Source organism: Coffea arabica, chromosome 3e, assembly GCF_036785885.1.
Source record: "Coffea arabica cultivar ET-39 chromosome 3e, Coffea Arabica ET-39 HiFi, whole genome shotgun sequence".
Taxonomy (NCBI): domain Eukaryota; kingdom Viridiplantae; phylum Streptophyta; class Magnoliopsida; order Gentianales; family Rubiaceae; genus Coffea; species Coffea arabica.
Genome location: NC_092315.1, coordinates 10,895,430 through 11,039,608, shown reverse-complemented (window position 1 = coordinate 11,039,608; position 144,179 = coordinate 10,895,430). Strand labels below are relative to the sequence as shown.

Genomic DNA, 144,179 nt, shown 5'->3' with positions numbered 1-144,179 from the left:
TTGTGAGAAAATCTCCACCGATTCATGTTCAAAATCAACATTGGACTCCACCTTTTTCTTGACCCGTGAATCACCTGTCGACATTCACCGTCAAGTATCTCCATGCTTTTCAACTTTCCATCCTTTACCTTCAATGCTTCTTACTAAACTCTTGAAACAAAGATACCACCCATTAAATTGTTTAATTGGTAACAACCACCAACCCACTTAATCCCAATAGTTAATTAGGATCCAACCTTAAACAACCAAACTCTTGATCCAACCATTCAATTTGTTGGGATCCGAATGCTTGTGAGCAGTCCAATTTTGCAATCAAGCTCTGACACTGCTTGTTAAGATCCAAGTGCCGAACAAACAACTATTGAGATATCAAGTGCACAACAATTTATTGAGAAATAAGCCATAAGTATGAAAGATAAACGACACACAATATTTAACGTGGCTCGCCTCTACCATTGAGTCTACGTCTATAAAGAGAAACCCGTTCTTTATTATGAGAGAAAAATCCCATACAAGAATACAATTTGAATCAAAATCCAACCCTTGTATACCATCTCTCATCTCCAAGAACCCCCTCTCATCCCCACGTGTAAGGCTACATGTCGCCTCTTTTGTGCCTTGTGTGTCCCTTATGTAGTATGCCAACCCACTTATTTATAAAAAATATTATCTGCCCAAAATCCAAATAACAATAGGATCCGGGTTTGTTTGGATAGGGTATTATTTGAAATATTATTTGGAATAATTACTGTAGCACTTTTTGTGATGTGATGTATGTGAGATAAAAAGGTGATTGGGAATATAAAAAGGTGGGTTGGAAAATGTGTTTATGATGCAAGCGAAATATTATTTGGAATAAATTTTGTATCCAAACTGTTAATTCCTAAACTTATACAGAATATGAAATAATTTCTAAATTCTAAGCAAAAATAGGAAATTCCTTGACTACTATTTCAAGTAACTAAAACCAATTAGAAAAGTAGTTACTTTCACATAAAATAAGAAACATGCCTAAAAAAATTAGCCAATTTCCTAACATCTCCTTACATGTTTAGAAAGGTTTCATATCTATCTTTATAAAAATTAGATTTCCCTCCCCCTACCTCCAAATTTTGAAAATCCTTTTATATTCCCTTGAATACCGGAAATTTTCATTTATATCATTGTATTTTTTTAAACTTGCCCTCCAGTTTTTTACAAAAGGGAGAAATGCAGTTTTGAACCTTGATGCTTGGCCTATATGCCAAATTGGTCCCTAATGTTTCGATCAAAACAAATTCAATCCCCAAAATTTTGATTTTACGCAAATTTAGGATAATTTGATGGAAATTCAACAATTCTAATGGTCAAAATTAATTTTCCATTAGTCATTTTGATTTTGCATTTGTTGTCCCCATTGTTTGGAGATTGAATCATTATTATCTATTCAGTTTCAAATAGTGATACGTGGGTTTTTAGATCAAAATTACTTTACTTGTGTACTGTGAATTCTAGATGAACTTCTTTTTTTGTTCTCGTGTTATTTTCTTCATTTATTCATGGCACTCGTTTTGTTATAGCTTTCTTCTTTTTGGGATATAGTGTTGATCTCAAATTTGACATAATGTGTAATTATTTTTTGCATCATGAATAATTGATGGACCATATGTTCTTTCATTTTTACGCTTACATTGATTATTAAACATCCAATTACATAGCCTTTCAAAATATGAGGAATATACAATATATGTAAATTAAGTTGCTAATTTAATAAATTTTTCTTTCTTTTTAGTTTTCCATTTCAATAGGATATCAATGAAGTTTCAAATAAAATAGGTATTTTATAGAACTATTTTATTCAATGAAAATATCAATGTACACAAAAATTTGAAATAATTACTTTAAAACTTTGTTTTTGGGACATTTAGTTTTAACAGGAAGAAAAGACAAGACAAAACAAAAGGAAATTTTTAAAAATCCCTAAAAGATTGGTACTTATCTCACTAATTATTGCAATCATAATTTCTAACTACAGCCACTTGAAATTTAAATCCACTAGTATTGCAAGAATTTGTGTATAGTAGTTAGATTAAAGTTATGTATTGAACTTAGTATTCTCTCTTCTTCCACTAATTTTATTTTGTATATTATTTGTGTATAGTTTTTCAATTCTAACTAGAGTTACTCTTTCGGCTAAAGATAATATTATGCCAATGTGAAGTGCTTTTAGAGATTTTTAGATTTGGGAAAACATTTGTCATATGTTTAATTTCATTTTGGAACCATAATCATGCTTATTATTTAAATCCCAAGAGAGTATATTGATCAAAACTTCGAACCTTGGGACTAAAAATATAATGTTAAAACTTTTCACTATTGCTAATTTGAATTTGATCGTTAGTTATTGTAATTTTCTAGTAGTTTTCCTAAATTTGTATAAAATCCATAATTTTGGAGACCAAATTTTTTATGATTGAAACATAATAGACCGGTTTGATAGATTGGCAAAACATTGAAAATCAAAACTGCATTTTTCCCTTTACAAAAATATAGATTGCCCCGTCAAGCACGCATCTCCACTAGTCTTGCCCCACCAAATCCTGACCTCTGGTTAGCCACTGCTATTCATATATAATACTTTTATTTTTTTTTAATTGATGACCATTAAGGCTAAATCTGTGATGCTTCTTCTTTTAATCGGTGGTAGAGAGTATAATTCTTCGATAAAATTTATAGTCTTGAGCTGAACACGAAGGGCTTCTTATGGCAAAAGAAGCATAAAGCAACAAGAAAGTCGGAATTTCTTAAATGCAACATGTTAATGCGGATTAGTTTTGAAATTATGGTGTTCGAGGAAACTGGCTAGTGGTAGCGGTACAACACTTAATTTATTGCCCTAAAAAAAAATTTATTGCCACGACAAATTTCTATTTAGGTAACAATCTCAACTTTTTCAAAATGAATCCAACCTTGGACTAGTGAAGGATGCAGATGCCATTTGAAAGCAATTTACTATGGAGCTAAAATGGGTAATATAAAAACATCACTTGCTATAAAAATTTTATTGGATACAAGATTACAAGGACTACAAATGGGTAATATACAAATACGAATTCAACCTTGTTTGGAGGAGAGATGGATTAGATAATTCGCAAGGATTGAGTGTAAGTAAGAGAGGTATCGAATCCTTATTCTATGAAAAAAAAAGAATAGAAAAGAAAACCCTTAATATCGTTTGTTGCAAATATTGGGCAACCAAATTATTGGGCAACCAAATATATTGGGCAACCAAATGATTGGGCAGCCAATCATTTGACACCAAAAAAATATATGTCTGGAAAAAAAATATTGGGCAACCAAATGATTCACTTTCTCATATGACACCTGAAAACTCTGACCTCCATTTAGGATTGAAATCGCAAGCTGTTTGGCTCTTTCCTACCGACACTGAAAACTTTCACCACAGTTGTGCCATTCTTTATACAACACCAGGCACAAAGACAATAAAAAATCGTAACTTGTAGGCGAAGCTGGTCGATCATTAAATTGTAGGCAAAGCCGTGTGGGCATAATGACTCAACGCGTCCTTAGGTATTAAATGGGGGAAAACCATATCAGCATCTTGGAGGAAAAGTGCAAATGCATACTTCTAAAGATGCACGTTTCCTATAAATATAAATGCCTCTATTTTGAAGGAAAGCGTAATAGATTGACAAATGCATGATGGATGCTTGCTTGTTCCTTTTTTTTTTCACTTTTCTTTTCTAAGTAGGAGAGGGATGAGATTAAAGAGTCACCGTCACTTAGGTGTTAGGAAATTGGTTTAATTTCTTTGTTTTGTGTGGAAATAACTAGTTTCCTAATTGGTTTTAATTACTTGAAGTAGTAGCCAAAAAATATTCTATTCAGTCTAGGATTAGAAGTTATTTCATATTCTATACAAATCTAAGAATTAGAATTAGTTTCCTATTGTTATTTGGATTTTGGCCAAATAATATTCCCTATAAATAGGTGGATTGACATACTACACAAGACACATAAGAGCACACAAGAGGCGACATGTAACTTTATACATGGGGTGAGAGAGGGTTCTTGGGAAATAAAAGATGGTATACAAAGGTTGGACTTGAATTCAAGTTGTATTCTTGTATAGGATTTTCTTCTCATAATAAATAACGGGTTTCTTTTCATGGACGTAAGCTCAATAGTGGAGGCGAACCACGTTAAATATTGTGTATCGTCTATTTTTCATGCTTGTGACTTGTTTATCATTAAATTATTGTATACTTGATATCTCAATAGTTATTTGTTCCGTACTTGGATTCTAACATTAGGCTTAAATCATAACCGAACTAAAATCACACTAGCGGTTTGACGAATTCAAAACTGAAATTGGACTTGTTATACCGGAACGGGGGCCAGAACCTGGACTAAATGTCCCCGTTCGGGTTCATAAAAATATTACAACCAAAGCCAAAACTGCAAGTTCAGAGTCGGTTTGAACCATCCAAATTTATTTAAGCAGAAAACTCAACACTAGCCCCTAGTATTTTGGCCTAGCCTAAAGTCCAAATTTGAAAGCTCAACTAATTGTAAATTGTATAATTGTCTAATCGAGATATTTTTCTTTTTATATTTCAATATCAATGACCAGATCATGCATCCTTTTATTTTATTTAAAACAACCAATTAGTTTTGAGGTATTTTTGCGTCTAATTTGTATGATTTTTTTTCAGCTAATAATATAATCAAAGTCTTATTTTTCTTCCAGATTCATTGCTATATTTTCTCAAATTCAATGGTGAAACAATAAGCATTTAAGTGCAATTAGAAGATCTAGAATGATAACTGCAAGAAACTAGAACCATATCTAGAAAAAGAATCGGAACTAAAATCAAACCAAAACAGTAATCATAACCATCCTTACGAGGCGGGGTTAAGATTCCACCTTTAATGTGTGTATATTATCCTTCATTAGAGGTGTCAAAATGGGTGACTTGGGCGGGTTTGGGTTGGGTAAAATGGGTAATGGGTATAAGTGAGTCAACCCATTTATACCTATTTAATTAGATGGGTATAAATGGGTAAGTCAAAAAATGAATTGGGTAACCCAATTACCCATTTATAACCCATTTATTTTAATTTTTTGTAAACTCATTTAAATTCATTTTTGCAAACTAAGTTATCAATTTATACCGCTCTTTGTACCCATTATTAGTTTTAAATATTTACTTATAATGTTCAATAAGCCTAATTACCAAATTTTTTTCATTTATACTCTATTTCACAAAATTACATATTATTTAATAATTGAATAATAAGAATATAAAAATTTGAACTAAGTACTATAAAAGTTAATATAAAAATTTAATCCAAAAATTTTTAACCCCTAACATTTTTTCCATATATAAATTTAAAATTTCATTTTAGAAAGGTAAGAAAAGAGGCTCAAATTTATCATAAATTGGTAATGCCGAAAAATGAGTAAGTTAACAAACTAAGAGGAAACAAAATAATAAAATAAAACCAACAAATAATAATAATAATGAAACAAAAGTAGTTAACATCATGACAAAATGAAAAATTTGAAAAAAAAATGGGTGGGGGAAAAGAAGAGATTTAGGGGAAGAGAATTTTAAATGGGTTAATTGGGTTTGATGGGTTACCCAATAATACCCATTTAATAAATGGGTATTATTGGGTAACCCATTTATACCCATATACAAAAATTTAAGATACCCATACCCATCTATTCATGGACGGGTATGGGTAAATTTAGTTAAATGGATTGATTTGCCACCTCCATCCTTCATTTACTTGGAGGCAAAATTTTACTAATGTAGTGTCTCCTTATTTGGAAAACATAGCCATATATATGATTACTGTTCGGGTTCATAAAACTACTTCTGCTCTTCTTCAAAATATTCATCTTCGCAAATCGGCTTTACAAGGATGCATACAAGTAACTTTCGTTTGTACTTCAAATTCAGTCAATAGAATTAGGTTAAGGGCATAACTTGACGAATTGTCACTTAAATATCTGTTGGATCAAAAGGACGAGACCATATCTTATATTTTAACATACATAATAAAAGATATTATTGTATCTTGTGATGTAAATAAAATGTTACATAATTCTAATCATGCTTCTCTTGGAACTATTGCAAAGTTTGACGTGTTCTTCTTTGTTTCTTTTCTTCTTATAAAATATTTGACACGTCAATCAAATTGGAAAACATTTAATCTATCCAAGTCGGTGCAGAGTCCAAATCATCAACACTACTTGGACATACTGTTGAATATGAGAGACATGAGCCTTATCATCTCCATAGTCCTCGAAGATCTATTTGCCTTAAAGACATGTAGAAATTAGAACAAATGCTTCTCCGTACATCTTTCTATTGTTTACGCTTTTATGGACTCTCTACCTAGCACGACAACCATCTCTTCAACAGACATCAATCTACACCTGCTACACGGTGGGCCGACTCCGCGACCCTTTCGATGGGAATGTGGCATAGGTTTTCCTATAAATAGACATCAATCTACACCTGCTTCCTCCTCCTTCTCAAAATCAGTCTTCAGTACACAAATTTTCCTTGAGCAAAAATGGGTTCCAAGACACTTCTTTTCTTTTGCATTTCCATGGCTGTAGTTCTAATGATTACCTCAGAGGTGGCTGCCAAGTCAGTTGACGATTGTAAGACATTTATTCTCCAATTCACATTTCATTATTTTTTCTCTTTCTAATTTATATGCGCCATGTTTTAATTCAGTATTTAGGACCACAGCGTTTAACGTTTCAGATAGATTTTTGTTGCCCTTCAAAAAACAAAAATAGATTTTTGTTGTACATGTGAAGTGTCGGAGTGCTAAGAAACATGGCTGAGCTGTGGTTAAAAAGATTGAATACACCTCCACTTTCAGTTACTGGATTCTAAGTGTCAAGCCTTTCCAAACGTGGGAGTTGGGAGTATAGTCGTTTGTGACTGGATTACTCTTCCTGTATTTTTAGAGTAAAACTATATTTTATAATGGTAATGGTGCGTCTCGGTGCATAAAATATGGATTTAAGATTCTCATTTTGAACATACTGTTAACAAATCTTTATATTTATTAACTTTCAGAAACTATGATAAAATAGCTATTAGTTGGTAGTAATTAGCCATTTTAAAGATATCTGTAAAATAATAATTTGACGCATACGTTAAAAGGCAAATTTTCAAAAGGATTACGATGTGTTTTGCAAATATACTCGGTAACCTAAAAGCATGTACACAATTTGGTCCAAACTTTACATTTTCAAAATTGCGATTACAGTAACTAACGCCCATACCCTATTTATCTTTATTGCAGCCAAGACAGTTGAGACAAATGAGGAAGAAGAAGCCAAGTACCATGGAGGATATGGAGATCACCATGGAGGAGGTCATGGAGGGCATCCTGGTGCTGGATACGGGGGCCATCCAGGAGAAGGTAATGGGGATCGCGGTGGCGGCCATGGTGGTCATGGCGGTGGCGGGCATCATGGCGGAGGCGGCCATGGTGGTTATGGACATGGAGGGCATCATGGTGGTGGCGGCCATGGCGGACATCCTGGTGAGGCCGCAGATGCTGAGCCTCAGAACTAATAAAGCCGGCTTCTAGCTAGGTCGTGATTAATCATGAATGCTTAAACAGGCTTGCTATAATAGTATGTACTTTGTAATGTGTGATTCAAATAAGTGTTGGATCAGTGATCATGTAATATGCACTCCATGTGTTTGCTGGCTATCTAGTTCAATATAAGCATATGAGTTTGTGATTTTATGTCTCTTTTTTGAGCACTTTTGAGGTGATAGCACTTTTGAAGTCAATTTTGCAAGTTTTCACCAAAAAATGAGTAGTTTTAGTATTTTAAATTGACAACAAAGTCAACCCTAGTTTTTGGTTGGTTTTATCTGTAAATCAGTAAACCATTATCAGATTGCTCTTTTCTTTTTCTTTCTTTCTTTTGGGTATACTTAAACTAACCAGTGCATATATTTTCAAAAAGACCCTCACTTAGGTATCTGTTTGTCCAATAATTTGTCTAGCCATACATAAAGTGATGTCAAAAGCTACAGAAGATCGCTCACTCTACATATTTTCAACTATGTTTACTTTGTTTTACGACCGCTCACTCTCTCAAACCATAGCACAAATGCCTGAAATCTAATTGACTGAGTATGACAGGTTGAACATTGTGCTATTCTCAAGTATAAAAGAAAGGTAGATTACAATGAATTTCAGCCTCGGATTAACACTTGTCCATGACGATTTTAAAGGGCAAAATAATGGTTCGGGTAAATGACTCCAACAGTACTTCAACTTTAATCAGTGATCCTATTTTGAACTTTAACATTTAGAACTGCGTATTAGGTCCCTTAATTTGAAAGTTTGGTTCTAACTCGTCCCTCCAAGCCAAAATTAAGTATGTTAACCCTTGAGGTTTGATGCAATATTTGTTTTCCTCCTCTAAGTGTGAATATGAGACATATTAGTCTGTAGAATGGAAAATATTATCCGTCTGACGGTTTACATAAACCTAAAAGGAGGACTTGCTCTTACCAAATAACAAGCAAAGTACTAGCTTATTTTATAGGAATTTGCTAACTTTATTAATCATTATTATTATCGTTAGCATCATCAACATTCGATTTAAAGTCTAATAAAATCAAATATGCATGACATTAAACATTAACCCAACAAAAATGAGAAGAGATTTTAAGAAAATAAACAAAACAGAGTTCCTTTCCTTTTATCAATTTAATTTCGTTTGTATATTTAATATTGTAGAGTATATGATAATTTTTATCATACAAAGAAGACAAAAAAGATAAAAGTAAATAATAATTCCTGTATTTTTTTACCTAAAAAAAGCAAACAAAGAAATAAAAGTAAAAAATGTAAGGTTAATTTTTATTTCAATTTTTTGGCATCCTTTTAATGTAAAAATTTGTCATCTTCTCCGTAGTATTGACTCCCAAAAAATATTGTCTTATTTTCCCTAAAATCTTTTTTTGTTCATGTTGAATTAATCTTTGTCTTCGTATATATCACTTTCAGTCATGACTTCAGGCTGAATAATAATGATAACAATATATTAAAGTTAGCAAAATTCTTTAACTATAAGGCAATATTAGGTTTGTTATATTTTCTTAAAGTGAAAATTTTCATTTCTTTTAGTTTGCATAATTTATTGGAAGGATAATACTGTTGTTTTTGGTTAGTCGACTCAGTCAATCATTAGAATGTTTGTGCAAAGGAGGACACTCTGTGGGCAAGACGAGTGCACAGTGCTTTTAGTCAATGTTTTAAAACCCGGACCGTCAATTGAACCGGTGAGGTGAAAGGGTCGAGGTTCAACCGGTCCGACCGGTTGAATCTCGGTTCAATGAATTTTTTTTAAAATAATTTATATAAATATATATGCACAAAATAAGACATGCGATGGACTAATTTAAAACTTTATATGATGAAAAGTTCACTATTTTTGAATAATTTGGATTTTCAAAAATAATTTTTTAAAATTATAAGTTAAAACAAATAAATTTCATCTCAATTTCAATTATATCTACCAAAAATATCAAAATATTTTGAAATTATACAAAATTCAAGTCTATGAGAATTTGACATTGTGAACTTAAATTTTAATTTACGTCTTTGAGATTTAAAGATTGTAATTTAAAAAAGAAAGTTTGGAGTTCGAAAGAAGTAAAGAGAATTGAAAATAGAAATGCAAACTTGATAAGAAACAAAAAATGAGATAAAAGTGAGTGGTTGTGGCATTAAATAATTTGGGTTAAAGAAAAATAATTCTTTTTTAACTTTTTCCAATTTAATGGGCAAAAACAAAATTAAAAGATAGAAAAAAATATCAATAAATTAAAACTAATGAGGTTTGATTAAAAATGGAGTGACAAAAGAAAAGATGAGAGAGAAAGAAAGAGTTGAAGATTAAAAGAAAAGAATCATGAGAGGATGAGATTTTGTAAGAAAAATGGAAAAATGAAATATAGATATTTGTTTTATATAAATAAGTTATCAAAAAAAGCAAATAAGATGTAATGGTGCAATGGTTACTACATTGGTCTTCTATGGCAAAGGTTTTGAGTTGAGTTCGAATCTTGATAGAAACATTTTGCAAAAAGTATTTAAAAAAAAAAAAGAAAGAGGAAAACTCAAAAACCGGTTCAATCCGGTTAAACACGGTTCACCGGTTTTCACGGTTTTTACCGGGTTTGACCGGTTCTCTGGCAAAGTCAACAAAAGCATTGAACCGGACCGGTGCCATGGCCGGTTCGCGGTTCAACCGGTCGAACCGGCAGATCCGGTCCGGTTTTCAAAACATTGCTTTTAGTGTCCTCAAACTAATTCATTTTAAAAAATAATAATTCATTTTAACCAATTTAATCCTCAAACTAATTTTTCACTTTCAATCATAGGTATGAACTCCATTTCCCTTGGCAATGTGTTATTTTTATAAATTTAGTCCCGTATGAAAATGATGCTCAACCTCATGAAATGTGTAAAATGTAGTGTAATATTTCCCCCAATAAATAATTCCTTGAACTTGATCAATTATCCAAGTGTCCTTGGAATTCAGCCATTGAATTGATTGTAGGACACTGACACTTGCCCAAGTTTAGTTTTCCCACTAAAAAACGCACAACAATTTTTACACATTATAGCAAACAGAAGAGAAGGTCACCGTCAAAATGTGAAAAAAAAATTAAACTTTGAAACTTTATTCTAATAATTATTACCATAACAATAAATTCCAAAAAAAAAAAGAAAGAAAATTTCCAAAAATGTACAGCAAAAACTGGACTTTGTGAACGCCAATATCCAACCCATTTTTGAGGGGACGAGTCTAAATGATGTGCTATTGCTTAGTTGAGTTTGGAGAAGAAAAAGATAAAAAAAGGGCGCTGGTGACTCAATATCTCACCCGGCTGAATCGTTCATTCGACTCTGAGGAGGTGCCGGCCGAAGAAAGGCATTCTGAGCTGAAGGAATAAGAGAAAGTTGGGGGCATTAATCTGGGGATGGTGAGAAGAAGTCTACAACAAAGTGTTCTTGAGAGTGAAGACACCATTGATGTAGAAGAAGAGAAATAATCTGATAAAATTTGAGGGAAATTGAAATGAAATGTTGCTTTTGAATTCAAGAAGAGTAGATAGATCTGCGGTGAGATTTTGAGGTGGTATAATTGTTTAGTGAAGCATAAAATAATTTGCCATCAATAAAGAAGCAAAAAGGATATGAATTTTCACCATTTTGGTACAATATGAACACTAAATCTGTTGATTGTAGAAGTTTAGTCCCGTGTGACAATTGTGCCCAATCATGCCCCCGTCCGGCCATGCGGAATACGTAAATGTGGTGGCACAGCTGCAAAAGTCCCACATTGAAAGTGAAAAATTAGTTTGAAGACTAAATTAATTAAAATAAACCATGAAGAATGAAATTGATTTTAGTGAAAAGTTTGGGGATCAAAATGGTGAAATTTCCTTTTAATTTTTTACACCACAATCCTATTTTTTTTTTTTTTTTGTAAACTAGAGATTTTGGATTTTAAACTTCCTATTTACACTCCTACTTTGCCTCCCAACTCAACCCTCCTCTCCCCCTCCCCCCACCACAATCCTACTTTTTTGCATCCTATCTAAATTTATTTACACTTATTTAAACCTCAAGAGCTAGCAAGTTGGTTTGGACTGGAACCTATCCAAATATATATCTTTACTTACAAGTTTTTTTTTTTTAACAAACATATTAGAGTTAAACTTTACTCACAAGTTTTTTGGAAAAAAACTTAGAGTGCCCCCTTAAGCATGCGTCTCCGCTAGTCTTGCTTCCCTAAATTTAACCTCTGGGTCCGCCAATGGCAATGTAGAATTAAAGAAAATTCCATAAAAAATCTATAGGAAATAAATTTCATAAAATCAATGTATATAGAAGGCAATTTACACACATAAGAGTACGCGTAGAAGAAGAGGATTAATACTAATAATAATATATTAATTGCACACTATAATAACAAGCCTATTGAATTTCACACTTTTCAACTGATGACAATAACAAGATTTCCTATTTATAGACTAGATGTTTTGGTAAATAAGTTTTGACAACCATAAAGAATTACCTAATTATAAAATACCAAATCCTATATAATAAAACTACTATAATTTGACTCTAATAAATTACTAAATACTTACCTTAACTAAAATACTTCTGCTAAATTAGAAACTTCTATTTTTTAGGTTTGATTTAATATGCCCAACAAGCTATTCACAAATAGTACTTTGATTGAACTTATGGCTACCGTTGTTTCTTGTTTAGACTTAAAACCGAAACTTTTCATGAACCCAACAGCTTTGAACCGAAACTTTGATTGAACCCAACAGCTTTGACTTGCAGCTAGGGTCGAAACCGCAAACTCCTTCATAAAGACACTGACAGCTTTTATGCCGACGCGAGGTAGGGAGACAAAATAAAGTCGTTCCGAATAGGCCAAGCAGGTCCGTCTATCATTAAGTTCGGCTGGCATCCTAGCTGTGTGGGTAAAATGAGTCAATCGTGTCCTGAGGTATTGTACGGCGGAAAGCCCATCTTAGCGTTATGGCAGTGCATCAAAGAGCGAGTACATGCTTCAAAAGATGCTTATTTTCTGGTAAACGTCTCTTTGACCAAAACATAATGATTCACTCATTGTTGTTGAGCCAAGTGACAATGAACTCGATACCGATTAAGGTCTTGTTTTTTTTTTATTGCTTTAGATTTTACAAAATTTGATTATAGAAATTGATTATAAAGAATAATCAAATTTAGCAAAAACTACTATTTGGGTATTATAGATTTTAGCTGCTAAATCTATAATTACGATATAAAAGCAATAGAAAACATCACAAAAATTAATTTTTCAACATCATAATCTATAATCGGTTGCAATAATGAATCAAGAACAACCCCAAAGTGAGGTCTCGATTCGACTTTTATGAATGGAGAAAATAATGCTAGAAGAATCACTCTCAAAAGGGATCCGACAATGTTTGACTTTAGATTAGTCAGGATCCAACGTGATTACTAGATACTGGGGTATTACACACAAAAAAAGGCATAATGGATTGAGAATGTGGTAAATCATTACAAACTGATGCTCATCCTTTTTTTTTCCCCAAACTAGAGGTGTGAAATTTAAGAAACAAAAAAAAAGAGTAAATTTTATATACACTGACAGTGTATACACAATCACCGTTAGATTCATGATACATATGCAAAAGTTAGATTTCAAATCTAAATTTTGTATAGTTGTCAGTCATCCAAAACTGACCATGTTTACACTTAGTGTACGAAAAATTCATCCAAAGAAAAAACTCAGGATACCTAGTTCATGGTAGGTGAGAATGTCTAGGGATTTTACAAAAAAAAAAAAAAAGTTACCACTTAAATGCGAGGATCCAGATATATTTATTATCCTCTGTAAGATTGGACATTCTAAAATTAAAAATGCCATGCTAGATTTAGGGGTTTCTATTAATGTGATGCCAATATCAATTTATGATTCCCTAAATTTAGAACTTTTGAAAGAAATAGGGTAATAATTCAATTGGCTGATCGTACATTTGCTTATCCGGATGGGGTAATTGAGAATATTTTAGTACAAGTAGATGGATTAGTTTTTTTGCTGATTTTTATATGTTTTACATAGATGATAAAAGCTCTCCAAATCTGCCACCTATTATATTAGGAAGACCCTTCTTGAGTACTGTCCAAACTAATATTGATGTTAGTAAGGGTACAATTATGATGAAAGTTGACGGAGAAATAGTTCATTTTACTATTTTTGAGGAAATGAAACATTCCATTAACTCTTATTCTATAATTGCTATTCATGTTATTAATCCTCATGTGCAAGAATTTTTTGAGTTTAATTGCAGGGATAAGTTAACAGTTGTTGCCAACAAATATCATAGGTTGAAAGCAACTTATAATATAAAAATGGGCAAAAAATTGAAGAAGAATGTTGCATTCAATGGTGATCTGGATCCTAGAAAAATGCCACAAATTACAAGAAAGTTTGAATTACATCCAGATTAAGAAGTGATGTTTATGTCTAACCAAAGACATCAAAGAAAGGTGCTGCTTGGGAGGCAACCCAAGAATTTATAATTTTAGTTGTTTCATGTTTCTTGTTTAATTTTTAGGTGCAATTTAAGTGGTTTTGTTTCCTTGTGTCAGGAAGTAGTTTGCTAGAAGATGTGCTCAAGTTAGAATTAAATGTTTAATATTTCTATGTCTATGCAAGTTTCTAGAAGACTCTTTATGATTTTGGCATGCCCGCGCTTAGTGGTCATGCTTGAGAAAAAAAATTTTACGGTGCATGATCAGAAAACTTTTTATGATTTTGATGTGCCCATGTTCACGGGTCACCCTTGAGAGAGAATTATTTTTTATGATGAATAATCAGAAGACTCTTCATGATTTCAATGTGGGCACGTCTATAGGGCGATCCAAGCTTTTAAAAAAAAATATATATTTTCTTTTTCTTTTTTTTTTCTATTTCTCTTCTTTTCTTTTTTTTCTTTCTTCTTTACTTCTTCTCTCTTTCTTTTTTTCCTTTATCTTCCCCAACCACATCTGCCCCACCACCACCATTTTGTGGAGATGAGTTACTCGCCATGAGCTCCATATTTCCAAGATGATGCAAAATTTGGCGGCCTTCTTTCATCCATGGGATTAAACCCACCTTTGGCTCCTAACAGATAATCGTGGATTGCCTCCTCCATATACAGGGAACTGTCGTTGTCCCCTTTTTTTTTATTTTGTTGTTTATTTCTTACACTGGGGACACTATAAGATTTAGGTGTGGGAGAGGGGTTTGGACTACTAACTAGGCACTAATTGTTTATTTTTTTCTTTTCTTTTTGCTAGTAGTTTATGTTGGTTAGGATGAATATATGCAATCAAGATGTGAGTATGAGTAGCAAATTTATGCTAGTTGAGTATTTTATTTTCTTGGCAATGAATTTGAACGATGAATGTGCTAAATTTGACAAAGTTTAATCACTTTGTGAGTTTGCTCATTTATATTTGCTCTAATTTTCGTTTATTGAGTGGTTGTCACACATGATTGTGTCATTCTTGAACTTACTCTATTATACATGTCAAGACCGCATTTTAGTTGAATTTGATGCATGAAAGTGACAAGAGCACCTAGCATTTAACATTTTTTAGTTTTTTAAAGGACCAGCCCTTACTTTATTAACATTAGTGAGACCATTTGAGTTTTTATCCCTTTTTTTGTTTAAAAATCATAATTGCTACCCAAAACCTTTTCTTTTGACTTTCTTTTCGAATCTCATGTTGAAGGGGTATCCAAATTTGGTCACATGAAAACTAGATGTTTTGTTGCAAGGCAATAGAGCAAAAGAGGTGGTCTGCAAGTGTTTGAATATGCTAAGGAATTGTTAAACGTAAAAACAAAAAAAAGAAGCAAATTTTTTTTAAAAAAAAGTTAAAAGAAATGAAAAAGCGAAAAAGAAAAAAAATGGTGAGATGCAGGCTTTTGTGCATAAGTGTTGAAGTAATAGAAGCAAATTGCTGAAAAATAGTTACACTTGTCAAAGTTGATGAAGGTGGATGCTAAGCCTTGGAAGATTGAGTTTGACAAATTTTCTTGTGATAAATTCTTGACATTCTCTTGATATGTTTACGCCTTAATTTTCCTTTATATCATGCCCTTTACCCTAATTCCATTCCAACCTTATAAAAGACCGTTGGATTCTTGTATTGAATTCACTATTGGTAGTGGAGATATGATATATGAGCAAGTTTATGATAAAATCACTCCATGCCTGATACGAGAATATTTAACGTACATTTTGTACAAGTTTGGCATGAACTTTTGGTATATTTTGAGAAGATTAAAGCCATATTTGAACTCTTTTGGTGATAATTGCTTAAATATTGTTTAAGTGTTCAAAACTTGATAAATGAGTGAATTAATGCGTTAATTTTGTGAAATTGTGAAGGATATTGATGTATGAAATTCATGCATGAGATGAAGGAAATGTAAGGATCGTCCAGAGGATAAAGTACACAAGAAATTAGGAGCAAAAATGAAGAAAAAGGAAAAGAAGTGAAAAACTGAAAAAAGACCAGCACGGATCCGAGCTCGGATCCGTGGGAATCAAGGGCGATCCGAGCCCTCGTCTGTACTTCTGGAGCAATGCATGCAAGGCCAGATGATCCGAGCTTGGATAATTAGAGAAAGGCCTCGGATCTGCCTTGATCCGAGCTCAGATCATTTTGCACCCCTCGGATCCGAGGCTCAGATCTGCTTCTCTCTTCTGCAAGTGGCACAACCATTTTTTCTCATTTTTCACACAACTTTCCAGCTATCTTGAGTGAGTGAATTCGGTGGCACATGCTTCTGCAACAAAAGGGAAGACAAAATGAGTTATTGACAAGTCAAAACAACATTTCTTTTGACTTTCTTTACAAAATCTGAGTTGTTGGAATCATGAAGGAGAAAAAGTGTCTTTCTACCACCTTTTATGCAGAGACACAAGGGAAGCCAGAGATCACCATACGTAGCTAGTTTTCCTTCTTGTAACTAGTTTCTCTCTAGCTAGGAGTTCTTTGAAAAGCATTTTTGGAGTTTTCACTTGTAATCATCTTGTACAAGAACATAGCAGAAATTGGAGGGCTTCACCATCAATTGGCTAAACTTTCTTTTATCTTTCTTGTACTTGCACTTTATGATGTTTTGCATTAATAAACTTGTGAGTTTGATTGTTAAATCATTCATGAGTAGCTAAACTTCTTAATCTAGGGAGTAGATGAAACTTATGGCTAAATGATATGAATTGAATGTGATTTACACTTGTTATATCTTGTATTAACTTGTCTATTTGTGCAGTTGTGATTACTTGTTATTGCTTGATCACCAATAGCATGTTCATAGTTGTTCTTGTTCAATGAGAATTGGTAGTAACAATGGAAACACATGAGTAGAGCTTAAGTTGTGTGTTCATGAAAATAGAGATACACTTAAGTGGATTACTTAGTATTTCATGAAAGAAAACAGAGTAGTAGTAGTATTTCACCATGAAAATAGGGAAAACTGGACTACTCTAAGCCATTTTATCATGAGAATAAAGTTTGGTAATATTGGAAATGAATCCCTGGTTAAACAAGAATAATAACAAGAGGTAAATCCATTTATTTGTATTGTTTATGCCATAAGTGGAATCTACATCCCTAAATTTATTCTTGAGTGAAAATTCTCCATTTGCATTTAGCATTTGTTAAACTAGATTTGTAGACAATAGCATTATAATTTTCTTGCTCAGATTTATTGTAAGTCTAAATAATAGAGAAAAATAAGGGCCTAGTACTTGTTTAATTTGCTCCTCGTGGGATCGATCCGATACATACCCTACATTACGATTTCGGCCTGTATACTTGCAGTCAACGGGTATAAAATCGGATTTAAACTTGTATTGATTTAAAAATCCCGTCAATGGCATCGATTTTGTGAGTTATGTTATACCCTATACACTATTGAGTGGTGAGTGCGCATGTTCGAACCTTTTTAAGGCTTGCTGAGTTTGGTGCATTTGAATTTTGATGAAGTTGTTGGAAGGGTAGGATGTTTATACTTGTATGATATGCTACAAGTTACTTGCTATCTTGATTGTATTTCTGAGTTTGGATATGATTGAGGACAAATATAGTATAGGTGTGGAGGAAATTGATAAGTTGTATTTTTGTCATTTAATTTATGAATATTTTTCCCTTATTTTTAGCCAAATATTACATTAATTAGTAGATTCTACTTATATTTGATAATTGTGCTAGTTGTAGGGATTCGGAGCAAAAAGGAATTAAAAACGTGATTTTTAACTAGATTTTTGTGCAATTCGGCGTGGGCACATCGAGGTCTACTCTGTATGTCCGAAAACAAGGGATTTGGTTTTGAGATATCCAATCTTGGATGGAAGTTGGTTTGAAGTCGTGGAAATTGACAGGTGGCGAACCTGTATAATAATAATAATAATAACCTAAATACCACTAAAATCAGTCAATAATTAATCCTAGGTACTGGAGCAGGGACTCTAGGTGTGCAATGGATTACTTGATTCACCTTGTTCCCGAAGAATTTGCTTAATCCGATATACCAGAATTAATTATGTGACAAAAATTACTGAAAAGTAGACAGTGGCAAGTAGGGTCGTCTCCTCAGAGACTGGGGATATTTGTCTCTTTTAAATTGCAATTGGTAAGGGAGAATTTCACCGGAATGAAACTAAAAATAATTAAACAATTCAAGTAAAAATGAATAATTAACTAGCACGAATATAGCAAGAAGTAAATCAAGAATAAATAAATTCTAGCCAAGGATACAACTATTCAGACACAGTCCATTTATCCGATCATTGATGCAAGAAAGGTTCGCTTAATTTATTAATAGGCTAGTTATAGTTGCCGATGAACTCTAACGACCAATTTTTCCTTAATTTATAGATGACCAAGGTACGACCATTGATCACCCCTAACCAGAAAATACTCCCAAGTACGACCGTAGGAATTAATTTTTCAATTGCATTAATAACTAGAGAAACCTAACCCTAATCAATAACACGCTACGAGGGTTATTTAAATTAAATTGCACGTTCCCCTAATGTGTAAACACACCAGTTGCCACTAATATTAATCAATCAAACAATTACGGATTTAATTGACTAAATTGGCACGAGATTAATAAATCACATTGAACATCGGGCCCTTGACATCCAATTAATAAAATAATCCCATGAAAATTCAAACAGGCAACGTGCAAATATTAATAAATTGAGGAATGCGTGAAAACTAATTAGATCTCACAGATTTTCGGGACTGCGCTGTCGAGTTGACCCTTGACTAGATGGAAGGTTTAGCCACGCCGCATGAATAAATCTCTACGTAAATTAATGGATTGCGAAGGCATTGCGTTTTTTACTAGAAAGCAAGGAATAAGAGATGTTTTTCCCGTTGGGGAATATTGTCGAACACCTGGCGTGTGTTAAAGGCCAGTCGGAAGAGAGAAAACTAAAAGCTATGCTAAAAGCTAAAACTAGAGCCGTGCGTAGCTTCTGTACGTTTTTTCCTTATATAGGAACAAAAGAGAGATGACTAAAAGCTATCTAGTCTGTGGTCCCCCCGAACAATAAAACAACAAGCCTGCCGAATTCTTCTTTCTTTAAGCCTCTCTTCGTTTCTTTCTCTCAAGAGCCCACATGAAGAAAAAGCCTCTTCCTTGGCTCGTGGTCCCCGCTGATGTCCCTCTTAAAAGCCAAAAAAAGATTACTCATGCTCTCTCCCGTAGGACTTGAGCCAATAAAGTACAAAAGGTGGGCCCTATCCCAATTGTCTCTTGTTTCCTTTTTTTTGGTAGTTTTCTGCTCCATCCCCTGAAATTAAATCCAAATACTGAATATAAGTAGATATCAGTACTTAACACAATATTTGGCAGGGATAAAAGTGAGAACTTAGTAATAAAATTACTAACAAATAATACCCTATCAATTCCCCCCACACCTGAATCATGCTTGCCCTCAAGCATGGGGACAACAATCGGACACCAAGAATGGACATTGGCTATTGCTCTAACCACCGTATTGCTTAGATACCCAAAGACATATATATCAAGCATCACAGGTTAAGACCAAGGAAAAATCACTCCAGTTAGCTTCCTAACCACCAACTCCTCCAATTCACAACCAACTACTCTAAGAAAAGGGAATGGTTGCCCACATTTTTCAGCAAACGGTCCAACTATTAATCCAAATCTCGACATTAACGCATGGATCGGCGCGCTGACTTCCGTCACATTTAACACAATCTTCATTTCAGTTTTTTTTTTTGTTTTGGATTGGTGACTTAGTCTCTAGTCATTAGAGCCTTTTGACGCGAATTCCAACATTTGTCAGATGGAGGAGCCCGGTTACTCAGCTCCTATCGCTAGGTGACCGCGTACTCATAGAAATCACTACCTTTTGATGCAAGAATCGACATTTTAGGTGAAGATCCCTGGTTACTCGGTGGTGATAGCTAGCGGAGCACAACCAACTCTAACCATATAGCATAATAATAACAGCAGCCAACCCCAATTTCCTAAACATGGAGAACTAAAATTAATACTTGGACCAATTCACATGAAAAATGCCAACAATCATTCTCTATGCTTAAAGAAAGGCAACCAAAATTAGAAAAGTCAAGCAATTACTGATATTCACCAGCGAGAGATTCCTGAACTTAACCCCCTTAACTTGATATCATTTTTTTTCATTTTTTTTTTAATCTCGGCAATATCAAAATTAGAGACAAAAACCAACATTCAACTTGGTATTCAAATTAGAACTGACCACTAGAGAAAGGGAGAGAAAATAAATGTGAATGAGATAAATATCAAACTAAGAGTAAAGGAAAAAACACCAGTCAAGGAATACTAGCACTCAAACAGAGACCCCCCCCACACCTAATTGACACATTGCCCTCAATGTGATAAACCAGCAATAACAGTAAAGAGAAGGGCAACGGTACTTCCCCAGGGTCATCAAAACATGGGAGGGTTAGGCGAAAACTGAGGAGAAAACCCGGCTTGCTGCATAAATGCTGCCAGATTCTGCGCCATATTGTGCACGTTAACATCAATGTGTCAGGTTATCTAAGCAATCGTCAAAACTATCACCATAGACACTGAAGTCATCCATGAATACTTCAATTATTCTCTCCACATACTCAGAAAAAATGCTAATCATGCACCTCTGAAATGTTGCAGGGGCATTGCACAATCCAAATAGTATCCTTCGATAGGCAAAAGTGCCAAAGGGGCAAGTGAAAGTTGTTTTCTCTTGATCCTCTGATGCAATTGCTATCTGAAAATAACCAGAGAAACCATCTAAAAAACAATAATAGGCACGACAAGCTAACCTTTCAACCATTTGATCGATGAATGGAAGAGGAAAATGATCCTTCTTGGTCACCGTGTTCAATTTGCGGTAATCGATGCACTGGCGCCAACCCGTAGGCTTTCGAATTGGAACGAGGTCCCCTTCATGATTTTCTTCCACAGTTACCCCTGCTTTCTTTGGCACCACTTGGACTGGACTCACCCATGGGCTATCTGAGATAGAAAAAATAATTCCTACGTCCAGAAGCTTGATTACCTCTTTCTTGACCACTTATATCATGATGGGGTTCAATCTCCTTTGTGGTTGTCTTATCGGCCTAGCATCCTCTTCCAGGCGAATTCGATGCATGCACACGGACGGGCTTATACCCTTTATGTCCGCAATTGTCCAACCTATAGCTTCCTTATGCTCCCTTAAAACCCGTAGCAGCTTATCCTCCTCCCTGGGTGATAATTTGGATGAGATTATCACTGGTACCGTCTCTTTTTCACCTAGATAGGCATACTTTAAATGTTCGGGCAGAGGTTTTAACTCCACTTCAGGTGCCTGCACTATAGAAGGTAATAGCTTTAGGTGTGGTTCAGACACGAATATAGGAGCGACATCATACCTTAGAAAACTTTTGCCTAGTGAATGCAAGGCTCCAACCATTCTTTGCAAACTGACACCTAACTCCATTTCACATGTTGCTTCCAGATCCAAATGTTTGGTGATTGCTATCTCCAATTCATCCCTGCCATTAATTTCAAATACTTCTTACACTGAAGGGTCTATTACACTCACAGCAAAAATAGCATTAGAATGACACGGATATCTCATGGCCTAAAATATACTAAAATGAACTATTTCTCTATTAAATTCCATCGTTAGGGTGCCCTCACTAACATCAATTTTTGTACGAGCCGTGCTTAAGAAGGGCCTCCTCAACAAAATTGGTGATGGATTTGGAGAACGTTCATCACTCATATCAAGAATATAAAAATCAGCGGGGAACACTAAATTATTCACTTGCACTAACATATCTTCTATCACCCCATCGGGATAAGCATTAGTCCTATCAGCCAATTGAATTATAATGCCAGTTTCCTTTAAGGGACCCAAATTTAGAGAAGCATAAATAGCCTTGGGCATCACATTTATAGAGGCTCCTAGATCTAACATGGCATTCCTAATGCTAGTGTTCCCTATTTTACAAGGGATAGTGAACATACCTGGGTCTCCACACTTGGGCGGAAGTTTTCTTTGAAACACTGTGGATGCGTTCTCTCCCACAATTATCCTTTCATCTCCCCTCAATTTCTTCCTATTGATGCATAGGTCCTTCAAAAATTTGGCATACCGGGGTATTTGCTTAATTGCGTCAAGTAAGGGGATATTTATCTCCACCTTTCTAAACATCTCCAGAATTTCCTTTTCCTTGTCTTGCTTTTTAGGCCTTTCCAACCTGTTAGGAAAAAGTGGTGGGTTAGGCTTAACTGGAACCACTGGGGTACGTATTACCTCTTTATTTGTGCCAGACGTTCCTTCTTCCTCAAGCTCCTTCTCAATGCAGTCCTCATTTTTGTCCTTCGGAGCCATTGGTGCTGGTCCTTCAACCTCTTTCCCACTCCTGAGGGTCATTGCACTTACATTCTTGGGATTCACCTCAGGTTGGGATAGAAGTTTTCCCTTTCCCTGGGAGTCCAGTCGGTTAACAATTGAGGCCAATTGACTCATCTGATTTTCCAAGGTTTGCATACGTGCCTTCATCTCTTGACTGCTGGCCTCAGTGTCCTGCTGAAATTTCATAGTATTAGAGGCTATGGTTTTAATCATGTCTTCTAGGGACATACCCGAGGCAGAGGAGGGTTGATTCCTTGTTTAATATTGTTGCTGGAAGCCCTGCTGTTTATTAGGGATGAAATTTTGTTGCTTATTTTCCCCATAGCTCAGATTTGGATGATCCCTCCAACCCGGATTGTATGAGTTGGAATAGGCGTCATACTGTCTACGTGGCATGGGCATGTTACCGGCCATGTTTGCTTGCTCAGTTCCCTCATCTTGTAACTGTGGGCACGCGTCAGTGGTATGACCAATGTTCGTACAAATCCCACACACTGTGGCCCGCTGTACATTTCCTACAGCTATCTATCGAACAAATGAGGTTAATTCAGATAACTGCTGTTGAATGGAAGATGAACTTACCTCGTTGACCTTTCTCGTAGGAACATCCTCTCTCATACCAAACTGCTGGCAGTTCTCTGCCATTCGCTCGATTAGTTCCCAAGCCTCTTGGGTAGTCTTATTTACCAGTACACCTCCACTTGCTGCATCAATGATATTTCTATCGTTCATCAGTAGCCCCTCGTAGAAGTACTGAATTAGCAGTTGATCACTTATCTGGTGATGAGGGCATCGGGTGCGTAGCCTGTTGAACCTCTCCCAATATTCATACAAGGATTCCCCGTGAAATTGTTTGATGCCACATATTTCCTTTCGCAAACTAGCATCTCTGGATGCAGGGAAATATTTCTCAAAAAAATTTTTCTTCATCTCTGTCCACGTGGTTGTAATGCCTGCAGGTAGACAGTATAACCAGTCCTTTGCCGAATCCTTGAGAGAAAAATGGAAGTCCCTTAATTTAATTTGTTCATTAGTTACTCCCGAAGGCTTCATACTCGAACACACCACATCAAATTCCTGCATGTGTTTGTGGGGTTCCTCTCCTGGCAGACCATGAAAAGTAGGCAACAAATGTATTAGACCAGGTTTTAATTCAAAAGCTGCAGTCTCACTAAGGCAAGGAAAAGTTATGCAAAGAGGTTGTTGGGTCAAGTTTGGAGCAGCCAACTCCCTTAATGTTTGTGCGTTTGCCATGGCGACGTTCTCTTGGTACGAATCACTCGAATTTTCGCCAAGTAAATCTGTCAACTCAGCCTCTGGATCTAGTCTTTGAGATGCCACACTGGAATGCTCCTCTCTGAGCTGTCTGGTCTCTTTCCTAGTTCGACGTGCAGTCTTCTCTACTTCAGGATCGAAAATTAGTTCGCCTGTAAGAGAAGAACGAGGCATAAACTAGAAAAATACCGGAAAGAAAGAAAGAAAGAAAGCAAAAACAAATTAGATTTAAAAAGGACAAATAAATAACGCCGGTCCCCGGCAACGGCGCCAAAAATTGACAGGTGCCGAACCTGTACAATAATAATAATAATAATCTAAATACCACTAAAATCAGTCAATAATTAATCATAGGTACTGGAGCAGGGACTCTAGGTGTGCAATGGGTTACTTGATTCACCCTGTTCCCGAAGAGTTTGCTTAATCCGATATAGCAGAATTAATTAGGTGACAAAAATTACTGAAAAGTAGACAGTGGCAAGTAGGGTTGTCTCCTCAGGGACTGACGATATTTGTCTCTTTTAAATTGCAATTGGTAAGGGGGGATTTCACCGGAATGAAACTAAAAATAATTAAACAATTCAAGTAAAAATGAATAATTAACTAGCACGAATATAGCAAGAAGTAAATCAAGAATAAATAAATTCTAGCCAAGGATACAACTATTCAGACGCAGTCCATTTATCCGATCATTGATGCAAGAAAGGTTCGCTTAATTTATTAATAGGCTAGTTATAGTTGCCGACGAACTCTAACGACCAATTTTTTCTTAATTTATAGATGACCAAGGTACGACCATTGATCACCCCCAACCAGAAAATACTCCCAGGTACGACCGTAGGAATTAATTTTCCAATTGCATTAATAACTAGAAAAACCTAACCCTAATCAATAACATGCTACGAGGGTTATTTAAATTAGATTGCACGTTCTCCTAATGTGTAAACACACCAGTTGCCACTAATATTAATCAATCAAATAATTACGGATTTAATTGACTAAATTGGCACGAGATTAATAAATCACATTGAACATCGGGCCCTTGACATCCAATTAATAAAATAATCCCATGAAAATTCAAGCGGGCAACGTGCAAATATTAATAAATTGAGGAATGCGTGAAAACTAATTAGATCTCATAGATTTTCGGGACTGTGCTGTCGAGTTAACCCTTGACTAGATGAAAGGCTTAGCCACGCCGCATGAATAAATCTCTACGCAAATTAATGGATTGCGAAGGCATTGCGTTTTTTACTAGAAAGCAAGGAATAAGAGATGTTTTTCCCGTTGGGGAATATTGTCGAACACCTGGCGTGTGTTAAAGGCCAGTCGGAAGAGAGAAAACTAAAAGCTATGCTAAAAGCTAAAACTAGAGCCGTGCGTAGCTTCTGTACGTTTTTTCCTTATATAGGAACAAAAGAGAGATGACTAAAAGCTATCTAGTCTGTGGTCCCCCCGAACAATAAAACAACAAGCCTGCCGAATTCTTCTTTCTTTAAGCCTCTCTTCGTTTCTTTCCCTCAAGAGCCCACATGAAGAAAAAGCCTCTTCCTTGGCTCGTGGTCCCCGCTGATGTCCCTCTTAAAAGCCAAAAAAAGATTACTCATGCTCTCTCCCGTAGGACTTGAGCCAATGAAGTACAAAAGGTGGGCCCTAGCCCAATTGTCTCTTGTTTCCTTTCTTTTTGGTAGTTTTCTACTCCATCCCCTGAAATTAAATCCAAATACTGAATATAAGTAGATATCAGTACTTAACACAATATTTGGCAGGGATAAAAGCGAGAATTTAGTAATAAAATTACTAACAAATAATACCCTATCAGAAATCGAGATTCTTTACTAATTGAATAGTTTCCTATTCTTATTAGGAGACTAGTCTATCTAACTAGTAGGAGTTTTCTTTGGTTTAACAAAGTAGTTTTTGATAGGAATAGGGAAACAAGATGTCCAGAACATTAGATAGTAACTTTTCTTTTCTCCTTTATCGGGGAGAAACAAACGGATGTCTTTCCTTTTCTCCTTCATCGCATTTTAGAGAGAATGGCCACAGGAATTAATTCTAATAATTAGCGCAGGACTTTCTCCTTGGGTATGAACTAAGCTTTTCATTCTAGTTAAGGAACAGCAGAGGATTTGATTCATCTAAAATTGTGAGATCGAATTGATTATATTTATTTCTTTTATTTATTGGTATTTGTATGTTCTCTGATTTAATTTCTTATGGTTATTGTATTATTTGAATATTAAGGGCTCCGTATTTAAATTAATGTAATAACCTAAAACTAGTTAGAATACTTAAATTTATAATTGTTTAATTGTTTTAAATTAGTGATAACTAGCATGATTGGATTGTGTTAAGAGAACATATGGGCTAATTTAAAATAATTCTCATAGCATGTTACTTGGTTAGATCAGGATTTTTCTAATTCTTAAGGCAATTGAGAAAATAAATTCTCTAGTCATACTTAGGGTTATTTTCTTAATTAGGACAGTGGTTAACAGTCGTACCTTGACCACCAATACAGAAGGAGGAGTTGGTTGTCATCACGTGTTTGACAATTATAACTTGTTTATGAATGAATAAATGAAATTATTATTACATCAATAATCAATTGAGTGAACCATTTTCGAAGTTATTCCTTGGATAGAGTTTGGCAATTATTACTTCAATTTTAATAAATTGTCATTTAGTTTTTATTTATTTATTTTATTTGAGTTGTTTAATTGTTTCCATTCTTATAAAAATCCCCCATACTTTGGACTCTAGAAGAAAGGAATTATTTCCAATTCCTGTAGATTCGACCCTGCTCATCGCTAATACAAAATTTGTATTTTAATTGAGTTGGTATTTGTTATTTCATAAACTCAACACTTGTCAAAGAGTGATTGTTAGTTATTGTGATTTTCTATTAGTTTTCCTAAATTCGTATAAAATCCATAATTTTGGAGACCAATTTTGTTTTGATTGAAACATAATAGACTGGTTTGATAGACGGGCCAAACATTGAAAATCAAAACTGCATTTTTCCCTGACCCCTCAAGCATGCATCTCCACTGGTCTTGCCCCACCAAATCCTGACCTCTGGTTAGCCACTACTATTCATATATAATACTTTTATATTTTTGTTTATGACCATTAAGGCTAAATCTGTGATGCTTCTTCTTTTAATCAGTGGTAGAGAGTATAATTCTTCGATAAAATTTATGGTCTCGAGCTGAACACGCAGGGTTTCTTATGGCAAAAAAAGCACAAAGCAACAAGGTGATAGGAATTTCTTAAATGCAACATGTTAAAGCGGATTAATACTTTAGTTTTGAAATTATGGTGTTTGAGGAAACTGGCTATTGGTAGCGGTACAACACTTAATTTATTGCCACAACACCCTAAAAAAAAAATTATTGCCACAACAAATTTCTATTTAAATAACAATTTCAACTTTTTCAAAATGAATCCAACCTTGGACTAATGAAAGATGCAGATGTCATTCGAAAGCAATTTACTATGGGTAATATAAAAACATCACTTGCTATAAAAATTTTATTGGACAAATGCGAATTCCATCTTATCTCGGGAAAAAATGAATTGAATTTTTTTTTGTCAAAACAATAACATTTGTATTGATTTAAAACTTGATAATACAAGTATGCTTTACAAAAAGGGCAAGCTGCCCTCGCAATCCTTTTGTGTTAGATCTTTTATTTAACCTGGGAAATTTGTTTCCCAATATACATCATTAACTAGATTCAAAGCGAATTTTGCTAGCCTATGTCACACCTCATTTCCTTCCCTGTATATGAAGGAGAAGTTGCATTGATCAAAAAACTCCCCCAGCTTTTGTATATCCTCCAATATTATGGCATAGCTACAGTTGTTGCATGAGACTGTTGTAATGCGGTCTCTCACACTTTTGCAATCCGATTGTATTTCAATCTTCCGCCATCCTACTTCTTTTCCTAATTGCGTAGCTATTCTGATAGCCACTGCCTCCTCTAGTCCTGGTTCTCCTATCTTTTCCTCCATTATTGTCCAGGCTTTCAGGATCTCTTCCTTCTAGTTTCGGGCAACAATTCCTTTTCCTGTTCTGATCATTTGTGAGGAAATTGCAGCGTCTGTGTTTATCAGGTACACACATTCTATTGAGGGCCTCCAGTTTCTACCATGCTGATTGGGGGTTATTTCAGCAATGCCAGTTCTACCTTCTAGTTCCACAGCTTTCTTGAATTCCATCCATTCTTGTTGAGCTTTCCTCACAATTGTGATTTTCTCCATTTTACTGTTGGTGAAACTGATCTTGTTCCGTGCTGTCCAGATTTGCCAGAGGATATTGATTGTTAGTTCTATATGCTCCTGACCATTAGCTCTTTGAGTTGCTTCTAAGAGTCCTTCCCACCATCTCCAGAAGCCAGCTTGTAGGTCTATTAATCCATCCCGGCTGATTGGGCTTAGTTTCCATATCCTCTTGGCATAGTTGCATTCGAAAAACAAATGCTCTAGAGTTTCAATTCCATCCCCATAGCTTGTGCATATGTTGTTCCCCTCCCTGTTCTTCTGTACACCAACTCATTGATTGGAATACAATTTTGCAGATATTTCCAAATAAAATGTTTCAGTTTGTGTTTAACATTTGTTCCCCATGACAAGAATATATTTTACGTATTTTAAGTGTGTTTTATGAGTTAGTTTTGGTGTATTTTAATTAGTTTTATAGCTAATAAACTAAGATTCTAGTAAAAATATATATTTTGTGGTCTAAGTGGCAAACATTACATTTCTATGGATTTTAACAGTAAAAACTTCATGTTCTTTCAGGATTAATGATTTAATCATCAAAGAGTGTGAATTGAGAAGAAAATTTGATGATTGGTGATCATTTGAGGTATTTAAAGAAGAAATGAAATGCAAAATAATCAAATGAAGAATTGCAAGAGAAGACTATTTTGACATGTTTCTGTATTTTGAATATATCGTGAGCTATACACATTGGATTAAGATGATTCTTGAACCATTTTGAAGCTAAGAGATAGATCTACATTTTGTATGAGACATCAAAGTCCAATTCAGCAGTTTTCCTGGTCAAAAAGTCGAAACACAGAAGCTTATATGTATGGTCGAGAGCTGAAACACAGAATTGACCAGTCTATGGTATTTCGATCATATCTCCATCCACCGAACTCCAAATTAGATGATTTTGAAGCATTGGAACGCTAAGTCAAAGGGCTACAATTTTCATGTTTTGCACAATAGCTAGTTTGGCGGCTATCATAGAGAAAATTGCAGTTGAAACGAGGTCAAAAGTGAATACGCGTATGGCAGCCGAATTTCTACAATTTGCTCAGCCATTTTTCTCATTTTCATACTGCTTTCCAGCAGTAGTTGGAGAGAAAACTTGGGCTGCACATGTTTCTGATGCACAAAGGAAGAAAAATAGCTTATTGTCAAGTCAAAAAGATACGGTAGAATCAAGAGGCTGAACATTGTTTTGTTGATTTTGTTAACACCTTAGATTTGGAGAATCAAGGGGGAGAAGAAAAATACAGTAGAAGAGGGAAGGGACATCAGATTTTAGCACAAAAACTGAGGCTGGTCATATTCTTTGGATAACTTGGGAAGGCTAGAGAAACTCATAAAAATGTAGTCTTCACTAGTCTTTTTTAGTTCATTAGTTTAGGTAGTTTTGAGTGTTATTCATTCTTCTATTGGCTCAACAAGGAGGCCAAGGGAGATGAAGAAGGAGAGGCTTAAGAAACTCTAGTGACAAAGGTTTTCTTCTTTCCACATCTTTATCTTTGTATTGAACTCTAAGTTTTGTTAATGCAAGATTTGGATTTGTATTTAAATATGTGTTTCTAAAGTTTATACCTAGAGTATGGATGAACTTTCTATATCTTGTATATGATGTTTACTTGGTTATTTGGTGATATTATTTTGAGCAAGTCATTTATCACTTTTGCTTTTCTAATCATGATTAACCGGCCATTAGTTGTGATTATTTAAAGGTGTTAAATTTGCAATGAGAATTGGAATTTAACACTAGTTCAAGGAAGTGATAAACCTAGGGAGTACACTCACGAGAGTAGAGGTGCACTTATGTGGCTTTACCGACTTGTTTCATGTAATTTCATAGAAGAAATGAACTTGTAGTTAATTCATAACCACGAGAGTAGGTATGGTTTAGTTACAAGTATCATTGATTCACTATGAGAGTATGTTTCACATACATTAGGAAATTACGCCATAACTATCCAAGATAATAACATTCATTTAACCGGTAACTTCATTTGTAAGAGTAGTAAGGAATTCCATATCTCTAGGAGTTTTCTAGTGCTAATTTTCATTACTTTCATATTTATGGTTAGGGGTGAGCAAATTCGGTTCACACCGAATTCATAACCGAATTCAAATTCATTTCGGTAATTTGAAATCGGGTATTTGGTAATTTGGTACAAATTCGGTACATACCGAATTCACCGAATTCTAATATAGTATGAAATAGGTAATGAGATTATGAATTTGGTAATAACCGATTTCGCATTCAAATTCGGTAATTGAAATAGGGTACTGCATTACCACATTCGAATACCAAATTGGTATATAAAATTATATAATATATAGATAAATGCTATTTAGTATTAGTATATACTACTAATATATTATTATATTATATAGGTAAGTGCTATTAATAATAATTAGTAAATGGTATTATCATCATATCATGTACTTATAATAATAACAATATATAATAATGTACAATATATTATTTTAGTATTTGTTAATTGTTATATGACTATAATAATACAAATGTATAGTAATACATAACAATATAAGATAACTACTTATTATTTTATACATGAGTAACATGACTAGAATTAGATAATAATTAATACATATATGTATAATACTAAATATTAAACAATAAACATAATTAGTAATTAGAATTTAGATATTGGTAATTTGATATATCATTGATCATTCATGTTTGAATTATTGAATATTTGAATGCGTAATCTGTAACTTGCAAGTATTGGTGTGCTCTAAATTTATATTACATATTTAACATAAAAATTCATATTATCTATTCACTAATCTTAAGGCTTTAAGTATAGACAAGACAACTAAACAGTGTAAGTGAATGCATGTGAATTGCAAATCAATGTATTAGTGTATTGAGTTTCATAATAACATATGTAAGTAAATAAGTTTTATTTTGATTTGAAATAAATTATAAGTTTGTAACTAATATAACTTATCACTAATCATTGTTATTTGTAAGTTTGTAACTAATATTACTTATTATTAATCATTGTAAATTATAAATTCATAAATTATCACTAATCATTGTACAGTCTAAGATTTATTCTAGTTTAAATTAATCACTTTTTATGTGTTTCTTAAATCATAGATTAAGGATTCTAGGTATAAGTGATCAAATAAATGCCAATTAAATTAAACCACAAAATGATTAGAACATAAGTAATGTGTTAAATTATGAATAAATTTGGGGATCAAATCAGTAATAATTTTTAAAAAATCATTTTTTTTTAATAGATGAATTCGGTTAGACCGAATTCATTACCGTTTTCGAATTTGAAATCGGTCGCGGAATTAATTCGGTTATGGCCAATTCGAAATTGAAAATGGTTTAGATTTCTATAGGTCGAATAATCGAATTCACCGAATTCATTGCACCGAATTACCGCTTTTGCACTGAATGCACACCCCTATTTATGGTAGTCTAGATAATAAAGGAGTTCGAAAAACACCGGTAATTGCAATCTTCTTTATGGGATCGACCCTTAATACCCTATACTCGCTCATGATTCGTATACTTGCGATAAATCGCGTGTGGGGTATTTAGGAATTATAAATGTTAAACTTGATTATGGATGAGCTAATTATATATGTATACCCCGCGCACGTCACCCCACACTTTTTCCACAAACTTTCCTTCCTGTTATGGCTGCTTGTCTGTTACTTGATTTGCACTGTTTCTGTTGCCTGTGTCTCCATCTCCTTTGCACGTGCATAACCAGATTTCACTGTATACTCTCCATATTTAGAGTGGTTCCAGATTAGTCTGTCCCTTCTTTAGTATATGCTAAGTGGAAATTTTGCAATCTTTTGAGTCATCTCTCTGCTAAAGGTTGTATTTAGTAGCTCCCTGTCCCATTGTCCCTGTTTGATCAGATCTTTGACACATTGGATATCCACTTGTGCTACTTTATCTAGTTTCACACTGCCATCTCTTGAGTCTGGTACCCATCTATCCTCCCACACCTTGATCGTACTCCCATCCCCAACTTGTTTTCTTATTCCATTTATCCATAGGAATCTTGCACTTAGTAGACTCTTCCATAGGTATGATACTGATATAGGAGGTTCTCTCATCCATTCCTATTCTTTTTTCATGTATTTTGCTCTCATGACTCTACTGATTAGCCTATTAGGCTGGACAATGATCCTCCATAGCTGCTTAGCTAGCAAAGCTGTGTTGAACATTTCCAGGTCTCTAAAGCCTAATCCTCTCTTTCCTTTCACCTCAGTGAGTGTACTCCATTTGGCCCAATGTATTTTCCTTTACTGCTCATCTGCCCCCCACCAAAATCTTGCCGTTTGTTTATTAATGTCTCTACACATTCCTTTTGGGATTCTGAAACAGGACCTTGTGTAATATGGGAGTGCCATTATCACTGACTTTAGCAATACTTCTTTACCGGCTAGACTTAGCAGGTTTCTTTTCCATCTTTGTAGTCTTTCTGTTACACGTCTTTTGACTTGCCCAAACACTTGGTTCTTTGTCCGTCCTATTACCATTGGAAGACCTAGATACTTTCCACTGAATGCTTCCTTTAGGTTCCCAAGTATGCTGCATATCTCCTGTCTAATGTCCAAGTCAGTGTTTCTGCTATAATAGATAGCAGATTTTTCAAAGTTGATTAGCTGCCCTGATGCCCTCGCATATTTGTTCAGCATTTCTTTTACCATCCAAGCTTCCTGGTTTGTGGTGCAGCACAACAGAGCATCATCTGCAAAGAAAAGATGTATGATGGGAGGACATCTTCTTCCCACTTTGATGCCAGTCCATAGCTTACTTGCACCTGCTTTGTTTATCAAGTTTGAGAGTGCTTCTGCAACAAACAAAAATAGGTAAGGAGATAACGGGTCACCCTGCCTAATGCCTCTCTTAAGTTGGACATACCCTAGTTTCCCCATTAAGGTTAAAAGAGTATGATACTGAGGAGAGGCAGTTCATAATCCATCTAACCCAAATAGGACAAAAACCCATCTTTAACATCATTCTTCCCAGAAGTTGCCACTCTACTCTATCATATGCTTTTGACATGTCAAGCTTGATAGCCATAAAACCCATTCTACCTCTTTTTTTTATTTTTTTAAGAAGTCCATAACCTCATGAGCTAGGAAAACATTATCCAGAATTTATCTGCCTAGAACAAAGGCAGATTGAGCTTCATTAATGCACTTAGACAGAAGCTTTTTCAGCCTATTTACCAGGACACAATTTTAAAAAGGACATTGCATAGATTGATTGGCCTAAAATGAGTAATATTAGTAGGGGCAAACACTTTAGGGATTAGAGTTATCAAGGTTTCATTAACTGCCTTAAGCATATAACCACTATGGAAAAAACTCTTGATAGCATTAACTACATCCAAATTAATGATATGCCAATATTCTTGGAAAAAAAGAGGTGACATACCATCAGGGCCTGGTGCTTTGTTTGGATGCATAGAAAATACTGCTGCTTTGACTTCCTTTTCATGCACAGGTTTGATCAGATTTTCATTCATCTGCTGAGTTATTGTATGGGGGACATCTTCAAGGACCTCATCAATGTTATCAGGTTGTGAAGTGCTGAAAATGTTGCTGTAATAAGTACAGATCTCTTCCACCATTTCTTCCTTTGTAGCACACCAGCTTCAATTCTCTTTTTGAAGACTTGAAATCCTATTCTATCTTCTCTTGATTCCCACAGAGGCATGAAAAAATGCGGTATTCCTATCACCATGCTTAAGCCAATTATTTCTTGCCTTTTGGGACCAGTAGATTTCTTCATCCCTATATGCCTTACCCAATTTGCTTTTCAGTTCATCAATCTTGTCCTTCCTTTGGCCATTGTCATTCATCTTGACTTCTTCAATTTGTTTTTTCAGTTTCTATATTATCTCTCTTGAGTTGTTCTTTTTCTTTTTGTTCCATTCCAACAGGGCTAATGTTATAACAGATGTAGCGGAACAGAAAAATAAACAAGAACAGACAAGAACAACTTAGGGGAAATCAGATTTTATTAGGGTTGTAATCGGAATAGTTTACAGACTAAAATAATGTGTATATATATACAACCAAACGGACTGGACCCAAAAATAGGCCCAAAACAAGACCCGAAATAAAATAGACACGGTAACTAATATATACCGTAAGCAGCGAGACCCCCGAACTGCTCAGCGAAGGTCAAAGATCTAATTCAAGGCATCTCAACAGCTAATCAGCATGCTTTGATATATCTTTCTTGTCACCTTAAAAAATCTAGATCCTTGCTGGTGTTCATTCCACGTACTTGAAATCACTGCATTTGTCTCCTCCTCGTATGTCCACCTCTGGTCAAAATAGAACCTTTTCTTGAATTTCCTTTGAGCTGGTTCTATAGAGATTAGAATAATACAGTGATCTGATGCATCCTTGTGCACGTGTACACGGCCTTGCATCTTGGAAATGTTGGTTCCATCCTTGACTTGCTAGGCATCGGTCTAGTCTTTGCTGAATCAATCCTCCTCCCTCCCATTGGTTAGATATGGAGGCTATCCAAGAGGAGGTTATGAGGGATACCCTGCTGGTGGCTATGGAGGGCGTGGCCGTGGTGGTTATGGGGGAAATCCTGGTGGTGGCTACGGAGGACGTGGTGGATATCGGGGATATCCTGGGGGTGGATATGGGGGATATGCTGGAGGTGGCTATGGCCATGGTGGATACCCTGGTCAGGCTGTGAATGCTGAGCCTCAGAACTAACAAAGCCAGCGAGCAAGTTATGATGTAATATATGCACTCCATACAGCACTGTGAAGTACGAATAAGAGCTGGATTATTATGTAATATGCACTCCATATATTTGCTAGCTAGCTACTTCAATATGTAATCACTCAACGTCTCTTTTCTTGAGCACTACCGATGTGATGGTAAAATCCATATATACAATATGAATTCAGCTTAGTAAGTTTCAACCAAAAGAAGAAAAAAAAATTGAATATTTCAAATTGACAACAAAACGAAGACTACTTTTGGTCGGTTTATTTGTAAATCAGTTAACAATATTATCAAATTGGTCTTTCTTTTCTTTTCTTTTTTTTTTCAGGTCTGGAGGCTAATCCTCAGGTTGGGCAGAGCTTTGCCCAAAGATACCCAAAAATATTATCAAATTGGTCTTTCTTTTCTTTTCTTTTGGGTATACCTAAACTAACCAATGCAAATATTTTTGCTAACATAATCAACGAACTCAATCTTCTATAAAGTTCGGTTATTTGTTTGGCTAACAAGTGATTTCAAAAGGACCCTTATTCAAACACGTGTCTGTCGAATATAGTATATAAGCTGAAAAGAATTGGTAATACCTAATATTTAGTCTTGCCGTACAAAAAGTGATCATGTCAAAAGCATAAGAAGATTTTGTTTACTTGACTTAGTTTCACTACCTAACTCTCTTAAACCATAGCATGAATGTCGGAAATTCTAATTAGCTGGTTGTCTATGAGAGATCGAACATTTAGCTATTTTCAAGTATAGTGAAAAGGTAGATTACAATGAATTTCGGACTTAGGGATTAAGACTGGTCCATGATGTTTAGAGGGAAAATATTGGTTTAGATAAATGACTCCCATAGTATTTCAACTATTATCAATGGTTCTATTTAGTACATCAACTTTTAGAAGTGTCTATTAGGTTTCTTAATCTAGGAATTTGGTTTTAATTGGTCCGTCCAAGCCAAAACTAGATATGTGAATTCTCACTTTGCCCTCTGAGGTTTTATTTAATATTTAATTTCCTCCTTTAAGTGTAGAAATGATGCATAGTAGTCCTTAAAAATGAAAAAAAAAATCCTTGTAACAGTTTACATAAACTAAAAGAGAAAAATGAAAACTTACTCTTAACAAATAACTAGCCTAAAACTACCTTATGTTGACATCTAACTTTATTTATTGTTATCACTGTTGTCATCTGCATTTGATTTAAAGTCTAATACATCGAAAAATACATGCATAAAAATAAACATAACCCAACAAAATTAAGAAGAGATTTTAAGAAATAAATGAAAGAGATTTCTTTTGCTTTTATGAATTTAATATATCTTTCGATAAATCTGTCCTACATCATCACTATGAAGTGAGTTTACACTCACTGTTCACAATTTTGTGACACCTTATTAATCGAAGTTGATAACTTGCTGTAGCCTTTTACTATTGATTTAAAAAGAAAGAATTTCATGTGAACTAAAATTTCCTTTATCTATCAGCAAAAAAAAAAAAAGAAAAAGGAAGAAAGTTTTTTTAGTATGAAGCAATGGAGCATCTTATGCACAATCCTATTTGCACTTTCTGCTAGCAAAAGAAGGAATCTATTGATCACCTGTTCTTTCCCCTCAATGAAAGCAGTTAAGTGTTGCTGAAAAAGGAAAAAAAATAATTATATTAGAGACACGTAAGTTGATTCCATGACTTTAAAATTATTTGTGTTTGAGCTTTGAGAAAAGTAAAACAGGTTTCAGAAGCAAGGGCAAAAATTTAAGGACGGATGCACTTTGCAAGGATTATACTAGATAGCTATATATGGGGGTGTTTTAGAAATTCTTTTATATCCCCTATAAAATTTTAAACATTTCATACCTATCCTTGTAAAAGTTAGACCTCCCTCCACCCTCAAAAATTAAAAAATAAACTTTTATATTCTCATAAAGTACAAGAATTTTGCACTTATATCCTTGGAAATATTTAATTGATAGGGTGTTAATTGTTAGTAATTTTATTGTTAATTTCCCTCTTTGTTCTTGTCAAATATTATTTTAATTGTTAACATATATTTATATTTGGTATTTGGCCCTAATGACAGGAATGGAGCAAACAAGTGCTACAAAGGAGACTTTCTTGAGGAAAATGCTCCACACGTAGAAAGTTTCTAAAAGATCTACAAACCGGACTCCACATTGTACCACAAGCCGATTGCCTTTCCTTTTGCTGATTGGTAGATGACTAGTAATAGGTAGTTAACTAGCACTAGAATTCCGAAACTGAAGGAACAATCGCGGGGCAGCTTTTGCTTTTGTTTTCTTTTTTGATTGTTGAGAGGGACACAGCTGCGGTTCATTGTTTTTGTCCAGTTCCTTCGTTCCCTTGTTTTCTTCTTTTTCCGTCTCTTCCATTAGAACTACTGGAACAAAGCTTTGTTATTACTACTGATTATTAGAGAAAAAGATGATGCCTTTGAAATCAATTAATTTGTGTGGAGATTTTCTCATAAGGCGTGGCTAAACCTTTCATCTATTCAAGGATCAACGCGACGACGTAGTCCCGAATATCTGTGAAATTGAATTAGTTTTCATGCATTTTTCAATTTGTTAATATTTGCACGTTTTCTACTTGAATTTTTATGGGATTATTTTGTTAATTGGATTTCAAGAGCTTGATATTCAAGGTGACTTGTTAATCTCCTGCCAAATTAATTAATTAAATCCGTAGTGCCCTACATATTTAGATAATCAAACCATGTTAGTGATATGTAGTGCCCTACATGTTTAACGATTAAAAGCACCTCAGTTATGGTGTATATACAAGTGTCAAGCCTTTCCCAACGTGGAAGTTGGAGTGTAACGGTTAGTAACTGGACTAACCGTCCTGTATTTCTAGTGTAAAAATATATTCTACGTTAGTACGTCTCGACGCATAAAACATAGTTTTTTCTTTTAATAGAACAATAATTAATTCTCAGAAAGTACGATTCGATTTGCTATGATATTACGATCTATTAGTTGGTAACAATTAACCATTTTAAGGGTATCTCTAAAACAATAATTAATTTGTCGACACATACGATAAAAGACAAATTTTCAAATGATTACGATATTTTTGAAATGGTAACCTAGAACTAGAAGCATTTACACAATTTGGTCCAAACATTACATTTCAAAATTATGACTACAGCAAATAACGCCATGCCGAATTTATCTTGGTTGCAGCCGAGACAATTGAGACGAATGGCGTAGAAGAAGCCAAATACCGTGGAGGTGGCTATGGAGGGTACCGCGGAGGAGGATATGGAGGTTACCCGCGAGGAGGTTATGGAGGGTATCCGGGTGGTGGATATGGGGGCTATCCAGGTGGAGGTTATAGAGGATATCCTGGGGGTAGATATGGAGGGTACCCTGGTGGTGGCTATGGAGGACGTGGTGGTGGTGGGGGATATCCTGGGAGTGGATATGGAGGGTATCCTGGTGGTGGCTATGGAGGACGTGGCGGCGGTGGCCATGGCGGATATCCTGGTGAAGCTGTTGATGCAGAGACTGAGAACTAATCAAGCCAGCTTCTAGCTAGGTCATGATTCCTCGTCAATGCTTGAACAGGCTCACTGTGATATACAATAGTAGTTTTGTAGTGTGAATTACAATAAGAGCTTGATTAGTGACCATGTAATGTGCACTCTATATCTTTGCCAGCACGTTCAATATATCCAGCATGTCTATTTCTAATTGTGTCCCTTTCATTGCCACTTTTGATGTTATGGCAAAATATTCTTCTGCAATATGAATTCAGTTTATCTATTTTCAACTAAAACAAATGAGTAATATTAACATTGATTAGATATTATTCAAGAATTTTTGATAGAATAATACTATAGTATAGTTTGTAATATGACATATACAAGATAAAAATATAGTTAACAAATAAATAATTGATTGAACAATGTTTTTATGTTGTAACGTTTTTTTTTCCATTTTCTCAACTAATGGGCTATCCAAGCAAACTAGTATTTCAAAATGACAACGTATACTTTAGTTTATCTGTTGATCAATTAAACATTATCAAATTGATTTTTTGGGAGTATATACTCAATCACCCTATCCTATACAAATAGTTTTGATAACAGATTTGTCAAAATCTTCTATGCAGCTTGTTTCATGTTTGACTGATAATAGATTTTAAAGGCACCCTTACTCAAGCTGTCCGTCAAATATAGTATATAAGCCGAAATATGATAAACCCTAACGATGTGATCTTTTTCCCCCTTCCCCCATTCCAAAGAAATGGTAACAATTTGTATTGTTATTGATACTCATAAAAGTACTATGACTTTACAAAGGTGGGATAAATCCCAAATATTAGGATTCCCCAGTTATCTAAATAGAAATTTACAGGGAGAAAAGGTTGAATTAAATGGTAAAGTAAGATTGTAAGTAAGAGATTTTGGGTTTAAAACCTCCCACTTAAAAAAAAAAAAAAGAACTGATCATTCCATTCTATGTCAATCCTTTGATCAGTAGCAAACTTAGCTAATCCTTTAGTTACAATCAAAATTTACTTTTAGATTTTGTATAAAAGAGTTAATGGTAATAGAGATCTTATACTAAATATATTGTAGACACCGAAATTTGCATTCATTTTTATGAATATTTCATTTTTATTTATTTATTATTATTATTATTTTGTTTTATTTATTATTGTTTATTTATCCATTTATTCCTTTTCATTTCATGATATTTTTATTTTCTTAAGAAAATCATTTTCAATTCATTTTTTTAGAAAATTAGAAAGAAAAGAAAATAGAAATTTTTTTGATTAAAATCAGATTTTGTAAAAAAAAAAAAAAAAACACCTGCGCGCGCTGGTTAGTTCTTCTTCGTACGAAGAAGCCAGCAGAGAGGCCACAGTACCAGAAAATTGCAATGGCCATTTGATCCTTTTTTCGCTCAATTTTTTTTTTTTTTTTTTTTGCATTTTTTCTTTCCCTCTAAACCCCCAAGTACAATGCCAACTCATGCCATTAGAAATCATCAAGAATATTCTAGAAAACAATCCATACAATGGCTTCAAAAATGCCACAAAAAATCCATCTCATCTGCACCTTTGCTTTTAGGGTTATGGGGCAGGTTTGTTCCATATAAAGGCTTCTAAAACACTACATTAAGGAAGAAAAGAGAGAGAGAGGTGGCGGACAAAGAAGAAAAGGAGAAAAAGCAGAGAGTGAAAGAGGAAGAAAAAGTGCAGAAATTTTTCTAGAAAAAACTTGAGCCAGGGTTGAGCCTCTAGCCTATTTCATGAGCAAAATCGAACCCAAAATTTGTCTTTTAGAGGATTTCTTTATTTATGCATAATCTACGGTAGTAGAGGGACAAATTTTGTTCACACAATTTTCAAGAAAAATGCCTCTAAGATCGTAAAAGTGGGGCTCAAATTCGGAGGTTTATCAGCTCTCGAACAACTTCTGCAGCAAAGGAACTAAGCTCCCACCTGCGATTTTCTCTTTTCCGTGAGGTTCAAAGCGGCGTTTTTACTTCTTAAATCGTTAAAGGTATGGTATTTCATCTTTGTCAGCCTCATCTAAGCTTAGATTCACATCAAACTTGTCAAAAATTCTTGCCGAACTTGTTTTCCTATTTCCCTTCTTTTTTTCTGCTGTTTTTTTGCTTATTTCATAGCATTTAGATCAGATTTTCTTGTTAGGATTGCATTGAACTTTGCCTGTGGATCTTGGGTCTCATGGGTTTGTGTTTTTGGGTCCGAATTCTTGGTTTTTCGCTTGATAAAGTTGCTGTGTTTGATGAACTAAAAAGAGAAGAAAGTTGCGAAAGAAAGTTGCAGAGAAGCAAAGCTTTCTTCGAATCAGATGGATGGAATTTTCAAAATATTTCATTTAGACCCCTTAATTTTTACATAATTTCATTTCGGCCCAAAACTCCTGCATTTGAATCATTTTTCCCCCTTTTAAGTTTTAATCCTCTTTTGCATGCTTAGATGTGTCTTTTAAGCAAATTATTTCTGGGTTATAGGACATAATTAGGTCTTAATTTTTTTACGTGATTTAATGGTTTGTTGGGTTTAGTAAAATAAGATCAGAATTGGATTTTGGTTATTTTGTTTGGGTTTTAAGAAGTGGGTTTTAGTTTTTTCTTATTGGGTGGGCTTGGAAGCCAAAACCCATGCATTTTTGGTTGGGTCTGCTTAATAAAAATGATGGGCTAGCCCGTCTCCTTTCCCTTGGGGATTTAGTTGGGCCAAATGGCCTTCAGCCCAAATAAGAAGTAAAAATGGCCCAGAGGCCTGTTTTCTCAAGAAACCAGATCCGAAAATTGTAAATAGCTCCCTAGACTTTTGAGTAATTATAATATGGCCTAAATACCTTTTCTTTCAATTAGATCCCTATTTTAATTACAAGTTGGTCCTTAAACTTTATTTTTTGATTTTTGACCCCTAATTGTTGAAATAATTATAATTTGACCTTAAAAACTTTCTTAATTTTTGTAATTAGGTCCCTAGCAGTTTTGATTTCTTAAATATAAGTTGTTTATCTTCTTTAATTGTTAATTATACTTCATTTAAATGCTTTAATTGGTGGATTGCATGGTTATTTCCAATTCTTTATAATTTATTTGTTAATTAAATTGGTGCCATGACAATTTTTGTTGATTTTGGAGTATGAATAGGACAAATCCAACCTCATTTAACCACTACTTTAAGGGAGGTACCTCCTTTAATAATTTTAAATCCTCTTACGTGTTTCTATGTGTTTTCTATATGTAATTGCATGTTTTGAGTGCTTTTTCTTTTAATTACTCATTTTATTCATTTTAAGTTTCATTTATTTTATTTAATTTTGATGACTATTTGAAAGGCATGTAAATGTCAAATTGTAATAGATAGATTCTCGAGACATGTATTTAGTTAGCTTATGTAATAAATAGGTTTTAATTTTGCCAAAAATGCAATTAGTTAAATTAATGTAATAGTTAGGTTATTATTTTTTAAAACTTCCCTTTAGATTGTAGTTAGGGTCTCGAATGTAATAGTTAAGTTTTTATTTGCATTTATTTGCTTGTGTGCTTACGTGTTTATTAGCTTTCACTAGGGTTTTACATCTAAAAATTATACTTAAGTGTTATGTGCTCTATGTGCATTATATGTTTACTTGGTTTAATTATGCTTTATATGATTTATTTAATTATAATAAATGCATGACGTCACCACACTAGTCTAACATTAATTGTAACCTTTCTCTCGACTTCTCACTAGTCCAATGCTAATTGTGGTCTTTCTCCCGATTTCTCACTAGTCCAACGCTAGTGAAAAGTTGTAGAAATGGGTTAATCTAATGCTAGACTCTTTAGCCCGTTTTCGCGCCAGATTCACACTTTTTGCGTGACGTTTATTGCATTTCATACATTTTTTTCATTTTAGGATAATTTTCTCATCTTGCATGATATTTTCTCTATGTATTATCTCTCTTATTCCTATGTACGTAAAATGTGACATTTAAACTTGCCTTCTATTTAGGAAATTAGAAATAGGTTAGTTCATTTATTTGATTAGATTAGAAAAATCACCCTTCAAATATAGGAAATGGACGAGTATGGCTTCTTAACTTTAGCACGCTCGTATCTCTTCTATAGAAAGGAAAATTGAATCACAAATTTTAGTCCCCCGTACCCGTTATATTGCATTCCTCTTTTTTAGATCATGCATATTTATATTTCTTCTTTTTTTTTTGAGTATCATCTTTTGCATATTCATGACCTCTTCTAAGAATCATTTTGGGCATCACAATTAAAGTGATTTGCATCAATTAAATTTTGAAGAGATATTTCGACCTTCTCGATATCCTTTAGGTCTAGATTTGCGTCCATATAGAAACATCCAAATATGATAAGTTTTATAGGTTAGATTAATAAAATTTTTGACTAAATCTCGCAACTAGTTTTGGCTAGGTTGAAAGGGTGCTTTAGGTTTAATTTTTTCAAATCTTTACCTTCCATTTTTTCAACCGTGACTCTCAAACTGTTTTCTTTTGTTTTCAAAGATCTGGAGTCGTCTAAAAAGAGTTTTATCTATTATTAAAAATACATTTTTAGGTGATTTGGTACACCTAAACTCGATATCAAGTGGCGACTCCTATTTTTTTCTTAAAAATCCTTTTTAGACTATTATTTTGAATCCAAATCGTCGCACTTTTTAAGTCTCATTTTAGGCCCTCTTTTTCTTTATTTATTTTCTAAAATCAAAAACCAATTTTCAAATAAAAATTAATTAAAAACTCATTTTTTCTATTTCTAAAATCAATAAATACATTTTTTTCAACCTTATCGTTTTATTTCAAAAAATGGGGTGTGACATATATCATGGATCACATTCTACAACATTGGGTGTTGTCATTCCTTTGTTTGTAGTTGCTCAATTATGGATTTGCAATCTACTTCTATATATATCTCCATTTTATCCCCACCTTGCTCTCTAGTCTGTATCAAGCCAAGCCTGAAACAATCCAACAAAGAAAATAATTGGAAAAAAAGTAATCTTGTTAGACAGTCAAGTATTGTTTTGCTTGTAACTTGAAAAATAATATTTTCATTTTTTTAGAATTCTTTTCAACTACGTTTTTGCAGCAACCCACAAAGAAATCATCTAAATTAAATTGTTTGAGATAATTTTCAAATTATAAAAACCAATAATAATATGTTTCTTGACTTTTTCTTTTGTGATTCACCATTAACTAAATCCCAACATTCATCCATCATTCTACAATTTACTTATCTGAACAATTTGTTCCTCTCTTCTTTGTCAAATTTCTAGCCTCCTAGTTGATAAAATCAATCAAATCCTTCAATTAGATAACCTGCGATAATAAAAATTTTGACAGGAGATTCTATTTGGATACCATTATTAATATGACAAATTTTGGACTACTTTTATGGTCTAATCTTCACAATTTTACAATTCAAAACTAATCTTGTTGCCTTACTCGATCAACTGAATGCTTCTAAGCAAATTTTGTACTCTAATTCTAACAGTGGAAGATACCCAAGACTAACCTCATAAGATACTCACTCACGACACCAATTATAGAACTCCGATTTTTATTATAGGAGTCTAATAATATTAACTTGCAGAGTTATAGAATAGAAGGAATCACATAAAATAGGTGTGATAAAGAGGAAATAATGAACACATGTCACACTAAAACTTTACTGAAGTGTCAAATAAAGGAAGAACCCAATACTTCACTCGCTGAAGACTCTATTAGACAAATATCCTTACAAGTTGTATTTTTATAACTCACGATACTTGAAAAATAAGAAATTACCATACAAATAATTACATAGTAGATTACCAATTACCCAGTAGGAAAACTGCTAAAAACTTGACTTTAGTAAAACTTCTACATAATTTAATGGACAACTTCTAAACTTAGTTTGATTTTGCTAGCAACGAACTGCACTTTGCAAGGATTACACTATATATATGGCTATTCACAAGTAGATGAGATGAGTAGTGTTTGCGAAATTCTTTTATATCACCTCTTAGATTCATGATTAAAAGATTATATCCATATTGGTCTGAGATATAGAGAAAGAGCGAGCAATATGTAATTAAGGGTCCGAGATTTAATGCTTTAAGCTTTTGGATCAGAATTGGGTTCCTAACTTATATATTGGACTCTTTGGTGGACTCTCTCGAGGTGTTTCTCCCTATCAAATTGGTATTAGAACTTCAGGTTGTGAAACTGAACTACTCATGGGCAAGTGAATTCTTTTCGAAGTTGAACCGGTGAAAATTCTCTTCTTGATGATGGACCGAAGTGCCAAAGTGTTAAAAAATTTAACTTGAATTGGACCAAGTGTGCCATGGGTTTGGTAGGGGTCCGGTTGGTGTTAGACCAAGGAGCCAAAGGTTGGTAGGGGTCCAAAATGCAATTTGGGTGTTGAATAAGAGTGGATCCATGTTTAGAAGAAGAGGTGACTTTAGGTGATAAAGTGGGTTTGCGTTGAATATTAAAGTGGATTTGACAAATGGCTTGTAAAGTTGGATTTAATGTGAGAGGTTACTCATGAAGGGGGAGATTTGTTAGATTCACCAGTAAAGGATTATATTTCACATTGGTCCGAAAGATAGAGAAAGAGTGGTTAATATGTAAGTAAGGGTCCGAGATCTTGTTAGGATCAAAACGCGAAACAAACAATTATTGAAACATCAAGTGCGCAACAATTTAATGAGAAATAAGCCATAAGTATGAAAGATAAATGACATGCAATATTTAACGTAGTTTGATTTCACCGTTGAGCCTATGTGTCCAGAGAGAAACGCATTCTTTATTATGAGAGGAAAACCTTATACAAGAATATAATTTGAACTCAAACCCAACCCTTATATACCATTTCTTATTTTTCAAGAACCTTCTCTCAACCCCATGTATAAGGCTACATATCGCCTCTTTTATGCATTGTGTGTCACTTATGTGGTATGCCAACCCACCTATTTATGGGGAACATTATCTGGCAAAAATCCAAATAATAATAGGAAACCAGTGTTAATTCCTAAACTTATACAGAATAGGAAATAACTTCTAAACCCTAAATAAAATAGGAAACTCCTTGGCTACTACTTCAAGTAACTAAAATCAATTAGGAAATTAGTTACTTCCACACAAAATAAGAAATTTGTCTAAAAGAAATTAAGCCAATTTTCTAACAAATCTTCACTTTGGTGAAAATTTTTTTAACAACCATTTGTCTTCAACTACCAAATCATATGGTACTGAACTACACATCCGAATCAATACAGTTCTGACACCAAATTGATTCAATCGACAAATGAACATGTGTAGTTATCCCGAATCCAACCTCCATTTGGCTTGTGAGAAGGTATCTCAATTCACCATCTCCTTTTTGCAATATTTCTTCTCATGACCACTTGCAACCTAAGATCCCTTTCTGTGAGTTCTAACTCTAATCATTGAGACAATCAAGTGGCAAAATCACCATACTTTTTCTCATTTTCAGAATTGTTTTGCCACATGTAGTTTCCAATACTCTACCTAAAATGAAAAATTTGTAACTGTCAGAATATTTTGGCATATGAAAATTAGATCTCTTTGTTTCTTTGGGACACGTGCCACACCACCCAAAGAACATAACCGAATCTAATAACCATTCAAGATGAAGTATCAACCGATGGAGTTGTGAGAAAATCTCCACCGATTCATGTCCAAAATCAATATTGGAATCCACCTTTTTCTTGACCCTTGAATCACCTGCCTAGATTCACCGTCAAGTATCTCCATGCTTTTCGACTTTCCATCCTTTGCCTTCAATGCTTCTTACCAAACTCCTGAAACAAGGATACCACCCATTACATTGTTTAATTGGTAATAGCCACCAACCCACTTAATCTCAATAGTTAACTAGGATCCAACCTTAAACAATCAAACTCTTGATCAAACCATTCAGTTTGTTGGGATCCAAATGCGTGTGAGCAGCCCAGTTTCGCAATCAAACTCTGATACCACTTGTTAAGATCCAAATGCGGAACAAACAACTATTGAGATATCAAATGTACAACAATTTAATGAGAAATAAGCCACAAGCATGAAAGACAAATGACACACAGTATTTAACGTGGTTAGCCTCTACCATTGAGCCTACGTCCAAAGAAAGAAACCCGTTCTTTATTATGAGAGAAAGACCCTATACAAGAATACAATTTGAATCAAAATCTAACCCTTGTATGCCATCTCTCATCTCCAAGAACCCTCTCTCATCCCCATGTGTAAGGCTACACATCGCCTCTTTCGTGCCTTGTGTGTCCCTTACGTAGTATGCCAACTCACTTATTTATAGAAAACATTATCTACCCAAAATCCAAATAACAATAGGAAACCAGTGCTAATTCCTAAACTTATACAGAATATGAAATAATTTATAAATTCTAAACAAAATAGGAAATTCCTTGACTACTATTTCAGGTAACTAAAACCAGCTAGGAAATTAGTTACTTCCACATAAAATAAGAAACTTGCCTAAAAAAATTAGCCAATTTCCTAACACCTCCTTACAAGTTTAGAAAGGTTTCATATCTATCTTTAGAAAAATTAGATTTCCCTTCTCCTACCTCCAAATTTTGAAAATCCTTTTATATTCCCTTGAATATCGGAAATTTTCATTTATATCATTGTATTTTTTTAAACTTGCCCTCAAGTTTTTTTACAAAAGGGAGAAATGCAGTTTTGAACCTTGATGCTTGGCCTATATGCCAAATTGGTCCCTAATGTTTCGATCACAACAAATTCAATCCCCAAAATTTTGATTTTATGCAAATTTAGGATAATTTGATGGAAATTCAACAATTCTAATGGTCAAAATTAATTTGCCATTAGTCATTTTGATTTTACATCTGTTGTCCCCATTGTTTCGAGATTGAATCATTATTATCTATTAAGTTTCAAATAGTGATACGTGGGTTTTTAGATCAAAATTACTTTACTTGTGTACTGTGAATTCTAGATGAACTTCTTTTTTTGTTCTTGTGTTATTTTCTTCATTTATTCATGGCACTCGTTTTGTTATAGCTTTCTTCTTTTTGGCATATAATGTTGATCTCAAATTTGACATAATGTGTAATTATTTTTTGCATCATGAATAATTGATGGACCATATGTTCTTTCATTTTTACGCTTACATTGATTATTAAACATCCAATTACATAGCCTTTCAAAATGTGAGGAATATACAATATATGTAAATTAAGTTACTCATTTAATAAATTTTTCTTTCTTTTTAGTTTTCCATTTCAATAGGATATCAATGAAGTTTCAAATAAAATAGGTATTTTATAGAACTATTTTATTCAATGAAAATATCAATGTACACAAAAATTAAAAATAATTACTTTAAAACTTTGTTTTTGGAACATTTAGTTTTAACAGGAAGAAAAGACAAGACAAAACAAAAGGAAATTTTAAAAAATCCCTAAAAGATTGGTACTTATCCACTACAACAAAAATGGTCTTTCCTCACATTCCTATAAGGACACTTGCTGGTTTGTGTCATTATAGCACTCCTATCTTTTTTTTTTTTTTTTTTTTTTTTTCAACAACTTCGTATCACTTTTATTAATAGAAACAAATTTTACAAACGGAAAAAGACCATTTCAAAGTACAACAGACAACACTAAAGACAATAAATCAAAGACAAACCTCCTTGCCCCATTTCATAGCCAACTCACTTCAAATCTCATTTTTACTCAGCCCTTCATACGCTTAATTTTCCGAATTGATGGCATCCCTAATCTATCAAGGCGAATTGCCCCACGAGCCATAGTTGGAAATGTATTAAAGGACTCGTATAGCTTGACTTGATGCTCTGGATGAGATACTCCCACATTGGACAATGCATCAGCTACTTTGTTAGCTTCCCTGTAACAATGCGAAAAACGATGTGGGTCTTTAACAAACTGCCAAATCTGCCTAATGTCACGTCGAATCTTCCAGGGACATTGAATGCGATGCTGAAGAATTCCAATTAATACCAAAGAATCCGACTGGACACAGAGATTCCCAAACCCTCTATGCACACATGTTTGAAGACCAATAAGGAGGGCTCGAACCTCTGCACATAGACATGTAGTTTCCCCAAAATATGCCGAAAAACCAATCAAAGGTATGCCATTTGAATCTCGAAGAACTCCACCACCTCCACCCAATCCTGGATTACCCTTAGAACAACCGTCCGTATTTAGTATGAACCGACCGGATTCCTTCGTTTCCCAACGAACAAGTTTGTATATAAACTCAATATTAGCTGAATACGGCCAATCATACAAATCATAAAATGACTGTACTCGGAAAACTTGTTTGAAATGAATTTCAACCATGTTTTGGATATCCGAGAAAATGGCAAAACAAATGGCAGGCGAACTCATGTGGACATTCTCAAACATTGCTTTATTTCTTGATTTCCAAATATTCCAACAAACTACACTGGGAAGAATGCTTCCAATATATCGTCGTATCTCAGAATGCTGTGAACTCAACCACCAACCCACTATGCGGGGCCGTAAAGATGACCCTGGAAAGGCCAGTCCACATGCAGCTCCAAAATAATTCCAAACTGTGGATGCTATATGGCCATTGGAAAATAAATGCTCAATTGACTCCTCAGATGCCGAATAGCAGCAAAAACATTTTGACGGTAAGTGAAAGCCAAGTTTACATAACCTGTCCGGTAGGGGCAGCCTCCCCAACAACAATCGTAACATGAAGAATGAAACTTTCAAAGGGAGTTGAGGATGCCAAATTCTGTCAAAAACCATAGACTTATTGCGGGTTTGCCTAATTTCCGAAAATGCAGATGCTAGAGAGAAATTTCCAGATGTCGTGGGCATCCAAATGACTTCGGCTTCACCCCCTTCTTCCGGAACCGGATGCTCTAAAATGGAGGGCACCATTTCCCTTGGCAGTGTCTGATATAACTTATTCACATCCCAATATCCATTGATGAAAACATTATCAAATGATAGATTAGGGACAACCGTCGCTCGGAGGAACAAAGCACCACTCCCCAACCAATTATCGTACCAAAAGTGACAAGCTCCGTTTTTGACAACCCATAGCATAGAGAGCTCCACTTGTCGACTAACATTGACCATTCTCCGCCAGAGTGCCGAGTCTGTTGTCCCGATTTCTACCTGACAAGGATGTAGCAGTCTGCAGTACTTTGCTTTCATGAATGCAGCCCACAACGACAAACCCTTTCTGAAGTTCCACCAAAGCTTGAATGAGAAGGCTTTATAGATTAGCCTCCGGAAGCCAACGCCTCCCTCATTTACCGGATAACACATCTGAGACCACTTTATCCAGTGAAATTTCGATTCTTCAGATGATGACCCCCAAAGGAAGGTCGAGAAGGCCTTTTCTATAGTTCTAAATACCTTATTCGGGATAATTGCAGCTGACAACAGATGTAGTGGCATCGATGCTAGCACATGTTTGATTAGAACTATCTTGCCTCCAAAGGAAAGCATCCTTGATTTCCATGACATTATTTTCCCTAGAATAGACTGACACACTTCCCCAAAATATGACGATTTACATCTCCCAAAGTAAAGTGGAAATCCCAAATACCGAATCGGAAATGATTGCCAGGTAAAATTTGTGATACGTTCAATCACCCTTCGTCTTGTCAGTGGTAAAGATGGATGAACCAAATAACAACTTTTTAGCACATTTATCAGCTGTCCTGAACATCTTTGGTACTCCTCAAGCACTCCTATTTATAGCACTCCTATCACGATACTTATTACCAACTTAGTAATATATACTCTAATTTTTTTTATTTTATCAGATATAAAAATAATAATGTGCCTTTAGACTACCTAACATGACACTTGAGAAAATGTGAGATGTAAAAAAAAAAAAAAAAAAGACACAAAACGGCATCGTTTGATTTTGGCGGAAGATTCATTTGCTTAAAATACTCAAAATTTTCATTCTGCCGGCCAAAACACTTGCTCAAAATTTTCATTTTTCGGCTCCACCATTTCCAGCCCCCCCTCCCCCTCTCTCTATCTCTGTTGTCAGATTCCGACATAGTTGGTGGGAAAAATGGGTAGCAGCCAGGCAGCAGTTTCGTTCCGACATAGTTGGTTTGGGTATCCGCGCCACCGTCCTCAACTCCTCCCTCTAAATTGTCGACGGAGGGCAGCGGGCTGTCCTCTTCGACCGGTTGCACGGTGTCATCGATGACACCATTGGAGAGGGTACTCACTTCCTCATCCCCTGGCTCCAGAAGCCCTTCATCTTTGACATCCGTACCCGTCCCCACACGATTCCGATTACGATTAGCCCCACCTTCATCTTCATCATTAGGATCTTCCAAGCATCGGAGCCTGTGATTGGAGCTCCGATTTCCATAAAGCTTCAACCGTGGCTCCCTCAGGCAGCCAATAGCAACATCAACAACAAAATCTCTCTCGAAGGAAACCCACTTCCGGGTCATCATCATCTTCTTCTTCGAATTCGGCTCAACAAATTTCTCCCCTGACTCGAATAGTTTATCGAGAATCGTCTTCCAAGTCCGATCTCAGTTTGCTATTTTGGCAAACTACCTGGTTCATTGGCTTACTTTTACTAATGGCAATCTCGTTTTTCGGTCTCGCCATTTTCCTTTTTCTTACCTTTGACTCCGATTTGACCTCTTCCCCCGTCTCTGCCACTTCCGAAGGCGTCTAGGTAAACCGAAAGCCCACTTACTACTTCAAATTCGTGGTTTTTGCGTTCCTGTAGTTGCACAGATATGCGGTGCATCTTTGTGTGTGTGCTTTTCCCCCTATTTGTTGAAACTGTACGCGGAAAGTTGTTTTATAGTTATTTTTTGTTCAAAATTTTGACCAAGTTTGTGCTATTATAGGCATGTGATGGTTATAAATTCTAGCGTTTCAGAGGTTTCTAAGCTAAAAGAGGACAGGGAAAGAGGAAATGGAGTTGTTTGTGTAGAATTAGTAATAGCCTTCGACATGTTTCATGAAATGCCTCGATAATCTTTGTTAAAAATCTAGCTGTTGCAATTTGGATTTTTTAAAGAGCTGATTTATGAATTAAATTTGATTTTTTTTCCTATTTTATAGTTTGAGGTTTCTGTTGTGTGGCGAAAATGAAAAATGGTGTATGATGCTTTGAGTTCTACTAGTTGTATAATGGAGCTTTGTGCTAAGTCATTCTTATTTTGTTCGGCATATGTGATTTTGGTAGATTACTTATGGGTCAGTGATCAAGTTGATGCATGAGAGAACAAAGTTTAGGCTGCATTCACATGATGTACCATATGGCTCTGGTAGTGGGTAGCAGTCCGTCACTGGTTTTCCCAACGTTGATGACTCAAACAGCTATTGGGTATGTTTCTTTTTCTAGTATCTATTCTTTTCTAGATCATCATAATTTTCTAAGGTTAGGTATGATTAAACTTGGTTTGCAGATTGTTAGACCTGTATCAGATACCAATGCCCAACAAGGGGATACAATCAAAGGTGGTACCATCATCAGGCTGCAACACATGAGGACCAGAAAATGGTTACATAGCCACTTGGTAAATGTAAGTCTTACTATGATGCCTATTGCTGTTATGCCTTATGCAATTAATCTTCTTATCAGTAAATAGCATGTAATGGGTAAAAACCACTATGCCTTATGAACTTATGTTGATAGTTACTAGGCCGCTCACAGTCTGTCTATCAGCTTCTAAAACCGTGATACTTCTCTTTCTTGTGACAGAATCATAACTGATTCTACAATAATGTACTTCCTTGGTTCCGGATAAGCATTTCTGGTTTGTGTTTTCTTGCTAGTGCTCAACATTTGTGTATATGACAGTAGATTGTTAGAAGAAAAATTTCTTTCCTGATAGGGTCCTTGAGACTCATTTGCATTAAAAACCATGAAAACATTATTGATTGTTCCGTATATACTCTTTTATCTTTCCATTTCCTTGGTCCTGCAGTCTTGTGTTGTCAAAATCATGCTTATATCTTGTTCTTCCTCTGTTTTGCAGTAGCATTTGATAGAAGAACTTTCAGCCTACAAGATACAAGTGAGCTGTTGAGAGTCGATTGACTTTCTTGATGTGTAATTCATGTCGTGTAAATGAACGCTAGTTACGTTTTTAGCTCCTTCTCATTAGCTTACCATTTGTCAGGCATGTCTGGACATCTGTACGGACTCCTTGTGGCCATTAACCTTACTAGTCATGTGCTCATCTGTTATATATGAATCATTCCTATGAATCTTTTGATGTATGAAACATGATGACAAATCTCCTCTTGCTTATGGGAGTTGGCATTTTTAGTTCTCATAATCACAGTGCTGCTCAAGTTTGATGTTTCTAAATCTTTGCATCATAGCACATTTTCTTATATGCATTCTGTTCTTTGAGATAATTTTACAAATCCTTTGGGTTTCTGATTGACGGAATGTATAGCAGGGAGTACTACCTGCAGATTGCTTCTATATAAAAAAAAAAAAAAAAAACTCTTGGCAATTAAAAGTGTCAGCATAGAATTCGATATCCTAATGTTGTACTATAGCTATCCTGACACTTTCAATTATCAAGAAAAGAGATTTTTGTTGGCAGATGGGATGTTATAACAGCATAGTTTTCCTGACGCGTTTGAATATATGAGCCTATCCCCACATTGGAAGGGATAACACTCGTCTGAGGTATGAGAAAATGTAAAGTGTCAGGTTAAATTATCCATACTGACACCTTTAAATGCCGTTAAAGGTCATTTTTGTTGTAGTGATCTCACTAATTATTGCAATCACAATTTCTAACTACAACCACTTGAAATTTAAGTCCACAAGTATTGCAAGAATTTGTGTATAGTAGTTAGATTAAAGTTATGATTGAACTTAGTATTCTCTCTTTTCTTCCACTAATTTTATTTTGTATATTATTTGGGTATAGTTTTTCAATTCTAACTAGAGTTACTCTTTCGGCTAAAGATAATATTATGCCGATGTGAGGTGCTTTTAGAGATTTTTAGATTTGGGAAAACATTTGTCATATGTTTAATTTCATTCTGGAACCATAACCATGCTTATTATTTAAATCCCAAGAGAGTATATTGATCAAAACTTCGAACCTTGGGGACTAAAAATATAATGTCAAAACCTTTCACTATTGCTAATTTGAATTTGATCGTTAGTTATTGTGATTTTCTATTAGTTTTCCTAAATTTGTATAAAATCCATAATTTTGGAGACCAAATTTTTTATGATTGAAAAATAATAGACCGGTTTGATAGACGGGCAAAACATTGAAAATCAAAACTGCATTTTTCCCTTTACAAAAATATAGATTGCCCCGTCAAGCACGCATCTCCACTAGTCTTGCCCCACCAAATCCTGACCTCTGGTTAGCCACTGCTATTCATATATAATACTTTTATTTTTTTTTTTATTGATGACCATTAAGGCTAAATCTGTGATGCTTCTTCTTTTAATCAGTGGTAGAGAGTATAATTCTTCGATAAAATTTATAGTCTTGAGCTGAACACGAAGGGTTTCTTATGGCAAAAGAAGCATAAAGCAACAAGAAGGTAGGAATTTCTTAAATGCAACATGTTAATGCGGATTAGTTTTGTAATTATGGTGTTCGAGGAAACTGGCTAGTGGTAGCGGAAAAACACTTAATTTATTGCCCTCAAAAAAAATTTATTGCCACAACAAATTTCTATTTAGGTAACAATCTCAACTTTTTCAAAATGAATCCAACCTTGGACTAGTGAAGGATGCAGATGCCATTTGAAAGCAATTTACTATGGAGCTAAAATGGGTAATATAAAAACATCACTTGCTATAAAAAAAAAAAAGAAAAGAAAAGAAAAGAAAACCCTTAATGGACTTTGTCACCATGTTGTTGAAAGTCGTTTGTTGCAAACATTGGGCAACCAAATATATTGGGCAACCAGATGATTGGGCAACCACATATATTGGGCAACCAAATGATTGGGTAACCAATCATTTGACACCCAAAAAAAAAAATATCTCTGGAAAAACAAAATATTGGGCAACCAAATGGTTCACTTTCTCATATGACACTGAAAACTTTGACCTCCATTCAGGATTGAAATCGCAAGCTCTTTGCCTCCTTCCTAACGACACTGAAAACTTTCACGTTTTCACCACAGTTGTACCATTCTTTAGACAACACGAGGCACGAAGACAATAAAAAAGTCTTTAACTGGTAGGCGAAGCAAGTCGATCATTAAACTGTGCGGGCATAATGACTCAACCGGATCAGCATCTTGGAGGAAAAGTGCAAATGCATACTTCTAAAGATACACGTTTCCTATAAATATAAATGCCTCTATTTTGACAAAAAAGCATAATGGATTGACAAATGCTTGTTCCTTCTGTTTTTAACTCTCCTTTTATTAAGTAGGAGAGGGATGAAATGAAAGAGTCGTCGTAATTTAGGCTTAAATCATAACCAAACTAAAATCACACTAGCGGTTTGACGAATTCAAAACTGAAATTGGACTTGTTATACCAGAAGGGGGGCCAGAACCCTGACTAAATGTTCCCGTTCGGGTTCATAAGAATATTACAACCAAAGCCAACACTGCAAGTTCATAGTCAGTTTGAACCATACAATTTTATTTAAGCAGAAAACTCAACATTAGCCCCTAGGCTTATTTTGGCCTAGCCTAAAGTCCAAATTTGAAAGCTCAACTAATTGTAAATTGTATAATTGTCTAATCGAGGTATTTTTCTTTTTATATTTCAATATCAATGACAAAATCATGCATCTTTTTATTTTATTTAAAACAACCAAGTAGTTTGAGGTATTTTGTGTAGAATTTATATGATTTTTTTCAGCTAATAATATAATAAAAGTCTTATTTTTCGTCCAGATTCATTGCTATATTTTCTCATATTCAATGGTGAAACAATAAGTATATAAGTGCAATTAGAAGATCCAGAATGATAATTGCAAGAAACTAGAACCATATCTAGAAAAAGAATCGGAACTAAAATCAAACCAAAACTAGAGTTTCCAGTGCAGTAATCATAACCATGTAATAATAACTTGACGAATTGTCACTTAACTAGCTGTTGGATCAAAAGGACATGACCCTATTTTATATTTACAACTTTTAGGTTTTTAACATACATAATAAAAGATAGTATTGTATCTTGTGATATAAATAAAAAGTTACATAATTCTAATCATGCTTCTCTTGGAACTATTGCAAAGTTTGACGTGTTCTTCCTTGTTTCTTTTCTTCTTATAAAATATTTGACACGTCAATCAAATTGGAAAACATATAATCCATCGAAGTCGGTGCAGAGTCCAAATTATCAACAATGCTGGGACATACTGTTGAATATAGGAGACATGAGCCTTATCTTCTCCATAGGGCTCGAAGTCTATATGCCTTAAAGACCTGTAGAAATTAGAACAAATGCTTCTCCGTACATCTTTCTATTTGTTTACGCTTATATAGACTTTCGACCTAGCACGACAACCGCCTCTTCAACACCTGCTACATCGGTGGGCCGACTCCGCGACCCTTTCGATGGGAATGTGGCACAGGTTTTCCTATAAATAGAGATCAATCTGCACCACCTTCCTCATCCTTCTCAGAATCAGTCTTCAATACATAAATTTCCCTTCAGCAACAATGGGTTCCAAGACACTTCTTTTCTTTTTCATTTCCATGGCTGTAGTTCTAATGATTACCTCAGAGGTGGCTGCCAAGTCAGTTGACAATTGTAAGACATTTATTCTTCAATTCACATTTCATCATTTTTTCTCTTTCTAATTTATATGCGCCATGTTTTAATTCAGCATTTAGGACCACAGCGTTTAAGGTTTCAGAAAGATTTTTGTTGTACATGTGAAGTGCCGGAGTACTAACAAAGATGGCTGTGCTGTGGTTAAAAAGATTGAATACACCTCTCCTTTCAGTAACTGGATTCTAAGTGTCAAGCCTTTCCAAACGTGGGAGTTGGAGTATGGTCGTTTGTGACTGGATTACTTTTCCTGCATTTTTAGAGTCAAACTATATTTTATAAGATTCTCGGTGCATTCAATCTCGGAGCATAAAGTATGGATTTAAGATTCTCGGTACATCTCGGTGCATAAGATTTTGAACATGCTGTTAATAAATCTTTATATTTATTAACTTTCAGAAACTATGATTCGCTATGATAAAATAGCTATTAGTTGGTAGTAATTAGCCATTTTAAAGATATCTGTAAAATAATAAATTGACACATACGTTAAAAGGCAAATTTTCAGAAGAATTACGATGTGTTTGCTAAAATACTCGGTAACCTAAAAGCGTGTACACAATTTGGTCCAAACTTTACATTTTCAAAATTGCGATTACATTTTCGTAACGCCCATATCCTATTTATCTTTATTGCAGCCAAGACAGTTGAGACAAAAGAGGAAGGAGAAGCCAAGTACCATGGAGGTCGCTACGGAGGACGCCATGGAGGTGGCTACGGAGGAGGGGGTGGCGGCCATGGTGGTTATGGACATGGAGGGTACGGGGGTGGCGGCCATGGTGGACATCCTGGTGAGGCTGCAGATGCTGAGCCTCAGAACTAATAAAGCCAGCTTCTAGCTAGGTCATGATTAATCATGAATGCTTAAACAGGCTTGCCATTTTAAAGATATCTGTAAAATAATAATTTGACACATACGTTAAAAGGCAAATTTTCAAAAGAATTACGATGTGTTTGGCTAAAATACTCGGTAACCTAAAAGCATGTACACAATTTGGTCCAAACTTTACATTTTCAAAATTGCGATTACATTATTTATCTTTATTGCAGCCAAGACAGTTGAGACAAATGAGGAAGGAGAAGCCAAGTACCATGGAGGTGGCTACGGAGGTGGCCATGGAGGAGGCTACGGAGGAGGCCACGGAGGGTACGGGGGTGGCGGCCATGGTGGTTATGGGCATGGAGGGTACGGGGGTGGCGGCCATGGTGGACATCCTGGTGAGGCTGCAGATGCTGAGCCTCAGAACTAATAAAGCCAGCTTCTAGCTAGGTCATGATTAATCATGAATGCTTAAACAGGCTTACTATAATAGTATGTACTTTGTAACGTGAAATACAAATAAGAGCTGGATCAGTGATCATGTAATATGCATTCCATGTATTTGCTAGTTCCATTTAAGTATATGAGTGTGTGATTTTGTGTGTCTTTTTTGAGCACTTTTGAGGTGATGGCAAAATGTTTTCATGCAATATGAAGTCAATTTGGCAAGTTTCCACTAAAAAATGAGTAATTTTAGTATTTCAAATTGACAACAAAGCGAAGGCTAGTTTTTGGTTGGTTTAATCTGTAAATCAGTAAACCATTGGCAAATTGCTTTTTTTTTTTGGGTATACTTAAACTAACCAATATGGTGGATAAGCTGAAAAGAAATGGTAAGACCAAATATTTAGTGTAGCCATACATAAAGTGATGTCAAAAGCATACAGAAGATCTTGTTTACTTTGTTTTACGACCTCACTCTCTCAAACCATAGCACAAATGCCTGAAATCTAATTGACTAGTTGACTGAGTATGACAGATTGAACATTGTGCTATTCTCAAGTACAAAAGAAAGGTAGATTACAATGAATTTCAGCCTCGGATTAACACTTGTCCATGACGATGTTTAGAGGCAAAATAATGGTTCCAATAGTACTTCAACTTTAATCAGTGATCCTATTTTGATCTTTAACATTTAGAACTGTGTATTAGGTCCCTTAATTTGAAATTTTGGTTCTAGAAATTTGTTTCTAACTGGTCCCTCCAAGCCAAAATTAAGTATGTTAACCCTTGAGGTTTGGTGCAATACTTGTTTTCCTCCTCTAAGTGTAAATATGGGACATATTATCCTTAAATATGAAAATATTATCCTTCTGACGGTTTACATAAACCTAAAAAAGAAAGGCCTTGCTCTTAACAAATAACAAGCAAAGTACTACCTTAGTTTATAAAAATTTGCTAACTTTATTTATCATTATTATTAGTGTTAGCATCATCATCATCTGATTTAAAGTCCAATAAACTCAAATATGCATGACATTAAACATTAACCCAACAAAAATAAGAAGAGATGTTAATAAAATAAACAAAAGAGAGTTCTTTTCCTTTTATCAATTTAATTTTCTTTGTAATTGTAGAGTACATGATAATTTTGACCTTACAAAGAAGACAAAAAGATAAAAGTAAATAATAATTCCTGTATTTTTTACCTAAAAAAAGGCAAACAAAGAAATAAAAGTAAAAAAAAATGTAGGGGTAGTTGTTTATTTTAATTTTTTGGCATCCTTTTAATATAAATATTTGTCATCTTCCCCGTAGTATTGACTACCCAAAAATATTCTGTTGATTACGTGAAAATCTCCCTTTTCTTATTTTCCTTAAAATTTTCTATTTTTCATGTTGAATTAATCTCCCTTTTCTTTGTATATATCACTTTCAGTTATGACTTCAGGCTGAATAATAATAATAACACTATATTACAGTTAGCAAAATTCTATAACTATAAGGCAATATTAGGTTTGTTATATTTTTTAAAGAGAAAATTTTCATTTCTTTTAGTTTGCATAATTTATTGGAAGGATAATACTGTTGTTTTTGGTCAGTCGACTCAGTCAATCATTAAATACTTAATCATTAGAATGTTTGAGCAAAGGAGGACACTTAGTGGGCGAGACGAGTGCATAGTGCTTTGCTTGCAGGAACTTCATCTTAGGCACCAACCGATTGCAGCTGGAGCCCGAGGAAACCGCTGAACCATAGAAGTATAGTCCCAGCAAACAAAAAATAGATCATTAATGGATGTTCAATTATTCTGGTCAGATAACCGGCAACCAGAGGGCCCTCTTTAGCCTTTATCTTTAGTGACCAGTGGCAGGAACGGTTGCAGTCCTGGCAATTATGTGCATTTTGCACAGCGTATAACTTTATTTGCACATGGTGTAACTTACTTTCAACAGCATGTAATTTTAGAACAAAATTTTGTGAGTTCCACACATATTGTTAAAATCGAGATACAAGATGAAATCTAGACCATACATTTTTTTTAGCCAAATCTTAGCCGTGAACAGCTCAGGAATGGTCCACCTGATGACCGTCCCTGCCCCATATCCTATCTTTAGATACCTTTTTGGTAATATGATGAGATTCTCTAATTTGTCAGATAAAGATTTAATGGCCAAATGCATTCCAGAATGAGGTTGGAAGGCCTTGTTTTCCCATGGGGGAGGAGAGATCACGAGCCTCACAAGTTACAAGTTCTATTCTAGTCCAGTCGAGAACGGCGTCAAAACCAATTTCATCTATCATAATTCATTTTAACCAATTTAATCCTCAAACTAAATTTTCACTTCCAATGTAGGACTTTTGTGGCCACATCATTACATTTTACACATTTCGGGTCCGTTTGGTAGGGAGTAAAATATTTTCTTCGGAAAAAGTCTTCCACAGAAAATCTTTGACATGAAAATAATTTATTTTCTCTGTTATTTTCTGGTGTTTAGATACTTATTTACAGAAACACCCAAGCCCGTTGTAATGACTGAGCCCATGTTACTGTGATTAACTTATTCCTCTTTTAGCATCCTTGTCGGCTCTTCTTCTATCATCATCGTCATCCATTTCCCACATTTACATCTGCTGAAGAAACCAAAACCATGCATAGACGTACTGATCATCATCACCAACCTTCACCCAAATATAGACAACTTGAACAGTCCTTTGGATCTAGATTAGTTAATCTCCAGAGATTTGAGTTTGTCAAAAATTTTTGCCTTAGCATATGTCTGTGTGTGTGAGAAAGATAAATAGAGGACAACGAAAAGGGTGCATGTGTAGGAAGAGGGGGAGGAAGCATGGCGACGTGATTGCTTGACTTCGATGTTTCCATTTCTTTAAGATAGGGAAAATAACTTCAGTTTCTTTTTTGCGGAAGTTATTTTACGCCATCAAGCGTAAAATTTTTTCCAAAAGAAAATATTTTCCTATGTTATAAATGAACCAAACACTTGAAAATTAGGAAAACATTTTCTGAATGTTTTCAGTCCTAACAAACAGACCCTTCATGAGGCTGAGCAGAAGCATAATTGTCATACGGGACTAATGATAGGTTGCAATTTTGTCATTTATTTTGTAATTAATTTCCCCTATTACCTTACCAAATGTGTATTAATTGTCAGATTCTATTCATTTTTGAAAATTTGTAATTATTGCAGGGAGTAGAACAAAATACCATAAAAAGATGCCAATTTGACGGTAGCTAGCAGAAGAGTTTGAGTGGTAACAAGAGACACGAGACCAATTGAAGACAAAATTGAAGATTGTTTCCTTATCTGATAAGGAAAGTATGGCAGACTAGTAGCAGTAGGACTCTTTCCTTTTGTTGGCTCCTGTAGTTGTATAGTAGGAAAATAAGGAGAAAAAGTAGCAGTCAATTCTGATTCCTTTTTGGCTTTGGACAATTTCGTCTTTTAGTGGCTTGGAGTCCACCGTATGTGAGGACTTAGATAGAAGACAGTTAGTCATTCTTGGTAGTTTTTTGCTTTTCTTTCTTTCTGCATTCCAACGAATTGAATCATCTGAATCGAAGACAATGGCCGCAACTGTTCCTACAACTTTGTGTGGATTTTTCTGATCAGGGATGAACTAAATCTCTTTTTCTAGTCAAGGAACAACGGAGGTTTTGGTTTATCTAAAAATTATGAGATTGAATTAATTTTATTTATTCCTCTTATTTACTGGTATTTGCATATTTTCTGTTTGTAATATTTATGGTTGTTTTGTTAATTGAATATCTTGGGCCCGGACGTTGAATTAATTTAGCAACCTGATGTCAATTAGAGCGTTAAATCTGTAATTATTTAATTGCACTAAAATAGTGGTAACTGACATGATTAGATTCGTGTCAGGGGAATACGCAGACTAATATAAAATAACCCTGGTAGTGTGTTATTTGATTAGAATATGCCTCCTCTAATACGTAAGGCAATTGGAGAATTAAGTCTTACGGGCGTACCTAAGATTATTTCTCAATTAGAGTAGTGATTGACGGGCGTACCTCAATCATCGACACAGTAAGGAGGAGTTGACTGTCATCGCTTGTTTGACAGTTATAACCTATTGATTAGTTAATAATTGGAATTATCTCTCACTACAAGAAAAAAGGTCATTAGTGACAACATTTTCTAGTGATGACAAAAAGTCGTCACAAAATGAGGTTGTTTAGTCACGACATTGAAGGTTATCACAATTGATTCAAAGTAGCTAAGTTTTCAGTGACTACCCTTAATTGTCGTCACAAAACTACTTCGTGCCATGGGACTTGGAAGGCACGAGTTTTGCGATAGTGATAACTTGATAAAAGTTGTCAGTAATTCTACCACTTTCTTTGACAACTTTTCATTGTTGTCACTGTTTATATTTATTGACGACCAATTTTTGCCAATAAAACTATAGCATAGTTAGTGACAACATAGTATCATCACTAACTTGAACATCTCCAATGCATTTATTTAATTGTGAGCCTCAATATTAATTAATTTTTTTAAAATTTGATGATTTATTAAACTAGTCATAGTTACTCAAATAATAATAGGTTTTTAATTGAAAAAAATTAATGAAAGTTTCTAGTTAGAACAACTATATAAACTATTACAACTTGAGAAAGAGTAAATTTACCAGTTCTTTGAATTTAGCAAAAAATTTTCATCCATTATAATTTTTTAATAAATATGTTAAGAATTAATAAAAAACTGACTGTACTACCTACCACCAGGTAGTATCATCACATGGGACCAACTGAAGAAAAAATTCTTAGACAAATATTTCCTCGCGTCTCGAGCTGTAAGTCTAAGGAATGAGATATGCGGCATTAAACAGCATCTAGAGGAGTCGCTCTATGATTACTGGGAGCGATTCAAGAAATTATGCATCAAGTGCCCTCAGTATCAGATAAGTGAGCAACTGCTCATCCAATATTTCTATGATGGGTTACTCTTTAGGGACAAAAGCATAATCGATAATGCAAGTGGAGGAGCATTGGTGAACAAGACTCCTCAAGAAGCATGGGAGTTGATTGAAGGAATGGTTGAGAATTCACAGCAGTTTGGTTCGAGAGAGGATGTCCCGACGCGTAAGATGAATGAGGTAGAAACCTCCTCTATCCAACAGTAACTCTCCGAATTGACATTTTTTGTGCGACAACTAGCTGTGGGAAATGCTTCACAAGCCAAAGTATGTGGGGTATGCGCTGCCTTGGGTCATACTACGGAGATGTGTCCGCTAGTTCAAGAAGAAAATGCAAAACACGTAAACATGGCTGGCCATGCGCCGGCGCCAAGGAAGCAATATGACCCATATTCAAGTACCTACAACCCTGGTTCGAGAGATCATCCCAACCTCAGTTATGGAAGGAACAAGCAGTCTAACTTTGTGCCACATAGACAACAAGGGTACCAGCAGCAGTACCAACCTCAACCACCACTTCCTCCACCGAGTTCTAGTCCATCTTTGGAAGAGATGATGAAACAACTGATGGCTACCACCGGGTAACATCAACAAAAGACGGATGCCAAACTACAGAATATAAGAAATCAAATGAGTTAGATGCAATCCATGCAAAATCAGATGAATCAAATGGCCATAACATCAATCGTTTAGAGTCCCTAGTCCAAGGTAAATTGCCGTCTCAACCTGAATTGAAAAGAATGTAAGTGCGATGACCCTAAGGAGCGGGAAGAAAATTCAGGAGCCTGAACCTACGATTCCAAAGGACAAGTATGAGGAAAAGATTGAGAACGAGCTTGAGAAGGAGGGTGGTAATAGCACAAATTCAGTAGTACTCCTTGACCCGATCATTGAGTTCAAAACTCACCCGCCTCCTTTCCCTAGCAGGTTGGAGAAACCGAGGAGATAGGATAAGAAAAAGGAGATCTTGGAGGTGTTCCGCAAGGTAGAGATCAATATTCCCCTATTAGACGCAATCAAACAAGTGCCGAAATATGTAAAATTTTTAAGGAACTTGTGCGTCAATCGAAGGAGACTGAGGGGAGATGAAAGAGTCATCGTGGGGGAGAATGTGTCAGCGATTCTACAAAGGAATCTCCCACCTAAGTACGAAAACTCAGGTATGTTTATCATTTCCTGTAGGATAGGCAACACCCTGATTGGAAAAGTCATATTAGACCTAGGAGCATCGATCAATGTAATGCCAAAATTTATCTATGGTTCTCTGAACCTTGGTCCATTAAAAGAAACTGAGATAATAATCCAATTAGTTGATCGAACTAATGCATACCCTAATGGGTTAGTTGAGGATGTGTTGGTCAAAATCAATGATTTGGTATTCCCAACTGACTTTTATGTACTTGACATGGATGATGATCATTCACCTGATCTCTCACCTTTGCTGTTAGGTAGACCCTTTTTGAGTATAGCACAGACTAAAATTGATATTAATAAGGGTACCTTGTCCATGGAATTTAATGAGAAAATTGTTCTTTTTAATATATTTGATACTATGAAATATCCCTCAAACTTTAACTTTAGCTATATTTTTTTTATGAGTTCTATTGACCCTGCGGTGCAGGAAGTATTTGAAACTGTTGGCAGGGACGAGTTGGAGGTTGCTTTAACCAAGCACCTCGAGTTGGAGACAACTCCTGAGGTAGAGTGGAGTGAAGATTTGAGATGCATAATAGGGGCATTACACTCGTTGCCGACCACAACAAAAAGGTATGAAGTCTCATCAATTTTCATTCTCGAATCTCACCAGAGGGTACTACCATTTGTGGTGCAGGCACCTGTGTTGGAGTTGAAATCCCTGTCGAATCACTTAAAATATGCATATCTGGGCGACAACAAAACACTCCCGGTGATTATCTCAGCTGCACTCTCAGAAACCCAAGAGGAGAAGCTAATCCGAATCCTTGAGAACATAAGGAGGCAATAGGATGGACCATCGCCAACATTAAGGGGATCAGCCCTTCCATCTGTACGCATCGAATGAGGTTGGAGGAGGACGCCAAACCTATACGGCAAGTTCAAAGGAGACTCAACTCCCTCATGATGGAAGTGGTGAAGAAAGAGATATTGAAGTTGCTCGATGTGGGGATCATCTTTGTAATATCAGATAGCCCTTGGGTGAACCCGATACAGGTCATTCCGAAGAAAGCAGGAGTGACAGTGGAGGCCAACCAAACGGGTGAACTTGTGCCAGTGCGCAAACCTACCGGATGGCGACAGTGTATTGACTACCGCAGATTGAACGCTGTCTCGAAAAAAGATCATTTTCCTCTTCCTTTCATTGACCAAATCGTTGAGCGTTTAGCTTGTAGGGCTTGCTATTGTTTCTTGAATGGATTTTCAGGATATTTTCAGATAGCAATCGCACCAGAAGATCAAGAGAAGACGACATGCACGTGTCCGTTCGGAACCTTTGCATATAGATGGATGCTATTCGGGTTGTGCAATGCACCTGCAACATTCCAAAAATGTATGGTAAGCATCTTTTCAGAATATGTAGAGAAAATTATTGAAGTTTTCATGGACGATTTCAGTGTGTATGGTGATAGTTTCGATACTTGTCTAAATAACCTGAATTTGATCCTGATGAGATGTATAGAGACTAATCTTGTACTTAATTGGAAAAATGTCATTTTGTGGTTGATCATGGGATAGTCTTAGGTCATGTTGTGTCTTCTAAAGGTATTGAGGTTGACAGGGCTAAAATAGACATAATATCTGCTTTACATTACCCCGCGAGTGTGCGGGAAGTGCACTCTTTTCTTGGACATGTAGGTTTTTATCGAAAGTTCATCAATGATTTCTCAAAAATTGGAGCCCCGTTATTCCAGCTTTTACAAAAAGATGTGGCTTTTTTAGTTCGATGACAAGTGTGAGAGAGTTTTCGACAGGTTAAAGAAGCTGTTGACCTCACCCCCTATCATCCAACCCCCGGACTGAAGTTTACCCTTTCAGATCATGTGTGACGCCAGTGACCATGCAGTTGGAGCTGTGTTAGGGCAAAGAGTGGGAAAGGCAGCTCACGTCATCTACTATGCATCCAGGGCCTTGAATGGCGTTCAACTAAATTATTCCACTACTGAGAAGAAGCTTCTTTCGGTTATCTTTGCCTTAGAAAAATTTAGGTCATATCTGTTAGGTGCTAAAGTTATTGTGTTTTCCGATCATGCAGCGTTACGGTACCTAATGACCAAAAAGGATGCGAAACTGAGGCTCATAAGGTGGATATTGTTCTGCAAGAGTTCGACTTGGAGATAAGAGATAAAAGAGGCTCAGAGAATCTAATAGCCGACCATTTGAGCCGCATTCCAGTGGTGGAGGAGAATGAACCATTGATTCGTAGGTATCACTCTGACTTGACGCACCCGCGTCAACTGAGCGCGTGGCAAGGTGTAACTTCTCGACACTTGGTTAAAAGAGTCCATACTCTCATGACGTGCCCGCGGCGAGTCACATGTAGAGCTCTTCGTCAGAAGGGTTCTTGCCCTTATAACGTGTCCACGTCGAGTCATATGGAGAGCTCTTCATCAGAAAGATTCTTGCCTTCTTGACTTGCTCGCGTCATGTTCGCGGGAAAGGTAGACACTCTAACTTTGAACAATTTCGCGGTCATTTTAATCTCAAATGTTAAATTTTCGAAAATAAATTTTGTTAATACTAATATTAATAATATAATAAATTTTTTTTTAAAAAAAAGAATTTAAAAAAATTTAATTAATAAATAAATAAAATTTCAAAAAAAAGGAGGGTCTTTCCGTTTGACCCTAGTTTGTGATTTTCCAATAAAAAAAAAAGAAAAACTATTTTATTATTTTTTTTCTTTTTCCTTTTTCTTTTCTTTTTTTCTTCTTCCCCGATTACCTTCTTCCATTCACACGCCGCCACTTTCTCTTCCTCCTCCACCTCGCCAAGCGACTAACACACACTGCCGTCCAACCTCGCGCGTTGTTCGGCCGCCGTCCGCTCCTTCTCCTCTCTTCCATCGTCGCCGCCTTTTCATCTGCCGCCCGTAGCCCACGGACGGCCACCAAGCGTGCGACCGTAGCCTCGGTCGCTCCCTTACCTCACCAGATCAGCGCTGACGTCGCTAGCCGCCGTCCTCTGCGCACGCCGCCTATCGCGAACCGTGACTTCCTTCGCGCCTTTATCCGCCGCTGCATTTTCTTTTGGCAGCATCGTCCACCGCCAGTGACGCCACCGGCTAGCCGCTCGCCTCCTCTCCCTCACTCTCTACCCACGGCACCAACCGCTACCGGGACGCCATCACTGCTCGTGCACCGCACGACATCAAACGCCAACGCCGTCTGTCTCCCACGCGAAGCCACGACAGAGCGCCACCACCTCTGTCTCCCTCTCTGCGCCGCCATCAGTCTCTACCAGAGCTTTTGCTTGGCCACTATCTACGGTGGAGGTATTCACCCCTCTTAAACTCCTACCTCTCTGTTTGACGACTTTTTTCTTGGGTTTAATTGTGGGACAATTTAATTGCCCAGTTGGTTGAATTGAGTTGAATTAGTTGCCATCCGGTTGTGTCTAATTGGGTTTATTTCTTGGTTGGGTTGAGTTACATTGTTTGGGAGATTCGCTGCTATTGTGGTTGTATTTATTGCCCAGTTGAGAGCCAACAGTGCTTATTGGGTTGAGTACGACATTATTAGTTGATTTCTTTGCTTTCAAGTGCTTTGCCGGTCGATTTAAATTGCAGTCGATTTAAATTGCCAATTTCCTTGAGGTTTCTGTTGTGACTTTGGTTAATCAGTCCTGCTATTGCCTGTTGAATTGGGTAACCTGTGGCGCTTGATTTGTTTGTCGAAGCTGGTGGCAGTTGATTGAATTGTTGGTGACAATTTGGCTGCTGACTTAGGTTGCTATTTGGGTGACTATCTGATTGACAGCTGAGCGTTTTTCTTTTTATTAAGGTGCTATTGTCAACTTACTGAACTATTATTGCTTGAATTGTTCACTTCTTGAGGTTTTTGCTGCGATTTCGGTTGGTTGAGTTGTGCACTTAATTTGTCAAGGGGGGACATTTGTTGAAGATTTGGGTGGACTAGCTTTGCAGTCAATTGTTCAGTTGAGAGATGCCAGTGTTTATTCAGTGATTGTTGCCTTACACATAGTTGTGACTTTTGCTTTATTGGGTCAATACATTTGCCAGATTCTTGATTGGGTTGATTGCTCACGACCATGGTGAGACCAAAATCATCTTCTAGGTCTAGAGCCTCTCAATCTCAACCCCCACCCCAACCCTCTATTCCAGTGAATGCACCGACCAACCAACCCTCCTCTTGTAGTGTCCGAACCTGCTTAGGTAGGGGTAGTGGTGCTCATGTGAATATCCTCGCTCACTTTGGGGGGTATTTAAATTTCACTAGACCTGCCGATCAGCAGAGATACGCTAAAGTTTGTGAGCGGCGTATCAAATCCTGCAAGTGTTGTGAGAAACTTGCTATGATTGCCCTAGGTATACGGGAGGAGGTCGAGCAGATGTTTACCGCCATCGGGTGGCGCCCTTATCGTGATATCTTCTGTCCCGTCTTTGTCGAGCTGATTAGGGAGTTTTACTCCACTTTTGAGTTTGAGTTGCCTATGAGGTAAACTGTTGATACCCTGAATGTCATTCATTTCCGTCTAATGGGTCAGGAGTTCAACTTCTCCATTACCCAGTTTAATTTGGCATTTGGATTCATCATTCGGGAGTATGCTGAGACTAGGGAATACTGACAGGTGCCGAACCTGTGCAATAATAAATACCTGCTTAAATAAAATATAACTTCTGTAGATAGTGATAAGCAGGGTCGAATCCACAGGGACTGGGGATAATTTATTTCTTTTAGAGTTCGAAGTATGGGCGGTTTTGGATTAAATGCTAACGAAATAAATTAACTGCAGAAAATAATTAATTCAAAGAAATAATTAAGGGAAAACTCTAGCCAAGGGTACACTTCAGAAATGGTTCATGCACTGATCATCGATTCACAGATAATTCAACATTCAGTAATAGATTAGTTATAGTTGTCATGCACGCGATAAACAACCAACCCTTCCTTAATTTCTCGATAGCTAAGGTACGACCGTTAGCTATTTCTCTAACCCAAAAATAACCCTAGGTACGACCGTAGGATTTAATTTCTAGATTGCATTAATAATTAGAAAGGCCCAATCCTAACCAACAAATACGCTACGAGGGTTTGTTTAAGCTAGATCATATGCTCCCCTGACATAAACCCAATTACGCCAGTTGCTACTAAGATAGAGATAACGAACAATTACGGATTCAATTACCTCTATTTAGCAAAATAGCCTATATGAATAATTAATTATTGCGCACTAATCAATCATACATAAGGACTATAACAATTAAAAACAGGAAACACATAAATACCAATAAATGAGGAAGCGATTAAAATAATTTCGATCTCACAGTAATTGTTGAACCAAGTCTTCAGTTGTCCCCTTGACTAGAATTAAGAGGTTAGTCCTCCATTAATGGAGAACAACCATGCGAAAGAGCTAAGAGAAGAAAAAATAAAACTATGCTAAAAGCCTAAACTAAAACTATTGATTGATAAGAGGAACACGATAAGTAAGAACCACGGAAAAACTCCCAATTCCCCAAAGATAAAGCCGCGGCCAAAGGAAAAGAATTGTCTCCTAATCTAAAACAAATTTCTTCACTTCTCTCCGTGGTCCCGCCGGATAAGGAACAAAACCAATCCTCTGTACGTTTGTTTCTTTTAAGAGCCCAAATGACTAAGGCTTCTTATCTTACTGGTCCTACCGAAATTGAGAGTCCAAATGCTCCAAAGAAGGTTCAGCGCCATTCCTTGTATTACGTTTACTCTTGGTAGGACTCCTAGTCAGCAAAAAGGGAAATGGAAATCCGGTCCTTCTTAGCAATGTGGGCCAAGCCTGTGGAGTATTTAGAAGTCTCCATATTCTCCAAAAAGTACCTCCTTTTTGTAGTTTTCTGTTTCACTTCCTGAAATTGAGTCCAATACCAAATATAAGTAAATATTAATAATTAAAACAATATTTGGCAAGGATAAAGGGGAAATTAACAATAAAATAACCAACAATTAACACCCTATCAATTCCCCCCACACCTAAATCATGCTTGCCCTCAAGCATAAGAACAGCAATTGAATACCAAAATTTGACAATGGCTATTGCTCTAACTATCATAGTGTCAAGATACCCAGAAAAACATATATCAAGCGTCACAGTTAAGATCCAAGAAAAATCACTCCGATTAGCTTCTCAACCACCAACTCCTCCAATTTAAAGCAAACTAATCTAAGAAAAAGGAATGGTTGCTCACATTTATCAGCAAATGGTCCAACTATTAACCAAAATCTCGACATTAAGATCACAAACCGGCAAGCTGACTTATTCACATACTAATACAATCTTTATTTTATTTTATTTTTTTTTTTGAGTAACAAAAGACTTAGTCTATAGCCCTTAGAGCCTTTTGACGCGAACTCCAACATTTGACGGATGGAGAAGCCCGGTTACTCAACTCTAATTGCTACGGGACCACGCACTCATAGCAACTACTACCTTTTGACGCGAAAATCAACACTTTAGGTGAAGATCCCCGGTTACTTAGTAGTAACTACTAGCGGAGTACAGTCAACTCTTATTTACAACCATGTAGCACAATAACTAAAATAACACAAAAATAACAGCAGCTAGCCTCAAATTTCCAAATATGGAGAACTAAAATTAATAATTGGACCTATTCACATGAAAAATGCCAACAATCATTCCCCATGCTTAGAAAAGTTAACCAAAAATAGGAAAAGTTAAGCAATTATTGATATTCACCAAAGAGATATTCCTGAACTCAACCACATCAACTTGATACCTTTTTATTAATAACACTTAGCAATAGCAGAATTAGAGACAACAATCCAACATCAAACTTGGTATTCAAATAAAAAACTGACCACTAGGAAGAAAGAAAAGGAAATAAACGAAAAATAGAACAAATAACAACGAAAATAAAGGAAAAGAAAAAAACTAAAAGCTGAACACCAGAAATACCAGCTGTACCACAGCTCTCCCCCCCACACCTAAATCCGACATTGTCCTCAATGGAGATCATAAAGTAAAGAAAGCGAATAGGACAACTACACTTCCCTGAATACGTGGTGGAAGGTCTCGGGCGGCTATGGAATAGGTGGGAACGGTGGAGTGAAAATGGTGCTACGGTAGTGCGCGGCAATGAAAGATTGTAGAGGGAAGGAGAGCTCCGACGTGCGTCTTGATCCAGGCGAACTAGAGTGCAACAGAGAACTTCAAACCAGCAAATTTCCAGACAATGCAGCAGTTTCAATCAATGGCCGAGGACGTCCAACAATGTGCTTGAACGCAGTCAATTCCAACGAATATGGCGATCAAACAGACTAGAAGCGGTAATAGAGTCTAAATAAATCAACAAATCTCAACAAATGAACCCAATTCTACCCAAAATCGCAACAAATGTTCTAAAGATTTAGCAATTGAAATCAATAGGTAAAATACTCCCAGCAAGTCAATTAGACGCCACCAACAGCAATAAGCAAAGGACGTGGCACAGTAGCCCTCCAATTCAACAAACAAACGCAGAAAATACCCAACCAAAGGCACTTCAAAGGACGCAAGACAGAAACTAGCAAAATAGAACTCAAGTGATACCAACAGGGATACCAACAGAGCAATGAATTCAATTGATTGAAGTGAGTGAAACGCAACAAATGTCACCAGTTGGACAGTCAAATACCCAAGTCAAACGCTCAAAATTAGCAATTTGGCCAAGAAACCAGCAATTCCAGCAACTAATGGTAAGAATTGAGAGACAGTTCAGGCACCAAAACTCAAGAATCGAATAGGCAGTCCAGCACAGAGGATTAAGAAATGGAAAGCAACACTGCAACCAGTACCACTGGTGCACAGACAGGGAAGAATTAAATTCAACGGCAGCAACCCAATCACAGGAACTTAAACTTTAAAATAAGCAAGAATCTTCAATTAGGAGCCACAACGATAGGCCAAAAATCTCAACCAGTACCACTGGTGAGTCACAGGGAAAAACTAAAGCAAATGGCCAACTCAATAATGTAATCGATGCCAGAAAATATCCCCAAACGAAGCAGCAAATAAACGTAATTTTGTCCCAAAATTGACCCTAGAAAATGCCCAAATTATCACCCTCTTGGATCCAACAAGAAATCCAACCTGTGAAAAGTAGCAAATGACCCCAGAAATTGGCAATTTCAGCAACCACAAGTGAAAATGCGAACAACAACAGAAGTACAAGGTCATTAGCTCGCAATCAGACAGGCGACCACATAAAATCAATGAATGTAAACAAAACACTCCAACCAGTACCACTGGTATACACACAGGGAAGGTCAGACGGCCAACAATTCAACAAATATCAGAAAATATCCCCACATATGGTAGCAATTAGACTCAAATCTGTCCAAAATTTACCCTAGAAAATGCCCACAACAACCCCCTCTGTTATCCAACAAGAAACCCAGACACACAAGTGCAAAATCTAGCAAAAGCAAAACCAGAAAAAAAAATACTAATCGAAGTTGAAGATTCAATACCTCCACCTGTCAATTTGGACAGGTGGGAATGGAGCGAGCAGCGGAGCAGCTAGTGGCGTGCGAGGGAGAGCTGGTGGAGGTGAGCTTAAGTGCAGCTGGTTCACGAAGTGGAGAGAGCGCAGAGGGGGAGCTGGGAGACTGGCGGCGAGCGGCGAGCGGCGATGGCAGTTCGGGCGCTGTGCGTCGTGTGGGGTTGGAGGCAGCAGCAAGCTGTTGCGGCGCTGGGCTGTGGGGCGTGGGCAGGCGGTGGAGCTCAGGGCTGGACTGCGGCGGCGATGGCGAGCTGGTAGAGGTTGAGCTGAGGTGGAGGTGGTCGAGAGAGTGGAGCTGGTGGAGGTCGAGCAGGGGAGGCTGCGCGCGACGGCGCGGCAGCGTTGGGCTCAGGCGGCGTGCGGCGCGCTGTGGCTTGGGTCTCGGTCGAAGAAGAAAAGAAAAGAAAAAGAAGAAAGAAGCGGGGAAAAAGAGGAATAAAAGAGAAAGAAAGAAAGAAAGCGCCATAAATTAAAAAAAATGAAAACAAGATAAACTCAAAAAGAAACAAATTAATCAGGCACCAGTCCCCGGCAACGGCGCCAAAAATTGACAGGTGCCGAACCTGTGCAATAATAAATACCTGCTTAAATAAAATATAACTTCTGTAGATAGTGATAAGCAGGGTCGAATCCACAGGGACTGGGGATAATTTATTTCTTGTAGAGTTCGAAGTATGGGCGGTTTTGGATTAAATGCTAACTAAATAAATTAACTGCAGAAAATAATTAATTCAAAGAAATAATTAAGGGAAAACTCTAGCCAAGGGTACACTTCAGAAATGGTTTATGCACTGATCATCGATTCACAGATAATTCCACATTCAGTAATAGATTAGTTATAGTTGTCATGCGCGCGATAAACAACCAACCCTTCCTTAATTTCTCGATAGCTAAGGTACGACCGTTAGCTATTTCTCTAACCAAAAAATAACCCTAGGTACGACCGTAGGATTTAATTTCTAGATTGCATTAATAATTAGAAAGACCCAATCCTAACCAACAAACACGCTACGAGGGTTTGTTTAAGTTAGATCATATGCTCCCCTGACATAAATCCAATTACGCCAGTTGCTACTAAGATAGAGATAACGAACAATTACGGATTCAATTACCTCTATTTAGCAAAATAGCCTATATGAATAATTAATTATTGCGCACTAATCAATCATACATAAGGACTATAACAATTAAAAACAGGAAACACATAAATACCAATAAATGAGGAAGCGATTAAAATAATTTCGATCTCACAGTAATTGTTGAACCAAGTCTTCAGTTGTCCCCTTGACTAGAATTAAGAGGTTAGTCCTCCATTAATGGAGAACAACCATGCGAAAGAGCTAAGAGAAGAAAAAATAAAACTATGCTAAAAGCCTAAACTAAAACTATTGATTGATAAGAGGAACACGATAAGTAAGAACCACGGAAAAACTCCCAATTCCCCAAAGATAAAGCCGCGGCCAAAGGAAAAGAATTGTCTCCTAATCTAAAACAAATTTCTTCACTTCTCTCCGTGGTCCCGCCGGATAAGGAACAAAACCAATCCTCTGTACGTTTGTTTCTTTTAAGAGCCCAAATGACTAAGGCTTCTTATCTTGCTGGTCCCACCGAAATTGAGAGTCCAAATGCTCCAAAGAAGGTTCAGCGCCATTCCTTGTATTACGTTTACTCTTGGTAGGACTCCTAGTCAGCAAAAAGGGAAATGGAAATCCGGTCCTTCTTAGCAATGTGGGCCAAGCCTGTGGAGTATTTAGAAGTCTCCATATTCTCCAAAAAGTACCTCCTTTTTGTAGTTTTCTGTTTCACTTCCTGAAATTGAGTCCAATACCAAATATAAGTAAATATTAATAATTAAAACAATATTTGGCAAGGATAAAGGGGAAATTAACAATAAAATAACCAACAATTAACACCCTATCAAATACGTTGAAAGTGCATGTGATTACGAGGTGTGGAGGGACATGTCTGTCGATAGGCAACGCTATGACCCTTCTAGATCTAGGAGCTCCTTTCTTGAGGATCCTAGTGCCCGTTATGTTCAGCGATTTCTGGCCTACAGTTACTCGAGTCACAAAGATAGCTCGGGTATACTCTCTCGACCCGAGTTCTTCTTCATCTGGTGTATGAAAAACAATGTCAAGGTGAATTTGGGGTGTTGGTTGGCAGCACAGTTCAAGACCGTTTTAGCAAAGAAAAATAAACTCCTGATTCTTGGGTCCTACATCACACACTTGGCAGTCCAGTTGGGGGTTCTTAATCTACAAGATCATGACCTTCATTTGGCGTTTGAAATGAAATTTCTGGATGTGGAGTGCTTGGAGAGGATGGGAGTTCTTGAGTACGTCGATGGCTCCTACCGGTTCACTCCTCCGAGACCACCTCGCGTCCCCCCTCAATCCTCGTTTGCCCGTTCGTCCTATGCTGGCAATGACCCCGGCCCGTCTACCTCCGCCCCGCATCCTCCACCCCCAGGGACTGATGACTGGAATCAACTTTGGACTCAAGTTCAAAATCTGAAGGCTCGGATGATCAATATTGATAATAACGTGCATAGCATGACACAGAATTTGGCAGCATTCATGCACCATGCGGGTCTTGCACCTCAATTTCTGCCTAACTAGCCCCTGTTTTGATGACTTCAGGGAAGTCCCGTTGCCATTTTACTTGCTTTTATTGTTTATTTATCTCATTGAGGGCAATGTGTCATTTAGGTGTGGGGGGTATTAGCTATGGTGCTAGTTTTTCTAGTTTTTAGTTTTCATATGTTTTTCTTTTACTTTTAGTTTGTTATTTGTCTAGTTTTCGTTTACTTTTTTGTCATTTATCTGTCTAGCTCTCCTATGACTGCCAAAGTTTGTTGCTGGATTGTTACCTCTAATTTTACTAGTGCCAAGTTTTAATAAGAAAAGTGTATTGAAATAATGTGGTTGAGTCCAAGAACATCTCTTTGGTGAATATCGGTGATTGCTTGATTCTTTTGATTTTTGGTTAACTTTCCTAGGCGTAGGGAATGATTGTTGGCAGTTTCATGTGAATTGGTCCAATTATTAATTTCAGTTCTCCATGTTTGAAAAATGAGGCTAGCTGCTATTTTTTTGTTTTCTTTTGTTATATTATTTTGAGTTATTGTGTTATCTGGCTGTGAAATAAGGTTACCTATACTCCACTATTGGTTACTATTGAGTAACTAGGGATTTTCACCTAAAGTGTCGATTCTCGCGTCAAAAGGTAGTAATTTCTATGAGTACGTGATCGTATAGCAAGAGGGGCTGAGTAACCGGGCTCCTCCATCTAGCAAATGCTGGAGTTCGTGTCAAAACGCTCTAATGGCTAGAGACTAAGTCTTTTGTGCTATTGATAAAAAAAAATTAGAAAAAGTAAAAGTTGTGTTAATGTGTGAAAAAAGTCAGCTTGCCGATTTATGAATTTAATGTTGAGATTTTGGTTAATAGTTGAACTATTTGCTGATAAATGTTATACGTCATTCCTTTTTCTTAGATTAGTTAACCTGGAATTGAAGGAGTTTGTGGTTTAGAAGCTAACCGAGATGATGTTTCTCGGATTTTGATCACTGATGCTTGATATATGATTTTTTCTTGGTATCTTGGCAATATTGTAGATAGAGCAATAGCCATTGTCAAATATTGGTGTTTGTTTGCTGTTATCATGCTTGAGGGCAAGCATGGTTTAGGTATGGGGGGAATTGATAGGTTGCAATTTTATCATTTATTTTATTATTAATTTTTCCTATTACCTGATCCGATGTGGATTAATTGTTAGATTCTACTCACTTTTGGCAATTTGCATTTATTTTAGGGAGTAGAATAAAAATACTATAACAAGTGCCAATTTGACAGTCATCAAGAAAGAGTTCGAGTAGCAGGAAACCAGGGGTATTTTTGAAATATTAAGACGCGATCCCTTTTTGGTAATTTATGGAAGACGGCATTCAAAGGAAAAGAAAGCTGGATTCTTCTTCGGGGTAAAAGAAGGAACGCCGCACAATAGCAGGGAGCATTAGATAGAAATTAGAAATAGGAGACAACTAGCAGATGACCTGGAGCTTGAGCTTTTGACTTTTCTTCTTTAGCTCTTAGTAGTTTTCTTTTCCTTCTTCGTATGTCAGACGAGGTGAAGACAATCAATCACCTTTTGTAGTTTTGCTATCTTTTCAATAGTCGGACGAAATCGAGTTGTCCCAATTCTCGGACTCAATGGCCGCAATTGTTGCTTCAATTTTGTATGGGTTTTTTGCATCCGGGATGAACTAAACCCGCTTTTCTAGTCAAGAAACAACATAAATTTTGGTAAATCTAAAAATTGTGAAATCGATTTAATTTTATCTTTTTCCCTTATTTATTGATATTTGCATATTCCCTGATTGCAGTGCTTATGGTTATTTAATTAATTGATTGTCTTGGATCCGAATAATGAATTAATTTAATAATCTATTGTCAATTGAGGTATTAAATCCGTAATTGTTTAATTGTCTCGAAATAGTAACAACTGGCATGATTAGATTTGTATTAGAGGAATACGCAGGCTAATCTAAAATAACCCTGGTAGTGCATTATTTAGATAGAATAGAGCTTCTAATACGTAAGGCAATTGAAAAATTAAATCTTACGGGCGTACCTAAGATTATTTCTCAATTAGAGCAGTGATTAACGGGCATACATTAATCACCGACACAGTAAGGAGGGGTTGACTGTCATCGATTGTTTGGAAATTATAACCTATTTATTAGTAAATAATTGGAATTGCCTTTGCATCGATGATCAATTAGATGAACTATTGCTGAAGTTATTTCTTGGTGACCTTTAGTTATTATTACTCTGATTTTAGTAATTTGTCATTTAATCCTTTGTTGGTTATTTATTTTTATTCGAACCATTTACTTATTGCCATTGCTATAAAAAAATCCCCCATTGTTACTTTGAACATCAAAAAAAGACAAATATCCCGAATTCCTGAGGATACGACCCTACTTGCCCTATTTATAAATTAATAATTATTTATGAAAAATCCATCCCATTCGGGTATATCAGATCAAGCAAACTCTTCGGGAACAGAGTGAATCAAGTAACCCATTGCACACCTGGAGTCCCTGCTCTAGTACTTGGAATTGGATTTTGGTTATCCTAATTGGCAATTAGGTTTATTTTTATTATTGCACAGACATTGACAACCTGTCAAACGTCTAGCCAAAAACGTTAAAGAGAGGCTCTTTTTGAGAAGCAACCCAAATATTGGTTTTGTTTATTTTTCGTTGTTCAATGCTTTAAATTCGTCGTTTCTCACTTGATTACTGATTGATCTTGATGTTTTCATCAACGGTGACCAAGATAGGAAAACGTGGCGTGCCCACGTCTGGAGGGCATGCGTTGATTTGTAAGTCCCAACGTTATGATCAGGAGAGTTTTGCAAAACATGGCGTGCCCATGCCATGTTGGTAAAACCTCGACATCTCGCAACACCGACAGAACGTGGAATCTTGGCGTGCCCACACAAGGAGGGCACGCGTTAATTTGCAAAAAATCACCCCAGGATCAGAATATTTTTACAAAACTTGGCGTGCCCACGTCATGTTTGAACAACCGTATCTCGAAAAAAAAAAGTAAAAAAAAAATCTGAAGAACATTTTTTTTTTCCTTTTTATTCTTTTCTTTCTTTTTCTTTCTTTCTTCTTTTTCTTTCTTTCTCTTTTCTTCCTTTCTTCCTCCCCTGTTTCCCTTGTCTTTCCCTTTCGGCCGAAACCCCACCAACGCGCGCCGCAACTCTCTCTCTTTCTCCGCCGCCGCTGCCTCAACCTCAACAAGCACCGCCCGTCTCAAATGCCACCACCTTCGTTGTCCCTTTCTTTCCTCCGTCGCACTCCGTAGCCCCGCTTGACGTCAGCCACCCTTGCCGCTCCTCACCGCCATTACTCCACCTGAGGGGCCACCACAACCGCTCGAAACCCTCCACCACGTACTCAGGGAAGTTTCGTTGTCCTGTTTGCTTTCTTTGCTTTATGATCTCCATTGAGGACAATGTCGAATTTAGGTGTGGGAGGGACAGCGGTGGTACTAGTATTTCTAGTTTTTAGTTGTTTTTCCTATATTTTTTTTCTTTTTTCTTTGTTATCTATCTATTTTTTGTTTATTTCCTTTCTACTTTTATTAGTGATCAGCTCATCTGTGACTACCAAGGATTGATGATGGTTGTTGACTTTAAAACTGCCTATTGTCAAGTTTTAGTAATAAAAGTGTATCAAGTTAATTTGGTTGAGTCCAAAAATATCTCTTTGGTGAATATCGATGATTTTGTGACTCTTATGATTTCTGGTTACCTTTTCTAGATATAGGGATTAACTTTTCGGCATTTTCATGTGAATTGGTCCAATTATTAACTTTAGTTCTCCATGCTTGAAGAAATGAGGCTAGCTGTTGCTATTTAATGTGATATTTTGAGTTACTTTGTTGCCTGGTTGTGAATAAAAGTTGACAGTACTCCGCTAGTTATTACTGCTGAGTAACCGGGATCTTCACCAAAAGTGTCGATTCTCGTATCAAAAAGTAGTAATTTCTATGAGTACATGGTCGTGTAGCGATAGGAGCTGAGTAACCGGGTTTCTTCACCTGACAAATATTGAAATTCGCGTTAAAAGGCTCTGATGGCTAGAGACTAAGCCTATTATTACTCCAAAAGAAAAAAAAAGAAAAAAGAGCATAAAAACAAAAAAGAAGTGTGTAAGTTGTATAAATGTGTGCCTAAAGTTAGCCTTCTGATCTATGGATTTTATGTTGAGATTTTGGTTAATAGTTGGACCATTTGCTGATAAATGTTGATCGACCATTCCTTTTTCTTAGAGTATTTAGCCATAAATTGGAGGAGTCTGAGGTTTAGAAGCTAACCGAGGTGATGTTTCTTGGATCTTGACCATTGAGGCTTGATAGTTGTTTTTCTTGATATATTGGCAATAAGGTAGATGGGTCAGGAATTGGTGTTTGTTTGCTGTTCTCATACTTGAGGACAAGCATGGTCTAAGTGTGGGAGGAATTGATAGATTGCAATTTTGTCATTTATTTTGTAATTAATTTCCCCTATTACTTTACCAAATGTGGATTAATTGTCAGATTCTACTCACTTTTGAAAATTTGTAATTATTGCAGAGAGTGGAACAAAATACCATAAAAAGGTGCCAATTTGACAGTAGCTAGCAGAAGAGTTTGAGTGGTAACAGGAGACACGAGACCAATTGAAAACAAATTGAAGATTGTTTCCTTATCTGATAAGGAAAGTACGGCAGACTAGTAGCAGTAGGACTCTTTCCTTTTGTTGACTCCTATAGCCATATAGTAGGAAAATAAGGAGAAAAAGTAGCAATCAATTCTGACTCCTTTTTGGCTTTGGACAATTTCGTCTTTTAGTGGCTTGGAGTCCACCATATGTGAGGACTTAGATAGAAGACAGTTAGTCATTCTTGGTAGTTTTTTGTTTTTCTTTCTTTCTGCATTCCAACTAATTGAATCATTTGAATCGAAGACAATGGCCGCAACTGTTCCTACAACTTTGTGTGGGTTTTTCTCATCAGGGATGAACTAAATCCTTTTTTCTAGTCAAGGAACAACGGAGGTTTTGGTTTATCTAAAAATTGTGAGATCGAATTAATTTTATTTATTCCTCTTATTTACTGGTATTTGCATATTTTCTGTTTGTAATATTTATGGTTGTTTTGTTAATTGAATATCTTGGGCCTGGACGTTGAAGTAATTTAGCAACTTGATATCAATTAGAGTATTAAATCCGTAATTGTTTAATTGCTCTAAAATAGTGGCAACTGATATGATTAGATTCGTGTCAGGAGAATATGCAGGCTAATCTAAAATAACCTTAGTAGTGTGTTATTTGATTAGAATATGACTCCTCTAATAAGTAAGGCAATTGGGGAATTAAGTCTTATGGGCGTACCTAAGATTATTTCTCAATTAGAGTAGTGATTGACGGGCATACCTCAATCATCGACACAGTAAGGAGGAGCTGACTGTCATCACTTGTTTGACAGTTATAATCTATTTATTAGTTAATAATTGGAATTATCTCTGCATCGATGATCAATTAGTTGAACCATTCCTGAAGTTATTTCTTGACTAGAGCTTAGTTATTATTACTTTGGTTTTAATAGTTTGTCATTTAATTTTTAGTTGGCTATTTATTTTTTATTTTACTTATTTCGAACAGTTTCATTATTGCCACTGCTATAAAAATCCCCCATTGTCAATTTGAACTTCAAGAGAGACAAATATTCCCAGTTCCTGTAGATTCGACCCTGCTTATCACTATCTACAAAAATTAACTTTTGTTTGAGCAGGTTTTTATTATTGCACAGGTTCGACAACCTGTCAACTAAATTTATAAAAATAACACAGTCCCAGGGGAAATGGAGTTCATACCTATGACAATGTTTCCCCCAATAAATAATTCCTTGAGTTTGAGCAATTATCCCAGTGTCCTTGGAATTCAGCCATTGAATTGATTGTAGGACCCTGACACATGCTCAAGTTTAGTTTTCCCACTAAAAAACGCACAACAATTTTTACACATTATAGAAAATAGAAGAAAAGATCACTGTCAAAATGTGAAAAAAAAATTAAACTTTGAAACTTTATTCTAATAATTATTACCATAACAATAAATTTCAAAATAAAAGAAAGAAAATTTTCAAAAATCTTCAGCAAAAAATGGACTTGTGAATGCCAATATCCAACCCATTTTTGAGGAGGAGTCTAAGGATGCATTTGATAAAACTAATGTTTGAAAACTAAAGTTTGAAATCTGAATCCATTAAATTATTGAATTATTAAGTATTAAATCTAATACATTTAAATACATAATATATTCAGTGATAAGTGAATAGTTTATCACTTAATTTTGGGAGTAAGTTTTGTTTAGAAAATTCAGTGCCACTTAATTAATTCAGATGTTTAATTTTTGGTTATCAAACGGTATGAATATATTAAGATCTGAATCTATTAAATTTAAGTACTGAATTAATTATCTCAAATGATGTGTTATTGCTTGGTTGAGTTTGATGAAGAAAACGATAAAAAGGCCGCTGGTGACTCAGCATCGGACCCCGCTGAAATGAGAGCGGAGGGTTCATTCGACTCTGAGGAGGTGTCGGCTGAAGAAAGGCTTTTTGAGCTGAAGCAATAAGAGAAAGTTGGGACCATTAATCTGTGCATGGTGAGAAGAAGTCTACAGCAAAGTGTTCTTGAGAGTGAAGACACCATTGATGTAGAGGAAAAGAATAAATAATCTGCTAAAATTTGAGGGAAATTGAAATGAAATGTTGCTTTTGAATTCAAGAAGTTGATAGATCTGCGGTGAGATTTTGAGGTGGTATAATTGCTTGGTGAAGCATAAAATAATATGCCATCAATAAAGAAACAAAAAGGATATGAATTTTCACCATTTTGAGTAGGATATGAACACTAAATCTGTTAATGGTAGAAGTTTAGCCCCGTGTGACAGTTTTGCCGCTGCCCGGCCACGCGGAATACACAAATGTGGTGCCACAGCTGCAAAAATCCCACATTGAAGTGAAAAATTAGTTTGAAGACTAAATTGGTTAAAATAAACCATGAACAATGAAATTGATTTAGTGAAAAAGTTTGGAACCAAAATGGTGAAATTTCCTTTTACTTTTTACCATCATAATTCCTTTTTTTTTTTTTTTGTAAGTGAGAGATCTTGAATTTAAAACTTTCTACTTTTACTCTTACTCCACCTCCCAACTCAATTCTCTCTCCCCCATCCCCCCATCACAATCCTACTTATTTACATCCTATCTAAATTTATTTATACCATGCCTATAGTTATTTAAACCTCAAGAGCTAGCAAGTTGGTTTGGACTGGAACCTGTCCAAATATTAATCTTTACTTACAAGTTTTTTTTACAAAAATATTAGAGTTAAACTTCACTCACAAGTTTTCTTTCAAAAACATTAGAGTGCCCCCTTAAGCATGCATCTCTGCTAGTCTTGCTTCCCTCAATTCCAACCTCTGGGTCCGCCAATGGCAACGTAGAACTAAAGAAAATTCCTTAAAAAATCTATAGGAGATAAATTTCATAAAATCAATGTATATAGGAAGCAATCGACACACATAAGAGTACGTGTAGGAGAAGAGGATTAATACTAATAATAATATATTAATTGCACACTATAATAACAAGTCTATCGAATTTCACTTTTTTCAATTGACGACAATAATAAGAGTCCCTATTTTTAGACTAGATGATTTGGTAAATAAGTTTTGACAACCATAATAAATTACCTAATAAAATACCAAATCCTATATATTAAAACTACTATAATTTGACTCTAAAAAACTACTAAGAACTTCCCTTGACTAAAATACTTCTACTAAACAACTAGAAACTTCTATTTTTTAGGTTTGATTTAATATGCCCAACAGGCTATTTATATATAGTACTTTGATTGAACTTATGGCTACCATTGTTTCTTGTTTAGACTTAAAACAGAAACTTTTCATTTTTTTGGGTTGTTGAACGTTTGATTTTCAAATCCTTCCTTGATATTTCTTATATTCACAACTAGCACTTAATAAGAAACTTCAACATATTTCGTTAATGATTTTCTAAGAAATGAAAAAAAATGGAAAAAAGATAGAGAGAGAGCTAAATAAAAGATAAAAAAATGTACAGAGAGCAAATAAGTTGGGTCATAGGATTCCCAATCAATACCCAACCATTCTCATATTTAACTGGGCATCATCGAGCTTAAATCCCATAATTTTTAAATCCTTCCGATCCACTCAAATTTCCTTCGGCTTTGGGCATAGATATCGTATTGAGACTTGGAATTATTTTCCACGGGCAGTTTGATTAAAAAACGAGTAAAAATAAGCAGTATTCGACAAATACGAATTAAACCCTCAATGGACTAAAGTCACTGTGCTGTTGAGAGTCATTTTCGGCGATTTATGAGAATGGTTTCACACCGAAAGCTTTGACTTGCAGTTTTCTAACGACACAGACAGCTTTGACCACTGATTTGCATATGCCGACACGAGGCACGAAGACAATATAAAGTCGTTCCGAATAGGCCAAGCCTGTCTATCGTTAAGTTCTGCTGGCATGCTAGCTGTGTGGGTAAAATGACTCAATCGTGTCCTGAGGTATTGTATGGCGCAAAGCCCATCTTAGCGTTATGGCAGTGCATCAAAGAGCAAATACATGCTTCAAAAGATGCTCATTTTCTGGCAAACGTCTCTATTCTGACCTAAACATAGTGATTTACTCGTTGTTGAGCCAAGTGACAATGAACTCGATACCTATTAAGGTCTTGTTTTTTGATTGCTTTAGATTTTACAAAATTTGATTGTAGAAATTGATTATAAAGAATAATTCAAATCAGCAAAAACTATGTTTGGATATTATAGATTTTAGTTACTAAATCTATAATTAATATACAAAAGTAGTCGAAAACGTCACAAAAACTAATCTTTCAGCATTAGAATCTATAATCGATTGCAATAATCAATTGAAAACAAACTCTAAATAAGGTCTCGATTCGACTTTTATGGATGAAAACAATAACCTTAGAAGAGTCACTCTTTAAAGGGATTTGACAATATTTGATTTCAGATTAGTCAGGACCCAACGCGATTACCAGGTACTGGAGTATTACACACAAAAAAAAAGGCATAATGGATTGAGAATGTGATAAATCATTACAAACTGATTCTCATCCTTTTTTTAAAAAAAAAAAGAAAAGGAGGTGTGAAATTTAAAAAAACAAAAAAGGAAAACTCAGGATATCTAATTCTTGAATTGTCAATCTTAGTTAATGGACCATGACCTTCTCGACAAATGGATGTTTGCTCGTTAGAGTATTCATCATTGTGAAGTCTTTGTGAATGCACTGATGAATGATGGCTAATAAGACAAGCAGCATTTTACGCCCTGAAGCAGTAAGTCCTGACTTCTAGCAATGCCAAGATAGCGATAGCATTATGAATGAAATTAGAAGGTCGCAATCGCATTTGAGACGACAAATCATATGCTGTTATGTCAAGAAAATTGGCTTAGGATGTTCACAATGTAAGTTTTCAATTTTATATTTCTTTTTTATTCTATTTTATCAATAAAAAACAATCAATGAAGTAGAATGTACATATGTTTCCAGGCAAAAGCTCTGTAAAATTCAACAATTACCAAAAGAACTTGACGAGTACTTTTATTAAGTGTTGGAATGTGTAACTTTCACACACACACACACATATGTTTCTGATGCGCACTGGTTATGCGGCACTGTATATAACTAGTTTATCCCAAATGCCAAATTTGATAATTTTGACACCAAATAATGACTTGAGTTCCTACACCTTCTTCCTGAAAAATATTGCTTAATTTTACCCCATATTTGGGTACACCGTATTTGACAGTTACGTATGACCAGTTTGCCTTGCAATTGAACCATCTATGTTGAACTAGGAAAAAGTGTTAATGCGAGATAAGGGAAAGAACTTAGACTGCAAATGACGCAATAGAACCTAACTCGGAAGTCATATTTAGGGAAAATTCTATGATCTCTTTGGTGAATCATTCCCTCAATTTGAATATCTCAAGAATGAAATTTATCTATGTTTTGAATTTATCTATGTTTTAATTGCACAATCTAAAAATCAAAATTACTTATTTCATTATCCAACGATATATTTAGCTTGAGGTCATTATGAAAGCTAAACGGAACTCTAAAATCTCCCCCTATTTAGAAGTGCTTAATATATGGGCAAAATCCTTTTGGTAGTAGAAAACTTCCATACAATCTTGATTACATTTGAATGAATGGAGTGTTGCAATTAAAATTAGGGCACAGCATATCTTATATTTACAACTTATAGGTTTTTAACGTACATAATAAAAGATATTATTGTATCTTGTGATGTAAATAAAAAGTTACATAATTCTAATCATGCTTCTCTTGGAACTGTTGCAAATTTGACGTGTTCTTCCTTGTTTCTTTTCTTCTTATAAAATAATTGACACGTCAATCAAATTGGAAAGCATATAATCCATCGGAGTCGGTGCCGAGTCCACATTATCAACAATGCTGGGGCATACTATTGAATATAGGGGACATGAACCTTATCTTCTCCGTAGCACTGGACCAATGGCTCGGTGGCCATCAAGGATGGGCTTAAGTCCCTCCTTGAATTGTAAGAGAGGGTTCAAATCTCATCTGTAGCGAAAAAAATTTAGGGGTTGTGTCAGAACACTCTCTTGGTTTAGTTGGGTCTGTATACCTACTAGTCCCCTACTACAGCCTCCTTAGACTCCCCCTCCCCCTAGATTAAGATAAATTAGGTTATACAAATGTATCGTTGCTGAAAAAAAAAAAAGAACCTTATCTTCTCCATAGTGCTCGAAGTCTATATGCCTTAAAGACATGTAGAAATTATTACAAATGCTACTCCGTACATCTTTCTATTTGTTTACGACAACCATCTGTTCAACACCTACTACACTGGTGGGCCGACTCCGGGACCCTTTCGATGGGAATGTGGCATAGGTTTTCCTATAAATAGAGATCAATCTGCACCAGCTTCCTCATCCTTCTCAAAATCAGTCTTCAATACATAAATTTTCCTTGAGCAAAAATGGGTTCCAAGACACTTCTTTTCTTTTTCATTTCCATGGCTGTAGTTCTAATGATTACCTCAGAGGTGGCTGCCAAGTCAGTTGACAATTGTAAGACATTTATTCTTCAATTCACATTTCATCATTTTTTCTCTTTCTAATTTATATGCGCCATGTTTTAATTCAGTATTTAGGTCCACGACGTTTAACGTTTCAGATAGATTTTTGTTGTCCTTCAAAAAAAAAAAAGGTTGTACATGTGAAGTGTCGGAGTGCTAAGAAACCTGGCAGAGCTGTGGTTAAAAAGATTGAATACACCTCCACTTTCAGTTACTGGATCCTAATTGTCAAGCCTTTCCAAACATGGGAGTTGGGAGCATAGTCGTTTGTGACTGGATTACCTTTCCTGTATTTTTAGAGTAAAACTATATTTTATAATGGTACGTCTCGGTGCATAAAATATGGATTTAAGATTCTCATTTTGAACATACTGTTAATAAATCTTTATATTTATTAACTTTCAGAAACTATGATAAAATAGCTATTAGTTGGTAGTAATTAGCCATTTTAAAGATATCTGTAAAATAATAATTTGACACATACGTTAAAAGGCAAATTTTCAAAAGGATTACGATGTGTTTTGCTAAAATACTCGGTAACCTAAAAGCATGTACACAACTTGGTCCAAACTTTACATTTTCAAAATTGCGATTACAGTAACTAACGCCCATGCCCTATTTATCTTTATTGCAGCCAAGACAGTTGAGACAAATGAGGAAGGAGAAGCCAAGTACCATGGAGGTGGCTACGGAGGAGGCCACGGAGGAGGCTACGGAGGAGGTCATGGAGGAGGTTACGGAGGACACCATGGAGGTGGCTATGGAGGAGGACATGGAGGGTACGGGGGTGGCGGCCATGGTGGTTATGGACATGGAGGGCATCATGGCGGTGGCGGCCATGGTGGACATCCTGGTGAGGCTGCAGATGCTGAGCCTCAGAACTAATAAAACCAGCTTCTAGCTATGTCATGATTAATCATGAATGCTTACTATAATAGTATGCACTTTGTAATGTGAAATTCAAATAAGTGCTGAATCAGTGATCATGAAATATGCACTCCATGTATTTGCTGGCTATCTAGTTCAATTTCAGTATATGAGTGTGATTTTGTCTCTTTTTTGAGCACTTTTGAAGTGATGGCAAAATCTTTTCATGCAATACGAAGTCAATTTTGCAAGTTTCCACCAAAAAAAAGAGTAATTTTAGTATCTCAAATTGACAAACAAGTTTCCACCAAAAAAAAGAGTAATTTTAGTATCTCAAATTGACAACAAAGCCAACGCTAGTTTTTGGTTTGGTTTTATCTGTAAATCAGTAAATCATTATCAAATTGCTCCTTTTTTTTCTTTCTTTTCTTTTGGGTATACTTAAATTAACCAATGCATATATTTTCAAAAAGACCCTCACTTAGGTATGTATCCGTCCAATATTTAGTCTAGCCAGTAGCCATACATATATAAAGTGATGTCAAAAGCATACAGAAGATCTTGTTTACTTTGTTTCACGACCTCTCTCTCTCAAACCATTGCACAAATGCCTGAAATCTAATTTTGACAATGAGGGTGACAGATTGAACATTGTGCTATTCTCAAGTATAAATGAAAGGTAGATTCCAATGAATTTCAGCCTCGGATTGTCCATGACGATTTTAGAGGGCAAAATAATGGTTCGGGTAAATGACTCCAACAGTACTTCAACTTTAATCAGTGATCCTATTTTGATCTTTAACATTTAGAACTGTGTATTAGGTCCCTTAATTTAAAATTTTGGTTCTAGAAATTTGTTTCTAACCGGTCCCTCCAAGCCAAAATTAAGTATGTCAACCCTTGAGGTTTGATGCAATATTTGTTTTCCTCCTCTAGTGTAAATATGAGACATATTAGTCTGTAAAAAGGAAAATATTAGCCGTCTGACGGTTTACATAAACCTAAAAGGAGGACTTGCTCTTACCAAATAACAAGCAAAGTACTAGCTTATTTTTATAGGAATTTGCTAACTTTATTAATCATTATTATTATCGTTAGCATCATCATCATTCGATTTAAAGTCTAATAAAATCAAATATGCATGACATTAAACATTAACCCAACAAAAATGAGAAGAGATTTTAAGAAAATAAACAAAACAGAGTTCCTTTCCTTTTATCAATTTAATTTCGTTTGTATATTTAATATTGTAGAGTATATGATAATTTTTATCATACAAAGAAGACAAAAAAGATAAAAGTAAATAATAATTCCTGTATTTTTCTACCTAAAAAAGCAAACAAAGAAATAAAAGTAAAAAATGTAAGGTTAATTTTTATTTCAATTTTTTGGCATCCTTTTAATGTAAAAATTTGTCATCTTCTCCGTAGTATTGACTCCCAAAAATATTGTCTTATTTTCCCTAAAATCTTTTTTTGTTCATGTTGAATTAATCTTTGTCTTCGTATATATCACTCTCAGTCATGGCTTCAGGCTGAATAATAATGATAACAATATATTAAAGTTAGCAAAATTCTTTAACTATAAGGCAATATTAGGTTTGTTATATTTTCTTAAAGTGAAAATTTTCATTTCTTTTAGTTTGCATAATTTATTGGAAGGATAATACTGTTGTTTTTGGTTAGTCGACTCAGTCAATCATTAAATACTTAATCATTAGAATGTTTGTGCTAAGGAGGACACTCTGTGGGCAAGACGAGTGCACAGTGCTTTCAGTGTCCTCAAACTAATTCATTTTAAAAAATAATAATTCATTTTAACCAATTTAATCCTCAAACTAATTTTTCACTTTCAATCATAGGTATGAACTCCATTTCCCTTGGCAATGTGTTATTTTTTAAATTTAGTCCCGTATGAAAATTATGCTCAACATCATGAAATGTGTAAAATGTAGTGTAATATTTCCCCCAATAAATAATTCCTTGAACTTGATCAATTATCCAAGTGTCCTTGAAATTCAGCCATTGAATTGATTGTAGGACACTGACACATGCCCAAGTTTAGTTTTCCCACTAAAAAACGCACAACAATTTTTACACATTATAGCAAACAGAAGAGAAGGTCACCGTCAAAATGTGAAAAAAAAATGGGTTAACAACATAAAAGCCCCCAGTGGTATAATTATCATACATAAAAGCTCCCTGTGATTTCATATCATATGCAATTATTCTGAAAAGTCAACGGAAATCGTTAAAACAGACGGAGCTGAATGAAAAGACGAAAATACCCTTTTGATATAAGCGAAAATTGCAGAAGCAATTTTGAGGTGCGAGGAAGGATGAGTCCAAGATAGGGAGGGACAGAGCAATCCAAAGCAAAAAGGCAGAGACTTTGATATCAGAAGCTATTGGAAAGAGAAGAAGAAGGGTTCCCGAATACTGTGGGTGTTTCTGAGGAATGGCAGAGCTTTGCTTGGTGGCTTCACATGGCTCCCATCCTGGGCTATTTGTCCATCCAACTGAACAAGGAGGCTTAGGCAGGGTCTTTAAGTCTGCTTTGTTTCAGCTCAAATTCAACTCACTGAGCTCCCTTCCCAGTGCTGGACTTGATTACTAGTTTCAACATGTTCAACATTTTTGGTTTATTGTAGGTTGCTACACTGTTAGTTGTCAAGTGGATAAGAGTGTTATCAAACTTTCCTGACAAACACGGGATCCTATCAGGGTTCTTTGCAGCCATGGTATTACAAACCAAGGCTGCATTGGACAGAGGATCAATCAGAAGCAGTGGGCAAATCCCAAACAGAAAGAACTTTGATTTGATCCCAAGTGAGCTTGAGGAAGACATCGTCGACCACTTTCTGCACTTTCCCTTCAATATTTACAAACAAAATATAAGCAGATATATTTTCCCCCGCTGGTTGCTGCACTTTCGGTTTCCTTTGCTGGCTTTGAGAACTACATCATCCTTTGCTGGCTTGCAACCTCTGGTTGATTGATTACTTACAATTTTTCACAGGCTTCGAATGCTGGCTTGAGAACTGCTCTGTGTCCTTCAATTTTGGTCGAAGCCGAAGACCAGAACAAGTTCTCTTTTCATTAAAGGGTGAAGGGTAAAGTAGGCATATCAGGTGAAAGTTTGTGGAAGAAATCTATTTTCTGCAAGAAACACCCGCCTTTCCAGTGCATTTAAGACAAACGCCGTAAATTTGATGATTTCCGTCGACTTTTCAGAATAATTCAAACCATGGAGTATCGACGCGTATGATATGAAATCACAAGGGGCTTTTCTGTATGATGACTATAACACTGGGGGCTTTTTTGTTTTTAACCAAAAAAAATTAAACTTTGAAACTTTATTCTAATAATTATTACCATAACAATAAATTCCAAAAAAAAAAAAAAAGAAAATTTCCAAAAATGTTCAGCAAAAACTGGACTTTGTGAACGCCAATATCCAACCCATTTTTGAGGGGACGAGTCTAAATGATGTGTTATTGCTTAGTTGTGTTTGGCGAAGAAAAAGATAAAAAAAGGGCGCTGGTGACTCAACATCTCACCCGGCTGAATCGTTCATTCGACTCTGAGGAGGTGCCGGCCGAAGAAAGGCTTTTTGAGCTGAAGGAATAAGAGAAAGTTGGGGGCATTAATCTGGGGATGGTGAGAAGAAGTCTACAACAAAGTGTTCTTGAGAGTGAAGACACCATTGAAGTAGAAGAAGAGAAATAATCTGATAAAATTTGAGGGAAATTGAAATGAAATGTTGCTTTTGAAAAGAAGAGTAGATAGATCTGCGGTGAGATTTTGAGGTGGTATAATTGTTTGGTGAAGCATAAAATAATTTGCCATCAATAAAGAAGCAAAAAGAATATGAATTTTCACCATTTTGGTACGATATGAACACTAAATCTGTTGATTGTAGAAGTTTAGTCCCGTGTGACAATTGTGCCCAATCATGCCCCCGTCCGGCCATGCGGAATACGTAAATGTGGTGGCACAGCTGCAAAAGTCCCACATTGATAGTGAAAAATTAGTTTGAAGACTAAATTAATTAAAATAAACCATGAAGAATGAAATTGATTTTAGTGAAAAAGTTTAGGGATCAAAATGGTGAAATTTCCTTTTATTTTTTTACACCACAATCCTATTTTTTTTTTTTTTTTTGTAAACTAGAGATTTTGGATTTTAAACTTCCTATTTACACTCCTACTTTGCCTCCCAACTCAACCCTCCTCTCCCCCTCCCCCCACCACAATCCTACTTATTTACATCCTATCTAAATTTATTTACACTTATTTAAACCTCAAGAGCTAGCAAGTTGGTTTGGACTGGAACCTATCCAAATATATATCTTTATTACAAGTTTTTTTTTAAACAAAAATATTAGAGTTAAACTTTACTCACAAGTTTTTTTCCAAAAACATTAGAGTGCCCCCTTAAGCATGCGTCTCTGCTAGTCTTGCTTCCCTAAATTTAACCTCTGGGTCCGCCAATGGCAATGTAGAATTAAAGAAAATTCCATCAAAAATCTATAAGAGATAAATTTCATAAAATCAATGTATATAAGAAGGCAATTTACACACATAAGAGTACGCGTAGGAGAAGAAGATTAATGCTAATAATAATATATTAATTGCACACTATAATAACAAGCCTATTGAATTTCACATTTTTCAATTGATGACAATAATAAGATTTCCTATTTATAGACTAGATGATTTGGTAAATAAATTTTGACAACTATAATGAATTACCTAATTATAAAATACCAAATCCTATATATTAAAACTACTATAATTTGACTCTAATAAATTACTAAATACTTACCTTAACTAAAATACTTCTACTAAACTAGAAACTTCTATTTTTTAGGTTTGATTTAACATGCCCAACAAGTTATTCACAAATACTACTTTGATTGAACTTATGGCTACCATTGTTTCTTGTTTAGACTTAAAACCGAAACTTTTCATGTTTTTAGGTTATTGAACGTTTGATTTTCAAATCCTTCTTTGATATTTCTTATGTTCACAACTAGCCCTTAATAAGAAACTTCAACATATTTCGTTAATGATTTTCTAAGAAATGAAAGTAAAAGGAAAAAAGATAGAGAGAGAGCTAAATAAAAGACAAAAAAAAAAAAGGTATAGAGAGCAAATAAGTTGGGTCCTAGGATTCCCAATCAATACCCTACCATTCTCATATTTAACTGGGCATCATTGACCTTAAATCCCATAATTTTTAAATCCATTCCGATCCTTCCAAATTTCCTTTGGCGTTGGGCATAGATATCCTATTGAGACTTGGAATTATTTTCCACGGGTAGTTCGATTGGAAAAGAGTAAAAATAGCAGTATTCGACAAAAACGAATTAAACCCTCAATGGACTAAAGTCACTATGCTGTTGAGAGTCATTTTCTGCAATTTATGAGAATGGTTTGACACCCAAAACTTTGACTTGCAGCTGGGCTCGAAACCGCAAACTCCATCCTTTATGCCGACACGAGACACGGAGACAAAATAAAGTGGTTCCGAATAGGCCAAGCAGGTCTATCATTAAGTTCTGCTGGCATGTTAGCTGTGTGGGTAAAATGACTCAATCGTGTCCTGAGTATTGTATGGCGGAAAGCCCATCTTAGCGTTATGGCAGTGCATCAAAGAGCGAGTACCTGCTTCAAAAGATGCTCATTTTCTGGTAAACGTCTCTTTGACGAAAACATAATGATTCACTCATTGTTGTTGAGCCAAGTGACAATGAAGTCGATACCTGTTAAGGTCTTGTTTTTTCGATTGCTTTAGATTTTATAAAATTTGATTATAGAAATTGATTATAAAGAATAATTAGTATCAGTAAAAACTACTATTTGGGTATTATAGATTTTAGCTACCAAATCTATAAGCAAGATATAAAAGCAATAAAAACGTCACAAAAACTAATTTTTCAACATCATAATCTATAATCAGTTGCAATAATGAATCAAGAACAACCCCAAGACTTTTATGAATGGAGAAAATAACGTTAGAAGAATCACTTTCAAAAGGGATCCGACTGTTTGATTTTAGATTAGTTAGGATCCAACGTGATTATCAGATTATGGGGGTATTACACACAAAAAAAAAGGCATAATGGATTGAGAATGTGGTAAATCATTACAAACTGATGCTCATCCCTTTTTTTTAAACTAGAGGTGTAAATTTAAGAAACAAAAAGAAAAAAGGGTAAATTTTATATATACTGATATTGTATACACAATCACTATTAAATTCAGAGAAATTTCTAAGTTTGTGATGAATTTTTAAAAAATTCTACAAAAGGGGTGATTGTGGCGAGGAATTCTGTCGGGGGGTCTTCGCATTCGTGAAATGCGAGCTCAGGAGAGCTCGCATTTCACGAATGCGAGCTCTCAACAGAGCTCGCATTCCTGTAATGCGAGCTCTGTTGAGCTCGCATTCCTGTAATGCGAATTTTTTTGCTTATTTTTTTTCGGAGGCAGAGATTTATATTTTTGTATTAAAACAAAATGTTTTAAGATGTCGCATGCGCGTTCGCATTCCTTAAAAAAAATTTATGAAATACGTTATTTTATTATAATACATTTAAATGGTGGAAATAAATTAGATCAATGTAAAAATAGAATGAAATTATTAACATGTAAGGTGTTGACTATATTTTATGAATAAAATACTAACTTTTGATCCTTTTTTGTGAAATAAATTTATTTATCAAATTCTAATTTTCCTTTGTTATTAATGAATCGTATTTATTTGTTGACACCGATGAATATTAGTTATAAGAATCTAATAATTAATAGTCATTAATATCTGTTACAATTTTTTTATTGTAATTTTAGAAATTCCATAACGCAATGCTAATTAAAAATTATATAAGTTATTTTTATGAGGTGCATGTTATTTGTTTGGTAGTTGAAAAAGAAAAGAAAAAAATTAAATCAAATATCTAGCGATTAAATCTTGCGTGTTTTACCTTTTACAATTGATGCGAATGTAGATATTTTTAGATGAAAATCACCGATTACTCAACATTTGACATACTGAAGTTGAAATGGGGTCTTGGCGCTGGGTAGTGGGAGCTCACTGAGCTCGCATTCTGAAAATGCGAGCTCACTGAGCTTGCATTTCTGGAATGCGAGCTCGAATTGAGCTCGCATTTTGAGAATGCGAGCTCAGTGAGCTCGCATTTTGGAAATGCGAAGACCCCCATTTACAGAAACCCCTCCAGGAAACGCCCTTGTTGTAGAATTCTTTTTTTTTTCCATCATAAACTAAGAATTGACCCATTAAATTCATGATATATGTGCAAAAATTGAATTTTAAATTCAAATTTTGCATAGTTATCAGTCATCCAAAACTGATAGTATATACACTACAAAAATTTCATCCAAAGAAAAAATTTAGGATATCTAGTTCTTGAATTCCCAATCTTAGTTAATGGATCATGACCTTCTCGACAAATGGATGTTTGTTAGAGCATTCATCACGGTGAAGTCTTTGTGAATGCATTAATGAATGATGGCTAATAAGACAAGCCGCGGTTTACGCCGTGAAGCAGCAAGTTTTGACTTCTTGCAATGCCAAGATAGGATAGCATTATAAATGAAATTAGAAGGTCGCAATCGCATTTGAGACAACAAAAGGCGTCATATGCTGTTTGTCAAGAAAATTGGCTTAGGATGTTCACATTGTAGGTTTTCAATTTCATATTTCTTTTTTATTCTATTTTATCAAAAAAAAAAAATCAATGAAGTAGAACGTACATATGTTTCCCGGCAAAAAAGCTCTGTCAAATTCAACATTTACCAAAAGAACTTGAGGAGTACTTTTATTAGGTGTTGGAATGTATAACACTCACACACACATATATATGTTTCTGATGCGCACTGGTTATGTGGCACTGTATATAACTAGTTTATCCCAAATGCCAAATTTGATAATTTTGACACCAAATAATGACTTGAGTTCCTACACCTTCTTCCTGAAAAATATTGCTTCATTTTACTCCATATTTGAGTACACCGTATTTGACGGTTACGTATGACCAGTTTGCCTTGCAATTGAACCATATATGTTGAACTAGGAAAAAGTGTTAATGCGAGATAAGGGAAAGAACCATTGTTTTGAAAACCGGATCGGACTGGGTGGTTCAACCGAATGGCAATGAACTGGTCATAATTTCTGTCCGGTTCATACCTTGGGTTGATTGAAGTTAAAAACTGGTAAGAACCGTTTGAACCTGATTACACCGTTGAACCGGTGGTTTTTTATTTTTGTCTATTAAATTGATATATATATATATATATATATATATATATATATATATATATATATATATATAAGAATAGGTTTTCCTTAACCCTAAAGACTAATTATTAAATGTCACATCCACTCATTTTCTTCTCATTTTTTGCCTTTTATCAAGTTTGCATCTCTGTTTTCTATTTTTCTGACTTCCTCCAAATTCCAAAATTTTTTTTTTTTTAAGTTACAATCTCTAAATCCCAAAAACGTAAATTAAAAATTTAAACTCATAATGTCTAATTCCCATGGACGTGAATTTTGTATAATTTTAGAATATTGTGGTATTTTTGGGTTGGATTTAAGATTAATTTTTGGTAGATGCAATTGAAATTGAGATGAAATTCATTTGTTGCAACTTATAATTTAACATTTTTATTTGTGAAAATCCAAATTCTTTGAAAATATTAAAATTTTCATCATATAAAATCTTAAATTAGTCCATTGTATGTCTTATTTTGTACTTATATATTTATATAAATTATTTTTTTAAAAATTCATTGAACCAAGATTGAATTGGTCTGACCGGTTGAACCTCTATCCGAAAACCTCACCGGTTCAATTAAGGTCCCAAGTTTTAAAACATTGGAAAGAACTTAGACTACAAATGATGCAATAGAGCCAAACTTGGAACTCATATTTAGGGAAAATTCTATGATTTCTTTAGGGAATTATTCCTTCAATTTGAATATCTCAAGAATGAAAATTAGCTATATTTTGAATTATTTAAATTGTTGCAATCTAAAAGTTAAAATTACTTATTTCATTATCCAACGATATATTTAACTTGAGGTCAATATGAAATCTAAACGGAATTCTAAAATCTCCCCTATTTAGAAGTATTTAATGTATGGGCAAAACTTAAAGAATAAAAAGAATACACAATTAGTTATATTCTTATAAAAAATGATTACTTTTAACTTGGTTTGTGAAACTTTATAGGTTCCTATTGTGTACAGAACCAAATCCTTTTGGTAGTAGAAAACTTCCATACAATCTTGATTACATTTGAATCAATGGACTGTTGCAATTAAAATGAGGGCACAACATATCACTAAAGTTTTTTGCTTGGTATTTAAGTTAAAGATTAGATGGGCCCGCGTGAATGGTCCAGCGGTAGCACCTCCACCCGGTGACCACTAGGTCCCGAGTTCGAATCTCTGCACCGCTGGATTCCTCCGTGCACATATCGTGCTTGGGCCGGGTTGGGGCGTTGGGCCCAGGCCGCAAGGGATTAGTCGGGCCCCGTAAGGATTGATCCGGACACCCCTGTATCGACAAAAAAAAAAAAATTAAGTTAAAGATTAGATGGTACGGTTTTTACACATTTGATCAATGTTTATCAACAGTTATGGACCTGTAATATATGCTTTTGAAGGCAATTCAAGATCAGAGCGCAAGTTGGGCCCTATTTTTAAAAGTGCTTTATAGGTTTAGAAGATTTTACTTCTTCTTTTAGTTACATAGATATGATCATGTCCTGCTTAGAATTCTAATGCGTTTTTACTATTTTTTGGAGGCTGAATAGTGCTAATCTTTGTGTCTTCTTTTTCAAAAGATTCTTCCTTGCGAGTTAGCTTTGGAAATATGCATACAAGTAATTAATTTTCGGGATTATACTTCAATTTCGGTGAATAGAATTAGATCAAGAGCACGACTTAACTAGAAGCAAAAGGAAAACCAATAAAAGGCAACACTAAATTAATTATGACAAAAGAAAATTTAAGTCCTCGTTATCAATCTTACATTTGAGATACAAAATGGTATTCGTCCATTCTATACCTTATAGGCGTTTAGCAAACATAACAAAACATGTTTTTGTAATGCAAAACGTTACATAATTAAATAGCCTTCCAATCATACCTCTCTTGGAACTATTGCAAAGTTTGGCAGGTTCTTCCTTGTTTCTTTTCTTCTTCAAAAAAAAAAAAAAAAAGTTTGACAATTTAATCAATTTGTAATAATCATAATCGATCGAAGTAATCAGCAGAGTCCAAATTGTCAACAATACTTGGACATATTGTTGAATTTTGGACATCAACATTATCCTCTCCATAGTTCTCGAAGTCTGTGTCTTTAAAACATGTAGAAATTAGAATAAACGCTTTTAGGTACATCTTTCTATTTCATAACTTTCACTAAAGGGACTGTAATTTATGATAATATGGACTTTCTACCAAGTGCAAACAATCATCTCTTCATCGCCCAACTACCTGGTGGGCCGACTCCCCGACCCTTTTGACAGAAATGTGGCAAAGATTTTCCTATAAATAGAGACCAATCTATACCAGCTTTCTCATCCTTCCAAAAACCAGTTTTTCAATACACAAGTTTTCCCTGAGCAAAAAATGGGTTCAAAGACACTTCTTTTCCTTTTCATTTCCTTGGCTATAGCCTTAATGATTACCTCAGAGGTTGCTGCTAGGGAATTGGCTGAGACTTCCACATCTGTTGACAATTGTAAGAATTTATTCTCTAGTTCAAATTTTATCATTTTTTCTCTTTCCAAATTTATATGGATCTTAAAATTTTGGACTACACAGTTTAACATTTCAGTTAGATTTTGGTCGTGCATGTGAAGCGTCGGAGTAGAAAAGAAACATAGCTGAGGTGTATATACACCTTAGCATGGTGTACATACAATTGTTAAGCCTTTCCCAACGTGGGACTTGGAGTATAGTGCATAAAACATAAAAATTTTGGATCATTTTCCTGTACTTGTTGTGTCAAAATAAATTTTACACTAGTACTTCTCTATGCATAAAACATACTTTTTATTGAAATTTTAAGATTCTCATTTTGAATATAGCGTTAAATAATCTTTATACTCATAATAAAATAAAGATTAATTGTCAGAAACTATGATTCACTATGGTAAAACTAGCCATTAGTTAGTAGTAATAATCCATTTTAAGGATATCTGTACGATACTAACTTGACACAGATAAATGTTCAAATGATTACGATGTTTCTTGATATGCTACCTAAAAAAGTGTGGACAATTCGGTCCAAACCTTACATTTCAGAATTGCGATTACGGTAACTAACGCCTACGCGGTATTTATCTTCTTTGCAGCTAATGCAGTTGAGAGTGATGGCTACGGAGGGTACCGTGGAGGAGGATATGGGGGCTATCCAGGAGGAGGTTATGGAGGATATCATGGGGGTGGATATGGAGGATATCATGGGGGTGGCTATGGCGGACGTGGCGGTGGCGGCCGTGGTGGTTATGGAGGATATCACGGGGGTGGATATGGAGGGTATCCTGGTGGTGGCTATGGAGGACGTGGTGGTGGTGGCTATGGAGGACGTGGTGGCGGCTATGGAGGACGTGGTGGCGGCGGCTATGGTGGACATCCTGATGAGGCTGTTGATGCAGAGACTGAGAACTAATAAAGCCAGCATCTAGCTAGGTCGTGATTACTCATCAATGCTTAAACAGGCTCAGTAGTTTGTAGTGTCAAATAGAAATAACAGCTTGACGAGTGATCATGTAATATGCACTCTATGTATTTGCAAGCTAGTTCAATATTTCGAGTATGTGTGTGTGTAACTGTGTGTCTCTTGTATGACCACTTCTGATGTGATGGCAAAATATTCTCATGCATTATGAAGCAGGTTTACTTATGTTTCACTAAAAAGTTGAGTTATGTTTGCTTATGAGATTATTTTGAAAACCTTTTTAGAATGATACTGTACCACGTTTTGTAATGTAATTTACATTGAATAAGCTGATAACAAATCATTAGAAAAGGAAATAATTGAAAACAGGTTTACTTATGTTTCACTAAAAAGAAATTTTTTTTTTCCAAAAAAAGGCTATCCAAATTAGCAAGTATTTCAAACTAACAACGAAGTCATGGATACTTTTTGTTGGATTATTTGTACATCAATTAAACATTAGATTGATACTTTTTTGGGGGTTTACTTGATTAACCAATCTAATACAAAAAATTTTCAATAACACATATGACGAATTCAATCTTCTATCCAAACCAAATATTTGATCGGATCTACCTATACAGAAAATGATGTGAATAGTATGCAAGAGATTTTGTTTACTTAGTTTCATGACCAGGGTCATCTCTAATCCAATTGGTAGTGACTAGAGGGGCCCAAATTCTTTACTCTTTATTGATTAGTACAAAGATTTTTTGGCTAATTGATGTGGGATTGTTTTTGTTTAACAATTGTATGACCAAAATTTGAGAAAATCTTCTTACTATGGTCTTGGAAGTGATGTTTTTAAATAGACATTCGATCATAAAAAATTGCATCTCAAAAACTCGGTCAAATCCTATCAAAATCGGGTTTGAGCGGAAACAGGTGAAAACGGACAAAACCTGATTTTTTCCATTCTCATATTGTGATGACTTTTTTCCCCCTTATCTTCCTTTGATATTTGGCTAGCAGCAAAGAACTAATCTAAAATCAAATTATAAACCCAGATTGCAAGAAAAATTCCATTAGCTAAATTCTTTAAACCCATTTCTCATGCAACTAATTTCTTGAAAATTTGCAATCAAATTAGAGAAAGAAGGGAAAAAAAAGAGCAAAAAAGGGAAGAGAAAAGAGAGCTTTCATGCGAGTTTATTGTGTGATGAAAGAAAAGAGAGAGCTATGGTGTAATCTAGAGAAAGAAGAAGACAAAAAAAAAAAAAAGCAAAGCAAGTGATGGCCTCTTTCTCCAGCAACTTCTCTTCACCTGTTGCTTGCTTTTATCCCTTCTCTACCATTCTTCACAGCACCATCTGGATCATCCTCCTCCTTATTCCTCGGCTGTTTCTCGTCGTGGTTTCTTTATCAAAAGCCATGAATCAAAATTACTAATAAAAACCAAAAGGCTTTGTTCAGCGAACAAGTAAGTGACGCCCGCAGCAAAGAAAACAGCAAGTAGGAGTTAGGTTCGACATTCATTTTCTGTGGATACCCTAAAACTTTTTATAGTTGTGTTTTGACCCTTATAGTTTTAGCAAAGTGTAAAACTAACTCATCACATTTTCCAAATTACATTTTTGCTTATAGCTTTCAAAATTATTTAACCAGAATCGTTTTGAACTAAATCTAAACTCATCAAATAACTATGTAAATTTGTAAACCACTAATTTAAAGGAAACTTTTATATATTATCTGAATTATATATCATTAATATATATTCATGACGTATTTATAATATCATCCGATTTGACTCTTGAATTAAACTATTGAACCTATTGATCCTAACCCCCGATTTCAATTGAGTCGCTTTTTGTTCTGAGATTCAAAACATAGCTTGGAAGTTCTAGCCAAATCCAAGAATGATCCTAATCTCATCCTTTGGAAGTGATTTTTTATGTGTTACTCCATCCATTGCACAGTGGTTACTATCACTAAAAATTGCAGATGCCGCCGAGTCCTCCTGAGTATAAAGTTTTCAAGGAAATCAAAGTAATAGTGGATGGTGTCCAGGAGATAATATACTTTAGATCTGGAATAAGAATCGACTGCACAAGTCTTTGACAAATAAAACAAGTATAACCTTGACTTAACTGACCAAAAGTTCAATACTTGATGGCTTCCATTTTAGTCCAAGTGCGACATCCCAAAAATGGGATAAGTTACGGGTTGTTGCAAGCAAGCTTGCACTAAAAGTTGCAACCCGATTTTAAGGATAGGTTGGTACTTGGGCCTAATACCTGGACCTTCCTTCCTCACAACTGGACTTGCCGAGCCTATGTCTCTTGGCTTTCTAAAAAATTTGAAATCATTTAGAAAATGTTTCTTCAAACCAAGCCTCCTACTAATTGTCATAATATATGGGTTTGCTTAAAAAATTCATGCGGATGCATTGTACACCTATCTAATCTGGTGGTCAGTTCCCTTCGAATTACTCTTGAATTTCTTCAGGTCCCTCCTCCCCTTTGTATAGAATAGTGTAGGTTTATCGTATCCGAAAAAAAATTTAGAAAATGTTTCTTTTTTTTATTATTTTTCAAATAAAAAATTATTTTGCAAATTTTTTTTTGTAACTTGATGAACCATATAACACAGTACCGGGTGGCAACTCGTAACTTTTACTAATAACTCTTTCTTCTAGACTATTTTTTTGTCTCTCCAAATCACTGCATTTTTAGAGCCCCGTATTCGGCCTTATGTTTTTCAAACCAAAACCATTTCCAAAGCCTTTCTTTTTTTTTTGTTCATTCTAGAAACTATACTTTGTTATTTTTTTAGCATTAGAAAAGGGGCACAACAGTGCGCTTTGACACTATTGGTACCAGGGAGAGTTTTGCTCATCGAGTACATTCTTGTACAGAAGCCTAAACTGAGTTGGCACAATTTATTTGGTTCTTAGTTCTGCCCTGATTTAGAGTTTTAACTTAATGGGGCATTTCTATATTCAGAAACTGCATAAAATGAAGTAAATTATATCATATTAGAGACATGAACAATTCGCCTTCTTTTACTGTGAAACTAAAATAGGTACAATGGAAGTATCAATTGCTGGGGAAAAATAAAAATTGACTGAATGCAAAAGTAAAAAGATTGAGCGTGATTCGATTGACACGAATTCAACTCTAAGATTTAGTCTGTATTGTTGAAAGTCATTCTCTGGGGATGGATATGGAGGGTACCCTAGTGGTGGTTATGCAGAACATGGCTGTGGTAGCCGTGGTGGTTACGGTGAATATATTTTTTTGGTCGCAATAATAATATTTTAATAACCTAATCTATCATATTCTATAAGGATATTATCGCTTTGGTTGTTGTCTGGCTGCAGTTATTATGGCAGAGGTCAGGCAGTCGATGTAAAGCCTCTGAATTAATAAACCAGCCTCTAGTCTAGGCTACAATCAATACTATACTTGGCTCAATGTAATAGTTGTTTTTTCTAGAGTGAAACATGAATAAGAGCTTTATCAACTGTATCATTCATCCATCCATGTGTAAGTTGGCTCAATGCCGTAGTTGTTTACCAACATTGTGTACATCAAACGTTCTGGCCAGCTTACAGAGTAAACAACTCCTTCCACCTTCCTTTCTTTTCCGAAGTATAAAGGCCAAAGAGGATAGGGAAAAAAAAAAGAAATATGAAAAGGATGGAATAACACTTGGCATTAGAAAGTCATTTCATGTTAGTCCGGTCGAAACTTACTCTCTTTAGTCTTGACTAGTAGAATTATAGGAAATCACGAGTGCTTAAATTGATGTTTACAATTGAAACTCTTATATATAAAATTAAAATTATAGGAATTTGAGAGAAGACTATCTTAAATTTAAAAACATTGAAGAATTGGCCTGCATTAGTTTTTTTTTTTTTTTGTCCATATTTTGGGACATATTTCATACTATAGAAACTAAAGTATCTCATTACGAAGTTCAGGGATCAAAATAAAATTATAGCTATGGTTGAAGGGTAAAAGGTAGAATTAATCTTTTTATTTGGTTCTGAATTCTTCCCTGGTTCAACCTTTAAACTGAATGGCTCTACGAATATGAAGAAACAATACAGATTAAAGTAAAATTTTTGTTGCACACATGTAAGCTTATTCCATTGTTTCTAACATTTTCATCAGTTGCACGATGAAAAACAAAAACAAGTTGCAGAAGCATGGGCAAAAGGATGGACTGGACTGCTTGCAAGCAGTCCAGTCTTTGGCCATTGACAATTAAGGCTTGAAATTTTTCGAGACCATTAGTCCAAAATCTGTGACAATTAAGGCAAAAGGGTTCTTTTTTTTTTTTTTTTTCAGTTAGTGGTAGTGAGTGCAATTGTTTGATAAAAATTATAGTCCTGAACCGAACATGCTCGGTGTTTTGCCAATATGTAAATGGGATTATTATTTATTTCTGAAATTATACTATTACAAGAAAGTCGCTAGTGATAACAACATAGCAAAATTCACCAAAAATAACAAATTCGATCTTTTTCAAAAGGAACCCAACCTTTAGCTAGTGAAAGACATAAACTCTCACTTTAAAAGAAAGAAAGAGTTCGCTGTAAAGCTACAACAGATGCTCTGGATATATCATTTGAGAAGAAAAATTGATTAGTTACTCTAAAAAGTAAAAATAAGTATTATTGGACACATGCTTAGTAAACCTGTAAAAAGTAAAAATAAATATTATTGGACATATGCTAAGTACACCCCTAATGGACTCGGTCATTCAGTCACCATGTTGTTGAAAGTCATTTTTTCAGAAATGGGGCATCACAAGTTCCATTTCGCATAAGTTGGTATAAATTAACAATTTACTTTTAATTTATACCAAATTGCTCTCAGCTTATACTAAATGATAATAATCAACTTATATCAAATTGTACCTAATTTACACCAAATAATAACAAACCAATGTACATTGAACTGCACCTGATTTACATCAAATCGGACCTGATTTTTACTGAAATTCTATTGATTTACGTCAAAGTTCAAATTGTGCAAGATTGTGAGGCCTTGAATCCATTTTTTCTACCATTAATATTGAGCGACCAACCGATTCAGAAATGAGTTCCAAGAAACTTCTTTTGTCTTGTTGAAACTTTTACTTATGTTATTGTTTAACTTGTTTTTCAAATGGAGTCATTCATTTAGTGGCCTAGAGTTTAGGAATTTGCTGTACGTTGGAGTCTTTCAGTTATGACTTAGTCAGCAGATTTAGTGGCTTAGTGGTCTAGTCTTTAGGAGTGGTGGGGTTATGGAGAAGGTGCCAGATATGGGACCTGATCTTAAGGGATTTCAGTTGTGTGTTTTGCCTATTTAAAGGCTCCAAAGTTTACGATTAAGGATGACTTTTTGGCCACAGTACTACTGTTATCTTTGCTATTTCTTATCAGTGGCATCAGAGCTACAAGATTCCTGAGACCTGAGAGTGAAACACCTGAAATTATCTACTCTTCCCCACTACCCTATCCAAATGGCCAATGACTCAAATTTTGTGCAAGCCGCCATCCCTCGCTTTGATGGTCACTATGACCACTGGAGCATGCTCATGGAAAATTTTTTACGGTCCAAAGAATATTGGTCAGTGGTTGAATCTGGAATTCAAGAACCACCAGCAGGTGCAACCGTGACAGATGCTCAGCAAACAGACATTGAAGCTAGAAAGCTCAAAGACTTGAAAGCGAAGAACTATCTCTTCCAGGCTATTGATCGTCCCATCTTGGAGACTATTCTTTGCAAAGATACATCCAAGGATATTTGGGATTCAATGAAGAAAAAATATCAAGGCTCTTCTAGAGTGAAGCGCACACAGCTTCAAGCCTTGAGGAGGGATTTTGAAGTTTTGCAGACGAAGGATGCGGAATCTGTTACAAGCTTTATTGGAAGGACGATGGAAATTGCAAATAAAATGAGATGCTATGGAGAAGAGATTAAAGATGTTAACATAGTAGAAAAAATTCTGTGTTCTATGACGCGAGAATTTAACTATGTTGTTTGCTCAATTGAAGAGTCAAACGACATAGATGACCTCTCTCTTGATGAATTGCAGAGCTCCTTGTTAGTCCATGAACAGAAGATGAATCGAAGCTGGACAGCAGAGGAACAAGCTTTAAAAGCTTCTACCAACACTCGCTCCAACAGCTCAAGAGGAAGAGGCAGAGGCCGAGGAAGAGGAAGGGGAGATCGAGATCATGACAAATCTAGAGCAGAGTGCTTTAGATGTCACAAATATGGTCATTATGCTTCTGAATGTGTCACTGAACTGCCAAAGTATAAAGAAAGAGAGGAGAACTCAAATTTTGCAGAAGAAACGAATGAACCAGAAACTTTGTTGATGGCTGCCCATGAAGGAAAAAGATTGAGTCGAATATTTGGTATGTCGATACAGGCTGCAGCAATCACATGAGTGGAAGTAAGTCTTCTTTTTCGAATCTAAATGAAAGCTTTCACTCTACTGTCAGTTTTGGTGACTTCTCTACTGTGAAAGTGATGGGAAAAGGTGATGTTAAGATACATACTAAGAATGGCCTTGTGAAAACAATTTCTAATGTGTTGTATGTTCCTGATTTGAAAAGTAATTTGTTGAGTGCTGGTCAGTTGCAAGAAAAGGGGTATGTCATTACAATTAAGAAATGCACTTGTGAAATTTATGATCCTGATAAAAGAAGTTCTATTGCGACTGTCCAGATGAGTTCTAACAGATTATTTCCAATGAAAATTGAAAGCATTCAATCTTGTTTGATGGCTGAAGTAAAGGACCCCTCATGGTTGTGGCATTTTCGTTATGGCCACTTAAGTTTTGGTGGACTGAGGGCTCTACAACAGAAAACCATGGTGACAGGGCTTCCGGAAATTACTGTTCCCTCCCTAGTTTGTGAAGACTGTGTTGTCAGCAAACAACACCGTTCTCAGTTTCCCAAAGGAAAGTCTTGGAGAGCAAAGGATGTGTTAGAGCTGGTGCATTCAGATATTTGTGGCCCAATAAACCCATCGTCTAATGGAGGTAAAAGATACTTAATTACCTTCATTGATGATTTTTCAAGGAAAACATGGGTTTATTTTTTACAGGAAAAATCAGAAGCTCTTACTATGTTTAAAAGGTTCAAAGCTCTTGTGGAAAATGAAGCAGGCAAGACTATTAAGTCTCTTCGAACAGATTGGGGTGGCGAGTATTGCTCAAAAGAATTTGAAGGTTTTTGCATGCAACATGGCATTCGAAGAGAACTTACAGCTGCACATACACCACAAAAAAATGGTGTATCGGAGCGGAAGAACAGAACAATTCTTAATATGGTGAGAACTCTATTAACAAGAGGAAGAGTTCCAAAGACTTTTTGGCCGGAGGCTGTAAAATGGAGTATTCATGTTTTAAACAGAAGTCCAACTTTTGCCGTTCAAAACAAGACTCCTGAAGAGGCTTGGAGTGGAAGAAGACCAGCTGTAGATCACTTTAGAATCTTTGGTTGCCTCGCCTATGCCCACATCCCGGATGCGAAAAGAAAAAAACTTGATGACAAAGCTGAGAAATGCATCTTTCTTGGTGTAAGTGAATCCTCCAAAGCCTATAAATTATTCAACCCACTGACGAAGAAGATTGTGACCAGCAGGGATGTTGTTTTTGAAGAAGAGAGCACCTGGGATTGGGATGGGCAGCAGCCTAAACAAGTCTTTTATGATGATGATGCTAAACAGGAGCAAGTTCCAGCACTTGACATGCCACAAAACTCTTCAGATACAACTCAAACAGCTACTGGAATTTCACAACCAGTTGCTGAAGTAAATGAAGAAGGAGCCCAGTCAGTTGGTCGAATTAGAAGAAGGCCTGCTTGGATGGAAGATTATGAGGTAACTGGGTTAAGTAATCCAATTACTCATTTTGCTTTGTTCGCAGATTGTGATCCTACAACTTTTGAGAGTGCTGTCAAAGAAGAAAAATGGCAAAAGGCAATGGACGATGAAATCAATTCAATTGAGAAGAATGACACTTGGGAGTTGTGTGATCTTCCTAAGGGGCACAAAACCATTGGTGTCAAATGGGTCTTCAAGACAAAGCTAAACAAAGATGGTGGTGTTGACAAGTACAAAGCACGCTTGGTGGAAAAAGGATACAAGCAGCAGTACGGGGTTGATTATACAGAAGTATTTTCTCCAGTTGCAAGACATGACACGATCAGATTGGTGGTTGCATTAGCAGCGCAAAATTCTTGGCCTATCTTCCAGCTAGATGTCAAATCAGCATTCTTGCATGGGTATTTGGAGGAGCAGGTATTTATTGAGCAACCCCCTGGCTATATTAAAGTTGGGAATGAGAATAAAGTGTTCAGACTGAAAAAGGCTCTTTATGGACTAAAGCAAGCTCCGAGGGCTTGGTATAGTCGAATTGAGACTTATTTTCTTAAAGTTGGTTTTATAAAATGTCCTTATGAGCATACAATGTTTGTTAAGATTGAAGATGGGGGGAAGCTTCTCATAGTTTGCCTGTATGTTGATGACCTTATATTTACTGGAAATTGTGATACCATGTTTGGTGAATTCAAGAAATCCATGATGAATGAATTTGAAATGACTGATCTTGGTTGGATGTATTATTTTCTTGGCATAGAAGTAATGCAATTAGATGATGGAATTTTCTTATCTCAAACGAAATATGTGGGAGAAATTTTGAATAGATTTCATATGAAGGATTGCAATTCTGTAAGTACTCCAATTGAATGTGGCATGAAGCTACACAAAGATCATGATGGAAAGAAGGTTGATAGCACACTCTACAAACAAATTGTGGGCAGTTTAATGTATCTTACTGCAACAAGGCCAGATATAATGTACTCTGTGAGTTTAATCAGCAGATATATGGAAAGTCCCACGGAGTTGCATTTGTTAGCTGCCAAGAGAATCCTTCGTTATTTACAAGGAACTCGAAACCTAGGGATATGCTACAAGAAGGGTGAAAAATCTAACTTGGTGGGTTATACTGATAGTGATTATGCAGGAGATCAAGATGATGGAAGGAGTACTTCTGGCTATGTTTTTATGCTTGGAACAGGTGCAATCTCCTGGTCATCAAAGAAGCAATCAATTGTCACCGTATCCAGTACAGAAGCTGAATTTGTTGCAGCTACGGCTTGTGCTTGCCAAGCCATATGGCTGAGAAGAATACTTGAGGAGTTGCAGTTCAAGCAATGTGGAGCTACTATAATACTATGTGATAACAGCTCTACAATCAAGTTATCAAAGAATCCAGTGTTCTACGGAAGAAGCAAGCACATTGATGTGAAGCTTTATTTTTTGAGAGATCTTTGCAAAGATGGAACTGTTGATTTGATGCATTGTAAGAGTGATGATCAAGTTGCTGATATATTCACCAAGGCGCTCAAGAGAGAATCGTTTGTGAAACTCAGAGGATTACTAGGTCTCTGCAACCTAGGTTCAGTCAAGGTTGTAAACTGATGTTAGTTGTTTACTAACATCAGTTTAAGGGAGGGATTGTTGAAACTTTTACTTATGTTATTGTTTAACTTGTTTTTCAAATGGAGTCATTCATTTAGTGGCCTAGAGTTTAGGAATTTGCTGTACGTTGGAGTCTTTCAGTTATGACTTATTCAGCAGATTTAGTGGCTTAGTGGTCTAGTCTTTAGGAGTGGTGGGGTTATGGAGAAGGTGCCAGATATGGGACCTGATCTTAAGGGATTTCAGTTGTGTGTTTTGCCTATTTAAAGGCTCCAAAGTTTACGATTAAGGATGACTTTTTGGCCACAGTACTACTGTTATCTTTGCTATTTCTTATCATGTCTTGCATTTCGTTGGCTGTAGTTCTAATGATCACGTGTCAGGTGGATGCTAGGGAGTTGGCTGAAACTTCCACGTCAGTGTCAGTTGACAATTGTAAGAATTTATTCTCCAATTCAAATTCCACCCATTTCTTATCTGCCTGGGTTTCTTTGTAGCATATGTATATTAAAAACTTTGGACCACAGAATTTAGCATTTCAAGTTATGTATATAATTTTGGTTGCACATGTGAAGTGTCCGAGTACTAAGAAACATAGCTGAAGTGTTCTTTAAGGTTTAGATGCACCTTAGATAAGCTGCACCTTTAAGTGTCAAGCCTTTTCCTGAAGCGGGGCTTGGGGGTGGTAATACACTAATTCTAGTTAATGTGTGTTTTAACTAGTATTATATGATAAAATATAAAATCATACGGGGAAAGGTTTGACACTAAGGGATTATATGGTAAAATATAAATTATACGGAATTAGTGTGTCATGTATATTATATTTATATATTTTGATTAATTCAATCATTTTAATTTTTAAATAAGGGTAATTTTAATATTTTCAAAGGTTTCATTACGAATAATCATTTCGATCACTTTGACACTTTAATCCAAATTATGAGGGAATTATGTATAATTTTTGAAACCGTAAGGAGGTTATGTACAAAAATAACAAATCATAGGGGGGTAAAATATAATTTGCCCTTTTCTTTACACTGGTTTAGTAATTCTTATTTTACATGAGTATGAATATACAACATATAACTTCTAACCAAATTTGAAGCTTTAATTTTTTACATATGACATGCATCCAATCATATTGCTATAGAATTTCCCAATATCGATAGTGTATAAACGATTAATTAGCAAGAACCATGTTCACTATGATAAAATAATCTATCAGTTGGTAGTGATGACCATGTTCAGGGAGTTTGTGAAAAGAAGGCAATAATTTTGACACATACATTAGAAGACAGAATTCCAAATGATTATGATACTTAATTGATATCATATGCGTTGACCAAAAGCATGAACACAAATCTGTCGAAAGTTTACTATTTGAAATTGTGACTGAAGTAATTAACGCGCGTGCCATATTTTTGCTCATTGCAGCCAAGACAGAAGAAGCAAATGGCCTAAAAGAAGCCAAGTACCCAGGTGGCTATGGTGGGTACCCCGGAGGAGGATATGGTGGTTATCCCGGAGGGGGGGTATGGAGGGTATCCTGGAGGAGGTTATGGGGGGTACCCAGGTGGTGGATACGGGGGCTATCCAGGAGGAAGGTATGGTGGATATCCTGGGGGTGGCCGTGGTGGTTATGGTGGAAATTGCCGCTTTGGTTGTTGCGGCCGAAACTATTATGGTGGGGGTTGCAGGTGCTGCTACTATCCTGGTCAGGCTGTGGATGCTGAGCCTCAGAACTAATAAAGCCAGCTTCTAGCAAGCTCATTGGTGATATATAGCAGCACTTAGTAGTATGAAGTGCGGATAAGAGCTTGATTATTGATCATGTAATATGACTCCATGTATTTGTTGGGTAGTTAAATATTTCAAGTATGTGAGTGTATTTGTGTCTCGTTTTGAGCACTTTTGTTGTGATGACAAAATATTTCGTGGGATATGTCTTCAATTCAGTCATTCTCCACTAAAAATTGGGAAGGTTACTATTTCAAATTAGAAAAAATCGAGGCTTATTCTGGTCACTTTTTCTGTAATTCTAGGACTTTTTTTTAAGTATACTTCGTTTTTAATCTAACACAAATGTTTGAGATAGCAAATTTGGCAAATGCAACCCTTCCTTTTGGATTATATTTTTGACTAATCATAGATAACAAAAAAAAAAAACCCTTACTCGTATTCGTGGCAATACTGATTAGACTGCTAGTTCTACTGGTCAGCTTACTATAAAATTGAGTGGTACCAGTTGGGAGCTGCAATTCATGGCAACATTAGCAGTGCAAATCAAATTTTGGGATGATATTATATGAACAAATCCTTTAACTGATTGCCAATTTAACACACTAAATGATCTCGAAGAACATAGTTTAGGTGTTTACTTGAAATTTGCTGCACCAAAAAGTCTCGCGATCTATTCATAATTGATCATAAACCTTTATTCACCTCTTTTATGCTTTCTGCAATTTCACATGTACTTCAAACATTGAAAGTTCAATAAAATGACTTTTTTTTTGGGTTAAAAGAAAGACTTCAAGTCTTACGAGGTGAAAGGAAGAAAGAAAACTGAGTGCTTGAATCCCAAATCAAAGGTCTCACGATCATCTAATAAATGTTCCCACCAAGTGAGTCGAGTTTTAAAGGCAAAGTGACAATTTCCTTTACTATTTACTATTTTCCTACATGAGAGGAGTTAAGATAACGTAGATATTGTGAATCTCTTTTTTCTTTGTTTTGGTTTACTTTCTGAGCTATTTGATATGTTTTTTTTAATACCTAAAGGATTTGTCAGAAATTATCTTTTATAATTCTTTGTATAATTTACGTTTGGGGGTAAAATTATCTTTTACCACCTAGTTTGAGGGGATAAACTGAGATTGACCATGTAAAATTGCAAATTGTATAATATAATATTCTTTTCTCAGACTAGCCATGTCATATTGGATTTTTTCTTTATACCACCAATTCAGTACTGTGACATAAAGAAAAATTTGTCACCACTACTAAAGCTATACTAAAAGAATAATTAATGGGATATCCTAATTACGAAAGTAATTGTACAATTGCACTGCGGGATGGGTTAAAAATGTCATAGTTTCTGGGAGAAGCTTTTCATTTTGAATTCTACAAAATAAAATTTAACTATCTTTATGTTTTGTCATCATTATGATCCAGACCATTAATTCAAAATCTGTGATGGGGTTCTTTTTCTGAGTGGTGGTAAGTGCAGTTGTTTGATAAAAATTAAAGTATTGAGCTGAACATGCACGATTTTTGGTGACAAAAGAAGCATAAAGCATTAAAAAGATGGGAACTTCTTAGTGTCAATATGTAAATGCGAATTATTATTGATTTTTGAAATTATAGTATTAGAGGAAAGTGGTCAGTGATAATAACATAGCAAAAAAAAATCTCTAAAAATGACAAAGTCAACCTTTTCAAAATGAACCCAACTTTAACCAGTGAAGAACATAAACTGTCATCGTTTTTTCAAGGTAAAATTGTTTAATTTTGTTGAGATCAAGAATGGAAATTTCTACAAGAGATAGACTCAGATGCATAATACAATTCCTATCTATTCACAATGTTCAAGCTACTGAAAGCTGTGGAAAGACAAACCCCATTCCAATGCTAAATTCCAAGTTTCATAATTTTTTGAAAATTTTTCCCAACCTGACAGGTTGATTTTTTTTTTATTATTTTTTTTAAAAGAAAGAAAATATTTGCTGTAAAGCTACAGTAGATGCTCTGGATATATCATTTGCGAGGAAAAGATTGATTAGATACTGTAAAAGTAAAAAAAAGCATTATTGGACACATGCTAATTAAACCCTTAGTGGACTAGGTCACTATATATGCTGTTGAAAGTCATTTTCTACAATTAATAGTGTCGACCTGCCGATTCAGTTCTTTGTACGACAGTACTGAAAGCTTTGACCTGCAATTTGGGTCGAAACCTCCAACCCTTTCATCCTAGTCGATTTACCCACGAGGCTGGCGGACATTATATAATCCAAGTAGATAACTCATTGAATTTTCCGTGCATTGCATGCAGAATTTAATGATTTATCCACTTGGCTGCTGGGCATAATTAACGTGTCCGGAGGCATTAAATGGAAGAAAAATAATCTTATCACAATAGCACATTATAAGCGCAAAAAAAAGTGAAGAAACATACATTTAAAGGGCATTTAAAGGTGCATAGGTCCTGGTAAATGTTTCTATTTTGAAAAAACCATAATACATTCATAATTTCTGTTACATTTCTTGAAATAAAATGTTTGTTTTCTGCAGCATCCAACCCAGTGGAGTCTCTGTCAATGCTTTAATGAATGATAGAAGCAAGACATGCAGCGTTTTACGTGCCGAAGCAGGAAGTTTGACTTCTAGCAGAATTGCAACTTGGAACTATTAATTGAATTTGTTTGTCGGGATCGCATTGGACACGTCAAACTAAATTGCAACTTGGCTTACAAATTGCACATTGTAGGACATTAATTTCTTTTTTTTTTTTTTATCAAAGAACAAATATGCATACGTTTTTTGCGCAAAATGTTAAGTGCCAAAATAAACAAATTTGGCATTGATTGAAAAGTCGAGAAGAACTCGTGAAGGATTTATATTAAGTGCTGAATTGGATAAACTTGTCTTATATTTCTAAGGTCCACTGCTTATGTGACACTCCGAAACTATCTTTGTCAAATGCCAAATTTGACCACTTCAAGAGCAGATAAGGGTTCATGTATTCCTACATCCTCTCCCTAAAACAATGGCTTCGAATTTTCCTGTATTTGAGGACACTGTCACTTATTTGTCCGGTTAGATATGACAAGTGTGCCTTGGAATTGAACCATGTAGGTTGAGCAAGGAAAAAATGCTATGAGACACGGTATAAGGGGTAGACCTCAATTGCAAATGACACAATAGTACCTAAGTCTGACAGTCATTTTAGTTTTCTTTTTGGGGTAAAATAAAGATGAATAAAAGTAAATAACATCCCTACAAAGTAATTAGCTTAGTACAGTCATCCCAAGGAGGTGACTCCGCTCAAGTCATTTAGTAGTTGAAGAGACCAGTTGAATTTCATACATATAGAAAGGTCTTGTACTCTTATGATAGTGAGACAATTGTGTATTTTATTTGATGGTATTTGATCTCAATTTTGGCCACTTATTATGCAAAGTAATGGGTTTCTGCTCATAATTGGTATTTGTGTCAGTTGCAGGCGATTGGTATCAAAAGTGATGAAAAGAGGCCAATTTCCAGAAGACTATTCATTCCAGAGCGTGCCCACGCCAGAGGCCGCAGAGTTAAGTCCAAAAAGAAAGACCGCGGGACTTATCCCTGGAAGCTCGCCACTATTTTTGGGAGATATGTTTTGAAGTTGCGTGGGATTAGGAGTCATCTTCAGAGAATATTTTGGCAACAAATCAAGGAGGAAAAGAAGGGAAGATATCCCATATAGATACAAACACGTATTTGGCTAAAGGAGGCGGTGGCAGAAAAACTTTAAAGAGGAGAGCAACAGACTAGCAGTTTATCTTTTATCTTTTTCCTTTCCTTCTTAACATGAGTTAGAGATTAGCATCTGTACTTTTTCATCAGCAAAATTATATTAAAACTTGGGATTGGATCGTCGTCATGAGGCGAGGCTAAGTTCCTTTATCTAGTTGAGGAATAATCAAGGCCCGGTGCACAGACAATTGTGAGATCTTTTTAATTGTTCTGTGTTATTTTAAATTTTGCGTTAGTGGGTATTTAATTATTCTTTGTTTTAATAGGCTATTATTGTTTGGATTTATTGGATTAATGTGGCCAGTTGTTCAATTGTCTGAATAGTATACTGCCAATTAGGACGATGGTGTGTATCACTTAATTGTCTTAAAATTAGTGACAAACGGCGCAATTTCATTGCCTCGCAAGTAGTTTAATCTATGTTGTAGGAATAGTTAATCTAGTTTAAATGAACCCGCATGTGTATTTGTTGACTAGAATTGGGTTTCTCTAATTCCTAAAGCTGTGAATAGATTAAATCCTACGAGCGTTTCTGGGGTTATCTATTTTACAATGGAGTAGTTTAAGAGCGTCTCTAGACTACCATATAATTAAGGAGAGATTGGTAGTTTGACGGTTGTCGAATTGCTTGAACCAATTTACTTGCGAACGTGTGAATTAATTCAGGTATCTATGATCAATTGCGTGAGCCGGTGCCGAAATTATTTCCTTAACTAGGTTGTTTCAATCAATTGTTTATTATATCCTTTAGCTACTGCACTGTTTGCGAATTGCAGATTCAGTACCCTACATCTTTAATTTGTTCTTTTATATCTCCCTTCCTAAAACCCCCCAAATTATCTATGTAATAAATCTGCCAGTTCCCTAAGAAGACGACCCTACTCACCACCACACTCATTTAGTTTTGGGAGTAGGTATTGATATAAATTTTATTTTTGGTAGTTTGACAGCCGCCATCTTACTAGGGGTGTTGGGCGGCTAGGGCTTCTTGAGTGCCATGGCAACATCGGCTGCTCTTCAACCGCAGGCTGGAGGGCATCCAATCTCTACGGCGCATCCTTCATTTCAACATAAATCATTCTCTTCACTCTTTTCTTCAAATGATGGTCCAACTCTGGAATTGCAGACAGACAAAACGACGAGAAGGGGGGAGCCAGCAGTGGTTTTCTCTCCGCTGGACGTGTCAAAAATTGTAGCCTCTTTTCAGCTTTCTTTGGTTGACAAGTTTTCAAAAGGTCGTCCTCCCATGGAGGATATTCGCAGGTTTTTCAAGGCATTGGATTTGAAAGATGAGATTTCAGTGGGTCTCTTAGATCATCAACATGTGCTTATTCGTCTTGCTAGTGAGAAGGATTTTCATTGGATTTGGGGTAGGAACGTATGGTATGTATTTGGATGCCCAATGCGGCTGTTTAAATGGACTTCATCATTCCATGTCGATAAAGAACCTTCAATAGTTCCTGTATGGTTTTCACAACCGAAACTGCTAGTTCATTTTTTCAAGAAGGAATGCCTAATTCACATAGTGTCTTGCTTGGGTAAACCACTTTTCAGGGATGCTGCAACCAACTCATTGGCATGACCAAGTATGGCTCGTGTTTGTGCGGAGGTTGACCTATTGAAATCTCTTCCGAAACGGGTATGGATTAGTGTTGGGACAGGTGAATCGGAGGGATTTTGCCAAGTGTTAGAGCCTGACAATTTGCCTTCATATTGCTCCTTCTGTTTCCGCCAAGGCCATGATATGGATGGGTGTCATGTTAAGTATCCAGAATTGAGAGCAGCATTGCTACATGAAGGCCAAAACAAACAGGAGATACAATGAAGGACTGCTGTGGTTTTTTGTCCCAAGTAAACCGGCATAGACGAAAAGGAAGGAAGTAAATCGATAGTTGAAGTGAGTCCAAGTTTCGAGGTATTGGCTGGGGATGCCTTACTCGAGGCCTCTACTAAGGTTGATCCATCGACGGCAATGGCTACTGGTGGAGTTCGTGATCCAGGTTTGTCATCGCTGGTTCTGCTCCAATCTACAGCAGCGGGTATTGTAGATGGTTATTCGGTTGCTGCTTTGACTGGGCAATCACCTGGTGCGTATTTACAGGTGGCCATAGCCTCTCCCGTTGTGGCTGCAGAGAAGGTGTACAACCTGAATTGTGTAGCACACAAGGTGCTAGTGTCAAGGAATGACACATCAGCTTTACCATGCACCTTGAATATGACAACGGGCATGTCGGGGAATTCGACAGATTATCAAACCAGTTTGCCACCTTTTTCTAGGATTGCAACAACAATCGTGACTGATCAGGGTGGGGGGCAGAGTGGTAGGTTGGATGATGCACTCATAGAGATGGCGTTGGGTTCAGCGGTGGAGGAGGATGAGGTTCATAGTACAGAGCAAGTAGCTAAGAACTTGTCACCGCGTGGTGAAGTGGGAGGTGTGGAAAGGGGGACTGGTTCATTGTGTATTGATATTTTTAATCTAGACCCTATAGTTCAACAAGTTCAAGAAAAGGTTCAGGCAGAAGAGGGGGTTAAAGTGATCATGAAACTTAAACACAAAGGTACGCGCGCTCAAGTTCCTAGTGATCGCTCTTTACGGTCTAAGACAAAATTATCCTCAAACTCTTTTGCAGCATTGTCCAATGATTAATTTTCTATTTTGGAATATTCGGGTTATCTCGCGTGCCCCAAATCTTTGTCGGTTAAAAAGACTTATTGCTGATTTCTCTATTCAAATAGTTGCAATTTGTGAACCTAAGTTATCTTTGGTGGATGTCTAGTTGTTTCGGATAAAGTTGAAGATGGATGGTTGTATTGTTAATAGTGAGGGTTCCCTATGGGTGCTTTTTCAAAAGTCATTTGTCTGTGAGCATATTGGGGAATCTAGTCAACATTTGTCAATTAAAATACAGTCCTAGTTGTTTTCTGAGCCGATGGTCTTTTCATTTGTACATGCTAAGTGTACTGGGCAAGAAAGAGCTTTGTTTTGGGCGGCGCTATTAGTGGATAACCCTATGGCTTTTCCGTGGTTTCTAGTAGGGGATTTTAATGTTATTGTTAGTGAGAAGGAAAAAAGAGGTGGTTTACCTTTTCGGCCGGAGGAGGGATTGGATTTTATTTCATTTATGGCTATGGCAGGTGTACAAGATGCTGGTTTTTCAAGATCCAGATTTACATGGTGCAATAATAAAGGAGGGAGAGCCCGAATTTGGAAGTGACTTGATAGAATGCTCTTTAACCAAATGGCTTCTACCTTACCTCTTAACTTTCGGGTGCAACATTTAGGGAGAGACCCTTCTGATCATGCTCCCCTTTTGTTATCGGCCATGACTAGGCTTGATAATAAGCCAAGAGCGTTCCGGTTTCTGAACCTTTGGATGTCTAAACCAGAGCTACTGGAGGTAATTCGAAGTGGTTGGGAAGGGTCTTTTTCAGGCTCTCCGTTGCAGCGGTTAGTTGCCAAATTGCATCAAGTTAAAAAACATATCCAAGGTTGGTCCCGTGAGTAGTTTGGAAATATTTTTGACGCGGTGCAAAATGCTGAAGCAGTGGTATCAATGGCAGAAGCTCATTTTGATAATGATCCCTCTGAGCCAAATTTGATAGCACTACAAGAGGCTTGAGCGGTACTAAGGAATGCTCTTTTTGTAGAGGAGGAATATTAGAAGCAAAAAGCAAGACTTAATGGTTGCAGGATGGGGATAGAAATACAAAATATTTTCATTCTATAGTTGCAGAGAGGAGAGCCAAGTCAATTAGTCATCGCATTAAAAATGCAAATGGGGTTTGGTTAACAGATGAGAATCAGATTGCAACAGAGGCGGTCCATATCTTTGAGAGCTTGTTTACGGTTGATCCATGCTTGGGTCATGGGATACATTGGATGTAATTCCTAAAATAATATCTCATGAACAAAATGAGGAACTGGTACGTGTTCCTTCCTTGAAGGAGATTTGAGAGGTTGTGTTTGTCGTGGATGGTGAGAGTGCCGCTAGACCGGATGGTTTTACAGGGAGATTCTTTGCCTTTGCTCGGGACGTGGTGGCCAAAGATGTCTATGAAGCGGTGGGCAGTTTTTTTTGTGGATATAAGGTGCCTAAGAGTATTACTTCGACGCTGGTTGTGTTTAGTCCGAAGGTAAGTGCTCCTCAAGACTTTAGTCAATTTCGGCCGATAAGTTCGTGTAATTTTATTAATAAGATTTTGTCCAAAGTTTTGGCTATTAGATTGGCAAAAGTGTTGCCTTGTATTAACTCACCTCAACAAAGTGGATTTGTTAAGGGTAGATAGATTTTTGAAAATTTTCTGCTAGCTCAGGAGATAGTGTCAGATATTGGGAAGTCTAATAGAGGGGGTAATATTGTCTTGAAGCTTGACATGGCCAAAGCGATGATAGGGTATCCTGGCTTTTCCTAGTGCAAGTGCTCAGAAGGTTCGAGTTTAGTGAGGCTTGGATAGATATGGTTTGGAGGCTGATTTCGAATGTTTGGTTCTAAGTTATTATTAATGATTCGCCCCAAGGTTTTTTTAAATCTAGTCGGGGTATTCGCTGACAGGGTGTCAGCCTGTGCAATAATAAAAACCTGCTCAACTAAAATTAATTTCTGTAGATAGTGGTAAACAGGGTCGAATCCACAGGGACTGGGTGTAACTGTTTCTTTTCAAATTCACAATAACAAAGGGGGTGTTTTTGTGCAGAAGGTGACAATCAAAGAAATTCAAATAAAATCTAAGAAACTACTAAAAATTAAATAACAAATTACTAAAATCAAATGGGTGATAATTAAGGATCTAGCCAAGAAATAACTTCAGCAATGGTGCACTTAATTGATCATCGAAACAAAGGCAATTCCAATTATTTATCAATAAATAGGTTATAACTACCAAACAAGCGATGACAGTCAACCCCTCCTTACTATGTCGGTGATTAAGGTATGCCCGTTAATCTGCTCTAATTGAGAAATAATCCTAGGTACGCCCATAGAATTTAATTCCCCAATTGCCTTACGTATTAGAGGAGCCATATTCTAACCAAATAATGCACTACTAGGGTTATTTCAGATTAGCCCGCGTATTCCCCTGACACAAACCCAATCATGCCAGTTGTCACTATTTCAAGGCAATTAAACAATTACGGATTTAATGCCCTAATTGACAATAGATTACCAAATTAACTAATTATCCGGATCCAAGACAATCAATTAATTAAATAATCATAAGCACTACAATCCAGGAATATGCGAATACCAATAAATAAAAGAAAAAGATAAAATTAAATCGATCTCACAATTTTTAGGCGATCCAAAGCATCCGTTGTTTCTTGACTAGGCAAAGGGGTTTAGCTCATTGTTGATGAGAAAAACCCATACAAAACTGAAGTGATAGCTGCGGCCATTATGTGGCAGGAGGAATCCACTACAGGTCACAAGGAAAAATCAAACGAAAAAACTACAGGGAAATGATTCAATGCTTCAATTGCTCCTGACATCCGAGAAGACAAAAACTACTAAGATGCAAAGGAAGGAAAAGTCAAAGCTAAAGCTCTAGAGTAGTGCTCTCCTCCTGCCATTTCTAATTTCTCTCTAATCAGCCTCCCCATGTGCGGCGGCTCCCATTTCTTTTAGAGGAAGACTTCCGCCGAATGACCAAAAAGGGCTTGTGTCTCTTTTGTTCCCAAAAATGCCCCTGCATGCCTTCTATTTGAATTCTTTCCCGATGATTGTCAAATTGGCATTAGTTGTGGTATTTTCGATCTACTCCCTGAAATAAATGCAAATTATGAAAAGTGAATAGAATCTAATAATTAATCCACATCGGGTCAGGTAATAGGGGAAGTTAATAATAAAATAAATGATAAAATTGCAACCTATCATTCGCCAAGGGGATCCGCTCTCACAATCTCTCTTTGTCATAGGTGCTGAAGTCTTGTCTCGACTTCTAAATTCCTTGATTGGGCAACAGGTCTTTGTCCCTTTTAAGGTTCCACTAGGGTGCCCGGTTGTAACCCATTTAGCTTATGCAGATGATGTGATTATTTTTCTAGTGGAATGAAGAAGTCGTTACAGCTGATTATGAAGGTGCTAGAGGATTATGCGGTAATCTCGGGACAGAAGGTCAATCATAGTAAGAGTTGTTTTTTGTCTCATGCTGGTCTCTTGGGTGTGCGGTGGCACATTGTTGCACAAATCACTGGCTTTCACGCACAATCCTTCCCAGTAAAGTATCTTGGGTGCCCGTTATACTCTGGAAGATGGAAGAAGAGTTATTTTGCAGCTTTATGTACTTCAGTTGTTAATAGGGTGCTATCGTGGAAAGAGAAATTAGTATCGTACAGCGGCAAATTGGTTTTGATATGGAGTGTGCTTTCTTCTATGCCTATCCATAATCTTGCGGCTTCCAATCCTCTTAAGGGGATACTTAGTCTATTGAAGAATATTTTTGCAGCTTTTTTACAGGGTGCTTCAGATTTTGGGCCACGTTTTCATTAGATCAAATGGGACCAGCTGTGTAAGCCTTATGGGGAGGGAGGTGTGGGTTTACGGTCGTTGCAGCATGTTTTTTATGCTTTTTCTCTGAAGTTGTGGTGGAAGTTCAGGCTGCGACAATCATTATAGGCAGAGTTCATCCATTTGAAATATAACTCAAATTTGCATCCTTGTTATTCCGAGGTTTGTCCAGGGCAATCTGCCACTTGGAGAAGGATGTTGGACGGTCAGGTGGTGGCGGAGAGGCATATAAGATGGGTATTGGATAGTGGAAACTCAAGTTTTTGGCACGATAATTGGTTAGGATCAGGGCCGCTATGTCGACAAGTAGAAATTTTTCAAGAACAGTCAGTTGCGGATTTCGAGGTTCAAGGTTGTTGGGATTTGCAGAAGTTATATAATGTTTTGCCTACGCGCTGTGTGCAGAGGGTCTTGGATGCTGCTCCACCTTCTTCGGATCAGGTGGGCATATTTGTTTGGTTTCCAAGTAACTCGGGTGAGTTTTCTATAGCGTTGGCCTATCAGGTAGTGCGGCAAGGTGGTAATAATTCTAGACTCTTTTCTTTTTTCTGGCATCGGGTCTGACCGTTGAAAATTTCCTTTTTTATGGTGCGATTAATGAATGGTAAGCTGCCGGTTATGGGTGTATTGCATAAATTTGGTGTATTAGGCCCGTCTCGTTGTTTTTGCTATCGGCATCCTTCTCAAGAAACTATTAACCATATTTTTTGTATTGGTGAGGTTGCTAGACAACTCTGGAGTTTCTTTGAAGTGTTGATTGGCGGGTTTGGTGAAACTTTCTCGATAAGGCATAAGGTGATTAATTGGTGGTTGAAATGTGGTCGAAGTCCTTATATTGGGTTCTTATTTCGAATTTTGCCCTCCTTGATTTGCTGGAACTTATGGAAAATGAGAAATAAGTTTGTTTTTGAAGGGAGGTTGTTGACTATGAAACAAGTTTGTGATCGAGTTTTTAATGAGCTTCAAGAGAGTTTTGGCGCTCAGTTTTGGGAGATTAGTACACCTAGTCCATCATGGCCTAGTTTCTTTGATGCAGTAGCCGGGTTGAGAATTTCTATGAATGTGATGGATGTTCAAGGGGTAATCCTAGGAGGAGTGGAGAGGGGAGGTTTGTTCAAGGATAGTGATGGGAGGGTCCTGTTAGCATTCTCCTGTTATTTTGGGGAGATGACCAGTTTATAAGCGGAAGTGAAAGCGCTACTCCATGGGGTGCGGTTAGGTATAGCTTGAGGACTGGCCAATTTACATTTGGAGTCTGACTCGTTGTTCTTATCCAGATTATATAGGGGAGAGCTAAGTGTCCATGGGTTGTGCAGCAGGAGTTACAAGAATTGTTGCAGTATAGCCATCACTACAAAGAGATTTCACATTTAGTAGTTACCCTATTAGCAAGCGTAAAGAGAATTGACAATTAGTTATATAGTTCTAGACAATTCTTACTTCTTTTAAACCTTGTTGCGAATTTCATAGGTTACTATTGCAAAAAGAACCAAATTATTGGTAGAGCTGGATAGATATGGGTTCATTGTCCTTTTGGCAGAAGAAAACTTCCATAGATTCACTGCACGACGTCATATTCCTAATTTTCGTAAATTGACGGAGTAGAAACAAAGTTCTAACACGGCTGTCTTTCTTTTTATCTTTTGTTTCTTTGATGATAAATCATTATAATATCATTAGTTATTATCTTTGCATTGTAATTAAATAAAAACTTAAAAAAACTTATATGCAAAATGCTCTTTAGGATTTTGATAGAATCTAGGGAAAAAATCCTCTCGTTCCGTCCTTGATCAAGACTCTGTCGCAGACAAGTTTAAATTTTTCACGAAGTTATTTGCAAATTTGTAAGCATGAGGCATGGTCAATCCTTGATTTCTTTCCATGGATGGATCTTTTCACTTCAAAGAAGTAGGGTACACTGCCTATATCTTTCCTTTGGGTAGGCAACTTCTAGTATGCCTCTCTTGGTTGCTATGTACATTGAGTTTTAGCTCAAAATTATCCATCACTAGAAAAAGTCAACTCTCGAACTTACTTTGGACAAGATTCGTAGACGGTGGGGTTTCATGCATACGCAACTTGGGTCAATGCTGTCGAGATTTTAACATCTCTACCTATGATAGTTGGAGGCAATTTACGAGCTAAACTATGAGCGTTAGAAGTCTGGAAGATTTTACTTCTTCCTGCTACACATGTACCTTGCCATATTTAGTGTTCTAATGTACTTGTTTGATTGTTTGCTAGCAGAATTATATAAATTTGTGTCTACTTATATTAACATCATGGGTTGTGTATTGATAGGTTTTACTCTCTTTTAAGAGATTCTTCTCTTCTCGAATTGGCAATTGGAGTATGCATAGAAGTTGTATCGTGGGTTGTAATTCAAATTCAAGGGACAAATTAAATAGCATAACATACCAAGAATTAGCATTTAACCATCTATTGGTTCAAAAAGACAAGACATCAGTGCGATACTAATTTATGCCACAAGAAGTTTAAAGTACATGGCTTGCAATACTACATGGTACTTGTCCATTGTAAAAACTAGATATTTCTAATATATTTTAGGACTTATTGTTTTTTTTTTAATAAACAGCAGGTTTTGAATTCAGTACCTCCTAATTATAATCCCTATCACTGTACCACCTAACCTAATCCTCCTTGCTTTTGTGATGCAAATGCCACTTTTCTTGGATCCATTCATGAATCACCAGATTTGACCTTTTCTTCTATGTGAATTTTTTCTTACTCAATAATATGTTTGACATTCTACTAAATGTAATCAAAGTCACTCCAAATTCCAAATTGATTGACAATAATATCTCAACATATTCTTGAATATGGGACGTCAACGTTATCCCCTCCCTAATGGTCAACTTCTATCTCTTAAGACATAGAAGAGAATAGAGTAAATGCTTTTGGCATATGTGTCTATTTCTTTAGTTGCCTTAAAAGGGTCTGCAATTTATGATATTATGGAATTTGTACTAATCAAAGTAATATTCTCTTTAACGCCCAACCACATCCCGGCCGATGCCATGACCCATTTGACGGCAAGTGGCAAACATTTTCCTATAAATAGAGGTCAATCTACACAAGCTTTCTCATCCTCCTAAAATAAATTTTGATTATATAAAATAATTTGAGCAAAAATGAGTTCCAAGAAATTTCTTTTCTTTTGCATTTCCTTGGCTTTAGTTCTAATGATTACCTCGCAGGTGGCCGCTGGGGAGTTGGCCGAGACTTCCAATTCAGTTGACAATTGTAAGAATTTATTCTCCAATTCCCCAATATTGAAACTTCTCGCAATTTGATCCACTTATCAGAATAGGGTTATACCGTAGCTCATGGTATCATAATAGAGAAATTCCATCTTGTCTTACCTGTCTAGGTTTTTGTGTAGCATATGTTAATTTAAATCTTTGGACCACAGAATTGAACATTTCAATTTATGTATATAATTTCGGTTGTACATGTGACGGGTCGGAGTACTAAGAAACATAGCTGACCTTTAGATACACGTTCGATAAGCTGAACATTTAGGTGTCAAGCCTTTCCTGAAGCTAGACTTGGGGTGTAATACTGGTTAATACATGTTTTCTCTTATTCTCAATTCGATTAATTTTCCTTCTAGTTACGCCGGTTGCGTAATTCTTATTTTTGCATAAGTATGGATATACAACATGTAACTTTTAGCCAAGTTTAAAACTTTAATTTTATATGTATGACCTACATCCAAGCGTACTATTACGAAAATTCTTAATATTGATAGTGTATAAAAAATTAATTACAAGAATTATGTTTACTATAATAAAATTCTCTATAAGTTTGTAGTGATTAACCATGTTAAGAGAATTTGTAAAAAGAAAAATGACACTAATTTTGACACGTTCGTTGTAAGACAGAATTTCAAATGATAATGATACTTAATTGATATGATATGCGTTAACCAAAAACATGCACACAAATCTGTTCAAAATTTACTATTCAAAATTGATACCGAATTAATTAACGTGCATGCCCTATTTATGCTCATTGCAGCCAAGACAGATGAAGCAAATGGCCTAAAAGAAGCCAAGTACCTAGGTGGCTATGGTGGGTACCCCAGAGGAGGATATGATGGTTATCCCGGAGGGGGGTATGGAGGGTATCCTGGAGGAGGTTATGGGGGATACCCAGGTGGTGGATATGGGGGCTATCCAGGAGGAAGGTATGGTGGATATTCTGGGGGTGGATATGGAGGGTATCCTGGGGGTGGCCGTGGTGGTTATGGTGGAAATTGCCGCTTTGGTTGTTGCGGCCGAAACTATTATGGTGGGGTTGCAAGTGCTGCTACTATCCTGGTCAGGCTGTGGATGCTGAGCCTCAGAACTAATAAAGCCAGCTCCTAGCAAGCTCATGAATGCTTAAGCAAGCTCACTGGTGATATATAGCAGTACTTAGTAGTGTGAAGTGCAGATAAGAGCTTGATGAGTGATGTAATATGTGTAATCATGTGTGACTTCTGTGAGCGCTTTATATGTAATGGCAATACATTTTCATGCAATTTGAAGATGGTTCTGTAATTTTCGACCATAGAAGACTGAGTAATATTAGTATTCCATTAGAAGTTGGTTTATCTAAATGAGTTACCTATTATCAAATTGCTTTTTATTGCTGTTTTGGGTATGCTTAATCGATCAATCTAATACAAGTATTTGCGATAACGCATTTGACGAACTGAATCTTCTTAATTTCCTGTTCGGTTATGTGTTTACCTTACTCATGCACCTGTCTGTCAGATATAGTTTATAAGCTGAAAGAAATGATAAAACCAAATATTTAATCTAGCCATGGAAGAAATATGTGAAAGTTACTGATAGAACAGAATTTGTTTACTTAGTTTCAAGATCTAACTCTCTCAAATATGTCAACCATCTAATTGACTAGTTGACTATGAGAGATTAAAAATTGAGCTATTGTGGAATGGGAATATCTGTTATGAACTTGGTGCATAAGTGCCCTCAAAACACAGACATGTGGGCATCACTTCTGGGAGACCATCCTAATCACCATTCTAGAGGGCTCCAATTTTGTATAAATCAATAAAACTTAAAGTTCAAGAGCTCAAAACACTTAAGAGATACTTTCTACTACACTACAAAATCTGAAGTATATTTTGTTAGAGAATTATCCTGCAAGAAGCCAAAACTTGGCGCGCAGTTTCACTATCCCAAAAGAAAATTTGAAGTCCACATTGTCCGCGTGGGATACGAATGGTATCTCTGCATTCTATGAAGTATTGGTCTCTAATATATTCTATATATGATATTATTGTTTCTGTAATGCAATTGCTCCAGAATTATATTGGCTGTTGAGAATTTTTTCTTGGCAAGTATTCGTGCATTGCAAAGTTTGACATGTTCTTCATTTGTTATATATTATCTTTAGTGTAAAGATGTTTGACTTGTTATGCAACTTGGAATGAACATAATCAAGTCACTCCAAATTCCAAGTTGATCGACAATAATGCTTGAAATATTCATGAATGTAGGACATGAATTATTCTCTCCATAATGCTCAAATTGTTTCTCTAAAGAGATACAAGACAGAAGACCAGATTAAGTGCTTTTTGTATATCTCTATTCCTTTAATTTCTTCAAAGGGATTGCAATTTATGATAGTAAGGGCTTTGTATTAATTACAGCAATCATCTATTCAACGGCCAACTACATCATGGGCCAACGCGATGCAAACGAGTCAAGTCGAGTCGAGTTTTGACCTAATCGAGTCGAGACTTAATTTAGTTTTATCGAGTTTGAATTCGATGAGCTACTAATTTAAAACTCGAGCTTGAAAAAATAAAAAATAATTATTTTATTTTTTTAAAAATAAATAAAATAAATATTTTTCTTAATAAATAATAAAATATTAGAGATATATATGTAAAATAAAAATAAAAATATATATACTCAAACTCGCGAGCTTAATATTTTTGAGTTTGAGCTCGAGCTGGAATTCGATTTGGCCATCTCAAGTTCGACTTGAGTTCGATATTAATCGTGATCAACTCGAGTTTTGACTCGAGCTGCTCGCGAGCGGTTCAATTCATTTATAGCTTTAGCCAGGACGCGAGTGGCTCAATTCGTTTATAGCCCTAGCCAGGACCTTTTTTATGGCAATTTGGCCTTTATAAAATAGAGATCAATCTACTCCAGCTTTTTCGTCATTCACAAAAATCAGTTTCAATACTTAAAATACCTTCAGCAAAAATGGGTTCCAAGACACTTCTTTTCTTTTGCATTTCCTTGGCTACAATTCTAATGACTAACTCAGAGGTGGCAGCTAGGGAATTGGCCAAGACTTCCACGTCTGTTGACAATTGCAAGACATTTATCCTCTACTAATTTCTGCTTTTCTTAAAGGACCACAAAATATATCATAGTTCAAATTATGTACTTATATTTCAGTTATACATGTAAAGCATTGGTGTATTAAGACACAAATCTGAGCTCTTTAAAGTATAATAGACGTCAACTAAGGTGTACAAGCAAGCGTTCAAGGCTTCCCTGACGCGGGACTCAGGGCATAGTGGGTGGTCATCTATGGCAACGATAAGCCTACCTACGAGTTGGTTGCATTTAACCATTTTAAAGACAATATTTGATTTTCTTGGCACATAGTTTAGAAGGAAAAGACTTCCAATTGAGTATAAAATTATTGTTTTGGTATTCGTTAAACTAAAAGCATGTATAAAAATTAGTCCAAATATGAAAATTTCAAAATGTATGACGCCAAATGAATTAATGTGAAAATGTCATTTCTAGATTACAATAATAAACGTATTTATTATCCTCAGTGCAGCAATGACGGTTGACACGGATGGCCTAAAAGAAGCAAAGTACCCTGGAGGTGGCTACAGAGGGTACCCTAGAGGAGGCTACGGAGGTTACCCTGGTGGTGGATATGGGGGACTACCCAGGAGGAGGTTTTGGGGGATATCTTGGGGCTGGATATTGTCGCATTCGTTGCTGCGGCCAAAGCTATTATGGTAGGGATTGTAGGTGCTGGTCATATCCTGGTCAGGCAGTGGCTTGCTGAGCCTGAATGCTAACAGAGTGAGCTTCTAGCACCGCCACTAATGCATAGAGCTTGGGAAGGGATGTAATATGGACTGAAAGTATTCGGTAGTTTGAGATTTCTATTATGTGTCTCTTTTATGAGCACCTTTGGTGTAATGACAAAATAATCTCATGCCATATGAAGTCATTTTAGTGGCATTGCACTAAAACATGTGTAATTTTTGTAGTCCAAAATACAACAAATTCAAGACTAATTTTGGTTGATTCATCTGTAAGTTAGTTAACCATTATCAAAGTGTTTTTTTAAAAAAAAAAATTTCTATTTTGGGTATACACAATTAACTAATCTAACCCAGATATTTGTGGTAATAGTTTTTACAAAGTCTCTGTCCATCCAATTTTGTTATATGTAACTAAAAAATAGATTAAAAAAAGCCCTTACCCTACCTCCACCTTCTCGGTCAAAATTAGTATACGAACTGAAAAGAAATGATAGAACGAAATATTGAAGGGTTAATTACATACAACCCCCTCATGGATTCACAAATTGCTACGTGATCTTTTTGACATTTCAAAAAATGTCCATATAACTCTTTTGTAGTTTCATGTAAAGTAAAAACTTAAAGAAAAGCAGTCTTTGTAAAATCATCAGTTGAAATACTGCTTATACTTGAGCACTTAACCGAATAGTGGTCCGATCATTTTACATAAAATCAGAGAGGGATTATATGGATAAAGACAAATATCACATGAGAGATAAAGTAAATATTTATGTAAATTATGGGAGATTAACTGATACTATAATTTTATCACATTCATTTCTGGAGTATGTCTGGTTGAATTGACATAATCATTTGTTCTTTCTGTTTATTTTTAACTTTACATAAAAATATAAAAAAAGTTATGTGAATACATTGAATCCCTACAAGAGTCGTGGTAATATGGAAAAACCCAGGTGGAGTCATGTGTAATTTACCCAATATTTAATCTGACCATACAAAAAATTCATGCTAAAAGCTCAAGTAGATGTTGTTTTGTTTACCTGGTTTCACGAAAACGTCAAAAATCTGTTTGACTAGTTGACTACGAGAGATTGAAGATTGATGTCAGCTATACAAAAAAGTAGTAGAGTACACAGAATTTGAGGCACAAGGATGTGTAACACTTGTGCATGAGCATGTTAGGTTTTCAAGAACCATATTTTGGATCAGCATATATGAAGGGTGATGCGACAGCCAAAAACGCAATCCGAGTTGAGTTGTGGCAAGCTGAGCGAGCTGAGGGTGACCGAGCTGACGGGAAGGAAGCGAGCGAGCTATCCTGCAAGAAAGAGTGAACGGCGGGGCTAGTTCCCCGGAGTAGCTCCGACGATCAAGTCAGTAAGAGCTTGTGAGTAGAGTAACCGTATAGAGTACTGTAGATAGCATACCTTGTGCTGCCTTGTGGTGCTGTATTTATAAGCTTGTGGATAGTAGTTTCCTTATAGGACCATGAGTCCTAGTAGAGAGGGGGTCTTTCTAGGGTTTCGCCTGCCAACTCCGAAAGGTTCGGGGGTCGCGGCCCACGAGGCCCATCCCGCTGAGAGGCGGCGGCCACGGCTGAACTGGCGCCCCTTACACCCGAACTGATCTGTCCGAGCTGACAGATCACCCAATCCAAACTGACACGTGGCATCCGTAGATTGGCCCTACTACAACGGGGTCCTTTAATTGATTGTAGTTTGTCGTTTTTCAATATCAGTCACATGACTATCTAATTTCATAAGCTTTAATAACACAATATAGTAAATAAATTCAGAGGACATAACTTTGTTCATTGCTTGAAGTTTGTTGCACACAACTGTCTCTAGTTCTACTCGTAAATGATCGATCATAAACCGACCTTTACCTTTTTTATCGTTTCTTTTTCCTGTCTGAAAGGAGTCAAAACTTAATGTAGGTTTTCGGAATCTCTAGGTGAAATCTCAAAGTGTTAAAGAATTTCTAAGCAAATACTACTTGAACAATTATGGGTATACTTTACACAATGATGCATGTGAGTGAATCCAAGTAGAAGTGCTAGCTGTTCAAAATTGAAGCACGCATAAGATTTCACTTTCATCCTATTGAAGTAGAAAAAAGTACATCATTATATGCAATAATTCATCTAATGGTGAATGGATACCACTGATTAAGTTCTTATTTTCATAACACAGTACATAGTTTTTGTACATATAGGCTCTTAATTTGCTCCAAAGGCATTGAAGCATCAGGATGCATAAGAGCTGGATGTTAGTTTTGCGGTTCAGTTTCTGGCTTAGCATCCACAGCCTCACCAGCAAATGTACAACACCTGCACCCATAATAACCTCGGGCCACAGCAACCATAGCGGCATCTGCCACCACGGCCACCACCACCATAACCACCACGACCGCCACCATAACCACCATCTGGGTAACCGCCATATCCACCTCCAGGGTACCCTCCATATCCACCACCAGGGTATTTGGATTCTTCCAGGCCATTAGTACTCTTCTCTGCAGCATTGGCTGCAAATCGTCACAGGATCGTGTGCAGAATTATTAGTTAGTGCATGCATTTTAGCAGGAAAAAAAACCGTCTTAGAGTAAATTATGTTATGCAAAAATGTCTATATTTTGTAGGTATAAGCTTGTTGAAAAAGGAAAGAATAAGTTCTTGAATGAATAACTTACAATTTTCGGCCAAATCCCTGGCTGTCACCTCTGAAGCAATCATCAGAACTACCACCAAAAGGCATAGGAAGAGAATTGCCTTGGAACCCATTTTTGTTTTCCTCACACACCTTGGTTTATGAACTGGTATTGAGAACAATGAGAAGGATGAGGAGGCTGGAGCATTCTCTTCTCTATTTATCTATGTTTTCAGAATCGGACTGGGTATCAACTCAGTCGAGCTCAGGGGTCAGGGGTCAATAGGTTCAACCAGATTCGATCAGGGTTGAACCGGATGACGTCATAAATAAAAATTATTTAAAAATTAAAATATTATATGTAAAATACCAAATAACATGTTAATATTAATAAAGGTATATTCAAATATATATTTGATGTTTCAAATATATTTAACAAGAAAATACAAAGAAATTAGAACAATCAAGTAGCAATTTATATTCTTTAATGAGCATTAATAAGTTTAGAATTAAAATTATGAACTTAATTGAAAAATAACACCAAACTTTAAGACAACAATTATAAAGTATGAAATATTTGAGGTATATTAATAATTTTTAACAACCTAGGGGTCAAAACATAATATTAAAAATATTTTGCCTTTAAAAAAAAGTAAAAAAAAAAAAGTCACTTGATTGATTCTTGTTGGTGGGATGGACCGGCGCGGTGGTGGATGGCAGAACCCGAGTGTATTGACTGCAAACGTGGCACATGGTCAACGGCTTTGGGTTTGGCAGGTCCTCTACACCAGGTTCTTATTTTTCCGGTCAAACCGGGTCAAACTCGATTTTTGACTTGGTTTGATCGAGTTTTAAAATATCCGATTTTTAGAGTTAATTCGGATCGAACAGTTGGCTGGTTCCCGGTTCGATCGGTCGGACCGGCTGATCTTGTCCGAGTTTAAAAACAGAGCTATTTATAGGTAGATTTACGTAACATGGTTCTCAAAGAGGGAGAGATAAAAATATGCATGGAAATGTGTCCACCCCATAATTTAGTTGGCAGCTGAAGATGGCTGCAATATTTGATAGAATATCCAACTTATCACAACTTGGATATTCTGTTTGGATTTTATATTCTAGTGGCATTATTCAAATCCATGGAGGGAGATAGTCAACCATGTGATCAATATCTATGGCCCATGTATAATGGCAGGATTCATGAATGGACGTACATCACTAGTACTACTAGTAGGAAGTTAAAGTATCCAATTAATTGTCTGTGACTTTTATCACATACACTAGAAACATGTATACAGAGTGCTCGGGGCGGGGGTGGGTCATCCATCCCACATCGATAGATTGTGGGGTAGTTACCCTGGATTTAAAGTCCTCAACCGCACTTCCAGTTACCAATTGGCTGGATGGTATTGGTTTGTGGGTTCTACCTTAGATTGTGCTTGCACCAGGATTTCTATTACCTCCGAGTGTTCATTTAACTTTGTTGGGTGTTTTCAGTAATTTCGACTGTTGAAAAAGAAACATGTATACAGATGTCAAAAATATTTGTGCACTTGTTACATATAAATCTTCAAGACAAATCGTGTCGCTACTCAATGTAATCACGAATATGTTTGCAAAGCTACTCAAATTCAGCCAAAAAGTGGCAAATTCATACTTTTTTTTTCTTAACTTTAGTATGCACATTCTGCATTTGTGTAAAAGAAGCCATTGAAGAATTTAAAATTTTCAATTTGCTCAGTTTGGAACCTGTGACTTTTTATTACTAGTTTTAATAAGGATTAATAATATTTTGCTCCCTTGGAGTAGAGTTTGTGATCATACTTTTCCCTCTAGAATGAAAAAATTATACAATCTTGTCCTCGTTAACACTAGATATTAACTAATTTATCAACACCAATAAAAAAAAAGTGATTTAATGACTAAAATGCCAATGTTACTGTGATGCATGGCCAGAACACTCAGGTGATACAATGTGCAAAGAAACAACAACAGAAACAAGAAATAGGATCGAATAAGGAGAGGCATCTATAGAAATTAGTATAAAGCCTGTTTAACACTCTATTACTCAATATTAGGCCATGTTCTTACGGTATCATCAGTAAATCAATGAAAGAAGGGCTGCTGATCATTATTGGAATTCTCTCGAGAGTTTTAGTTGTGAGGTTGCAGTTTATGTTATACTTGTTTCTTTTCCCCCTTATGTTTTACTTGTTGGTTTTAAAGAATGTTAAGTTTATTGCTAAATGATAAGTGAATATTTAACGTATATTTTGTACAAGTTTGGCATGAACTTTTGGTATGTTTTGAGAAGATTAAAGCCATATTTGAACTCTTTTGGTGATAATTGATTAAATATTGTTTAAGTGCTCAAAATTTGATAAGTAAGAGGATTAATGTGTTAATTTTGTAAAATTATGAAGGATATTGATATATGGAATTCATGCACGAGATGAAGGAATTCTAAGAATTGTCCTGAGGATAAAGTACAAGAGAAACTAGGAGCAAACATGAAGAGAAAAGAGAAAAAGTTAAAAAAAAAACTGAAAATTCATCAGCACAGATCCGAGCTCGGATCCGTACGAGTAAAGGGCGATCCGAGCCCTCGTCTGTACTTCTGGAGTAATGTATCCGAGGACAAACGATCCGAGCTTGGATCCATAAGAGAAAGGCCTTGGATCAGCTTTGATCCGAGCTCGGATCATTCTTCACCCCTCGGATCCGAGGTTCGGATCTGCTTCTCTTTTCTGCAAGTGGCACAACCATTTTTTCTCACTTTTCACACAACTTTCCAGCTATCTTAAGTGAGTGAATTCAGTGGCACATGCTTCTGCAACAAAAGGGAAGACAAAATGAGTTAAAGAAAGTCAAAACAATATTTCTTTTGACTTTCTTTACAAAATCTGAGTTGTTGGAATCATGAAGAAAAAAAAAGGTGTCTTTCTACCACCTTTTATGCAGAAACACAGGGGAGAAGCTAGAGGACCTTACGTAGCTAGTTTTCCTTCTTATAACTAGTTTCTCTCTAGTTCTTTGGTGAAGCATTTTTTGGAGTTTTCACTTGTAATCATCTTGTACAAAAACATAGCAGAAATTGGAGGGCTTCACTATTAATTGGCTAAGCTTTCTTTTATCTTTCTTGTACTTGTACTTTATGATGTTTTGCATTAATAAACTTGTGAGTTTGATTGTTAAATCATTCATGAGTAGTTAAACTTCTTAATCTAAGGAGTAGATGAAACTTATGGTTAAATGATATGAATTGAGTGTGATTTACACTTGTTATATCTTGTATTAACTTGTCTACTTGTGCAGTTGTGATTACTTGTTATTGATTGATCACCAATAGCATGTTTATAGTTGTTATTGTTCAATGAGAATTGGTAGTAACAATGGAAACACATGAGTAGAACTTAAGTTGTATGTTCATGAAAATAGAGATACACTTAAGTGGATTACTTAGCATTTCATGAAAGAAAACAGAGTAGTAGTAGTATTTCACCATGAAAATAGGGAAAATTGAACTACTCTAGACCATTTCATCATGAGAATGAGACTTGGTAATATTAGAAATGAATCCCTGGTTAAACAAGAATAATAACAAGAGGTAAATCTGTTCATTTGTCTTATTTATACCATAAGTGGAAGCTACATCCCTAGATTTATTCTTGAGTGAAAATTCTTCATTTGCATTTAGCATTTGTTAAACTAGATTTGTAGATCAGATTTGTAGACAATAGCAATATACTTTCTCTGCTCAAATTCATTTGTAAGTCTAAATAATAGAGAAAAATAAGGGCTTAGTACTTGTTCAATTTGCTCATCGTAGGATCGACCCGATACATATCCTACATTACGATTTCGGCCTGTATACTTGCAGTCAACGAGTATAAAATCGGATTTAAACTTGCATTGATATAAAAATTCCATCGAGTTTTTGGCGTCGTTGCTTGGGAGCGGCAATATTAGGGCCTAATCATCTCTATTAATGTAGATATTTTCATTGTTTTTATTCAAGTTGTTTATAGTTGATTTTAATAATTAAAACTGTAAAATTTCTCTTGTTTTTATTTGTAGTGTATGCACCGATCAAATCGAGAAGTTGAACTTTTCGATCCTGAAATTGAGAGGACACTACGGAGACAAAGGAGGAATACACCACATCAAGAGGAACAAGAGGTTTGGCAGCCGATAGAAGAAATCTTGATAGAATTACCATTTGAAGAAGAAATGGCGGAAAATGAACCAAATAGGTGAATTCTACGAGATTTTGTTTTACCGGAAACACAAGGTTCTTAAACTAGCATTTAAGGCCAACGGTAAATGTCAATAATTTTGAGATTAAACCATCACTGATTCGAATGGTACAACAATCTCAATATAGAGGTAATGCTACCGAAGATCCAAATTCTCACTTGTCAAAATTTCTTGAAATCTGTGATACAATTAAATTTAATGGTGTTAGTGATGATGCAATTAAACTTCGATTGTTTCCATTTTCGCTAAGGGACAAGGCCAAAGTTTGGCTACAATCTCATCCTCGTAACACTTTTACAACTTGGGCTGAATTAGCTAAGGATTTTCTTAATAAATTCTTTCCACCTGAAAAAACTGCTAAACTCAGAATGGATATAACTAGTTTCTCTCAACAGAAAGGAGAGACATTGTATGAAACTTGGGAGCGCTATCGGAAATTGCAACAAAGATGTCCTCATCATGGTCTACCAGATTGGCTAGTAGTCCAAATATTTTACAATGGTCTCACCTATCCAACAAAGACGCATGTAGATGCGGCAGCGGGAGGAGTACCAATGGGCAAACGAACGAGGTAATACAAGGAGAACCGTAGGTATGCTTGAAGTAGATACCTTGAATATGTTAAGTGCAAAAATGGATAATGTGGTTAAGATACTTAATAGGCACGTTGGTTCTAACTCTAATCAAGAAGTAGTTGTTGCATGCTGTACTACTTGCGGCGGAGATCATGATGATTCTATGTGTTCTAGCAGCGAACAGGTTCAATATCTCAACAATTACAACCGTCCACCCCAAAATAATCCATACTCCAATACCTACAATCCAGGATGGCGTAATCACCCGAATTTTGGATGGAAGGATCAAGGGAACCATCAAAGACCAGTTAATCCACCGGATTTTCAACCGAAGCAACCATTTTCGGAGTCTAAACCAGCTTGGGAATTAGCAATTGAGAAGCTAGCAAATGTATCAAATGATAAAATTGAAAAGTTAGCCAGTGTCACTACTCAACGGTTAGAAAGAATTGAAGGAAGGATGGACCAACTCACCAATATGTACAGGAATGTTGAGGTCCAATTAGGGCAAATAGCAAATGCGGTTAACAATCGCAACCAAGAAAATTTACCTAGTAAGACTGAAGTGAATCCGAGAGACCATGTCAATGCAATCATTCTTAGAAGCAGTAAAACGGTTGAAGGACCTAATTTTGGAAATTCAGGTGGTGAAAAAGACAAGGAGCAATCAATCGAAGGGGAGAAAGAAAGCCGAAATGATCATGTTGTCATTGATATTGATGCACTTCCTCCCAAATTAAATTCTCAGTTAAATTCTAATGTGATTCCTTTTTCTCACAGGTTGAAGAAAGATGGACAGGATCGGGAGTTTGAAAAGTTCTTCAAAATGTTTAAACAATTGCACATTAACATTTCTTTCATTGATGCTATAACACAGATTCCCTCTTATGCACGTTTCTTGAAAGACATTATGTCAAGAAAGAGAAAAATTGTAGATAATGATATGATAGCATTAACGAAAGAGTGTAGTGTATTGATTAAAAACAAACTCCCTCCTAAATTGAAAGATCCGGGAAGCTTTTCTATTCCTTGCACAATTGGTCAATTGCATTTTTCTAATGCTTTATGTGATTTAGGTGCAAGTGTGTTATTCTTGCCACTATCGGTTGCCGGAGGCTGGGACTTCAAGAGCTAAAAACTACCAATATCACATTGCAATTGGCAGATCGGTCAATCACACATCCAATGGGTATTTTGGAAAATGTGCTCATAAAGGTAAGACAATCTATAATACCTGTGGATTTTGTTGTCTTAGATATTGAGGAAGATGTGAGAATGCCAATTATTCTAGGACGACCGTTTTTAGCCACCGCATGAACTATAATTGATGTGGAAAAAGGTAAGCTTATATTACGGGTTAATGGTGAGGAATTGGAATTCATTTTGGATAATAAAGAAAGGAGTATAGAGCCTACTGCTCTTGTTTCTAATATGCCATGTGATGAAAAGATTAACCAAGAAAGGAACAAAGAAGTTAAATATATAAATGTCCTTGGTACTAACTTTCATGGTGTAGGAGCAAGGGAGGAGAAGATAAGGATGGAAGTTGGCTTAATAAATTCGCCATTCCATGAAGAAAGTGGAGAAAAGTTGAGCCAACTCGAAAAGGACAAGCAAACTCCACTCCAAGGTAAAGTCGAGTCTTTCTATGATAAGTCTAATACTCCTTCTTGGCATTTGAGGAAATTGGACTATGGAAATCAATACATGGCTCACCACATGGTAGATTGGCTCGGGAGTTTCGACCCATGGGAAGAAAATCGCTCCTTAATGTTCTAAAATGATTCAACTTTTTGAGTCGAGCCAACGACTATAAACAAAAACGCTTGTTGGGAGGCAACCCAATAATAATATTGTAGTTGTGTGTTTTTATATGTTTCTTATACTTTGGTGTGATTTAATTGACTAATTAGACATATTTCACTTGTTTGTAGGAGGTACCGGAGTTTCATCATCCATTTTGGAGGCACAATTGAAGAACAAGTGTAAAAAGGGAGGTTTTCTTACCAAATTGTACTTTAAGTGTTTAGAATTACCATTCATATATACAGTGTGCATTTCAAGTATATTCAAGTGAGTTTTCATGATAACATGTTTATAAATGCTCATGGACTCATTTGATGTGCATTTAATACCCAAAAGTGCCATTTTGGTGTAAAAATGCAAAAATGATCAAAGAATCTCACCCCTCGATTTGGAACGTAGATGTGTTTGATGTGTTTTGAAAGGTTGGATATTGTGTTTATGGTATATTACATGTGCGTGGAAGGTTGGAATTGATAAAAAGTTTATCCAAAGTGTGTTTTGGAATTGGACGAAAAAGGGAAAAAAAGTTTGAAAAATTACAGTTTCTGCAATTAATGCAGAATTGTGATGATCCGAGCGCGGATTCAGAAAACCCAGACGGATCCGAACTCGGATCCTTTGAAAATCAAAAATCAAAAATAGGGGATCCGATCTCGGATCCAACAAAACCCAGTTGGATTCGAGGGATCGGCTAAACATCTGGAGTAGCGGATCCGAACTCTGTCGGATCCGATGGCTTCCAGAAACGATCCGAGCTCGGATCGGTTCGCGATATGAGCAGAACCACAGCCTCGGTTCCTCATTTTCCAGCTTTCATTTTCCCTTTTCTAACCGAAACCCTAATCCCTTCCTCCAATCTTCCATTTCATCCAGTAATTATTCAACATTTCACCATTAAAACATCTCCCAACTTCTTATGATCATAAACCCTAAACAATTTCATTGTAAAAACATCAATTTGAGGGGGTTTCATCTCCAAAACTAGAATTAGGGCCGCACTGTAATTCTTCCATTTCGTGGTGAATTTGGGCTTGTTTCTTCATCACTTTTGCATCATTATCATCCTCCACCATTAATCCACGCGTTTGAGGTAACAATTTGTCATTTTCTTTGAGATTTTATAATTCCCAATTTTACATTTTTCTATTTTTGGGCATATTCTGGTAATTGCTAATAAGTTGAAATTTCTTGATACATTTGTGCTACATTGTGCTTAAATAGATTGTCACAACTATTGCCATGCTTATTTTTGAGAGAATTGTGAATTTGGTGATATTTTTGAGATTTTTTCTCAATTTTTGGGCTTGAGCATTTTAGTGATGTAGACTTGTGAATGTTTGCTTTCATTAAATATATGAACTTGTTCCGAGGAGTATAAATCACTGTTGTACCAATTGAAAATGATATGCTATCATTAGAGCAAATTCCATTGGGTAAAATAGTGTGTTTATGATTAAGTTAAGCACATTGAACCGCTTTGCTTGAAATTTCTTGTCTCTTTGAGTTATTTTGCAATTGTTTTGAAGAATTGGAACTCACTTGTATGCAAGTTGGGATTAATATGTAGGTATAACGGAGTGTTCTGTATTTCTTTGGGAATGTTGCTAGACGTTGAGAATTGTGGATGTTTTGGTACTACATATGGAAATGTGGCTTTACAAGAATGTTCCAAATCCGATGTTATAGCACATTGTCATTGATAGTCTACTTTACTTTGACATATTATTCCATTCTTTCAAATGGCTTTAATTCTCAAGTGTTGGACTTATTCTACATGTCATGACATCCTTGTTGGTAATATTCATTTTAAATGTGGGAATTGGATTTGAGAGGTGTTAGGAAGATTATTTGCTTGAATTTTGGTAATTCTTGGCAGGGAGTTTCGTCCTTTTACAAGGGGAAACTCTGCCAAAATTTTCTCAAACTTTTAATATGCATTGATCTTGTTCTTGATATAGGCACGTTGGTTCGCACAAGAAGGGCTATTATTCGTACACCTTCGCCGTTTTCGAGTGAAGAACACACACCTTTCTTGCATGAGAAGTCGCCAGTGGAGGACTCTCCTTCACCTCAGTCCCCACCTCGTTCTCGCCGGAAGACCGCGTCTACTAGCCGCGAATAGCCGCTTCCTGACTATGATACCACGCGATTCACCTCACTCGAGAATCAACAGTGGTACGAGGCCAGTTTAGATAAGGAGATCATTATTGGAAAACATTTGGCACCGGAGGTGGATGACCACTATAAGATCTCCACGGCATTCAAGCGACTCGGATGGGAGGATATACTACAATTACCCAAGCATTACTATCCCAATCTGGTCCGGGAGTTCTACGCCAATGTAGAAAACAGACAGAGTCACAGTGGCAACCTCATCGTCTCCTGGGTTCGAGGCAAGAGAGTGGCTCTCAATCGGGATACAGTGAGAAAATTCATCAAACTCAAAAACGAAGGAGTTGATGTCCAGTTGACTAAGGAGTTCAAGGCACGTGACCCTTGGTAGGTGGGAGAAGCGGTAGCACGCCTAAAGGGTCAATATAGGGAGCGAGAAAGTTAGAAAAAGCTCACCGTATATGTCGACTCCTTCGAGCCTAGATACCACTTGATATTCTCTCTTTTTGCCTTCAATATGGTACCAAAAAGAAGTGGAAAACGAGAGCTTCACAACAGTGACCTATACTTCCTAGATAAGATGATGCATGGTTTGGGTGGGCAGCAAATTGGTATTCCACTACCTAGCATCATCATTAGCTATATGCGGACCACTGCTCGAATGAGAGCTGGCGAAACCTGCTTTGGATTCCCTCGCCTGCTTTCCCTGATTTTTTAGAAGCTCAAGGTTTCTCTTGGAACCGAGCGAGCCATTGTCACTAGGGTTACCGAGGAGGTCAATGCCTCAATCCTCAAGTTCTTGGGTATCCCTACTGATTTTGGAGCTGCTCTGGTTCGAGACACTTGAGAAGTTTCGACTTCTGCTCAGCCCCCACATCACACTCAGCAGGAACCAGTAGTTCAAGAGACGGAGGCACAGCAGGCTCTTTCTCCTCCCGTTCCACGACCTCCACCTCCACCGCGATCCAAGTGGCAAGAGCTCCTCAATGCCATTTGCTGTATGGAGACACGAGTCGTCGAGCGCATTGACCAGACAAAGAGGATGATGACAGAGCGACTTGACAGACATGATCGCCGTCTTCGTGCGATCGAAGATCATTTCCATATCCGCCAGTCACCTACTCCGCCTTCTCACCACGAGGAGAGTAATATTGGTACATCACAGGTCCTCATGGAGTTGAGGAGGCAGTAGACCCTCGTTCCGAGCAGCCATGAAGATCTTTAGCTGATTACATCTTTTGTTCCTTTATTTTTCTCTTATTGTGTTCGGTTTAAACATTGTAGTTTTCTTTTGGAATACCTTGTGCTATTTATGATTTTTCGTACCCTTTTGTTTCATTTTGGATAGAATTTCGATGTTCAGGAGGATTAATGGTTTCAATTTACATTACCATTTCTATTGAGGGGAGTACTAGTTTCTTTTACCTTCCTCTACAATGAGGACATTGTCAAATTTAAGTGTGAGGGAGGGATTACTTTATCTTATGGATGATTGTGTCTTGAAATGCATGATTTTAGTTGTCTATGGCTTAAAAATGTTGGAATTATATTTGAAAATATTTTCATGTGGTTAATTTTCTTGAAATTGAGGTTGTTGGCAGGGAGTTTTGTCCATTTTTATGGGAAAACTCTGTCAAAATTTTTTCTAAAATATTTTTCAATATTTCAAATTAATGGCCAAAATGTTCAATTTTAAGTACCTAATTGTTCCACTGGATAAAATGTTATATGTATATTGGGAAGGTTTAGTCCTCATTTTGTTTGGAATGAATTATTATGCAATTAAGATTTTTACATTTTAGAAAGTATATTCGGTTAAATAAGAAAAATTATGCTTAGAATTTTGCATGTTTAATGATATTTCTCATTTTACTTAATTTTATAAATAAGTGATTGATATAGTCAAGACAAGGCCAGATTTTTCCTTTAATTATGCTTAGAGGGAAAAAAAAGATTGTTAAATTAAATAAAAGAAAAATATATATATATATTGACATTATTTTTCTACTCCAATGATTCACAAACTGAGTAATCGGGGGTTGGCATTTACAAATGTTGACATTCGCGTAAAAAGATATTGGAATTAAGAGTATGCTTAGCAATTTAAATAAGTGAAATGTTGAGTAACCGAAAATCTTCACCTAAAAGTGTTGATTTTCGCGTAAAAAGGCGTTTTCACTATTTAAATAAAATTAAGTGTGAATAAATCCCTCTCAACTGTTAAGTTTTGATGGTCATGGGATGAGGAAGGCCATAGAATTGACTATGTAATTTACTTATTTGTGGAATTAGGACAGAATGAGGATTGAGTTGAATTTGTTAAAATTAAGCCATAATTATTTTTCTTTAATTGAATATTATGAGTATTTAGTGTAATCTGAGTAATGGCACAATGATTGGTTTCTAGGTTTTGAGGAATTAAATTTGACAAATGTATATATATATTGTTTTATCCCTTGAATCATTGTGGTAAGTTATGTGTGAAATTGCTTGAAGACAAGCAATGATTCAAGTGTGGGGGAATTTGATAAGTGAATATTTAACGTATGTTTTGTACAAGTTTGGCATGAACTTTTGGTATGTTTTGAGAAGATTAAAGCCATATTTGAACTCTTTTAGTGATAATTGATTAAATAATGTTTAAGTGTTCAAAATTTGATAAGTAAGAGGATTAATGTGTTAATTTTGTGAAATTATGAAAGATATTGATATATGGAATTCATGCACGAGATGAAGGAATTGTAAGAATTGTCCTGAGGATAAAGTACAAGAGAAACTAGGAGCAAACATGAAGAGAAAAGAGAAGAAGTAAAAAAAAAAAACTGAAAATTCATCAGCACAGATCCGAGCTCGGATCCGTGTAAGTAAAGGGCGATCCGAGCCCTCGTCTGTACTTCTGGAGTAGTGTATCCGAAGACAAATGATCCGAGCTCGGATCCATCAGAGAAAGGCCTCGGATCAGCATTGATCCGAGCTCGGATCATTCTTCACCCCTCGGATCCGAGGCTCGGATCTGCTTCTCTTTTCTGCAAGTGGCACAGCCGTTTTTTCTTATTTTTCACACAACTTTCCAGCTATCTTAAGTGAGTGAATTCGGTGGCACATGCTTCTGCAACAAAAGAGAAGACAAAATGAGTTAAAGGAAGTCAAAACAATATTTCTTTTGACTTTCTTTACAAAATCTGAGTTGTTGGAATCATGAAAAAAAAAGATGTCTTTCTACCACCTTTTATGCAGAAACACAGGGGAGAAGTCAGAGGACCTTACGTAGCTAGTTTTCCTTCTTGTAACTAGTGCTGTTAATTGAGCCGAGTCGAGCCGAGTATCTGAACGTCGAGCTCGACTCGTGAAGAATTCGAGCCAGGCTCGAGCTCGCTCGATCGCGCTAACGAGCCATGATATGCACTCGAACTCGACTCGAAAAATGGAAATGTGACTCGAACTCGAGCTCGAGCTCGACTCGTTTATCACAAACGAGCCAGGCTCGGACGAGCTCGAGCTCGAGTTGGAAATATCTGTCCGACCTCGAGGCTCGAGTTCGAGGCTCGAGGCTCGATTTTGAAGCTCGAGTTCGAGGCTCGAGGCTCGATTTCAAAATATTTGTCCAGCAATCTGTTATTATGAAGTCCTGCTCCAGTATAGTTCCATTTAATAGATCCAAAAATTTGTCCAGAGTTAGACTATCCAAAATCAACAAAAATTATTAGGATTGGCAAGCAATGCCATTCTCATTCAAGAATACACAAACTCTAACCACATTTTATCCGAAACAACATATAAGACCATAACATCCATACAACACAAACTTTAGGAATAAAAGTTAACAAATACACAAACTAGAGCCTAATTCCATACGAGGCAACATCCATAAGAGCCAAAGGCAAATGACTCATCAGCATTAGACTCCACCTCAAGTTCTTGTTCTACAACTTCATTTCCAACCTCCATAATAGGACTTGTTGACGATCCTTGGTGTGAATGAAATGGAGGACTGTACATACCTATTATTTAAAAGGGAAAATATACTTGAGTCAAATCCATAAGGAACATATGCAGGAATATATGCAGTCAAGTCCATATGATATTTAATAACTATTTTCAACTTGCTTTTCACCATTTCTACAAATGCATTTATCCAAATTAGCAATAAAACCTGAAGTACCATTTATGCAACGAATAACAAACAATTTCAGCAGAAAAAAAAATCTTCTTAAGCACTAAAAGTATTTATTTTCGAGGATCACTAAAAGTATTTCTAGAGTATTTGGTGACTAATTTTTGGTAACATAAATACTCTAGGTTTGATAATTTAAAAGCACTTTTTGGTAACAAGCACTTTTTATTTCAATGTCATCCTAATTATGTACTATTAAAATAAATAAAAAATATTTGGTTGGTGCATTGCTGATGTTTTGCCTAGGATGGCAACTATTATGGAACATGGATGCACAACAAAATGAACACTAACAATATTTGCAAGAAAATAAAATGTAAAGAGGACGAGACACAGAATGTAACAATAGACCATGATGTATTCAGCTGCTAAATTGAGGTCCCTGAAGCCTTTATTTCATGTTGAATGCGAAATAAATGTTGCAATATACTGAGGCAATGAGGCATATAAATCATGTCTAAAGATCAAGTTTGTCAAGTTTTTACTTATCACCATTCGAACAGCACAACGTAGAAGCAATTCAAAATCTACAATACATCCATAAAATCATGAAGTTCAAGAAAGCAGGGAAAAATCAAACAAAAAATGCTTCCTCGATGGATGAGATGAGCATTTATAATTATAATCTCCGTCGGAGACAAAATGAGAGGTTACGGGAACAATTAGCAATACACTTCCAGTACCAATATGCTTGTTCATTTGTTTGAAGATAAAAAATGCAATTCTCTTGTCTGAAAGCTCTTGCTTCTCATTGCGACATACATATCCAGCCAAAGCAACTTTCTCAACAATTAACCCTTCAGGTAAAGTGTACTAAACTTCAGGTGTAAGTATATTTTGGCCTAATTTCATCTTGGTAATATAGCATTTAAAAAATTGAATAAGCTATACATAATCTGGTTATGATCTATGAAGTGATAATTTACCTACGAAAAGAGACAACACTTACCACAAATCACGATGGATTAAAGAAACCAGTCAAATTGGACTGGTTTGGCCGTGGCAGTGGATCGATTGTTACTGGAAGAAAACAGAGGCACTGGCTGTGGGTTGCTGCTATGGGGTGCGGTGGAGAGGCAGAGCTTGCTGTGGGTTGCGGCTGTGGGCTGCGGTGGAGAGGGAGGTTGCTGGCTGTGGAGTGCGGCGGAGAGGAAGGGGTGCGGCTGCGGGTTGCGGGAGAGAGGGAGGTTGCTGGCAGTGGCTGTGGAGTGCGGCGGAGGCCGGAGAGGAAGGGTGCAGCTGCGGGTTGCAGGGGAGGGTGCGGCTATGGGTTGGGACTTGGGAGGCTGCTGAAATGAAACGATGCAAATTATGCAATATCGAACCCTAATCCAAATTTCTTCTCCTTGACTGCTAAAATGACAAAAATGCCCTTCTTTGTCGAGCTCAATCGAGCTACTCGATAAAGAAGAGAATTCGAGCTTACTCGGCTCGATAACTAAACGAGTATTTTTCAAGCTCGAGCTCGGCTCGTTAATTTCAATTAACGAGCCGAGCTCGAGCCTTATCGAGCCGAGCCTTAACGAGTTTTCGAGCTGCTCGTTTGGCTTAACAGCTCTACTTGTAACTAGTTTCTCTCTAGTTCTTTGGTGAAGCATTTTTGGAGTTTTCACTTGTAATCATCTTG

General features: G+C 36.1%; 5 protein-coding genes, 2 long non-coding RNA genes and 3 other non-coding genes across 11 annotated transcripts; 5 read left to right on the top strand and 5 right to left on the bottom strand.

Moving 5' to 3' along the window:
- The first annotated feature begins 6,521 nt into the window (after nt 1–6,521).
- On the top strand, nt 6,522–7,788 carry LOC113736447 (uncharacterized). Its single transcript, XM_027263410.2, has 2 exons — nt 6,522–6,679; nt 7,336–7,788. The coding sequence occupies exons 1-2, from the start codon at nt 6,589–6,591 to the stop codon at nt 7,608–7,610; spliced, it is 366 nt and encodes a 121-aa protein (XP_027119211.2). The 5' UTR covers nt 6,522–6,588; the 3' UTR covers nt 7,611–7,788.
- Nucleotides 7,789–20,699: 12,911 nt separating this feature from the next.
- Nucleotides 20,700–22,793, bottom strand: LOC140038371 (uncharacterized). The gene is made up of 3 exons (XM_072083708.1): nt 21,849–22,793; nt 21,332–21,509; nt 20,700–21,175 (listed from the first exon to the last, which is right to left on the bottom strand). Exons 1-3 carry the CDS (start codon nt 22,791–22,793, stop codon nt 20,700–20,702), a joined length of 1,599 nt encoding a protein of 532 aa, XP_071939809.1.
- A 547-nt stretch (nt 22,794–23,340) lies between these two features.
- Nucleotides 23,341–23,447, top strand: LOC113738336 (small nucleolar RNA R71). The gene has a single exon (XR_003460121.1). It is a non-coding gene; the product is annotated as a small nucleolar RNA R71 (small nucleolar RNA).
- Nucleotides 23,448–55,960: 32,513 nt separating this feature from the next.
- On the top strand, nt 55,961–86,904 carry LOC113736448 (uncharacterized). 2 transcript variants are annotated; one of them, XM_072084722.1, is made up of 5 exons: nt 55,965–56,150; nt 56,810–56,962; nt 57,222–57,389; nt 86,484–86,570; nt 86,619–86,904. In XM_072084722.1, exons 1-5 carry the CDS (start codon nt 56,060–56,062, stop codon nt 86,732–86,734), a joined length of 615 nt encoding a protein of 204 aa, XP_071940823.1. In that variant the 5' UTR covers nt 55,965–56,059; the 3' UTR covers nt 86,735–86,904. The 2 variants fall into 2 exon arrangements, with proteins under 2 accessions (XP_071940822.1, XP_071940823.1); XM_072084721.1 differs by having other exon boundaries at nt 55,961–56,150; nt 86,484–86,904.
- Nucleotides 62,272–62,378, bottom strand: LOC113738322 (small nucleolar RNA R71). The gene has a single exon (XR_003460108.1). It is a non-coding gene; the product is annotated as a small nucleolar RNA R71 (small nucleolar RNA).
- On the bottom strand, nt 71,602–72,136 carry LOC140038647 (uncharacterized). The gene is made up of 2 exons (XR_011842224.1): nt 72,051–72,136; nt 71,602–71,670 (listed from the first exon to the last, which is right to left on the bottom strand). It is a non-coding gene; the product is annotated as an uncharacterized lncRNA (long non-coding RNA).
- A 10,410-nt stretch (nt 86,905–97,314) lies between the features above and the next one.
- On the top strand, nt 97,315–98,623 carry LOC113736444 (uncharacterized). The gene is made up of 2 exons (XM_027263407.2): nt 97,315–97,488; nt 98,105–98,623. The coding sequence occupies exons 1-2, from the start codon at nt 97,377–97,379 to the stop codon at nt 98,419–98,421; spliced, it is 429 nt and encodes a 142-aa protein (XP_027119208.1). The 5' UTR covers nt 97,315–97,376; the 3' UTR covers nt 98,422–98,623.
- A 5,300-nt stretch (nt 98,624–103,923) lies between these two features.
- LOC113737338 (uncharacterized) lies at nt 103,924–104,856 on the top strand. The gene has a single exon (XM_027264582.1). The coding sequence runs from the start codon at nt 103,924–103,926 to the stop codon at nt 104,854–104,856; it is 933 nt and encodes a 310-aa protein (XP_027120383.1).
- Nucleotides 104,857–129,425: 24,569 nt separating this feature from the next.
- Nucleotides 129,426–129,796, bottom strand: LOC113736442 (uncharacterized). Its single transcript, XR_011842223.1, has 2 exons — nt 129,672–129,796; nt 129,426–129,506 (listed from the first exon to the last, which is right to left on the bottom strand). It is a non-coding gene; the product is annotated as an uncharacterized lncRNA (long non-coding RNA).
- A 4,448-nt stretch (nt 129,797–134,244) lies between these two features.
- LOC113738300 (small nucleolar RNA R71) lies at nt 134,245–134,351 on the bottom strand. The gene has a single exon (XR_003460086.1). It is a non-coding gene; the product is annotated as a small nucleolar RNA R71 (small nucleolar RNA).
- Nucleotides 134,352–144,179: the final 9,828 nt, after the last annotated feature.

What these genes read in the sequence shown, in the direction of transcription:
- LOC113737338 (XM_027264582.1), top strand. Translation starts at nt 103,924, where the DNA reads ATGGCCAATGACTCAAATTTTGTGCAAGCCGCCATCCCTCGCTTTGAT.
- LOC113736447 (XM_027263410.2), top strand. Translation starts at nt 6,589, where the DNA reads ATGGGTTCCAAGACACTTCTTTTCTTTTGCATTTCCATGGCTGTAGTT. An exon ending in TGCCAAGTCAGTTGACGATT is followed by an intron (nt 6,680 to 7,335) that starts GTAAGACATTTA and finishes TCTTTATTGCAG; the next exon opens with CCAAGACAGTTGAGACAAAT.
- LOC140038371 (XM_072083708.1), bottom strand. Translation starts at nt 22,793, where the DNA reads ATGTCCCTAGAAGACATGATTAAAACCATAGCCTCTAATACTATGAAA. An exon ending in CGGCTCGTACAAAAATTGAT is followed by an intron (nt 21,510 to 21,848) that starts GTTAGTGAGGGC and finishes TCTATAGTGCAG; the next exon opens with GCACCTGAAGTGGAGTTAAA. An exon ending in GACAATTGCGGACATAAAGG is followed by an intron (nt 21,176 to 21,331) that starts GTATAAGCCCGT and finishes TTTCTATCTCAG; the next exon opens with ATAGCCCATGGGTGAGTCCA.
- LOC113736448 (XM_072084721.1), top strand. Translation starts at nt 56,060, where the DNA reads ATGGGTTCCAAGACACTTCTTTTCTTTTTCATTTCCATGGCTGTAGTT. An exon ending in CGGCCATGGTGGACATCCTG is followed by an intron (nt 56,963 to 57,221) that starts GTGAGGCTGCAG and finishes TCTTTATTGCAG; the next exon opens with CCAAGACAGTTGAGACAAAT. An exon ending in CGGCCATGGTGGACATCCTG is followed by an intron (nt 57,390 to 86,483) that starts GTGAGGCTGCAG and finishes TCTTTATTGCAG; the next exon opens with CCAAGACAGTTGAGACAAAT.
- LOC113736444 (XM_027263407.2), top strand. Translation starts at nt 97,377, where the DNA reads ATGGGTTCAAAGACACTTCTTTTCCTTTTCATTTCCTTGGCTATAGCC. An exon ending in TTCCACATCTGTTGACAATT is followed by an intron (nt 97,489 to 98,104) that starts GTAAGAATTTAT and finishes TCTTCTTTGCAG; the next exon opens with CTAATGCAGTTGAGAGTGAT.